This window comes from Megalobrama amblycephala, unplaced genomic scaffold (genome assembly GCF_018812025.1).
Source record: "Megalobrama amblycephala isolate DHTTF-2021 unplaced genomic scaffold, ASM1881202v1 scaffold422, whole genome shotgun sequence".
NCBI lineage: Eukaryota > Metazoa > Chordata > Actinopteri > Cypriniformes > Xenocyprididae > Megalobrama > Megalobrama amblycephala.
Window position 1 is genome coordinate 86271 of NW_025953370.1, and position 144179 is coordinate 230449.

General features: G+C 38.5%; 4 protein-coding genes and 1 long non-coding RNA gene across 8 annotated transcripts in view; 2 read left to right on the forward strand and 3 right to left on the reverse strand.

Moving 5' to 3' along the window:
- Positions 1-19879: 19879 nt before the first annotated feature.
- On the reverse strand, positions 19880-20999 carry LOC125261520. The gene is made up of 3 exons (XR_007183339.1): positions 20855-20999; positions 20393-20465; positions 19880-20312 (listed from the first exon to the last, which is right to left on the reverse strand). It is a non-coding gene; the product is annotated as an uncharacterized LOC125261520 (long non-coding RNA).
- Positions 21000-33028: 12029 nt separating this feature from the next.
- Positions 33029-42217, reverse strand: LOC125261524 (E3 ubiquitin-protein ligase RNF19B-like). The gene is made up of 4 exons (XM_048180081.1): positions 42078-42217; positions 35653-35756; positions 35396-35545; positions 33029-34956 (listed from the first exon to the last, which is right to left on the reverse strand). The coding sequence occupies exons 1-4, from the start codon at positions 42148-42150 to the stop codon at positions 34495-34497; spliced, it is 789 nt and encodes a 262-aa protein (XP_048036038.1). The 5' UTR covers positions 42151-42217; the 3' UTR covers positions 33029-34494.
- A 2485-nt stretch (positions 42218-44702) lies between these two features.
- Positions 44703-52883, reverse strand: LOC125261523. 2 transcript variants are annotated; one of them, XM_048180078.1, is made up of 7 exons: positions 52672-52883; positions 52128-52250; positions 49161-49223; positions 48236-48283; positions 47110-47208; positions 45935-46156; positions 44703-45485 (listed from the first exon to the last, which is right to left on the reverse strand). In XM_048180078.1, exons 1-7 carry the CDS (start codon positions 52808-52810, stop codon positions 45418-45420), a joined length of 762 nt encoding a protein of 253 aa, XP_048036035.1. In that variant the 5' UTR covers positions 52811-52883; the 3' UTR covers positions 44703-45417. The 2 variants fall into 2 exon arrangements, with proteins under 2 accessions (XP_048036035.1, XP_048036036.1); XM_048180079.1 differs by lacking the exon at positions 48236-48283 and having other exon boundaries at positions 52672-52881.
- Positions 52884-71619: 18736 nt separating this feature from the next.
- Positions 71620-108916, forward strand: LOC125261519 (cytolytic toxin-beta-like). Of its 3 annotated transcripts, XM_048180071.1 has the most exons (14): positions 71622-71822; positions 83791-83891; positions 85773-87409; positions 87528-87549; positions 88416-88512; positions 90870-90973; positions 91075-91142; positions 91586-91699; positions 104996-105079; positions 105319-105408; positions 105870-106001; positions 107251-107336; positions 107428-107462; positions 108057-108916. In XM_048180071.1, exons 2-14 carry the CDS (start codon positions 83792-83794, stop codon positions 108068-108070), a joined length of 2583 nt encoding a protein of 860 aa, XP_048036028.1. In that variant the 5' UTR covers positions 71622-71822; position 83791; the 3' UTR covers positions 108071-108916. The 3 variants fall into 3 exon arrangements, with proteins under 3 accessions (XP_048036027.1, XP_048036028.1, XP_048036030.1); XM_048180070.1 differs by having other exon boundaries at positions 71620-71822; positions 107428-108916; XM_048180073.1 differs by lacking the exon at positions 107251-107336 and having other exon boundaries at positions 71625-71822.
- Positions 108917-142696: 33780 nt separating this feature from the next.
- Positions 142697-144179, forward strand: part of LOC125261522 (calcium-independent phospholipase A2-gamma-like) — a 6084-nt gene continuing 4601 nt past the window's right edge. Inside the window, exons 1-2 of the mRNA XM_048180077.1 lie at positions 142697-142851; positions 143654-144179. The exon at positions 143654-144179 is cut by the window's right edge and continues 521 nt beyond it. Coding sequence (XP_048036034.1) covers positions 143699-144179 — 481 coding nt within the window. The 5' untranslated portion in view covers positions 142697-142851; positions 143654-143698. The remainder of the gene's footprint in view (positions 142852-143653) is intronic.

Genomic DNA, 144179 nt, shown 5'->3' on the forward strand with positions numbered 1-144179 from the left:
GCAAGCGACCGAGACATCCAGCCAGCGAGTCCGTGTGCGTTGCAGTTTTTCGGACGGCGTTCGTCAAACACACGGTCAGTCATGTCCGACGATTATCATGTGTATTAAATGCAACATGTACAGCTTAGCTCTTTCTGTCAGCAGTGAGACTTACACATGTGATAAATGCAGGGATATTGTCAGGCTGACAGAGAGAATCTCAGAATTAGAGACACGCATCCAAACTTTAATTGAGGATAGTGAGAATGAAAGGGCCTTAGATACTGCTTTGGATGCGACTAGCCTAGTAAACACTGCACATTCGGTTCCGGTTGTAGAAGCCACGCAGCAGGCTAACTGGGTGACTGTGAGGCGGCATAAGTGGCAAGAACAAACACCACTCTTTCCGATTAGAACATCAAACAGGTTCTCCCACTCAGTGACGCACCCACTGAGAATCCTGTTGAAAGTGCCCTAGTTATTGGCGATTCTATACACGGAAATGTGAAAATAGAGACACCAGCCACCATAGTCACATGTTTGCCGGGGGCCAGAGCACCTGACATCAAAGCAAATTTAAAAGTGCTGGCTAATGCTAAACGTAAATATTCTAAAATCATTATCCACGTCGGCACAAATGATGTTCGACTTCGCCAGTCGGAGATCACTAAAATTAACATTAAAGAGGTGTGTGAACTCGCAAATTCAATGTCAGCAGAAGTAATTTGTTCTGGCCCTCTTCCTGTACGTCGGAGTGATTGAGATAGTTAGCAGGTTATCATCACTCAATGGCTGCTGTCTAAGTGGTGTCCGCAGAAATAATATAGGTTCATAGACAATTGGAAAAGCTTTTGGGGCAGACCTGATCTGTTGAAAAGAGATGGTATTCATCCTCCCGGATGGTGCTGCTCTTCTATCTAGAAATTTGGCAAATAGTCTTAGAGCTGAAACATGACAAACCAGGGCCCAGATCAGGACGCAGACAAACTGGCTAAAACCGACCGTCTGCTAGCCGCCTCACGTCACAGAACTCAAATAATTCACAGCACATAGAAACTCTTTCACCTAGATATTATCACATAGAGACTGTGTCTGTACCTCGAACTAGTAAATACAAAAAACTTCCGAAACCTTTTAAGGGTAAAAAATTTAATTGATGTCAAAAAATGAAAATCACAGATAAATCAGATAAACAAATGATAAAGCTTGGGTTACTGAATATTAGATCTATTTCTTCCAAAGCACTTATTGTAAATGAAATTATCACAGACAATAAACTAGACTTGCTGTGTTTGACAGAAACCTGGCTAAAACCAGACGATTACATTACTTTAAATGAATCTAGTCCTCAAGGTTATGATTATCGACACAATCCTCGACAGAAAGGCAAAGGGGAGGTGTTGCTGTAATTTATAGTAATATATTCAGAATCATTCAAAAGAATTTCAAATATAATGCCTTTGAAGTGATGGTGCTGTATATAACATTATGTAAGTTGACATTTGTGCTGGCTACTGTATACAGGCCACCAGGGCACCATACTGACTTTATCAAAGAATTTGCTGATTTTCTATCAGAGTTAGTACTGGCTGCGGATAAAGTGTCACGATCACCTGTGAGAGTGCCTTCAGCCTCTAGAGGGCACTCCTTCCCGGACTCATTGTTTCACTCATTTCATGAACTACATTTCCCATACACACTCCCTGGACTAATTACTATTCATCATTGCACCCAGCTGTTTTGTGTTTGTTAATTAGTGTTTGTCTATTTAATCTCAGTTGTGTCTGTCCTTGGTTGTGGTTCGTTGTTTTTTTGTTACGTGCACTTTGTTTCTCTGGCTTTTGTTTTATGGACTGGATATTCTGGATTTTGACCCCTTGCCTGGCTTTGGATATATGTTTCTGGATTCCCCAATAAATACTTATGCTGCAACTGGATCACAACATCTTGTTTCTGTGTGCCCGTGACAGAACGAACCACCACTACATTGATCCAGCAGCATGGATTTCCGGATCCCTTTCCCGGCCCACATTATAGAACGGATGGCTCAAGTTCAAGCATTGAGAGCCCTACGGCAAGATGGATGGGAGGTAGGGTGCTTTGCAAAGGTCTTTTGGGCGATGGCGGTGGGCTGAATTACAATGACGCGACTTTGAAAGACCTGTTTAATGGTTGCCTTGACGAGCCGTTGTCTTTTTGTGAGATGGAAGGGCTACAGAGCTTGGGCTTTTGGAGGTTTGCCGCATATCTCTGCCATCGGATAGAGTGGGTCACACCTAGACAACCAGCCAGTGAATCCGCTTCAGAGGCCGTTCCAGTCAGTAAGCCCGTTCCAGCTCGTGACTCCGTTTCTGAGATCACTGAGGAGGTGGGCGCTGAATCTTCGCTTCCCACACGGAAGAGAAGGAAGCGGAGGAGGAAGGCTCCAGCCAGTGAGTCCACTACAGAGCCTACTGCAGCCAGTGGGTCCGCTCCGGCCAGTAAGCCCGCTCCAGTCAGTGAGTCCACTCCAGAGCCCGTTCCAGTCGGTGAACCCACTTTAGAGCCCGCTCCAGTCAGTGAGTCCACTTCAGAGCCCGCTCCAGTCGGTGAATCCACTCCAGAACCCGCTCCAGTCGGTGAATCCACTCCAGAGCCCGCTCCAGTCGGTGAATCCACTCCAGTGCCCGCTCCAGTCAGTGAGTCTGCTCCAGTCAGTGAGTCCTCTCCAGTCAGTGAGTCCACTTCAGAGCCCGCTCCAGTCAGTGAGTCCACTCCAGAGCCCGTTCCAGTCGGTGAACCCACTTTAGAGCCCGCTCCAGTCAGTGAGTCCACTCCAGAGCCCGTTCCAGTCAGTGAGTCCACTTCAGAGCCCGCTCCAGTCGGTGAATCCACTCCAGTGCCCGCTCCAGTCAGTGAGTCTGCTCCAGTCAGTGAGTCCTCTCCAGTCAGTGAGTCCACTCCAGAGCCCGTTCCAGTCAGTGAGTCTACTTCAGAGCCTGTTCCAGTCAGTGAGTCCACTTCAGAGCCTGTTCCAGTTAGTGAGTCCACGTCAGAGCCCGCTCCAGTTAGTGAGTCCACGTCAGAGCCCGTTCCAGTCAGTGAGTCCACTTCAGAGCCCGTTCCAGTCAGTGAGTCTACTTCAGAGCCCGTTCCAGTCAGTGAGTCCACTACTGAGCCCGCTCCAGTCAGTGAGTCCACTCCAGAGCCCGTTCCAGTCAGTGAGTCTACTTCAGAGCCCGTTCCAGTCAGTGAGTCCACTTCAGAGCCTGTTCCAGTTAGTGAGTCCACTTCAGAGCCCGCTCCAGTCAGTGAGTCCACGTCAGAGCCCGTTCCAGTCAGTGAGTCCACTTCAGAGCCCGCTCCAGTCGGTGAGTCCACTTTAGAGCCCGCTCCAGTCAGTGAGTCCACTCCAGAACCCGTTCCAGTCAGTGAGTCCACTTCAGAGCCCGTTCCAGTCAGTAAGTCCGTTCCAGCTCGTGAGTCCGTTCTTGAGATCACTGAGGAGGTGGGCGCTGAATCTTCGCTTCCCACACGGAAGAGAAGGAAACGGAGGAGGAAGGCTCCAGCCAGTGAGTCCGCTCCAGCCAGTGAGTCCGCTCCAGCCAGTGAGTCCGCTCCAGCCAGTGAGTCCGCTCCAGCCAGTGAGTCCGCTCCAGCCAGTGGGTCTACTACAGAGCCCGCTCCAGCCAGTGAGTCCGCTCCAGCCAGTGAGTCCGCTCCAGCCAGTGAGTCCGCTCCAGCCAGTGAGTCCGCTCCAGTCAGTGAGTCCGCTCCAGCCAGTGGGTCTACTACAGAGGCCGCTCCAGCTAGTGAGTTCATTTTGGGTGTGCCACCGCCTCACCCTCATAAGCAGAGGAGGAGGAGAAGGGCTTCCTCCATCCTACAAGGCCTGGAGGCCACTCTAGAGGTTGTTCTTTGTTTCTCCAAGCGCCTTGCCCTGCCGGCGCCACCGAAGCGCCTTGCCCTGCCGGCGCCACCGAAGCGCCTTGCCCTGCCGGCGCCACCGAAGCGCCTTGCCCTGCCGGCGCCACCGAAGCGCCTTGCCCTGCCGGCGCCACCGAAGCGCCTTGCCCTGCCGGCGCCACCGAAGCGCCTTGCCCTGCCGGCGCCGCAGCCCCAGTCTGAGCACGCTGCCGTCCCAGAGCAGCCCCAGTCTGAGCACGCTGCCGTCCCAGAGCAGCCCCAGTCTGAGCACGCTGCCGTCCCTGAGCAGCCCCAGTCTGAACAAGTTGCCGTCCCAGAGCAGTTCCAGTCTGAACCTGCTGCCGTCCCTGAGTACTCCGCTCTCCCTGATACGGCCACGAAGCACCCTTGGCCAGCCCTGTCGCCATCGTCCAAGCCTTCTGCCCTATCGCCGCCGCCCAGGCTTTCTGCCCTGCCGCCACTGCCCAGGCCGTCTGAACCGTTGGAACCAGCCTGGTCAGTTCCTCCAGCGCCGCCCTGGCACTCAGCCAGGACTCCAGAACCACTGGAACCAGCCTGGTCAGTTCCTCCAGCACCACCCTGGCTATCAGTTGGGCACCCTGGATCTGGCCCACCATCCCTCCCCTGATCCTCCTCCTGTCCACCTCCCTCCTGAGTTTTTTGTGTTTTTGTTTTTTGTCTGGTGGAGCGTCTGGTAGCCGCTCCTTTGAGGGGGGGTAATGTCACGATCACCTGTGAGAGTGCCTTCAGCCTCTAGAGGGCACTCCTTCCCGGACTCATTGTTTCACTCATTTCATGAACTACATTTCCCATACACACTCCCTGGACTAATTACTATTCATCATTGCACCCAGCTGTTTTGTGTTTGTTAATTAGTGTTTGTCTATTTAATCTCAGTTGTGTCTGTCCTTGGTTGTGGTTCGTTGTTTTTTTGTTACGTGCACTTTGTTTCTCTGGCTTTTGTTTTATGGACTGGATATTCTGGATTTTGACCCCTTGCCTGGCTTTGGATATATGTTTCTGGATTCCCCAATAAATACTTATGCTGCAACTGGATCACAACATCTTGTTTCTGTGTGCCCGTGACATAAAGTCCTTGTTGTTGGTGATTTTAATATCCATGTAGATAATAATAAAGACGCATTTGGATTGGCATTTGCAGACATTTTAAACTCTATTGGAGTTAGACAACACGTGTCAGGACCCACTCATTGTCGTAATCATACCTTAGATCTAATACTGTCGCATGGAATTGATATTGATGCTGTTGAAATTCTACCGCAGAGCGATGATATATCAGATCATTATTTAGTCTCGTGTATAATACAATTAGCCAAGGCTACAAAACCACCACCCAGCCATAAATATTGTAGAACCATCACGTCTACCACTAAAGATTGCTTTATAAATAATCTCCCCGAGCAGTTTCATCGCCTTAGTATACCTGACAACTTAGAAGAACTCGATGCTGCAACAGAAACTATTGGCTCTCTCTTTTCCAGCACATTAGATGCAGTCGCTCCTTTACGTCTAAAGAAGATTAAGGAAACTAATCCAACGCCGTGGTATGATGAGCACACTCGGGCTCTAAAACAAGCTGTTAGAAAAGCTGAACGTAGTTGGAAGAAAACAAAACTAGAAGTTTTTCGCCTTTCGTGGAAAGAAAAAATGATTGAGTACAGAACGGCTATAAGAAATGCTAGATCTACTTATTTTTCAAATCTCTTAATAGAAAACAAACATAATCCTAGGTATTTATTTGACACAGTGGCTAAATTAACTAGAAACAGAGATTCAACTGCTGACGTTTCCATAGAGCACAGCAGTAATGACTTTATGAACTTCTTTACTTGCAAGATTGATAATATTAGAGAGAAAATTAAAAACATGCAACCGTCTACAGTTTCGCTTCAGACAGTGCACTGTAGTGTCCCTGAGGTAAAACTAGAATCATTCGCCGCTATAGGAGAGGAAGAATTATCTAAACTTATCAAATCATCAAAATCAACGACATGTATGTTAGACCCAATGCCGACTAAACTACTGAAAGAAATGCTTCCAGAGGTCGTAGGTCCACTTCTTGATATAATTAATTCATCTTTAACACTAGGATACGTGCCAAAAACCTTTAAGCAGGCTATTATTAAACCTCTTATTAAAAAACCTCAACTAGATCCGAGAGATTTAGTAAATTACAGGCCAATCTCGAATCTACCTTTTCTGTCAAAGATACTAGAAAAGGCAGTTTCATCACAACTGTGCTCCTTTTTAGAAAGAAATGGAATCTGTGAGGATTTCCAGTCAGGATTTAGACCATACCATAGTACTGAGACTGCTCTCGTTAGAGTTACAAACGATCTACTCTTATCATCCGATCGTGGCTGTATTTCTCTATTAGTGTTATTAGATCTCAGTGCTGCTTTTGACACTATCGATCACAACATTCTTTTAAAAAGACTTGAAAACTATATTGGCATTAGTGGAATTGCTTTGGCATGGTTCAAATCGTACTTATCTGACCGTTATCAGTCTGTAATAATTAATGAAGAGATGTCGTATCGATCACAGGTTCAGTATGGAGTACCACAAGGCTCAGTACTAGGACCGTTGCTTTTCACTCTGTACATGCTGCCCTTAGGAGAGATAATTAGGAAGCATGGTGTTAGTTTTCACTGCTACGCTGACGATACTCAGCTCTATATTTCCTCGCGCCCTGACGAAACCTACAAATTCACAAAACTAACAGAATGGATAGCTGACATTAAAAACTGGATGACAAGAAATTTCTTATTATTAAATTCAGAAAAAACTGATATCCTAATCTTTGGACCAAAAACTTCCTCACGAAAAAACCTTGAATACTCTCTAACACTTGACGGGTGCTCCATTAAACCTTTGTCCTCAGTTAGGAACTTGGGTGTGCTCTTCGATACCAATCTTTCATTTGAAAGTCATGTTTCTAGTATCTGTAAAACCGCCTTCTTCCATCTAAAAAATATATCTAAATTACGACATATGCTCTCAATGACAAATGCGGAACAGTTGGTTCATGCATACATGACCTCAAGACTAGATTATTGTAACGCTCTACTGGGTGGTTGTTCTGCTCGGCTTTTAAACAGACTACAGTTGGTCCAAAATGCGGCAGCTAGAGTTCTTACTAGAACCAGAAAGTATGACCATATTAGCCCAGTTCTGTCAACATTACATTGGCTCCCTATTAAACATCGTATAGATTTTTAAAATCTTGCTACTTACTTATAAAGCTCTAAATGGTTTAGCTCCCCAGTACCTAAGTGAGCTCTTAATGCATTATAGTCCTTCACGTTTATTGCGATCTCAGAATTCAGGCCAGTTGATAATACCCAGAATATCAAAATCAACTGAAGGCGGCAGATCCTTTTCCTATTTAGCACCTAAACTCTGGAACAATCTTCCTAGCATTGTTCGGGAAGCAGACACACTCTGTCAGTTTAAATCTAGACTAAAAACACATCTCTTTGCTCTTGCATACACATAACACATTATCAATACATTAACATTTTTCAAATCCGTTAAAGGATTGTTACGCTGCAATAATTAGGTCGGCCGGAACCGAGAACATTTCCTATAACACTAGATATACCTGTACATCAGAATAAGAATGGCATCTACGCTAATATCTGTCTCTCTGCTTATCCCGAGGTTTGCCGGGTGCTGGATCCAGGCCGTATCCAGATCAGATGGAGAACCTGTGTCTGGACCCGACTACAACGTAGCCCAGGAGACAATGGGCCTACAGATCCAGTTCTAGCTGCATAGATTTTTAATCCCCGTATCCGCTTACAAATATATATATATAATCTATTTTTAATCTCTATAATAAAAATTTATAATTCAGATTTTGATCTCCATATCCATTTACATATATTATATATACCTTCCAAGGGGTTTTTTCCCTCCTAGGACTTTTTTCCCACGCTGGGTTTTCTCCTAGGGGTTTTTTTTCCACCCCTGGAAGTCAGCCGACATTGGCTTAATGTAGCACCATCTTGTATATGTTACATATTACCACGCTTGTTTGTACAGCTTATTTTTAACCACTTCCCTTTTTTCTGTGCTTCTAATATGTAAAGCTGCTTTGAAACAATTACCAATTGTAAAAGCGCTATATAAATAAATTTGACTTGACTTGACTTGACTTCTAACGGTTTATTCTTCTTGTCATTAAAGTTGATGAGGACCTGATAGATCTTTCTGAATCTGTTTTAGCAGAAAATGACCATGAACAGAGAAGAGACAGGAATCGTTTGATCGCTGTAAGTTAAATCATGAAAGCGACTGTGAGTTTCACTTTAACTTTGATTCAGTGTGTGTTAAAGGGTGTGTTTCACTGATCATAACCCGGTAGAGTTAGTTCAGAAGATAAATGAGAGGAACACAGAGTACAGAAACATGAATCTGAACATTATAAGGTCAGGCCAATGTGTTTATTAAACTTTGGTAACACTTTATAATAACTTTCAACCTTAATAATATCATATATATATTACAGATATTATATTGGATGCACAAAGGTTGTCTCCATATACACAACATGCTATAAAGGTAAACCTTGTTTTATTACAGCACAAACCCATCTGCCTTCATCAGAGCTCAACGTTTTCACATAATGCATCTCATATCAGATCAATTGCACATGACTATCTTTGCTTAATGTTATGAACAACAGCTAATTATTCTCCATTTGCTTTTCTGTTTTATCTCAGGACGTCCCGAGGTGACTAGAGAGGACATCAGCCTCAGTTTGGATCCAGCCTCTTAAGAAGACTTCAGATGACCAACACCGATGAAGTGACGGCGCCAACTCCTGCGAGGACTTCAGATGATGCAACATCTGGATCAACATGCACATTGCCAAATTTCTATATATCCTAATTATTGTAATTCATTATTTTCAGGAGCTCATTGCTTCTACCTTCAATTAAACTGTTAACAGTGATTGTAAATTAATTGCCTAAATTATTACAGTTAGCTAACAGCATGATTATATGTACATTTCTGAAACCACATATACTGGACAGTCACCTCCGACACCAGATTCTCTAAATTGAAAAGTTGACATGCATTCTCTTTAAAGCTGCTTTGAAATTATATGTATTGTGAAATGTATGCACTATAACAAATATGTGAACTGAATTGTTTAGGCACATTGTTGGCACGTTACTATTTTGAGGAAACTGAAATAGACTGCAATATTTGTTTTGTCATTTAAAGAGCGCGTTAGAAATAAGTGTCTATATGCAGGTGCGTACATTCTGCTTATTAAACACACATGGACGCGCAGCAGCACACAAACATGCCAAATATTAAAAATAAAAGGATTACAATGTAAAAGATTATTATGTGCATAAAGATAAAAATGCTTTGGTGGAATGCGACTTTTCCTGCTTGCACGCTTTAACGCTTTTAACCGTTTCCTCACTATAGAGTATAGTGGTTATTATACTATACTATAGAGTATATTTCTGGTTAGGAAAGTAACCAGGTGAGTGTGAGGAGACGGGTGGTGGAGGGATGTCGAAAAACTGTCAAGGAATATGTGCGAGTCGACTGTGTCTATATATAGTGCTTCACTCATGCTGATTGGGTAGATACGTTGATCACTGATTGTTGACAGCTGGCTGAAATGACATGATGATTAGTCAGATTATTTAAACTCCTCCTGAATTTTGTTAATAAAACATCATCCTTTTCACGAGTTCACCCTTACAAATAATCGGATAGAGTAAATAATATGCGTATTTGGCGTGTTGTCTGAGAAGAGGGCTCCGAGCTCGATATCTGGCCCAAACATGGAGTACTCCCCCCAAAAAGTTGCAACTAACATGGGACAGCAGCCGGAAATTATGTTGATAACAAACACACCTGGACAGAGTACAACTGACCACAGGACTTCATTTCAGCAGCTGAATGGACATGCGGTTGACACATCCCACAAGGTCAATGATAACACCAGGCAGCCACAACAACCACTGCTCACGGACACAATCCTGACTGAGCCCTGCCCACAGAGCTCACCGAGAGACAGTGACGTGTTAGAACTGCTCCAAGATTCAGCACCCAAGGACGACTTTCGGGAAAACAGCCAGGGAAGCCAGGACAACATATTACAGCCTCCTGTAACACCAGAGCAACAGCCCCTCTCACCGGACACGTTATCCCTCGTTGTGAGTTTGCTTCTTTCTTCTCTGAGAAAAATAATAATATCAGAAAGGCGATCAGCACATCCTTGAGCTGCACTGGGCTAAAACAGATCAGATCACAACCTCAGAACGTAGCTATTTTGGAAGAAACAGTACAGCACCTTAAAATATCAACCTGCGCCCTTGACACACTTCCCACATTTTTTTTCAAAATCGTTTTTTTAACTGTTTAGAAGCAGATCTTGTAGAAGTGGTAAACGCCTCACTTCTCTTTGGGACTTTTCCAAACTCTCTGAAAACGGCAGTGGTTCAGCCCCTCCTGAAAAAGAGCAGTCTGGATAACACCATATTGAGCAACTACAGACCAATCTCAAATCTTCCTTTCATAGGCAAGATCATTTGTTACAGCCACTGCCATAACACAAAAGAGGGATGACACAACGGCTCGATCAAAAGGGGAATTTATTAATGAAACGAAATATAACAACAAGTGGGAGAAATTAGACAGGAAAAATAAAAGGGATAAACACAAAAGAGAGTGCAGCTCCGTGTAACACCTTCATCCCCCAAAAGTGAAACGTCACCACAAGAAGTGCATCTACTAAGACACCTTTCCCAAAAACATATGTTACCCACAGGCCTATCCGATCCGGGATAGTGCGTCAGCGACCACGTTGTCCCGACCTCTGACATGTTTAATGTCAAGGTCGTATGGCTGCAAGTATAAACTCCAGTGCATGAGACGCTGATTAAAATTGTGCATGGAGTTTAAAAAGGTAAGCGGATTATGATCACAATACACAAGGATCGAATAACAGCTGGACAAATACACCTCGAAATGTTGAATCGCAAGAACTAATGCTAATGCCTCCTTTTCAATAGTAGAATACTTTAGCTGTGCAGTATTAAACTTTTTTGAAAAGTAACACACTGGGTGTTCCACATCATCAGCACCCTTCTGCTGGAGGACAGCTCCCGCCCCAACATCGCTAGCATCCACCACGACACTGAACTGTTGTGAATGGTCAGGTGCGGCCAACACTGGGGATGAAATCAACAAAGATTTAACATTTTCAAACGCACACTGGCATGCATCAGACCACTCAAACCGAACTTTAGGACTCAGCAAGTTGGTAAGAGGAGAAACCACAGTTGCAAAGTTTCTGCAAAACGAACGATAGTAACCCACCATTCCTAAAAAATGTCTCAATTGCTTACGATCCGTTGGAGGTGGAAAGTCACAAATGGCCGCTACCTTTACAGCCACTGGCCGTACTTGACCCCTGCCAATAACTTTTCCTAAGTACACAATGGTGGCTTTACCAAATTCACATTTGCTCAGATTAACAGTGAGCTTAGCGTCAGCCAACCGCTGAAAAACTTGGCGAAGTAACGCAACATGTTCAGCCCATGAGGAGCTGTACAGAACCAAGTCATCCAAGTAAGCTTCACAACCACATACACCAGCCAAAACAGTGTTGACAAGCCGCTGAAAGGTACTTGGTGCATTTTTCATCCCGAAAGCCATAACCTTATAATTAAGGAAAGCATCAGGAGTGACAAATGCTGAGATCTCCTTAGCACGTTTTGTCAGAGGCACCTGCCAGTATCCCTTCAACAGGTCAAGTTTTGAAACATAAACAGCAGAAGCTACGCGATCGACGCAATCATCTACCCTTGGTAAAGGATAAGAGTCAGATTTTGTGACAGCGTTTACGCGTCGATAGTCAGTGCAAAATCGAAACGTGCCATCTGACTTATTCACCAGCAAACATGGCGAACTCCATGGACTGGAGCTGGGCTCAGCGATGTTATTTTCCAACATGTATTCGACTTCCTTTTGCAAATTAGCTCTTTTACACGGGTTAACACGATATGGATGCTGTTTTATAGGTGGCGTAAAACCCACATCAATATCATGCTCGATAACTGATGTCTGGCCGGGAATGTCGCTGAACAACACTGAAAACGTACTCACCAATTCCATAACATCAGCTTTCTCAGCCAGAGACAAATGCGGTAGCTGACTGGACAAAGTTAAGAGCATCTCTGAATTGTTCAACCTACCCTGAACTATACACCTTGATGGTCCTTCGTCTGCCTCATCCATCCGTTCAGATGTGAGCAGCCCGACAGCAGAGATTCCACACTCTGAAACGCAAGGTAGACCACTCTTTGGTTGTTTAGCACCCGAATTTCTCTCATGATAGGCTTTAATCATGTTCACATGGCAGATTCGGGAACTCTGACGGCGGTCAGGAGTAGAGATAACATAGTCTCGATCTGACAACTTCTTTTCAATCACATAAGGGCCAGTAAAACGAGCTTGCAATAGCCCACCAAGCACCGGTAACAAAACCAAAACTTTGTCACCGGGGCTAAAACTCCGTTCTCTAGCTTTCTTATCAAACCAAGTTCTCATTTTCTCTTGCGCCTTTTCAAGATTTTGCTTGGCCAATTCACGGACTCGGTATAAACGTGTATGAAATTGTGAAACATACTCAGGAAGTACACTGCTTTTTGAATCAGAGAGCCATTTTTCTTTTAGTACGGCCAAAGGGCCGCGCAGATTGTGGCCAAAAACCAGTTCTGCAGGGCTAAACCCAAGTGATTCTTGTACTACCTCTCGTGAAGCAAAAAGCAACCAAGGAATTCCCTCTTCCCAATCCCTCTCAAGCTCAAAACAGTAAAAGCACAGCATAGACTTCAGTGTCTGGTGAAACCTCTCCAGCGCCCCCTGGCTCTCAGGATGATAGGCAGCCGAGACGTTATGCTTAATACCAAGTCGTTTGAGCACTTGAGAAAACGTACGAGACATAAAATTCGTTCCCCGATCACTTTGTATCACTCTTGGTAAACCGAAAACTGAGAAAAACTTAATGAGTGCCTTAGTGATGGCTCTAGCGGTGATGGAACGCAAAGGAACCGCCTTAGGGAAACGCGTAGTCACACACATAATAGTTAGTAGGTACTTGTACCCAGACTTTGAACGTGGAAAAGGTCCAACGCAGTCAACTATTACGTGCTCGAATGGCTCCGAAACCATGGGAATTAGACAAAGTGGTGCAGGCTGAATAACTTGGTTGGGCTTTCCCACCATTTGACACACATGACAAGTTTGACAAAAACGTGAAACATCTCTTTTTAAACCGGGCCAATAAAAATTTCGCAAAATCCGGTCATACGTTTTCGCGACACCTAAATGACCAGCCAAACCGTTATGTGCAACGCTTAAAATCATCTCACGATAAACTACTGGAACTACAATTTGCCTGACTGCATTCCAGTCATCAGGAGATTTAGAAGACACCCATTTTCTCATCAAGATCTCATTTTTGAGGAAATATGCCTGGGAGGCCGGCGCACTCTCAGTCTCACGCTCTGGTTGAACCAATTCAAACAACGGGGCAAGAGTTAAATCGGACCTTTGGGCAGCAATTAATTTCAAACATGATTGAAATCAACATGATCTTTACGAGTAGACTTTTCGGCAATCAGATATGCTTTTTCCTGTGGAGAAACGGAGAGCAGTTTAGTTACATCAGGATTTGCAATGAACGTGTCGCATAAATCCATTTCATCTGAAATGAAACGATCAGCAGATTTGGCCATAGAGCGAGTAACTGCGCACGCGGTGAAAACATCAGGATACTTAAGTGCACAATCATCAGCGTTAGCAACAAGCGGTACAGAGACAACTTCAGGAGATACATCAGCACAACTCCACACACTACTTCCAGCTAAATCATTTCCTAAAATGAATGTTACTTCAGGAACTGGAAGAGATGAACGAACACCCACTACCACGTCACCCGACACCAATTCTGATTGCAAATGAATTCTGTGTAACGGAACCTCCATAACTCCCATTTCAATACCTCGGACTAAAGCAGCACTACCCGTGGCAGTCTCCTGTGACAACGGCAAAACCCCCTCCAGGATAAAAGAAAGACTGGCCCCCGTATCCTGAAGAATACGAACAGGTACAGGCTTACACAAACTGGGAATAAACACAGTTGCACAATGCAGGAAAGGTCCATAACCAGTTTTAGGGAGACAGGCATCACCATCAGAGTCAGGCGTAATGCAGTCAAATTTCGAACTGGAATCAACGGAAATCAAACCAACAGATTTTGTATGAGACTTCTTTTTAAGAACAGGGCAGTTTGCAATTAAATGACCAGAGGCCTTACAATAAAAGCAAACCCTATCACCAGTCGAAACAGTAGGCTTACCATTAAACGATTTGCGAGGCGACACAACAGGTGCATCAACAGGAATTTTATCTCGTGGTTTTTGAACATCCTTGAACGTGACTTTATGCGTTAAAACGAAGTCATCGGCCAGAGTAGCAGCCTTGTGGAGCGTGTCCACTTTTTGTTCGTTTACATAAGTAGCAAGGGCGGAAGGTACACAACTCTTAAATTCCTCTATAAGGATTAATTGTCTAACCTGCTCTCTGCTCTCAGCTTTTTGAGACGCGCACCAACGATCAAACAAAATTTCCTTTTCACGCGCAAACTCAACATAAGTCTGATTCGAAAGTTTCGTGTATTGTCTAAATCGCTGTCTATATGCTTCCGGGACTAACTCGTAGGCTTTTAATATAGCAGCTTTAACAATCGTATAATCAGCAGATTCTTTTCAATGGACAACGAAGCATAAACCTCCTGCGCCTTACCGGTTATCACGCATTGCAAGAGCAAAGACCAAACATTTTCAGGCCACTTTAATGAAGCTGCAACCCTCTCGAAATGACAAAAATACTTCTCAACGTCCTTTTCACAAAAAGGAGGGACCATCCTCCGATTTCGGCCGACATCAAAATCATCAGAGGCAGCGTGAGCAGCCTTAGAGCTCATCTCTAACTCCATTCGTTTCAGAGCAAACTGATGATCAAGTTCATGCTTTCGCAGCTCTAATTTGGCATTCTCTAACTCCAATTCTTTTTCTTTAATTGCCAACTCTCTCAATCGAATAGCATTCTCACTTACTGAAGGATCAGCCACTTCCTCCACAACACTGACGTTTTCTAATGGCATTTGTAAAATGCCTAACTCCACCAGACAGCCTTTAAGGACGTTTCGCAAAGTTTCCTTCAAAGTCTTATACCTAGGAGCGATTTCAATTTTATAAGACTCTGCAATTTGCAATAACTGCTCTTTTGTGCACGATAAAAGCAGTTCTTCAGAAGGAGACTCCCGAAATATATCAACTACCGAAGTCATTTCGACACACGTAGGCTACTCACCAAAAATAACGAAAATAATGGTTTCAACACAATTCAGAAAAATACTCATGAATGAAACCACTAAATCGTTTTCACAAATCCTAAATTTTACCTGCCAAAACTAAAGAAAAACAAAAGTGAATTTGGCCGCTACACGAAATTACCACGAATGATACGAATTAAAAATAAACTTCACCTACCGATTTAAATTTACAAAGTGAATAACCAAAAGCGATCCCACAACACACATGTATTTACCCCATTTAACATTAGATTAATTCCCTAGTCTTCAGTGGCGTTAGGGGCTCGAGGCCACTTTAAACGCTGAAATCATGAACACCTGCACACCGATCCCATTAACAAGATCAGCTGCCGGTGAACTGAAGCGTGCCTCCACTCCGAATAACCACTAAAAATAAAAAAGGCAAAATAACAAAGTGGCAGGTTCAAACCTACCCGACGACTACTGAATAAATAGGGCAAATACTCACCTGGGACGCTCGTAGTTACTCACAACCGAAAAATAAATCAAACAAACATGACGAAAACACGGCCATACACATTTTCTCCCATGCTAAACAGCTGAGAAAAAAAACGAAAAAAAAAAACGACGGACGAGCCCCCAATTATGTTACAGCCACAGCCATAACACAAACGAGGGATGACACAACGGCTCGATCAAAAGGGGAATTTATTAATGAAACAAGATTTAACAACAAGTGGGAGAAATTAGACAGGAAAAATAAAAGGGATAAACACAAAAGAGAGCGCAGCTCCGACTCGGGACGGCCGCTCAAGTTCCGCCGCCGAAGTGTGGGAACTTGACTTCCTTTAAGCTTGTGTAAATAGTCCACAGGTGTAAAGGATCTGCTGAATCAGAACAATGGTAAATCACGCTTTTCCTGCCCCTAGAGGGCAGGCAAATACATAAATATACATGCATGTAACATCATTGAAAAAGATGTTTTCAATCAGCTGAACAAGTTCTTAAGTTCATTTGGACACTTTGACAATCTGGTTTCTGACCTCATCACAGCACAGAGACAGCGCTCGTAAAGATAATAAATTATATTCGCCTTAACACCGATACAAGTAAATTATCAGTGCTGCGTTTGACACTGTCGATCACAACATTCTTCTTGACGGGCTGGAAAACTGGGTCGGGCTTTCTGGAATGGTCCTGAAATGGTTCAGGTCAAACTCAGAATGGAGAGGTTATTATGTGAGTATCCATAAGTCTGAGTGAACATCCATGACATGTGGAGTCCCTCAAGGCTCAATCCTTGGACCGCTCTTGTTCAATCTGTATCTGCTGCCACTGAGCCAAATAATGAGAAAGAACCAAATTGCCCATCACAGCTATGCAGACGACACCCAGATCTACCTCGCCCTCTCACCTAACGACTACAGCCCCATTGACTCCCTGTGCCAATGCATTGATGAAGTTAAAAACTGGATGTGCCTAAACTTCCTTCAGTTAAACAAAGACAAAACTGAAGTCATTGCGTTTGGAAACAAAGAAGTTCTCAAAGTGAACATGTACCTTCACTCTAGGGGTCAAACAACTAAAAATCAAGTCAGGAATCTTGGTGTGATTCTGGAGTCAGACCAGAGTTTCAGTAGCCATGTAAAGACAATAACTAAATCAGCTTATTATCATCTCAAAAGTATTGCAAGAATTAGATGCTCTGTCTCAAGTCAAGAATTAGAGAAACTTGTTCATGCTTTCATCACCAGCAGGGTGGATTATTGTAATGGACTCCTCACTGGCCTTCCCAAAAACACCATAAGACAGCTGCAGCTTGTACAGAACGCTGAGCAGAACCAGAAAACATGAACATATCACACCAGTCCTCAGGTCCTTGCACTGGCTTCCAGTTGCATTTAGAATTGATTTTAAAGGACTGTTACTTGTTTATAAATCACTCAATGGTCTAGGACCCCAATACATTGGAGATATGCTCATAGAATATAAACCTAACAGATCACTCAGATCATCAGGATCAAGTCATTTAGAAATACCAAGGGTTCACTCAAAGCAAGGAGAGTCTGCTTTTAGCTGTTACGCCAGCCGCAGCTGAACCAGCTTCCAGAAGAGATCAGCTGTGCTCCAACAGTAGCCACATTCAAATCCAGACTCAAAACACTTCAGTTTAGCTGTGCATTTACTGATTGAGCACTGTGCTATGTCTGAACTGATTGCACTTAATTTTATATGTATTATCTTTTTATTCTTTTAATTATTTTTCTTGTTTTTATTTCATTTTTAATGCATTTTAAATCTTGTTGTCTGGTTGAAAGAGCTGGGGGAATTAGGAAGTAGGCATTTGTTATCCCTGGATGGAGCTCTGACAGAGTTAGTCCAGGAACACCTGTTTCTTGTTTCAGTAATTGGCGTGGAGAGAGTATATAACGCCAGGAGAAACAGGAGTGGCTGAGAGAGAGAAGGACTACTGACTGCTAACCTCCTGGATGCTGGAACTGTCTGCTGGAGTTGTTTATGTTATAATATTTGACCATTTTTGTGCCTGTCTGCACACCTGTTTTGTTATTTTTGAAAACGCAATAAAGCAGTCAGTAGTCAAGCCGACCCTGTCCTCTTCCTTCCTGACATTGAACTTTGTTACACTTGTATATTATATTCATTCATTACACACAGGCTGATATATTTCAAATGTTTATTTATTTTAATTTTGATGATTATAACTGACAACTAAGGAAAATCCCAAATTCAGTATCTCAGAAAATTAGAATATTGTGAAAAGGTTCAATATTGAAGACACCTGGTGCCACACTCTAATCAGCTAATTAACTCAAAACACCTGCAAAGGCCTTTAAATGGTCTCTCAGTCTAGTTCTGTAGGCTAAACAATCATGGGGAAGACTGCTGACTTGACAGTTGTCCAAAAGACGACCATTGACACCTTGCATGAGGAGGGCAAGACACAAAAGGTCATTGCAAAAGAGGCTGGCTGTTCACAGATCTCTGTGTCCAAGCACATTAATAGAGAGGCGAAGGGGAGGAAAAGATGTGGTAGAAAAAAGTGTACCAGCAATAGGGATAACTGCACCCTGGAGAGGATTGTGAAACAAAACCCATTCAAAAATGTGGGGAGATTCACAAAGAGTGGACTGCAGCTGGAGTCAGTGCTTCAAGAACCACTACGCACAGACGTATGCAAGACATGGGTTTCAGCTGTCCCATTCCTTGTGTCAGGCCACTCTTGAACAACAGACAGCGTCAGAAGCGTCTAAAGACAAAAAGGACTGGACTGCTGCTGAGTGGTCCAAAGTTGTGTTCTCTGATGAAAGTAATTTTTGCATTTCCTTTGGAAATCAGGGCCCCAGTGTCTGGAGGAAGAGAGGAGAGGCACACAATCCACGTTGCTTGAGGTCCAGTGTAAAGTTTCCACAGTCAGTGATGGTTTGGGGTGCCATGTCATCTGCTGGTGTTGGTCCACTGTGTTTTCTGAGGTCCAAGGTCAACGCAGCCGTATACCAGGAAGTTTTAGAGCACTTCATGCTTCCTGCTGCTGACCAACTTTATGGAGATGCAGATTTCATTTTCCAACAGGACTTGGCACCTGCACACAGTGCCAAAGCTACCAGTACCTGGTTTAAGGACCATGGTATCCCTGTTCTTAATTGGCCAGCAAACTCGCCTGACCTTAACCCCATAGAAAATCTATGGGGTATTGTGAAGAGGAAGATGCGATATGCCAGACCCAACAATGCAGAAGAGCTGAAGGCCACTATCAGAGCAACCTAGGCTCTCATAACACCTGAGCAGTGCCACAGACTGATCGACTCCATGCCACGCCGCATTGCTGCAGTAATTCAGGCAAAAGGAGCCCCAGCTAAGTATTGAGTGCTGTACATGTTCATACTTTTCATGTTCATACTTTTCAATTGGCCAAGATTTCTAAAAATCCTTTCTTTGTATTGGTCTTAAGTAATATTCAAATTTTCTGAGATACTGAATTTGGGATTTTCCTTAGTTGTCAGTTATAATCATCAAAATTAAAAGAAATAAACATTTGAAATATCTCAGTCTGTGTGTAATAAATGAATATAATATACAAGTTTCACTTTTTGAATGGAATTAGTGAAATAAATCAACTTTTTGATGATATTCTAATTATATGACCAGCACCTGTAATGCACCATTCAGTAAAATAACAAATAATGCCAAACTTTCATATTCATCTCCTCTTCCTGCTCCTAACATGCCTGACATCAGTAATGTCCATGCTCTCATTTTTAGTGCAGTAGTAGATGTACCAGAATGATCAACATGGATAATCTTCAGCTCTGATTTAAGTGATTGTAGCAGTATCACATATCACATGTAATTCATATACCTTCCCTTTATTTCTCTGGAAACTGGCATACTTGTCACAACATGAAAGTATATGCAACCTTTGGTGCATTGTTGTCCCAAATATCATTAATCAGATCAAAAAATATTTATGTCCCAAGTAAAAAAAATTAATGGTAATTAATTATGTATGGTTTTTTAAATAATGAAATAAACTCATAAGAGCCTAGTTAAATTTTATGTCCTGTACCAAACATCACATTCACACCGTATTTGCCATACTTTATTACACTTCATAGATACAGCATAACATTGAAAGTTGCATAAAGACAAATGAGATTGAAGATAAAAATGTCTTCAAAAATACATTAACGTCATATTAATCCATTCATAGCTGCTGAAGTCACAAATGAGCACCACAGAATCCCATCCAGTCAACTATGATCCAGAAAACAGATTTGATATTGTGTTTAAAATAAAAATTCATTTTCACAGCTAAACTGGTTTCTTGCTCTTCCCTGTAAATGTCTCTATCATGTTCATGTTCTTCTTCTAAACAGTTTGTTTAGTTGTACTCTACAGTGCAACTGATGACCAGAATATGTGATCACTGATGTGGTGTAGCTTTTTCTTCTTTTTCTGCTGTAGCTTTTTAGTCTTAACATCCCATTGTCAGGCGTTCTCCAGTCCTGGTCTAAAAGTAAAAACAAAAACAATTTAAATTAAGTAGTTTATTAAATTTTTGATAAATTGTTGAAATCAACACATACATACCATTGCAAATATTTGCCTTAGCAGCTTTCTGTCTCCTCCATTTATTAACGAAAGGCCCTTTTGGTCTTTTCAGCTGAAACAAAAGAAAAGAAAATATCATTATTTATAATCATGTATATATAGGATTATATATAGGAAAAAAGTTCTGATTGACCTTACAGTTTGGGGATTTTACATTATTAGGCATTAAAAGCATGGTAAGTGTTGTGGTTACTCTGTATTGACAACAAATACCACATACTGTGGTAAAAGCATGGTAAGTGTTGTTTTTACTGTGCTTCTACTACAAATACCATTTTGAAACTACACTTGTACTACTTTGAACCTGATATGAATATGATTAACTGATTGAAGGTCTATTGCACGTCACGTGACAGTGTTTAACCACCTAGTTTATAAGGTTCTTTAATTTAGAAAGCAATGAAAGGCAAACATTAGAACAGCGTATTTACGACTACTTACCAACATCTGGCACACGTGAACTGAAGCCAAATATCGCGATGTGTTCTGAAGGAGACTTCCTCAGCATGTTTTCTTCTTCTTGTTGTTTTACGGCGGTTGGCATCCAGCGTTTTGGTGCATTACCGCCCCCTTCGGTTCCTCAGCGTGATTTCAAATTCGCGTCAGTTTTTGACAATAGTATCCAGCTGCAGACCCGCAGCACCACAGTTCCAGACCCGCAGCCACAGAACGGAAGTGAGGGGCGGGGCTTAAACAGTCATATTTGCGCTATCCATACATGTCATTTTCTTTTGTTAAATATAAGTTGTTTTTACATGGATTTTAATCGGATCGATGTCTACAGTATTTAACAACAATACTTTTAAATAAAGTCATTTTTTTTTCATATATGCCTAATAAGATATCATGATAAGAGGAGTTTTAATTACCTTAAATGGTAAGGCATGAACTAATTTGTATAAACTGTGAACAAATACTTTTAACCTTATAATTTTGAAAATATATTAATAAATGTAATATATATAGTAAAATGTCTCCCTTGACTGTATGTGATATTATTTCCGTATGTTCACGTTGTGAACTTGTGACAAATAGTATAAAGACACGGAGGTATGGGCATTTAATGTCAAAATATAGGCCTGTATTTAATCATTGCAGATCCTTGAACAAGTGAAACATGCATTTAAGCCAAAGAGACAATAGAAGTTGTATACGGTGAGTGTATGATATTTCTGTCATGATGTGGTGAACGAATTTATATTTATATATTTATATTAAGTGTTGATCTGCTATATAGGCTATTGAATCATTTACATTTTATCATTAAAGACTTTTTGCATTTGTCAAAGATATTTATCGTGTTAATATTAAATAAATATTAATTTATAAAACTTATTCATTTTGTTTTTAGGGATGAAAAGACTGCAGAAATGCCATGATATGGGCTTATAATCTCTAAGTGTTTTAATATGATTATTTGTTTTTTGCTTGTTTTTATTTTATTATGAGCAGTTTAAATGTTTTAACCCTATTATTTTAGAAATGCTTTTTAAATATCCTGTTTGTTTTCATACAGAGAAACACTCGTTTCACTTGTTCAAGGCTTTTTTTTTTTAAATGGTTATTTTTATTTGACATTAAATAGCCTATGTTACATAGGCTAATCTAAGTATTATTTGTAACAATTTGAACATGAAGGAAATAATACGATCAAATATACTGTCAAATGTTACACATTTATTAATATATGTTTTTACTAGTGGTGGGCCGTTATCGGCGTTAACTCTTATCGGGCGATAAAAAAAAATATCGCCGTTAAAGGTGCCCTTGATTCAAAAATTGAATTTATCTTGGCATAGTTGAATAACAAGAGTTCAGTACATGGAAATGACATACAGTGAGTCTCAAACTCCATTGTTTCTTCCTTCTTATGTAAATCTCATTTGTTTAAATGACCTCTGAAGAACAGGCGAATCTCAACATAACACTGACTGTTACGTAACAGTCGGGATCATTAATATGTATGACCCCAATATTTGCATATGCCAGCCCATGTTTCCAACATTATGAAAGGGATTGTATGTCTGGATCTGTGCACAGCTGAATCAACAGACTAGGTAAGCAAGCAGGAACAATAGCGAAAATGGCAGATGGAGCAATAATAACTGACATGATCCATGATAACATGATATTTTTAGTGATATTTGTAAATTGTCTTTCTAAATGTTTCATTAGCATGTTGCTAATGTACTGTTAAATGTGGTTAAAGTTACCATCGTTTCTTACTGTATTCACGGAGACAAGAGCCGTCGCTATTTTCATTTTTAAACACTTGCAGTCTGTATAATTCATAAACACAACTTCATTCTTTATAAATCTCTCCAACAGTGTGTAATGTTAGCTTTAGCCACGGAGCACAGCCTCAAACTAAAAGCAAAAACCCGGTGAGTCCTCTGTGCACGCGTAGTGCTCAAATCCAGCAAAAGAAAGAGTTTGACCAATCATATCGCTGGGTTCATTTCCCCAAATAGCAAGCGGGGATGATTGACAAATGCGTACGGCCTATCAATAAAAAGAGACTGCAAATCGACAGCAACACAAAATCCCGCGCGATCCTCCTTCCACTCCTGCAGTCTCAGTGACTGAATTCTCAGGCGAGGACAGTACAATAGTCACGGTACTTCTGACTCCTTGAGGTAAACGGGTATAAAGTGCTCAAGTAATGTTGAACAACAAATCTAAATAAAATTGAAATCGCTATATGGCTTAGTGATTATGAAAGTGCTGTGATGTGTGTGTGACTGACTGACAATCGCGAGTCTGGAGAAACAGGCGTTTATTTATTTATTCTCTTGATACGTATAGCCTACATGTGTTGCGTTATTGTGTTAATACTAACTAAAGTACCTAATTATGTTACATAGCCTACTTATTTTGTAAGAAAACTAGCACATTAGTTACTTATGCATTTAAAAGCACCGTTGTCTCAGTGCTGCGCGAGCTCTCTCTCATACACACAAACGCCCGCGAGCACAGAGAGGGAAGATCATTGTAAAATGAAAATTGACGTGCTTGGTTTAAAATTTGTTCTTGCTTGAGTTATTTTTTTGTCAGAAAATATTTTTAATTATCCACCCGTGTTTTTAAGTTTCGGTAAATGACGGACTCTTTAGTTAACACAACCCCTCGTTATATAACTAACTTCTTGATATTCTTGAATACTCGATTCGTTTTGCACTTATGGGTACTGTCTATTCACTGTTAACTGTTTTCTATAAATATGCTGTATTTGAACAAGACTGTTGGAGCTACATTAGTTTGTTTTCAGTAGTGGTAATTTTGTTAATTAATTTGTTTATTATTATGATTTTGCTCACATTAGTAATATATTTTGGTAAAATTCTTTTGTTGTTTGTTTAGTCTTTATTTTTGGTTAGTTTAATCATTATAATGTTTGCTTTAGACACCTGGGGGCAGTAGTGGGCACAGGCAAAGGTGAATATAGGCAGGAAGTAGTTAGTTACCTGTAGGCATCTGGGTGATGGGCATATGGTTTTTTACCAGCGTGAGAAATGCTGTATTGCTTGCTCAGTTGGAACAAATAAACCAGCCACAAAATCCTGAATCCAGTTTGGAAGTAGACTCATTGCTTGCCTGCGTACATTACCTGCCCAGGATGCTAGAAGTTGTCGTTTGAAAGTTTGATTTGAGTTTTATGTTTTTTTGTTTGTTTGACAAACGGCCACTACAAAGACAAACATTCGCTGATTAAAGGTTAGCCAATACAAACATGTTACAAATAGATACCTTTTTTTTCTGTGGGATTTAGTATATCCAATATTATTCCAATATCCAAATATTTTAGCATATTTGGATATTGGAATAATAAATTAAGTATTTTAAATGAATCACATATAAACTCAATGTTTACTCTTTTCTAAGGGTTTCTTAATTTTAGACTAGTTTTCATTACAAAACCTGTGTAAAAGACTCAACTGTCAGGTTAGTTGTATGTAAATATAACCTACTTGAAATTGCAAACAAACTTTTTTAGTCCATATTAAATATGTGAATGTGATTCACTTGTGAGTCAGTTTGTATAAGCACACATTATGCAATGCAATATTAATCATGAATAAAAAAAATGCTTTTGAGCAGGTGTAGTGAAAATATAAAATAACAGTCAAAATTAGATTAACGAAGATGGGTGTGTGTTTGTGCTTTGTGTATTGTATTCTCAAAAATGTAAAAAAAATTTTTTTTTTTTTACTTTTTTTTTACCCCCCCCCCAAAAAAAAAAAACCCGTGTCCTGTCCCGTCACACTGGTACTCGAAAAAATTTTCCAAGGTTGGCAGGTCTGATGGGGTATTTTGAGCTGAAACTTCACAGACACATTCAGGAGACACTTTAGACTTATATTACATCTTTTAAAAAGATGTTCAAGGGGACCGTTAATCTATTCTCAAAGTTGGGTTGGGAGCTGGGTCTATACTACGCAAGCTATGATGACTTTCACCTTGATATATTAGCGCGGATGTATACCTAGCCGAACTGACCCTTCGAAAAGACCCGCCCCCCTTAGTTACTGTTGCTTTGTTTGTCAAGCCGTGGCGCTGTCACGCCACACACAGTGATTAATGCATTGCGGAGCAAAGAGGACACTGACAACATGTCGACAGACAAGACAGAGCAGGTTACTTATGATATTTAACAAAGTCCCAGCTTTGAAACTGTGTAGTTTTTTAAGAAATTCAAACAATAAAAACCGTTTTGTTGCTCTTTAATGTGCCGTTACCATGATCGTGACAGATGCTGTAGCGCCTCAGCTTAAGAGGCTCGTAAACCGATCATCTCTTACTACGAGTCCATAGCATCAAATAAACATGAATGAACATGAGAATCAATGTTGTTTCAAACGCGGAAAGACGTCAATATACAAAATTTTTCAAGTTTAACTCCACCGAGGTTAATCTTCTAACTCCTGTCTGCTTTGTTGGACGAAATGGCGGATTACTTTTAGACATTAATTGCGTCCCAAATGACGCACTATACACTATGCACTTCTACACTATGTACTTGTGCACTATGCACTCATCCATGTAGTGTGTGAATCATATAAGTTTATTTTGTCGTTTAACAACGGAGTCCGATCCTCCATTCCCCTCCATTACGTAATTAATGCTGCGACAGTTGAGTGCATGAAGTGTCCAACATTCCACACTTCGTTTTTTTCCGTTAATTTAGTGCATCATCCGGGTATTTAAAGTGCACTTTTTCTTTTTGGAATTTTCTGTGTGAACGCACTACTCGCACTATTTATACTTAAAAACGTCATAAAATAGTGCATAAGTATGCCAATTGGGACGCACCTATTATTTGGGTAGCTCACATATTCTGAATGTCTTCGGCAGAATTCAAATGAGCCATTTTAATCTAGATTAATCTAGATTAAAAAAAATAATCTATGCCCACCTCTAGTTTTAATAAATAAATAAATAAATCTTCTCAAATGCTGTTTCGTTAAGTATTATTTTATTATTAAGTATTATTTATTTTAAAATAATGTAAGATAAAAAATGCGTATAGTTATAGCCTATATCCTTGAAGTAAACTGCTGTGTTTGTATTCATTCATTGACATTAAGCATAGGCTGTTTTAAAATTTTGCTCTTTGTACATCATATCTTATGCATATTATATGAACAGAAAAGTGACTTCATTTAAAATTGTTGTTAAATACAGTAGACATCGATCCGATCAAAATCCATGTGAAAACAACTTTAACAAAAGAAAATGACATGTATGGGTAGCGCAATGACTGTTTAAGCCCCGCCCCTCTTTTCCGTTCTGTGGCTGCGGTTCTGGAACTGCGGTTCTGAAACTGTGGTGCTGCAGGTTTCATACTGAAAGCAATGGAGTTCCCAGTTCATCTACAGAGTAGAATAGAGCCTTCCTGGTGCTTCCAAAGACTATAGAATAACACAAGATGTGTCACACGTATTGTTTTGAACAGGGCCGTGCACAGACCTTTGAGGGGCATGTGCTGAAACTGAAAAAGGGCAACCCCCCCCCCCCCCCCCCATATACACACACACACACACACACACACACATATATATATATATATATATATATATATAGAGGGATGTATATGATCCAGGGAAGTCCCTCTCAACACATTAATACACACACATTACATTCTGCATGATAAAATATAAAGAAGCACAGTGACCTTACGATTCTGTAATGTTTTTTAGTTACTACAACATTACTGTAGTAAAACCATGTTTTACTATGTTACATGTGAAGACGAGCGGGGAGTATACAATACTAGATTAAAAAAATTATCTAGCGAGCAAATACATATTAACATCGTAAACATTAACCATACTGTGTGACCATATATAATATGATTAAATGTTAATGAATTAAGTGTATCAGCAGATAGCCATCACAAATCAAAGAAGAAATTCCTTAGAAATATATTTTACGTAGCTGACGACGGGGATCACTCAGTCGCTTTTTTGTCAAACTCAAATGCAGTTACGGCGGGTTTTTGACCAGCGAATATGTGCAAAATAAAAACGTTAAAACGATGGCATCACATTAGGCTACGTGCTACGTCATCATCAATAGGTTATGAGCACTCAGTTTTTGGCCAAAATCTCAATTTATAAAAGATGTAATACTACTGTACTGTATGCACAGGCTATTTAAGGCTATTTGTAGGATATTGGCTATGACTAATTTACAAGGCAAATGCTAGACCCCTCTCTCTCTCTCCGCCGACGGTCTCAGGCCTCAAATGCATAAAATATGAAACTTTATAGACATACCAATGTTTCTTTCGTAAAGACAACGTTGTAGCCTACTTATTCAAACAACAAGATATTTATTTACCGTTGCAAGACGTTCAGCTGCTCTGCTGTGGAACTTCAGTTCGCGCACTCAGGGGGCGGAGTTAAGAGGTTTGACTGACAATTTGTGCGGATCCAAAAAGATTTTGTCACAAGCTCTTTTTAATACTTTTATTAGGCTAAATATATTTGTAAATCAGACAGACAGACAGACGTAAAGGGTGACCAATACCATTGATTTATTCAAGAAAATATAATCTTATATAATCTTCCTCCAAAACCCATTCTACATAAGTCTGATAGGATCGCAACAATCAAAGTATTTATTTAAGTTCCATCCAGTTGAGGATCGTTTTCATCACGCCGGTATGGACGGTCTGTTGAGGAACTGTGGCACTGGCTGTCATGTCGATGATGTCTTCACAATGGATGATCCAGTTGATTCTATCTCTGCTGATACTTCAGGGCTGCGTTGTGGTCGTGTTATGGCACCGGTCCTTGGTCTCAGCTGGATACGGCCCGTATCCGGTTGACTACGGTAAACCTCAGGATAAACAGAAAGACTAATATTAGCGTAGATGCCATTCTTTTTCTGATGTAACGAGTACATCTGGTGTTATAGGAAGTGTTCCCGGTTCCGGCTGACCTAATTTATGCAGCCTAATAATCCTTTAACGGATTTGAAAATATAAATTGATAATGTGTTACGTGTATGCCAGGTTAAAGAGATGCGTTTTTAGCCTAGATTTAAACTGACAGAGTGTGTCTGCATCCCGAACAATGCTAGGAAGATTGTTCCAGAGTTTAGGTGCCAAATAGGAGAAGGATCTACCGCCTGCAGTTGATTTTGATATTCTAGGTATTATCAGCTGGCCTGAATTCTGAGATCGCAAAAAACGTGAAGGACTATAATGCATTAAGAGCTCACTTAGGTACTGGGGAGCTAAACCATTTAGTGCTTTGTAAGTAATTAGCAAGATTTTAAAATCTATACGATGTTTAACAGGAAGCCAATGCAGTGATGACAGAACTGGGCTAATATGGTCATACTTCCTAGTTCTAGTAAGAACTCTAGCTGCTGCATTTTGTACGAGCTGTAGTTTATTTATCAAGCAGGAGGAACAACCACCCAGTAGAGCGTTACAGTAATCTAGCCTTGAGGTCATGAACGCATGAACTAACTGTTCTGTATTCTTCATTGAGAGCATATGTCGTAGTTTAGATATATTTTTAATATGGAAGAATGCGGTTTTACAGATGCTAGTAACATGGCCTTCAAATGAAAGATTGGTATCAAAGAGCACACCCAGGTTCCTAGCTGACGACGAAGACTTAACAGAGCAGCCATCAAGTGTTAGACAGTATTCTAGATTATTATGTGAAGAAGTTGTCGGTCCAAAAATTAGAATCTCTGTTTTTTCTGAATTTAGTAGTAGGAAATTACTGGTCATCCAGTTTTTTATATCAGCTATACATTGTTATTTTAGCGAATTGGTAAGTTTCGTCAGGGCGTGAAGAAATATAGAGCTGAGTATCATCAGCGTAACAATGAAAACTAACGCCATGCTTCCTAATGATATCTCCCAAGGGTAGCATGTACAGAGTAAAAAGCAACGGTCCTAGTACTGAGCCTTGCGGTACTCCATATTTAACTTGTGATCGATATGACATCTCATCGTTTACTACTACAAACTGATAATGGTCAGATAAGTATGATTTGAACCATGACAATGCAATTCCACTAATGCCAACATAGTTTTCGAGTCTGTTTAAGAGAATATTGTGATCGATAGTGTCAAATGCAGCACTAAGATCCAGTAACACTAATAGAGAGATACAACCACGATCTGATGATAAGAGCAAATCATTAGTAACTCTGACGAGAGCAGTCTCAGTACTATGGTACGGTCTAAATCCTGACTGGAAATCCTCACAGATACTATTTCTTTCTAAAAAGGAACATAGTTGCGATGAAACTGCCTTTTCTAGTATTTTTGACAGAAAAGTGAGATTTGAAATCGGCCTGTAATTGACTAATTCTCTAGGATCTAGTTGCGGTTTTTTAATAAGAGGTTTAATAACAGCCAGTTTAAAGGTTTTTGGTACGTATCCTAGTGATAAAGATGAATTAACAATATTAAGAAGAGGATCTATGACCTCTGGAAGCATCTCTTTCAATAGCTTAGTCGGTATAGGGTCTAACATACATGTTGTTGATTTTGATGATTTAGCAAGTTTAGACAATTCTTCCTCTCCTAAAGCAGTAAATGAATTGAATTTTTCTTTAGGGACACTACAATGCACTGTCTGACACAATACTGTAGTAGACGGTTGCATGGTTATAATTTTTTCTCTAATATTATCAATCTTGCAAGTAAAGAAGTTCATAAAGTCATTACTGCTGTGCTCTTTGGAAACATCAGAAGTTGAAGCTTTATTTCTTGTTAATTTAGCCACTGTATCAAATAAATACCTAGGGTTGTGTTTATTTTCTTCTAAAAGTTTTGAAAAATAGGCAGTTTTTAAGGCCTTTCTGTACTCAATCATTTTCTCTCTCCATGAAATGCTAAATACTTCTAGTTTTGTTTTCTTCCAGCTGCACTCCATTTTTCTGGCTGCTGTTTTTAGGGCCCGAGTGTGCTCATTGTACCATGGCGTTGGATTAATTTCCTTAATCTTTTTTTAAACGCAAAGGAGCAACTGAGTCTAATGTGCTGGAAAAGACAGAGGCAATAGTTTCTGTTGCAACATCGAGGTCTTCTAAGCTGTCTGGTATGCTAAGGCGATGAAACTGATCAGGAAGATTATTTATAAAGCGATCTTTAGTGGTAGACGTGATGGTTCTACCATATTTATGGCAGGGAGGCAGTTTAGCCTCTTTGACTAAATGTAGTATACACAAGACTAGATAATGATCTGAGATGTCGTCACTCTGCTGCAGAATTTCAACGGCATCAATGTCGATTCCATGTGACAATATTAGATCTAAAGTATGATTACGACAATGAGTGGGTCCTGACACGTGTTGTCTAACTCCAATAGAGTTTAAAATGTCTGCAAATGCCAATCCCAATGAGTCTTTTTTATTATCTACATGGATATTAAAATCACCAACAACAAGGACTTTATCTGCAGCTAGTACTAATTCTGATAGAAAATCGGCAAATTCTTTGATAAAGTCTGTATGGTGTCCTGGTGGCCTGTATACAGTAGCCAGCACAAATGTCAACTTACATAATGTTACGTAAAGCACCATCTCTTCGAAGTAATTATATTTGAAAGACTTCTGGCTGATACTGTAAATATTACTATAAATTACAGCAACACCTCCCCCTTTGCCTTTCTGTCGAGGATTGTGTCGATAATCATAACCTTGAGGGCTGGACTCATTTAAAGTAATGTAATCGTCTGGTTTTAGCCAGGTTTCTGTCAAACACAGTCTGTGATAATATCGTTTACAATAAGTGCTTTTGAAGAAAGTGATCTAATATTTAACAACCCAAGCTTTATCATTTGTTTATCATTATTATCTCGATTTTTTATTTGTTGAACATCAATTACATTTTTTCCATTAAATGGGTTTGGAAGTTTTTTGTTTTTATTAATTCGGGATACAGACACAGTCTCTATGTGATAATATCTAGGTGCAAGAGTTTCTATGTGTTGGGATTTATCTGACTTCTGTAACGTGAGGCAGCTAGCAGACGGCCGGTTTAGCCAGTCTGTCTGCTTCCTGTCCTGGGCCCCAGTTTGTCATGTTTCAGCTCTAAGACTATGTGCCATATTACTAGAGAGAAGAGCAGCACCATCCCGGGAGGGATGAATACCATCTCTTTTCAACAGGTCAGGTCTGCCCCAAAAGCTTTTCCAATTGTCTATGAAACCTATATTATTCTGCGGACACCACTTAGACAGCCAGCCATTGAGTGATGATAACCTGCTAACTATCTCATCACTCCGACGAACAGGAAGGGGACCAGAGCAAATTACTTCTCCTGACATTGTACCTGCGAGTTCACACACCTCTTTAATGTTAATTTTAGTGATCTCCGATTGGCGAAGTCGAACATCATTTGTGCCGACGTGAATAATAATTTTAGAGTATTTACGATTAGCATTAGCCAGCACTTTTAAATTTGCTTTGATGTCAGGTGCTCTGGCCCCCGGCAAACATGTGACTATGGTGGCTGGTGTCTCTATTTTCACGTTCCGTGTAATAGAATCGGGTTTACAGGCCATAGATTTTGATTGCATGAATGGTACTTTCAAGGTTAATTGGCTCAAAAACGTTCTAATAAATAACAAGTTTCTGCTTCTGCACTCCTAGGAATATCTTTAAAAGTGTTGGTGGGATAGAATTTTTATTATGTTGTGATTTTTCAATACCAAAACTCCCTCTTAAACTGTCAGAATTTCATAAACAGGTTCTTTTATACTGGCAGTTGATTTATAAACATAACTTTTCCCCCCACAATTCACGGTATATTTTATTTAGGAACAATTTTTAAGAGAATGGTGGGAGAGAGGTATCTGGTCTGCTGTTCACCTGTTAGATAAGGAAGGTTGTTTTATAAATCACAAAACTTTTTGTGAAAAATATAACTTTTATTGTGATTTCAAACAATTTAATATGGTGTTGAACTGCATTCCAAAGGCCTTTGTTACTACAGATGATTAGTCACACTGTGCCCAATCTAACTGAAGCTCTGCAATTACCATCTTTAAAAATAAATGAACAAGATTTTTTTACAAGTAGCTTGCCAAATAAATTAATCAGAACTTTATTAACCCAAGATAAATTTCCAAATCAAGCCAGCCGAAATAACATAACTCAATTTTTTCCCCAAGAACTCCATTCATAAATTAAGAACCTTGTATCTCTCTTTTCCCATACCTCCCAAAGCCAAGGAAGTACACTTTAAAATTTTCAATGTCTATCCATTGTCAGAATTTCTTAGACATAGATTTAATATTGACCACAATAATCTTAAAAAATAAACAGCAGTTGCAAATGTTGAACAAAATACTCATAGCCCACTCATCTTTGCATCAATAAAATGGGCAACACTTTATATTTTACTACCAAATTATATGTATTATATAATTAATTACGGAATACGTAAAGCGGAAGGGCGTGCAATGTGATCATTTGTGTTTATAAAGCATATACAGTTGTATTTTTGTTAGAAAATGTCCGATGGTTTCTCTAGATAAGACTCTTATTCCTCGTCTGGGATCATGTAGAGCTCTTTGAAGCTGCACTGAAACTGACATTTTGACCTTCAACCCGTTGAACCCCAGTGAAGTCCACTATATGGAGAAAAATCCTGGAATGTTTTCCTCAAAAACCTTCATTTCTTTTCCACTGAAGAAAGAAAGACATGAACATCTTGGATGACATGGAGGAGAGTAAATTATCAGGAAAAATGTATTTGAAAGTGAACTAATCCTTTAAGGATTTGGCACTAAATCTGGACTGAAAGACTGTTGGACTCTGGCATATTGTTTTATTTTATTGTTATATGACGATGACAATAGTTATTACTTTTTGTCTTTCAAGCATTTAATTTAAAAAAAAAAAAAAAGTTGGTTCGCCACCAACTTGTTCAGGTGCACACCGCCACCTACTGTACCGGGGTGTGCAACTTCAGCGCTTCCTGTACTTAGCATAGTTATAATTATATATAGGCCTACACACACACACACACACACATTTATATATATATATATATGTATATATATATATATATATATATATATATATGTATATATATGTATATATATATATATATATATATATATATATATAAATCCTATATGCTGTGCTCAGAGCACTATGGATATATAGTTAGGAAGCAACTGAATAATTTACCTGAAAGAACAATGTGACAATGCTGTGTGATACTTTTATTTGCTAAAATCTTAAAATATACACACACAAATTGTATAATCTATATAGATTTATTTTAATACAGATAAACATGCTATACATTCATATTTTATTTAATAGGCTGTTTAGTGAAAGCTGAGCTCTTAAAGTGGGTGTCGCTGCTGTTCATGTCAACTCTTCCATCAGTTTACAGTATAAAATTGCAGGACTCGCAAAATCGCCAGCCCAACATCCCAGGGATATTGTATCTTCCAAAAATGTAGGGTATCACTGCCAGCGGACCGCATAATAATACAATATAATATTCAAATTAATTGCGGGTGGACGAGAGAGAAATAATTAATGTGTTAATTTTATTGAAGACACGGAACTTTTCACTTTTTAAAACGCAATGAACGTGCATCACTCTTTTACTTTCGTTTTTAAAAAACGGCACATCTCTTCAGGGGAAAACAAATCAAGGATAAATTATGCCTTGGGCACCTCCTAGTGGACAGTATATAAAACGCAAAGGAAAAAACTACATTGCTTAATACCTTATCAGCTCTACGTAAAAATATACACAAACTTAAAAGAAATTGTTCTGATAAGAATTTTCCAACATAATGACTGTAAATATTAACATGTTTAAAGCTTTTTTCCCTTCAGGTAATAATTTGCAAAATTTACAGAATTAAAAACTAAACAAAAGAAGGAAAGTCAAGTATGTGTGGGAGTGTTTTAGTGAAGTAGTTTAACAAGACAAATCAAGTGTTGGGTATGTGATGTGTAACCCTTTATGTATGACAATAAAATTATAAAGTCTATATCCAGTCTTTGCTTGGGCTGAATGTATTTAATTTCTTGTGTTTGTGTTGCAGCGACGCAAATAGTGTAGTCTGTGTTTAGGCTATTTAAAAAAATGCAATTTAGCTTTTAAATAAATGTGTAGCAGGCTACTTTAGTTTAACATGTTACCATATCATCATGCTTAACACTGAGAATTTGAATAATTGTAATGTGACGATTGGGTGCGCAGTGGAGAAAACTGTCAAATTCGCTGACACGTACGTGTGTGTGTGTGTATGAGTGTGTGTGTGTGTGTGTGTTAAAATGTAAAAGAGGCACATAGATTTACATTGGTGTTTAAGTACTACTCAGCCAAAAAAGACAGGTCAAGATTCAAAGTCAGATTCAGGTCAAATTCATAGAAATTTCAGTTCAGTTAGGACCAAATGCATATTTGTACTGATGATTGTAATTTGATTCTCTTATTTAACATTGTTGATATTTTTGATTTTGAAAATGGTTTTGTTTCGACTCCTATCCAATTTTCTACCTAAAAGTGTTTTTTTATTCGGGCTAGTTAAATTCATTTTGGACTACGAAAATCTGAAGAGTGCCTGCCCGAAGAGCTACCAGAGATTTGGAAATGTTGCAAGCCCTGAAATGAGTTGTCTTGGTGCGACACCAACTGAACATGGCGTGAAATCGGTGGCGGTTTTTAAGCACTCATGGACAGGTTTTAAACAAACAAAGCAAAACTCCTTATTACAATTTGGGCATGTCATGATTTTACATCTCTCACTTCCGAGTTCAATCAGCACACCACAAGTTGGACAGGCACGAATCGCTGGACACTGGACATTACCAACAGATGGTAAAGTGACCAATGGACAGTCTCTCAGCAGTTCCTGGTCAGAGATTATACATCCCACATTTCCACACCGATCAGCACGAGGTGCAGGTCCTTTCCACTCTCTCACACACTGCCAGCAAAACTCAAAGGTCTTTCTGTTCTTTGCTGTGCAAACAGAGCACTGCACACAGAGACTGGAAACACTCATCCTTTCAGTCAAGGTGCCACAACCAGGACACTGAATATGAAAAGATAAGAGACAGAGATGTAGAGAGTCTTCAGAAAATCTGAGAGTCACACATGACGAATCTCTAACATTAACTCACTTATAAGGGCTGTGTTCTTATAACTGCAATATGTTCAGAGTCACTCATACAGATTCTCTATAAATTACCTGTTTGTGTCTGTTGTTATATAATTACATTTTTGATCATCTTTAAATGTCTCAGCAGCCTTGTTCCTCATGCTAAATGGACATCTCTCTTACACACTGACACATTTGCTCAGATATTAAAGCTCTTCTGACTTCCTCTCTGAGGGTGACACTGTTATTTGGCATCATGATGTTTATTTTCACTGTGTCTCTGCAGCTTCTCTTCCATCTCTGCCTTTACAACTAAATTAAAACATTTTTCTCAATATACTGTACTCATAAAAGGAGGCAGTAATGTACTTACTTCCCTGAAGTCGACTATCTTTTTCACAGTGTTCATCCCAAGCTTTTCCTCGAAACTCAATTGCTCTTGGATTGTGAGTTTTGCCAGTTTTCGCACTTCATCATATGGCCATTCTTCCTCACACAGCGGACATCTGAACTCAGTTCTTCCCTGAAAATAGATATCAGAGCTCAAAACTAGTCTTCATAGCATTATTATGGTATTAAAATTATCTTCAGTTACATAAATACAAGTGAGATGTGCACAGATTGACTCACATCGTCCAGTTGAACTCTGCAACAGTCAGTCAGTGTCTGTGGATCAGTGACGTGACCACAGGATAATTCAGCCCTTAAAACATCTGGATCATCATCAAATTCATCTGAAAGATTTACAAAGATTTGTGAATTACACTAAAATATGCTAGAATTATCATGCAGACCACAATAATACATTTGCACATTCTAGGCTATATAATGTAATCATTATTTGTTTTCCATTTGAGATTTACTTTATTTTTTTTTCCATCCACAGAAGTCTATAAGGCAACATTAAAACAAACTACAGTGTTTATGTAAAAACAACAGCCTAAAACCAAAGAAACTAAATTCTCAAAGTTATAAATACATAAATGAAGAAGAATGTCATTCTCCAGGGGCAGATCTTAAATTATTAATAGGGTGGCATGAGGGATGGCAACACCTGTTAAGGTGCTGGAAAGAGGCTTTGCTCCATATTGACATCATGATATCGTCACACATTTGCTGCAGATTTGTTGGCTGCATATCCATGAAGGTCCGTGAAATGAACCAAATGAAAAGAATATATATATACACTGTATACACAAACCACTATTGTTATTCAAATGTGTATTCTTCCACACAATAACATTATGGAGGAAGCTGGGTGATTATATGACCTCAGTATTGAATTTACACATTTCTGGCTGATTATAAACTTCATTAAAGTAGAATTCATGGCAGAAATGTATTGAATTACATTAGAAAGTAAAGGTGTTCTTAATATAGTGTATTTAACCTCCTTACTGTGTTATTCTGATACTTTAATGAACTGGCAACTAAGTGTTGTTAACTTTAACAACTTTAACTGAAGATAAACAAACTGGTAAATGTAAAGGTAAATGTAGCCCAACTGATGTCAGGTTATGGTAGCTAAAGTTATTGAAGTGTTGGTCACTTAACCTAGCTGCAATTAGAGTCTAACTAACGTTATTATCTTCCAATAAACATTAACTAAAGCTGGTTACATAAAATACAACTATTGACTAGATTCATGAGAGGTCAGTTAATGCGTTCAAATGTCAAAAATGCAGTAATTTCATCAACTTACCAGCGAGCGAACTTCAGAATCACTGAAAATGAATGAGTTCAGCTCTGGAACTATCAGTGTTTGGAACTATCGGCTGCTCCACGACACACGCTACTTCCGGATTGAGCCAAGATGGCGGTAGGTGAGGACGATCTGTTTTAAGTGGAGTTGCATTTTCCGGTTTTTACCCTTCTAACATAATTTTTTTATTATGAACTGACGACAAACAATATATTTTATGAACTTTGTGTCTAATTGTTGAACTCTATCTACTTTTACGCCATGTATATCAAGAAGTTTTAACTGAACTGAACTGAGTTGGCCTTTACCTTAGCCATGGCGGGCAAAGGAGAAAAGTGCGCACAAAGTGATGTACATTCCTACGCACATGTTACTAATGCGGAGAAGAGCAAGATAGATGGAACGAGTAGCCCAGCGAGTAAGAAAAAAAGGAGTTTTCATTGATTGATTTGTATAACTTAATTAACAAGAGATCGGACAGAATTGAATCAAAAGTCTCCGAAAATGCTGTGCTCGAAGATTTGCGGGAGAAAGTGGACTGCATATACAACGAAGTGGGTGGCTTTCGCATTGAAATGGATGCTCTGAAACAGAAACATGAAGCTTATGAACAGAAAATTGCAAAATTAGAAGAGAGACTGTCCGACGCTGAACGTTATGGAAGGAGATGGAATTTACGGCTCTACGGGCTATCGGAGAATAGCAAAGAGGACGTCAAGGCCTGAGTGAAGGAGGTGTGTCGAGCTGTTGTTCCAGCTTTCAACACGAGCACAGTTGATGTGGCTCATCGGCTGGGTAGGCTTAATAGTGAGAACCAGCGAGCCAGGCCTGTGATCATTCGATTCATTTCACGATCTGAGAAAGATATTCTCTGGAGAGCAGCAAAAAATAGCGAATACTTGAAGACTAGCAAGTTGCAATTCAAGGAGGATTTGACGCCCGATGACAGAGCAGCGAGACAAAGTCTGTGGCCAGAAGTGGAGCGTGCAAGAAAAGCTGGGAAAATGGCGTATTTTGTTGGAGCGAAGGCGTATGTGGATGGGATCCAGATTCGACCAAAAGGTGATAAAATGGAGATCTGATGAATTTACTGTTTTAGTGTCCAGAAGAAAGAACCAGAAGAGAGGAAAATTAAAGAAACAGAAACCTTTAAACAGTTGACTTGACGTTTTAATGAAATTGTTTAAAAAAAAAAAAAAAAAGAAAAAAGTTGAACTCTTAAAACTACTATAGACCAGGGGTACTCAACAGGCGGCCCGCGGGCCGCATCCGGCCCGTCAGCATTAAATTTGTGGCCCGCATCATGCTACATATAAATGTATTTTTATTATAATTTGCGTCCAAAAATAGCGTGAATATTACTTCGTTTTTTTACAGGGTAGGCGTACAGTGCGCGTGACGCTGTAATCATCAGCAGAGAACACGTATAGTGTACGCGCGCAGCACAGTTTTTCTAACCGCAAAGAACAATATAAACTGAATGCACTTTGCACGCGCGCATTGAATAGTTTTTGCACTAATTTAGTTTGTCCACAAGTTGTCAGCACTGAAACGGGCTGTTGTTTCAGTCTGAAAAGAAACGGATAAGACAGAACAAGAGTAATAAAAAACACAATAGCCGAACGTGTTGAAGAGCGCTCGTTTGAGGGGATTAAAAGATACCAGCAACTCTAATTTTAAACAAGTACAAAGACATTGTATTGTAACTATTTGAGCAAAAAAGACTAGACAAGCATGAATCTCTCTAGTGCGCATGTGTCGAGCACTTGTGTTCGTGAACGCCATCAAAGGCTCGAGACTGTGCGCGCAAGTAAAAAACGAAGTAACCTTATTTTTCCATGATGAAATGCAGTTGACATTCCTCAAACTTTGCAGTGCGTATGTTGCCGAGCATCATGAAAAACAAACCTTTTATTCTTAATGTCAATGTGTTATAAACAGAAAGCAAGCAGCGCTCCCATTAAAGATCTGTTATCACATCGAGCTCACGGAGAATATCTTATTTATCATGTTTACAACGTTGGTTATAGTTAGATAATTCATGAGATTGTGATTGAACATAAAAAAAAAAAAAGATTTTTGGATTCTGACCAAATTAAAAGGTAGGTAATAATAATACAAATAATAAAACGTTTATTCTCTGAGTATAAATAGGTGCTATAAAAAAGTGTTAAAAAGGTGCAATGGAGTATAAAAAGACTATAAAAAAAGTGCAATTTTTTCGTCTTACGGACAAACTCTCATCAGCCAGTGAACAACAGCCAGACCTTTAATTTCTTGTGAAAACAATGCAGACATTTCAAATGAATAAGGATTTCTTTTCATCAGTTCTTGTTTTTCTTTATGCATTTGTACATTAAGAATACAGCAAAACAGGCTATTCATCATTTTTTTTAAATGCCATTTATCATATTAAGTGACACTTTAAAAAGGACACCATACTATTAAGGCTTAGCTAGATAATAAACTGCACTTTTAGTAAATAAACAGTAAAACTACAAATATTGTCTTAAGTAGGCCTAAATAAATGTCTTACGATCCAAGTTATAATTTGTGGCCCTTCGCTTTTCATTTGGTTAAAATGCGGCCCTCTTGGCCTCTGAACTTGAGTACCCCTGCTATAGACAGTTTTTTTTTTCTCCAACGCTTCATCTCTCTCTCTCTCCACCTACTTATATACAAATATATTGTTTTATTTTTTGATAAGTTCATGTTCATAAACACAGAAGGGTTGACCGGGAATTGTTTGTTCTACTTGGTGAACGAGTTTATAGCAGCTGTTCAAGTTATCTCTAATCCTTACTTTTTCATTAGTTTCTCTTAATGTTAGGGGCATCCGCAATATAAATAAAAGAAAGGCTGTATTTTTGTTTTTGAAAGATAAAAGGGCTGATTTTTATTTATTACAAGAAACGCATAGTTCAAAGGATGATTATTATTTTTGGAGAAGTCAATGGGGTCAGGACATTTGGTTATGTCATGGTACAAATAGATCAGCAGGAGTCGCTATTCTCAAAGGAAATTTCAGGGGCAAAATTCTTCATAATGAAAGTAATAATAATGGAAGGTGGTTAATACTCATATTAGAGGACTCTCATAAACAATATATTATTGCTAATATTTATGGTACTAATTGCAAATCTACAAATTTGCTTTTACTTCATGAATTAGAAGAACGAATTTCAGACCTATCTACTAAATACGTGAATGCAAAATTTATACTTGGGGGTGATTTTAATGTAGTCCCAGATAATAACTTAGACAGATGGCCTCCAAAAGGAGTAAAAGATGATGTTAATAACAAAATTATTCCTGGGTTATGCAGTAATTTAGGACTTGTTGATATCTGGCGAAAAATGAACCCCCAAAAACTCATGTATACATGGCAAAACAGTGATTTGTCTTTGCAGTCTCGTATAGATGACATCAGAGGAGTTGACATCATTAATTGACAACGTTTCTATTGATCCTGCAGTTTTTATGGACCACAAATCTATTCAAATTTTCATTACCTCTAATGACAGTAGAAAGAATATGAGCAGAAGTGGGTACTGGATTTTAAACAATTCTTTATTATTAAATGATCATTTTAAACAGGAAGTCATAAGGATAATTAATAAATACTATAAACAGAGTTTAATTACTAACCAATATGGGCTGCATTGGGACATTATGAAATATAAAGTAAGATGTTTAGCAATTAAAATGAGTAAATTGATTGCCAAAAAAAAACAGGCCAAAATGCAAGCCATCATTCAAGAGTTTGGTGCCCTGTGTGATAGAACAGATTTAACAGAAGAAGATACTCAAAATCTCATAAAGTTACAAGGGGATTTAAATAAATTTTATGAGGAGAAAGCAAAAGGTGCTTTCATACGCTCCAGAAGGAAGTGGCTTGAACATGGTGAAAAAACACAAGATATTTTTATTTGTTGGAAAAAAGAAATGGTGAAACATTATCAATTAATAAATTACGCATAAATAACACTGTCACAGATGATTTACCTACAATTTCAAAATATATAGCAGAATTTTATTAAACTTTGTATTCTAGCTCTGAAATTCAGTATCCCTCAATGGAGTCCTTTTTAGAAAATTTGGATAATAGTAGTTTTGTTAACGATAAATTTAGCAGCATTTGTGAGAAAGAACTTTATATTACTGAAATTATTGACAATATTAAGAAGATCAATCTCCTGGTAATGATGGGCTTACGAATGAATTCTTTAAAACTTTAAGAGATGCCCTTTGCCCATTTATTTTAGCTATGTTAGAGAGTCTATTGTGCATTCATTTTTTGAATGTGCCTGTTCATCTTTCTTTTGGTATGAGATGTCACAATTTCTAAGTGCTACAATGAATTGCAACCTAGTCTTAAATTTGTCCTGTTTTACTTCATTCACATGAATATGACTTTTCCAAAAGAATAATATATATTGTCGATTTGTTTTTGTTACTTATTGGGAAGATTTTTCATTCATCAATCTAAATGGAATAACTCGAAACCCAATTTTGCTCATTTTCAAACAGTCTTTAAAGGTTATTTAGAATCTATAAAGTTTTCAAAAAAACGAAAAGCCCAAAGAACTGTATATTTGCTAAATTAATTTTACATTTGTGTGTGATGCCCTTTTAATTTAAATTTGTTTTTTTGTTTTTTTCTCTCATTTTAACTATTGTTCTTTCATTGTATACTTGAAAAATGTGGAAATGTGTGGAATTGTGTTGCTATTGAATTTTGTAATTTTTGAAATTTAATTAAAAAAAAAGAAGACACGCGTTACTTCCGCATTCCAAAGTACAATAGCTATACATCCAAAAACACACGCACATAAAAAATAAGTGTCACTGCTCTAGATTTAACAACTTGATAGATACTGGCAAAAACTAGTTTTTAAAATGGTTCAGTTTGCATCGTGGGACCCTGTACCTTCTCCCAGAAGGTAATAGTTCGTAACTGGAGTAAAGTACATGGGACGGATCACTTAGGATCCCTTTAGCCTCTTTCAATGTAGCTACAAAGTTCAAAAAGAGACTAAAAAATAAAACCGAAATAAGGAGACATTTTTTTATGTTTGTTCAAAAATTAGATTCGGGCGCAACAACCCAAACTTGTAGAATCGGAAATGACAATTATCCGTTTGTGAATTATTCTAAAAAATGAAAGTTTGAAGCCAACTATTCATTTGGTTCATTTTGATGGTGCGATTTGAACAAAGAACTGAAAAGCGTTACACGGACCTTCATGGATGTTTTGAATATGGCAGTAAATTTAGTAGGGTATATTGAGGAGGAGAAGGGGAGTTCAATTAAAAGTAAATTAAATAATAATGAAATAGTGCCGCACACTTACCGAGATCGCTTGGTTTTAAAACCAATTTGATACCTTTATCAAATAAAGTGAATTTCTTCATGTCGTAAGACATTTTAAACAAGGAAGATTCTTAAACATCCGTGTTGTCAGCGTTCAACTCTCTAGTTTTTTGTTGTTGTTTTTTTCATCATCTTCTTCTTCTTGTTTGTTGGCAGTTGGCAAACCAACTTTTAGGTCCATACCGCCATCAACTGAACTGGAGTGTGGAACGGAAGGACTACTAACTTTAAGTAACAGCTAACTAAACAAATAATTTTTAAAATAATAGTTATAATATTACTTAATTATATTACTTGATTATATATTATATAATCTTGTTGCTTTTATATATTGCAAAACCTCATTTTTCTTAACTTGTTTTCTTGACACCATAGGCCTATTTTTAATGACATTTTTTGGATTCCTTTCCTGGAATTTTAGGAGCAACACTCGTCCTTCATTATCATACAATGTACAATATATCAAGACTGCACAACCCACCATGATGCTTTTTTATTTCATACAGGTCTTCTTCTCTTTTTAATATTGTTGCGAATCCTCTTCCTGCCACATTTTCTTGAATACTGTATAAATGTCTTCCCCTTTTTCCTCTATCCCACATTTCTTGCTATATGTTATTTGTAGCTTTTGCAATAATTGGTTTCATTTTTTTTTATTTTTTTTTTTTAGTTAGTTTATCCACATCTCATTTCCTCCTATTCCTACACGTACAGGAATCCAAAGAAGGTTAATGTTAATTCCTTGATTATGCAGTACTGGCAATGTGTGAAAAGCAGAAATTGTAGTGGCAATAGGGAATATATAGAATATGCAAATGAAGTTTGTATGCAAAGTATGAAATGTCTGTTTTTTGTGATTGTTGCATATTTCTCCAAGGCACTGCACAGGGTTGGGAAGGTTACTTTTAGAATGTATTTCACTACAGATTACAAAATACATGCTTTAAAAAGTAATCAGTAACGTATTTCGTTACATTACTCAACTTTAGTAACTTAATCTAAATACCTTGGAATACTTTGAAATACTTGATACAAAGAACCATATTAACTTGATGTTCTGTTTTAAGTTTACAACCTGTAAATAAAAATAACCTCTACACACCAGGATTTGGTTTTCCACTAAATTGTATTTTTAACATCAGTTACAAAATATATATCTGCAGTTTAGTAGTAGACATAACCTATGTGTTGGTAAAGAATTTCAATATCTTGATTAAACAAATTAAGAAAATATTTGTTTGTTTTAACATCACATCCATATATAATTACTAGTGATATATCTTTCCTAAATTATATTTTTATATTTGTAAAGATGTGCATCAGAGGGATAACAAAATATTAAATAACAATAAAATAGGCCTATTGTTAATAATATAGGTTGCTTTATAGGTGTATAGAGTCGAATTGACACAGTGGTTTAAATTGTTTTATTAACAAAGTTTTTTTTTGTAACATTTAGAATGTTTATAAAGAAAATGAAATGAAATGATCTACCCAATAATCTCGAGAGAAGGCATATATTCAAAGCTGACTCGGTTTCTCAACAGTTTTTTGCATCACACTTTTTACACATCACCACATTTTACAGGTTTGGAAAAAAATATGATCATTTTGTGTGAACTATCCCTAGTATAAATATGTTTATACTAATATTTAACCTTAGTGCACTGATAGCTGCATTAATATTAACCATAACAAACAGCGAAAAAAAATTATATATAAATAATAACTATTCGATTTTTTTTTTTAAATAATCCTTTATTTAATTTTTTTAATTATTATTAGTGATGCACCTATTTTGATTTTTCATGGCCAACAGAAGCAAATTGGCCGATTCTGATATTGTTTGCAGATTTTTTTAAAGCAAATTTATTTGTTTGTTCAAAAAATATGTGTAGCTCTTTGATATTAGAGGCAAACACTGCATATTTATCACAATCCCAACAAAGATGTTATGAACATGAGCATGTTCAGTTGTTTTTAATTTAAATTATTGTATAATTTTAAGATTAATAGAAAAAACAGCATGGTCTGACTTTAGCTTTGTGAAATTATGCTACATAAGACACCTGCACAAAACACAATCAGCAGACGGACTGAATGAAATGTAAATTCACTCTCTGACAGTAGGTGGCGCTTATGGAAGAGCAGTGATATAGCGTTTCCATGGTTACCACTACATACACAAAGCAGTTGCGCTGGAGATAAGGGGAAAAACCATCAAAACTTGTCTGAAGTCAGTTCCCTTCAGGGATACATTCATATCAACCCCAATTTAATATTTATATTATTCTTCCTATATTTGGCGAGCAGTGAGCTTGTGCATGGTGCAGTGTTTCCTCTGCTAGCGCGTCTGTTCTCCTCTTTGTGTCCGTATTCAGCGTGTGCCTGTGTTAACTTCCTGTTGACAGACTTAATAAATATTTCCTGAAATTTTGGGAAATTATTACAGAGCAGTTTGTTTGCAAGCCCGGAATAAAGATAGACCAAAATAAAACTAAAAACCTTTGGATTTATGACCAGTGGACTATTCCATCTCCATTTTTGATCATGAACTCGAGTACGCGCCATATAAACATTTGGAATGAATTACTAAGATTTAAAGTTTGTCTGTAAAGTACACCAAGAAATTGGCTTTATAAAACATTATAGATGATCAGCAAGAAACACAAAGCAGAATAACATCTCAGGTAAAACAACAGAGCATATATACATTATATATACAGAATGATATGGTCCATTGGAAGTTTGCCACTATTTTAACAGACTCTGCTTATGACAAAAAGTGACATGAAAAATAATTTCTTTAATGAAATACATGTTTCAATATAACAAAAGCAGAAAATCTGGAATTGTCCAGAATACACTAGTTTGTCCTAAACACTCCTGACCCTAGTTTTTCCCAGTCTTCCTCAAACTTAAATATAAATAAAATCAATAGATAGTAAATTAGTGGATGCTTTTACCATGAAGGCTATAGATTGTTCTATAGATCAGCTTGCCTAATTTTGCTCAAATGCATGATCTACATCCACATGTCATACTAACAAGAAACTTCTAACCCACAGGCAGGGAGCTGCCATGCAACCATAGTAGGCTAACAATGTTTTTGCAAATGGCAGTCCTGGACAGATGGCTGGTAGTGAAGTCAGTAATACACAGCAGGATCTGAGGCTTAAATGGGCCTCATGATGGGACGTCTTTTCTTTTTGACAGCTGACACACAAGTCATCAAGCATACTGGGAAAAGTCCTGGTGCTTCCCATCATATGACAAAGTAGTCAGCTCTTTTAACTGAATACCAACTCAGTCTAATGAAGCTAAAAGTCAGGACGAAAGTTTTCACTGGAATTAGTCCGGCGAATTCCCTCTTTTGGCAAGCTTGAGTCTTTGAGAAAATGAGAAAATATCAAGACATCAGTCATAAACAGTCTTTTACTTGTACAGTATATTTAATATATATTTGATATTATTAAATTTATATCAATGTACAAAGAAAGATATTTGGAGGAATGTTTGTAACCAAGCAGATTTTGCCCCCTATTTATGCAACAGGCTTTTGATTGTTGTCTGATTGCACAATGATTGACAATGATGGTGCCATTTCAAAAACTTTTCAAAAGTTTGCACCCAAACTCCCAAAAAGCTGTTGCCGTGTAAATGAAAAGCCAAAATGCATAAGAAGTTTTCTGTTTTCAGCTGAGTCATGTAAACGGCCCCATATGAATAGAATCTTTTTGTACAGTATTACTTCTATGTGTTTGTGTGATAATGCATGTTGGAGGTTTCATTCAACAGTAAAAACACCACAAATAAGAAGAATGATAATAAACTTACCCTCAAACTCTGCTTCAAACATAAGCTGTTGAATTCGAAGTTTAGTGTGCTCTCTGTGTCTAAGATCCATTCTCTTTAGGGATGGAAGCAAATTTAGCACAAAGTGTAGGTCTGGATCTGATGGAACAGCTGAAGCTCCTTCTGGAATCTGATACGCTGATTCTTCTCTTCTGTCCCTCATATTAACATTACTAGGAGTGCTCGGCCTTCCCCTCCAATCATCTATGGTGAAATAAAAGATCACTATGTTCAGTTTAAAATAAACATCATGCAGGTATTGAAACGGTACCATAACACTTTAATCAGACTTTCTGTTTTCCATAGAAAACAAAGGAGATGTGATGCACATAAAATCAGCAGACAATAAAAATTAACAATAAAAATTTAATGAATGATTGGTGAAACTATGGAGTCGCTAAAGGGACATGGTGGTCCTTAAGGACCATTTGCTCATGTTCCAAATCTTCAAACCAAGTCGAAACGTAAGCAAATAATTATCTCTGTTACACAACTGGAAAACAAACTTTTTGCGAAACAATAATCACTTTTTTATATCATTCAAAACTAACTCTTGTGTTTGGTTTGGAAAACAATGGAACTCAAAATGCCACATTCATTTACAGATTACTTACAACCAGTGCTAATGGGTGAAAAAAACTTAGAGCTAATTTGTTAGAAATCAAAAATCTGTGTTTTCATAAAGAGAGAAATTTCCCCCTTGCTTTTTTGTTTATAGTGTACAGAACATATATTCTGAGTATGCATCATACTGTATATACATATTAGTGGACAATGTGTGTGAACATGCACAAGACCTGAGATTGTCATGTTTTCCATGTCACAATGTTGTTACTGTGTATGAAATGAATCATTTGATGTTATGATGCAAAAACTTTAGAAAAGTGTTTTAAAATAGTTTTGAATTCAATTTTTGCTTGTTTTTTTTTTTGTAGGGAAAGGGAGCCATAGTTTTAGAAATTGGGTAAGCAATTGTTAAAAACTGTAATAGGAAATCAGACAAAAAGCTTCAGTTACAGTAGATCATATCTTGTATCTATATTCGGTAAATACATCATAATAAACAGATCACTAGATGTTCTAACAATACAACTGTGGCATTATAAAAATAAACACCTCAATACACTCCTATATGTGTGTTCCCTCCTGCCACTTACGGTCAGCGATTGAAAGGGATTCAGCTGCTGCAGAAAGAGAGTTGTAATCTTGAATCTCTGATCTTCTCTCATGGAATGACCTGCCAACCTTCAACCAATCTGATGAGAACATCACAACATTCAAAAATACAGCTTTGTTAACAATAAGTGACTTTAACCTTCATATTATCCTTGAGGTCCCTCTCAGACCCTATTAGATGTTTTCCTAATTAAAAAACATAGTTCCCTTCATCTCAGTGACATGACATTTTGTAACATTTGTTACATTATCTATAACACACACACACACACACACACACACACATACACGCACAAACACACAGGTGGGCCTGTAACAGAACATTTCTATAGAATTTGGCACAAATGCAGGAAGAAATGCAAATATGAAGGAGTGAGACATAACACACATACACAAACACTTTTGCATGCACACCTGCACAAACACACGCACACATACACACAGAAATAGACAACTTAATTTCTGCTTATTGCTGTTGGTTGTATTTACATATTTTTGTAATGATTTCTTATTCTAAAGTTAATGTTTTGTTTTTTTTTACTTTTGGTTTATTTAAATATTTTGTGAATATAACCTTTTTAAAAAAAACAAAAATATCATCAAAACACTGTTGTTGTTTTTTTATTAACCCTCATTCTCCTCATTTCCCCCCTACACTTATAGTCTACGCATTTACAGAGCGACTGAAAAAAGCTATACATTTTTTTTAATACAAATGATATCATTTTTTATGTACTTCTCAACTATACATTTATGCTGTGTTTTAGGGGGTTATACAGTACTTTTTTACCCAGTTACCACACAATTATTTAACTACACCATTAGTGTGCATATGAAATATTGCATTTTTTTTTTCTGAAAAAAAAAAACTAAAAAAAACTTTATGATTAAAATTAAATATGAGCTCTTTATGGATATCAATCTAGGTGTTTATATATATATATATATATATATATATATATATATATATATATATATATATATATATATATATATATATATATATATATATATATAGCTTTAGTTTAAATAAGTGAATAATAACATCAATTTATCAAATAGCACATTTAATAATTAAAAAAAGCTATTTGCAAGGAATGTGTGTACCTGAATTCTCAACTGCATTCGAAGCCCCAAAATATTTAAAAAAGTTACCTGAAAATAAAACAGAGAAAACTAATTTATTTCACCATCTCAAGTCTACTTTCAAACTAAATACTGTCTAACTATTCAGTTACTGAAATGAAAATAGTTTTGAGTCTGTGAGTTACTCTTGGCAGAGCTCTATTGTCAAAACTTTAGTTGTAGAACTAACAAAAATATCAGGAAATGAGTAACTTTAAAAAACACTAAGTAACTGCAAATTGTCAATTAAATAATAATTGCTATATATATGGATAACATACACATTGAATGATTATTAGTCTTGATTTGTGTAAATTTGTAAATTTGGCTAAAAGCATCTTCCAAAAGCAAACACTGGAGGGAATGCAAAACAACTGATTCCAGAGCAAGCTGAGCAGCTGATGCTCCAGCTGTTAATTGAAAGATTTAATGAGTTCACTCCTGCTGAGATTATATTTATGAACTTCACTTAACCAAGATTAATAACTGCTGTAAAAACATTTATAAGATCATAATCAAAATTACATTAACTATCACTTGAAGGGTTAGTTCACCCAAAAATGAAGTTTCTGTCATTAATTCCTCACTCTCGGTTGATTAAAGCAGTTGATCCACTGCAGTCACATGACTGTTTTAACAATGTCTTTAGTACCTTTCTGGACCTTAAAGTGTTGATTATATTGCTGTGTGTAGATGAGTCATAAACCTCTTGGATTTCATCAAAAATATCTTAATTTGTGTCCTGAAGATGAACTAAGGTCTTACGGAGCGGAACGACATGAGGGAGAGTAATTAATGACAGAAATTACATTTTTGGGTGAACTAACCCTTTAACTAACCCTTTAACTAACTATTGTTATACTGTATGTGTAGATTAGACATTCATATTCATCATTTACTCACACACCTGTAAGACCTACAGCTTCATTGACTCTCCTCGGGGCTTTAGTTCCTCCAGGGTCAGGTGTACCTGCATGCCAGGAAAAATAAGAGGATAAATGAGGTGTAAACAGAGCAGGGAGACATTGGAACAAGCCTTCAAGTTTGTGAAGACAGGCAGCAACAATTAGACATAAAGGACTGTTCTTGTGAAATATTGACAATGAAAATGATTATTTAAAATACTGATTAAAAGTACCTTACCAAAGGAACCTTTCTCTAAACATTTATTTAAAAACATATCTGGTCTTTCCTGGATTAACATCTGATTAAGCATGAGGTGAATTTGGGTATTCTAATAAAATGTCTTTAAAACCATAGCATCAATACATGAAAGTAATTTTAACTAAAACTGGAAAAGGTTTAATACATGTTAACATAAAATTTTGAAAGATGAACATTTTTATTAAAATGTGCAATATGATAATTTTATGAACATCTAAAACTCAAAACTCAAAAAGTACTTCACTATATCCCACATTTTTCCTTGCATTATAGAGAAAATTATTAATCAACATTGACAAAAATGCAGTGGAATTTGAAAATACTGTAAAATACTGAAATATTGAGGTTTTATTTAAAAAAACAAAACAATATGCTGTTCTTAGCAACATACAACGAAGTCCTGTGTTCTTTCTTTTCTTAAATATTGAATATTTTTCTGATATAGAGAGAAAGCAATACATAAACACAAAAGTTATATTTCACATGAAACAGAACCAGAACATGTTTCTTGAACAGGGAGATTTAGTGTTCACACTTGTAGTTTGGTTCACTTGGTTCTTTTGGTCTGTAATGTTCACACTGGCATTTTTAACACCAAGCTTAAAGATATGAGAGAGAGAGAGAGAGAGAGAGAGAGAGAGAGATGGCTTTTATGATGTATATTTTGTGACAGAACAAAATCAATGCTGTGTGCTGGGCTGTATGTCCTTATAGGGGTTAAACAATATATCGAGGCACAATATGATTGCAATACAAAAATGCAACAACATGTATCGTGGATAGAGACAATATATGTATTGTGTATAGTTCACGCAACATAAAAATGTGTGAGAAAATAATCAAGTTTACAGAGTTTAGTACTGCATTAAACTACTTGTTACATTCACAGTCTCGTCCAGCTTGTCATTCACTGTCACGTGATCCTTTGTGTTCTGTTCCCGCCACTCATCACTCACCATGGACACTGATTACCCTCAGCTGTTTGTCATTAGTTTGTGTATTTAAGGCTACGTTTACACATGGGCGGCTATTTTCAAAAACGGACATTTCAACCTCTCTGGTTTCAAAAATAACATCGTGCACACATGTCAGTTTTCAGAAAAGTGTTCATTTACACGTACCCGTGTATGTATGACGTCAAGAGTGTAACGAGCAGTTCAAGCCCACGTAAGCCAATCAGAATCCCGAAAAAGAATCCTGAATTCCTCTTGAAGTGATTCGAAGTTGTTGCAAAATTGCTGATCTCCAAGCACTCATTCGTCTCTGCTCCTCGACATAATGGAGCAGCTGTATTTGCAAATGCAAACACAGTAGAAGAGTTTGCACCAACATAAATGTGACTGCTACTCTGAACGCTTCCATGATCACATGTAAACATTGGTCGCACTTTTGACATAGGTGCGAGCTCTGGCGCATACTGTGACGTTGGCTGCCTAAACACCCGTTTGTCTCAGTTTACATGCAAACGTGCAAACGAAGATTTTCAAAATCTCCACTCTGGCCGGAGTTTTTAGAAAGACTCGTTTTCAGAGGCGAATTCTCCGTTTGCGTGTAAACGAAGGGCGCAAACGAAGGGAAATGTCTCAGTTTTTCAAAATAACCATGTACGTGTAAACGGGGCCTAAGTTCCTCCCTGTCTTCAGTCCTATTGCTTGTGATTAAACTACGTTATCTTCCTTGAACCTGCCTTCCTCGCCTTCCCTGGAGTTACAACTGTAACATTACTATATATAATGTTGAATATAATGCATGATAATTTAGCATTTTAATCAACAGTACATTTTTTTTTGTCATTCTTTTACCATATGCCTTGGCGTATCGCAATAATACTGTATTGTGAAATCAGTTTCATGACATGTATTGAATCGTGACATGAGGGTATCGTTACACCCCTAGCTTGTATAGCATTTTTACCAACTGATTCTGATATACTGCCTTTGAACTTTTTCTCTATTTAAGATGTCTCAAGCTTAATATACAAATGTCCAATTAAAAAAATCTTTAGGTGTGTCAGGTGGGCATATTATGAGAAGTGGTGGAAGACCAACGTGGATAAAGATTAATCAGAAAATGTACGCATATGATGTAAGGAAGTAGGAGGCTGTATGATAATTTGTTATTTGGTTATCAATTTTGAAAGTCTTTGTTCAATGATAAATGAACATTTAGGATTATATTGAATCAAAATCTGTTTTACTTAGAGCTCATTTTTGTAGCTCTCTGGGGTTTGTTTCGGTTGTAAAAGACTACCCTGGATAGTGATTTTATGTCATTTTATTTAATTTTTTACCATTGAGTGGCCTGGCTTTAATGGTTTGAAAGAATCTCACCACAGAACACAACCATAAGGGATAGATCATCCAAAATGACAACTCTTTTATCATTTACTCACCCTTATGTTGTTTTGTATAACTTTTTGGGTCCCCACTGACTGCCATAGTATGAGAAAAACACTATAGAAGTCAATTGGGACCATAAACTGTCTGATTACCAACATTCTTTAAAATATATTATTTTGTGTTCAGCAGAAGAAAGAAACTCATACAGGTTTGATCAACTTGAGGGTAATGATCCTTAAGTATTAGCGAGCCACATGCTACAATTCATCAAAGGTAAAAGTGCCTGTGTCTGTCATTTTCAGAAAAGATAAAAATTACATAATGCCTAAACCAAGAAAATTTTTGTAAAGCAAACTGTAAAAGTATCATACCTCGTCCCTCAGGCAGCCTGAGCACGATGACCAGAAGAGAGAGGTGTTCAATGTTGTAAGATTGAAATGTTTGATCATCTTCAAGTTCATTTTGACCAAATATCACCCTCAGTCTGTTTGGATCTGACAAGAAATTAAAAACCAAAATGACAGAGATGATAGAAGAATAAAATGTTTGCTTTTCCAGGTTAATGTCATTAAATGCAACGATTATTATGAGGGATCCAGTGGTGTAGTCTACGTGATACGCAGGTATACGCCATATACCCACTAGGAAAGGTCAAGGATTTCCGTATACCCACTTAAAAAAGCGCGAGGATACGTAACCATCCAGTAAATCACAATAAGATTTGTGGTTTGTTGCTTTTGACATGAAACATAGTCTCATATTTCAAATTCTGGCCATTTGACTACGAAATAAAAAAACAAATACCGTTATGGCGCTCTTTCAAGAGAAGCAGTTCAAGAGTTTGGGAGGGAAAACTCACAGTATACTCACTACAAAAAACTAGACTACACCACTGGAGGGATCCCATCAACTTACCATTTACTCCAGGAAACAGACTTAATGCTTTTCTCTTCAAATCTCTAATGGTTAGCCTTTCAAATTCTTCACTTGATGATGCCACGGATAACACTTTAATCGTATTTTTATTAATCCTGATGCGGACCCGAGAAGCCATTTTGTTTCTGTCTAAGCAAAGAAGTTATCTAACTCATAAAACACGGAAATGATGGCGGTTCCATGAACAGCTTTTGCTTTCGCTTTAAAATGCTGAAGGGGCGTTACCCTTTTAAACACTTGCTCAAACAATCTGAAGTCACAATAATGAGTTTGATTCCAACTTTAATGCATTATAAAATGGTGGGGATCTTAAACAAATGGAGGGGATCATTATAATCTATACAGATTTATTTTCAAAACACACATTCTATTGATTTATTTAAAATTTAGTAAGCCGTGCTCATAAAATGGTTGTCACTGTGTTTCAGTGGAACGCTGTATTGAGTGTCGCTTCTTGGTGGTGTACATTCTTTGATACTAAGGATTCGGACATACTTATTCGCTGGCCTACTGCTTTTCCCCTAGTAGGTAAGTAGGCGGTTTCGGACACAGCGGCGGTGTTTTAAATATGAAGAGACAGGGACCCCTGCTGGCGAGACATGGAATTATCTGACATAAGCATGGCTGAAATGTCCACTATCCTTTTGACACTCGCCAATGACTATTGTCACTTTCAGCAGATGAATGAACAAGAGACATTATTTGTGTGAAAATAAACAGTCTGAATTGTTCAGCTACATGAGACGCTCAAATGCTGATGTGACTTTGAATTAAACCATCTGTAAAATGAATAAATGCTAAAGCAAATATCATTCCAAAGTCTCTGTTTTCTGGTTTATTAAGACTCATCACTTTGAATTAGATGATAGTTGAGGTCTGAGAATGGTGTCGGGTGTAATGCATTACTAAGTTAATAATTACTGTAACTGAATCACTTCTCTCTTGATAAAGTAAGGGATTACTCTTAATTTTTCTGTAATTAAATTAAAGTTACTCCTCATGTAATTGCATTAAATGCTGTATTCTATTCAATTCTATTATCAATTCTACATTAAACCATAGCGGATTTAACTTCAGAATATAATATCTAGTGTTAATTTGTAAGTTTTTAATGTAACCTTCTGTTAAATACTTTGGTCAGTTCAAGAATAATTTATGCAATTTTATGTTATTTATTTGAAAGAATTAAAAGAGCAGTTTCATGTCTGTCCTTGAAATGTTTAACTGGTCAAGGCTGAGATGGGATTTGAGAAATAATTACTAATAATGTAATTACAAATAATCCATTACTTTTTAGAAAGAGTAATTAGTACATTAATCTAATAACACTGTTAAAGATGTCATTTGTAGCTAGTAATTAATCACTTTTTAGAGTAACTTACCCAACACTGTCTGTGAAGCACCATTGAGAGCTTCTTAAGTTGTCTCAGTACTTTGATATTTTGGCCTTTCTTTCTTCAAATTCTGAAGTTTTGCTGTTCTTAAACGTAATGCACTGAAACTTGTGATTTCATCCAAGTAGCCTACATAATAATAACTAATAATCATAAATAATAATCAGTCACTTCAACTGAAAGACGTACACTGTGATATCAATGATGTCCACAAGAGATAAGGAATCTTTTATGCCTAATCTTTTTCTATCAGCTTCATTCTGTTACATGTGGTGTATGCAGGAGAGATGAGGCGAGAACAGAGATCCACAAACGATGGGTTTTAATGATCATCCAGGAATAATAACACAACACAGACCGCTAGCTACACCATCAACACATAAACTTAACATAAGAACAGACTGGGAGTGAGTCCATAATATAGGCAGTGCTGATGAGGGAGTCCAGGTGCAGGTGAAGAGTCCTGATGGGGAGATGACGAGGGAAGTGAGTGCAGGTGTGGAGAACAGGAGGATGATGGGAAATGGAGTCCGGGAGACAAGGGAGTTGTGACAAGTCACTTTAAATGGAAATAAATGCATTGATTTAGTTCATTTGTATAGTTCATTTGTGTACACAGAAATCTGTGAAATGGTTACAGATCATTAAATGTTTGCCTACTTTTTACAGACCCCTCTAAAAGTTTAAAGGGTCAGACTGGTAACCCGAAGGTTGCGGGTTTGATTCTCAGTACAAGCAGGAAATGACTGAAGTGCCCTTGAGAAAGACTCCTAACCCCCAATCACTCCCAGGGTTCCACAGTGAATGGCTGCCCACTGCTCTGTGTGTGTGTGTGTGTGTGTGTGTGTGTGTGTGTGTGTGTGTGTGTGTGTGTGTGTGTGTGTGACAATTTTATTGGTCTTTAAAAAAAAAATGATGATTTCACAGAATAAATCAAATGTAACATTTTATTTGTCATATAAAACTGTATTATAGCAATTATATAATCAAATAGAAAAAGATCAGTGTAAACCACTTCAGAAATTAATGACAATGATAAACCATTTCAGAAACCAGTTACTTTAAAAGGCCTGATTTCACAGACTGGGTTTAGATTAAGTTCTTTTTTTTTTTACCAATCATGGCGACATACTTCAAATGATACTAATCCAATAAATTCACATAGTACATAAAATGAAAATTAAATGGGAATATATTACAATATCCCTTGTTGGAAACAGAACTGTTGAACTGCATGAACTGTTCTTATGGACACTGATCATAATTTTAATATTCAGAAAAGTCTAATATTTACAAATATTTATTTTACATTTAAATGTAAAATCAATGATAAAGATTTTGATAAGATGTAATTTGCATTTCTAACCCTAATATAACTGATTAATACCCAGATTTTCTTTAGAGATGTCATTGGAATTAGAATAGAATTGACCAATCTTCGAAAATAACATATTGTGCCATTTTAAATGTAAAGATGATACAGCAATTTTAGAAACCAGTATAAGCACATACTTTGTCTCTATAAAGCAACAAAACAGGAACCTATGCAAAGAGTCAGGTGATAATGGGATTTACCCTTAAGTTGCCAGAAATGGTTCCTAAAGATGTGCAGCAGTTGTTCTAAAATATTTACTTAAAGACAGAAATTGAGTGGTAGAGACTTTGGTAATTTTAGTTGACTGAAGGCTTAAATTAGTTACAGTTTAAGTTTTTCTTGAAAATACGCACTCATATAATTTAATGTGTCCTTTCTATTCATACAGCTTTTTGTCTTAAATGAGGTGGTTGAAGCCAGAGCAGCACAGCCCTCCTCTGTAATGCGGCAAGACTTCAACCTGAAATCAATGGAAACAGACAAGTTAAGATAAAAATTCACAGCATGCGATGGATCAAAGTATTCTTTATAAAAACCTGTATGTAAAGGAGTCAATTATTCCTACATATACATGTTGCAATAAAGAATAAGTTATTCTGTTCATACTATGATTCCATACCTCAAAACATTTTTCAAATGTTTATTTAATTAAGTTCTAATGCATCTCACCCAAAATGTCATTTTAGAGCTATAACTGAGGCATGAGCCATTGATACAGTAAGAAATGTCATGTCAAATAAACAGTGTTGGGGAAGCTACTCTGAAACTGTAGTTTGACAAGCTACAAGCTACTCATGAATTAAAGTAGTTAAACTACAGTCAAGCTACCCTTTTGAAAAAGTAGTTAGCTACACTACAAGTTACTATCAAAAAGTAGCTAGCTACATTGAAACTACTTTTTTTTTACATTGAAACTACTTTTTTTTGTGACATAGCATATTACAAATAACAGGATAACTGTTAATGAAGAATGTTTAAGTAAGATGTTTGGGGTTTAAAACAAAGCAATGCACTACAATTATGATTTCAAAGCATAGTGTTTTATTTTGTAAACTATATAAAAAAATACAATACTCAAATGTATATAGGCTACTCAAATGTCAATACTCCTATATCTCACACTGACTCTCTTTGCACGCTTTATATATATTACAATTCTGAATGTATTATAAGTTTTGTTTTTCATGCGAGAGGACTGAAGACCAATTGCACTCTGCAGTTTCAGAAGTGATTTCTAGCCTACATAGAAATGCAGGATTCACGCTCAAAATGGTAGCAATATTGCTACCATAACCATAGCACGGGACAAAAATATGCAATAATAAAAATAAGCATAAATGCATACTAGAAAAATATTAGAATTTTTGTATCAATATTTTTGAAATTCTATTCCAATTATTTGTAAAATGACTTAACATCTTAAATGTCTCTACGCGAATCATGTGCTTCTCGCGTTAACGTTCTAAGCTATGTTGTTGTTTTCTGTTCAGTTGACGGATGCTTTGCCAATGCAATGACTCAAAACAGCGCGTTAGTCATCTTATGTTCATTATAAAACTGGCGGGACAGATTAGATTATGGCGGATCACCACTGCAATAATACAGTATGCATACATTTGATATAGACTGCAATAAAGCAGAATAATCCATTTAAAAAGGCTGTTATTCAATCACCGTCAGAACGCAACACAAAACGGAATGTAGCTTGTAACTTTTGGTCGCGCTACACCGATACTTGCTGGAAAATGTAGTTAACTACTGGAAAAGCTACACTGTTTTAAAAGTAGCTGAACTACATACAAGCTACTGAAAAATGTAGTTAAACTAGTAGCACCGCTACATGTATTTAACTACTCCCCAACACTGCAAATAAATCACGGGGCAGTGCTGAAAGTTGCTGCCTTAACATTTTTTTTTTTTTTGAGGTCTCCTGTCTATTGTCAGAAGCTTCCAATCCAAATTGCCTGTGTGATAATTTGCAGCAAAAAGGAGAAAAAGAAAAAATGCTTATGGGTCTATAACTCTTCCCTGAACTTCCCGCTGCCCTGTATCTTTATCTCTTGTTAGCTGTAGGTCATCACTGATGTCATTTTCAGTCAGAACATATTTCACACAGCAGGATTTTGAATCATGGACAGGTCCGGATATCTAGCGTGCCAAATATCTCATGGGCAGCGGTGGCGCATCATCGATTGTCTCAGATCGCATATTTGATCATTCACACTGCGTGATTGTCACTCGCGTAAACGAGCACCGATTTGGCTCAGATTTCATACATTTGTCTGCGATTTCCCAAAATCTGTTGCAGGGTTAAAACCGGGGCTGCTTTATGAACTCTGCTTTAAAAAAAATTCCATAGAAAGATATGGTAAAAGTAGTTAGTATGTGGTTCCAAATTCAAGCACTCGTGTAGGCAGTCCTGTGTGAGTTTATCATTATTTACTTTTCATTCCTGCCTTGTGCAGTTGCCGCCCCTGTTTTTCCCACACGGGATAGTTTTTGTTTGTTTTTGTCTTGTTTTATTGTTAAATAAGTCAATTTTCTCTGCATCTTTGAGTCCTCGCTCCTCATTCAGCCCTACAATTCTTAGCTATTCCTCTTGTCCGGAAGATTAATTAACAAGGTTTTGACTATTTTGGATGTGCAACAAAAATTGTGATCAAGAGAGCAACAGTAAGACTGAACCAAACACACTGTGAAGCAGGGATGGTCAATTATTATTGTTGACATAAAATATAGCACCATGTACTACACCTAATAATCCCTTTAACATTATGGATATTAAATACTCACGAGAGTTTCTCCAGTTTACACTGAGGATGTTTCAGCAGCACTAAAAGCAGCTTCATTCCAGAACGATTCCCAGTCAGGTCCAGCTCTCTCAGATGAGACAGGTTTGATCTCAGAGCTGAACTCAATTTATCACAACCTTCTTCTCCAATGGAGCAAGATTGCAACCTATAATAGCAATAATATTCTCAGTTCTACAAATCATTGAACAAAACTGATTAGTATAAATTTATATTGCACACTGTACTGGTTGAAAAAACTCATTTGAATGGATCTGACCAAATATATTGTTTAAGTAGTAAATGTTATGTAAATGGTTATTACACATGTAACGGAGTATGTAGCCCGTCTTGTAGGGTAAATTTGTTAGAGCTGCCCTGGAAGACTGAACAACGAAAGGATCTTAGTCCCCGTTTTCAGTGCTTTTAGTCTTGTTATATACTGATGTATATATGTTATGTCCTACTTTATTGAGATGCACTCTACAGACCGACAAGGGTAGGCTTCAGTTAGAGTAACGTCACAAGATGGCTTCCTGACGCCCCTACTCCCTGACAGCTTTCAACCAAAAGAAAAATAAATAATGCACTGGAGGTAAGTACAACAATTAAACAGGATTTATTGTCTGTCTATATTTTCCTTCTTGTAATGAAGTGTTACTTTCATTTAAATCACTAAATAAAAGCAAAAAATAAAAAAATACAGTCTATGAGTTTTCTTTTAAACTCACTATGCCACAATCACCTTCAATGCAAAGGTTATTGACTTTTAGCCTACACAACCCTAGTGAAAAAAAAGTATACTTTATTGTATTTTAAATATATTCCCTTTTTCTATAGTACACTGCAAATATACTAACAAAAATTCAACAAATGTACTATCATTAAATATATAAAAAGTATATTAGTATCATATTTTCACAATGCAACTTTTAACACACTTTAAAATAATTGTACTTTAGTATATTTTCTAAAAAATATATTTTAGAAAAATATACTTGAAGTGTAAGTTCAGTTTATTTTTTAAAAGTGTATTTATTTGCACTTTATAAAAATATATTTGAGGTATATTTTAACAGTGTGCTGAAAATGATCATTGTAACAATGCACTGAAAGTATATTTAAAAAATACATTATTTAATATCCTGAAGTTGTGGTGTATCTAATGTTAAATTTGAGTATATTTTTTAAGTTTACTTATTCATCCTTGGAATTCATTATATTACTTGTGCTATTTATTTCAGTATGAATGCATTACAAGCCCATTTAGTATATGCAGTGTAGTCTATACAATTTCCAAATATGTGTAAATGTTTATTAAGTTTACACTGGCAGAATCATTTTACAATCGTACACACAAATCAATATTAAACAACACACCAGCAGCACAAGTAACGTTACATGCGAAAACATATGTTGAGTGATTAAACTTATCGGAATTCAAATGTCTCTTCAACTCGGTCTTTGACCAATCAGATTTTGTTGCTCACTGCCTTCAGCCAATCAGAGCTGCTGACGTCACGATCGTCGTCTGAATCCCCTCGCTCAGCCACTCAGGTGAAGTATAATGTCGCAATGTATAATTTATTTAATAAAACACTGAAAGCGCAATACATCGCTCAATCTTGGGGATTCTGACCAGTTCAATCAAGTGACATCGCAGCCTGACCGTGATGGCGACGACAACCGGCTAATCTAATGGCCTACGCGATCCTGAAAGAACCGGAGAAAAGTGCTGCTATCGGGAGGTGAGTTGTAGTCTACCAGTTAACAAACTTTATTTTATTTTCTTTAACAAACGGAGAGCGATATTTCGGCTTGATATCTCCTTTTTGAGTTTTTGTGTGGTGGTTTATGGCACATGTTTGTATGCAGCACCAAAACATTCATATGATTGGTCAAATCGGCCCGTATTCTGTACGATATTAATTCATAAAGTGTTTTATGCTTGACTATGTACCGAAAACAATATCGACATGCCATTCTGATACAGTTCCCTGCTGCTAATCCTCATTTACTGTTCAAAAATAGTATTGGTTCAATGTAGGATTTAGACTATTGTAAACGTGAATAAAGAGTTGAACATGCTGTCTTATATCTTTGGTATATTCTGTCAACAGATGCTGTTCTTCACGAGTCTCTGCGGTCATCATTGTGCCATCAGACACAATGAGAAGCTCATCAGAACATGGAATATAATGTGTCATTTGTATTTGTGTATAGAGGGTCACCATGGTCCAATATATTTTTTTTTCTTTAATGAAAAACATGGTAAGTTTTGCTGAATCTAAGTTTAAATAAAAACCATTGGATTTGTCAATGAAATATGTCTCTTCATTAGTGATGTTCTTATATTTTATTTATTTTAATGGCCTTGAAAACAAATGCATTCAACTTTGGGAAAATGTGTTAAACTGTATTTAAATAGTAGCACAACTGTATTGTGTGAGATTATGTAATTCAGAGTACAGTAGTCAACATTTGAAGTGGATCAAAAAAGTTAGGACAACTTTGATTAAAGGTTTTGATCCGCTTCAAATCTTGACTATATTATACAAAGTACAAAGTGTATACAAAGTAGGGCTGTGTATCACCAACATCGTCACGATACGATACGCATCACGATACTAAAGCCACGATACGATACGTATCACGATACTAAAGCCACGATACGATACGCATCACGATACTAAAGCCACGATACGATACGTATCACGATACTAAAGCCACGATACGATACGCATCACGATACTAAAGCCACGATACGATACGCATCACGATACTAAAGCCACGATACGATACGTATCACGATACTAAAGCCACGATACGATACGCATCACGATACTAAAGCCACGATACGATACGTATCACGATACTAAAGCCACGATACGATACGCATCACGATACTAAAGCCACGATACGATACGTATCACGATACTAAAGCCACGATACGATACGCATCACGATACTAAAGCCACGATACGATACGTATCACGATACTAAAGCCACGATACGATACGCATCACGATACTAAAGCCACGATACGATACGCATCACGATACTAAAGCCACGATACGATACGCATCACGATACTAAAGCCACGATACGATACGTATCACGATACTAAAGCCACGATACGATACGCATCACGATACTAAAGCCACGATACGATACGTATCACGATACTAAAGCCACGATACGATACGCATCACGATACTAAAGCCACGATACGATACGTATCACGATACTAAAGCCACGATACGATACGTATCACGATACTAAAGCCACGATACGATACGCATCACGATACTAAAGCCACGATACGATACGCATCACGATACTAAAGCCACGATACGATACGTATCACGATACTAAAGCCACGATACGATACGCATCACGATACTAAAGCCACGATACGATACGTATCACGATACTAAAGCCACGATACGATACGCATCACGATACTAAAGCCACGATACGATACGTATCACGATACTAAAGCCACGATACGATACGTATCACGATATGGTTCAATTTAGAATTTAAATTTCTTTTGAGCAGAGTTTAGTAACAGTAATATGTGTTTATTGAATAACCAGTGTTATAACAGTCGTGATAACTGAAAAACTATTTTGTTTTTGTCATTAAAAAAAACAATGATTTAAATTAAATATAAAAAAATTGTCACAAAAAAAGCTTGCTTTTTAAGTCACTCCCTCAGTAACTGAATTGACAATTATAGTGACACTGAAGCATATCAACAAAGCTCAATGACTAATTTCACTTGCAACAGTAAGTTGACTGTAAGAAAACTAAGTTGGTTAAAGGTGCTAAAGAGGATGTTTTGTTTTATACATTTTTGCAATATTACTTGAAACTGTCTTTACTAACTGATAAAAGACTATTTATTAGGTGCACTGAAAGGAATAATATTAATATACATCATCTGTGCACGAGGTAGGGCCTTAAAAACATCAGCCAATCGTTTACGCGATCATCGCATAAACGATTGGCCCTCTGGCTTGTCAATCACTGCCGTGACGTTCCTTGTGCGAGACGTGCGCGGCTGCGCGCTCCAGTAACCAGACCACAGACACTGCATGCAATGTTTTCGTCAGGAGACAGGAGTAACAACTGCAGATTATGAGTTACCTGCGGTGAGTCCGACATAATGAATCCACTAACACGACACAGCGAATGCCGGTGGTAAACACTCCTGTTCAAATACGTGTGTTTACGAGTTTTGGGAGGCGTTCCTTCGAAGGAGGGGGTTGTTCTTACGCATGCGCTCATTTGGTTTCTCAGTCGTCGAAAACATCCTCTTTAGCACCTTTAATTATATCCGCTATAATATTATAATAATGTCTATACTGCCTGTTTTTTTTCCATCTGTAAAAATGATTTTTTTGGATATCAACTCAATATGTTCTAGAACAACATACGTTTTTATTAACTTGGTCTACAAAATATGGGCTACATGAGTTTACAATACACACTTAACAATAAGGTTCATTTATTAAACATCAGATAATGTATTAACATGAACTAACCATGAGCAATACATACTGTATTAGTTCATCTTTGTTAATGTTAGTTATTAAAAAATACAGTTGTTGATTGTTTGTTCATGTTGGTTTACAGTGCATTAACTAATGTTAACAAGATTTAAATGATGCGATGTGACCGCAAAGGGCACTTTCACTTTCATGATCAAAGTGCATGCCACTGATAAGCATAAATGCGCAGGTCTCCTCTCATGCGTCCTCCTCACTGGACGAGGCCAATATCACTTTCGGTTCACTTTCAGATCTCTCTATTATATATGTCATCACTGCTTTTACCTTTCTAGATGTAATTACCGAAATCAAAACAGTCCATAAACCATATCCTCACGAAAACTTCAGTCAAGCCAGCTCGCGCGTCAACCTGAGAGATCAGCCTCCTGTCAAATTTCTCGGTTTCTGAATGGACGGTTTGGCTTGATTGACAAACGATAACGTTCGGGCATGATTTATATACCATCGACCTGTCCTAAAACGTTAGCACGCTTTGATCGATGATTTGGAGAGCGTTGAGAGCGCATTTCATTGTTCACATCCGCGACAAAACAGTTGATTATTTACGAATGAAAGCTCACAGAAACGTGAATGTCTGCTTGCGTTGCTTGCTAGCGTCAATTGATGTCACGTGATTGGCTAGATTTAAAAGCAGACAGTATGGCGCGGGATCAGTGCCAAAATCAAGCTTCCGAACGACCGACCGACCGATCGAACGTCAAACCGAACGTCTATCCGAACGTCTTGTACTTTGAGCGTCTAATTGAGCGTGTCGACCCACGTGACGACCTGACGTGACGCCAGCGTCTTGAAATTAACTGGTTTTTAACCATGTAAGGTGCCAAGCTGATGTGTAAAGACTATAAATGTACATTACAGGCATGAAAGTATGTGTATTACTAGCATATAACTGTAAAAAAAACATCCTAGTCTTAATTTGATCCGTACAATCATGTTAACTGTTAGCTTTATTGCCTACTGTACAATATAGCCTATACCAGTCCATCAGACCTCTTTATCCTACTTCCCAGGAAATCTACAGAATACCAATCAGGTGATGTGCTCCAGGACAGCCTTTAGTGTGGGCTGTTAAACTAAACTCTGCTGGTCGTGTCCCTGCAGGAACTAAATTGTATAGCCTTGCTTTATACACCTTTTTCCACCAGTTACTTTAAAAAATAATAATTAGTTATAGTAGTTACTTCTCACAAATAGTAGCTGAGTTAGTAACTAAGTTACTTCATTCTCAATTACCAGGGAAAGTAACTATTGGGTTACTTTTTAATTTTCTTTTTTCAAATATGTCAAATAACTTGGATGCCCTAATATTAAATATGTTAAATGAATGAAATGGACACTAAATAGAATAAAATATTTTTATAAAACATTGTACCTAATCTACACTATTTTAATGTTGCTGTGGGGCAACGTGAGAGACAACTATCAAATTCAATATATTATTGTAAATATTATCATTACTATGGAACAATAAAACACATGGTTTAGAACTTTTAATATTTATTGCACAGGCTACAACTGGCCAACAAATAAGTCTAAAAATAAATTATGCTTGATCCTTCTTGACTTATGATCCGCTCTTATTCACGACATGAAATTTATCTGTACTGTAGGCTACTGTTGGTAGCCATTAAAGAAAACGTATTTCACATTTATGTTTAAAGCTGCAGTAGGGAGTTTTTAGAAAACGTTGACTTAGCCTGAAAATTTGAACAAGCACAACTCACAGGTCACTCCCCCTTGCTCTCTGCTGCTCTACAGCCCTCCCTCCACAGCTCCTCCCCCATCACAACGGAGCCTGCCGTGAACACGCAGGCTAGTAAGCAAGCAGGGCCACCGATGACGGCGGATAAACAGTTATAGCACATTCACTGATACGGACAAAACATCAACAATATGATTTACATTGACTATGGCCTGCCCATACTTTTACTATAAACTTGGTTCTCAAAACATTACGTATTTTGCAATACATGTAATGTAACTATATGACGTATATGCACTATTTCTATAAGTAATAAATAGCTAGTAAGATAATATAACGGTAACTAACGTTACAGTATGCAAGTAATTATTCTATCGATATGTAATGCTAAATAAGGTTTGCTAGTACATTATTTCAGCAACATGACAAGCCATTGAATTAGTAGGTTTCAATAGATGCTTTCCACAGTGCGTGACATTTTATCTGTATGTTATGCGGCTAGAGTTTTGACACTAGGCGTTTCTCAAAACCAAGTTCACTAAGTTCGGACTCGCGTCCTTGGTAGTTAGGACTTGGCAAGTTCGACTCCGGAGAACGAACTCCCGTGGACGGGAGAACACAAGTCCGGTGATTCTGCAAATGGAACAGCAGCGTATTTTATAACGTCACTCAGCTCGCGCTGGCTTCTCCGGTTATCTCTGTATGTATATTTTAGCCACGAATAAAACAAAATTTGTTATTAAACCACTCTGCCTCTTTTCGTTTTATTTAAAGAAACAAAAACATAATAGCCTCAGGCAACGAGTGATTAATTATCTGCAATGTCTGCTTATATTTAACAAAACAAAATATTAAACAACCCTGCCTCTTTTCGTTTACATTTCAAAAATATTAAATGTAATACTATTTGTGCATACTCTGATTATCTTCACTGTAATGAAATGAAATAGGCTTTAACATAAAACACAACCTTCTCTTTTTGTTAAATGTCAGTTTTAATGTTCAATAATAGCCATTATAAAAGGTATAAAAATATACAATAAGAAATAAAGCAAACAATTCAGTCAAGCGTACAAAATCAGCGCTTTAGTATGATACAAAAGTTAAATAGCCATATATAAATTTATGAAACGTCACGTTGCCCTCAGCCAAAACGGAGCCAGCGGCAAACGTCAGAAGGACTAGCCGAGGTAAGGCTGCTCTCGGCTGGGTACATGAGCGCTGAGCGTCCGGTGATCGCCTGGATCTCACAACTCCGACAACGTCAGATCAAATTTTCAGAAAGGCGCAATCTTTATCAATTAACCACAAATTTGAGCTTTAAACCAGCACATTCTCGCCTGAAAAAATCTTAAAACTGCATATCATTACATAATAGAGCCCGATCACACGAAAATGCGTATCAGTAGTACGAGTTTGTAATCTCGTAGAATATATACGCCAAAATGAGTTTTTCGCGTGCATATGATACGCACTTTATGGGGTATTATATGTACGAAACTGGACTGTTTGTCCGCCATAAGCAAAGCTGCGGCACACCGGTAATCTTGAATTTGAACGCCTGTAAGCGCTGTGCACTGTGGCTGTGCATGACAGGAGTGTGATCAGCGCGCACACGAGCTTGATTGACACTGCTAAGACACTCCTCCTGACTCTGATTGGTTGGTTCTTACCGGGAGCGGTGTATTTCTGCAAATGGCAATAGGACCACTCGGAGGAGCCAGAGGAGCTTGATTTTTTCACAGATTATCTGTCTCATATTCTACTGTCAGGACACAATGACAGGTTTAACAAATATGTAAAAAATACATTTTTACAAAAGTTACCTACTGCAGCTTTAAATAGGCCTATTATAATGTTATTTTTTAATTTCATCTATTTGATAATAAAGACTATAAATGGACATTATAGGCACTAAATAAAGAGATTTTATACCTAAATACTAAATCCTGGACATTACAGGCAATACACATCTAAAACAACACTAACACAAACATATTTCTTTCCTGAATCCATGTACTCCTCCATTGTTTTACTTTCAAAAAGCAGACTGTCCACAGACATTCTATATTCTTAATTTGACCTATATTATCATTCTAACTTGTTGTTATTGTTAATTTTATTTCCTGCTGCAATGTTCACAATCCATGCAAGACACTCTAAATTAATAAATTGTTAATTATTGTAATTGCCTATATAGTATATCATCAGAGTCTCTTTATCCTTTTTCCCATGAAATCAACAGAATATTCAGGTGATATCATGTGAAGCCTCAGGAGAGCCTTTAAAATGTTTTTGAATGAAAGTTTAACATTACAGTTCCTTTAGTGGACAGTTGCTCTTACCCTCTTTCCTTCATCTCAGTTGAATGAGATTTGGTGACAAAATTATCTTTAATTATCTGTAAAATTATCTGTCTACACACACAAATAAAAACTAGGATTGATTTGATTGATTAAAGGTAGGCTATGTAGCCTACCCGAGCTCAAAAGTCAATATTGAGGCATGCCTTTTAGAAAATATATTGTCTATATAACTTATACTTTACATTCTGTAGAAGTGTGTTGCTGTGTTTTTATTTTATTATCAGACATGAAAAATACATACTAGGCTATCATAAAAGCAATTTCTCATTCTCTTGAAAAAAAATTGAAAATTCTTTGCTACAGTCATGTAATTGATTGTGTGTCTGCTGTTTCCTAATTCATCAATTGTCATTTAGATTAAATATGATATTTGTTCCCTGATGAATAGTTTTACCCCTTAAAACATTAGTTTGTTGCATGAGTCATTTAATGCAAAATGGTTGTTGCCATAAACTGTCAAGTGTCAAGCATATTTTCTATACATTTCTATTAGACTTTTTTTTTAATGTGTCATGAATTGAAGAATTGCAGAGGTGAATTTTGAATTTTACAAATGAAGGGAAATGTAAGGGGCTAGATCAGAACACGATAGACAGTCACTTTTTAAAATGAAATATCAAAAGGATAAACAACAGACTTTATTTCCACAGCCTTGAGTTTTTGAACTGATCTCTTGAATAAATGATACAATGATACATAAAATACATTTTATCAGACACTTGTCGCCACCTAGCGAAATATCATATATTTATTTCATGTAACATGTTCCTACACGTGCTTACGTGTTGTTAACGCGTTCCTATGGCGATCGGTCGGAAGTGCGAGTAACCGATCGTCTTCCCAACGTGTTGTTTACGTGTGAAGACACGTTGTAACACGTTTGTGCTTTTCTTACCTTAATTTAACTCATGATTCGATTGTATCCTTTTCCACATGCTTGGACGGCTAATTTGGAAAAGAACGGGACATTCCACGAACATTTTCTCCATCTCCCATTAAAAGTTTTAGGAACATACTTCTAATTTCGAAATGTTTCAAATGAGAAATAGCCTATGCTTTACCAAAAGTAGCGAAATCTGCAACCTAAATAGCCTATCTGCTTTTTATAAGCTACGCCTAAATTAAATAAGCTATTGATATATTGCATAAAATATCCTGGGCTGGGTTTCCCGAAACCTTCTTAACTCTACGTCGTTCTTAAATTATACCTTAAGCTGTACCTTAACGCTAATACGTGTTTCCCGAAACGTTCTTAGTTAAGTATACCTTCTGTAAGTCATACTTTCGTAAGGTTGGTCTGGAGCACTCTTAGCTATACCTTATCACTGTTGACAGTCAATACGAATATAATTCTGAAGCTGTAATACACCCAGTGTTCGATTAGGATTATGGCAAAGAATAAAATGCAAAAAAATTCAATGCTAAATTCAAATGTGCTTTAGCGCTGATCCAGAGACAGACGCGCGCTCTGCGCTTGTCATGTAACTTTATCACAACTATTCGGTGTTTTTAACCTCATCGCGCTTTATTTTAGGTTTCAGACATTTAAATACACATTTGAATTAAGTAGGCTACTGCATAAAAAAAGACATTTATAGTTTGTTAAATTCAAATTACACTGATGTCTACGGAAGCTGCAACAATAACCCTTTTTTCATATTTGATATGTTTTATTCATATCAGATACACATTGTTTATGAAACAATAAAGTTTACTCCATTCTTCTCCCAGTTCACCGGCCACATACTTTTATGTATTTCGGGGAAGATTTCGTATAGGCTATCCGACAGCTCTAACTGCCGTGCAAACTCATCGCGTGACAAAACACATTCACTTCCACATATTTTACAATCGTAAATTCATGATATAGTTAACAAGTTTGTGAATAGGCTATTTAAAAAAAAAAAAAAAAAAAAAAAAAAAAAACGATATAAACGAGATACCTACATGTCTGTCAGCTGCATGACGCGTCTCCAAGGAATTAAAACTTTATTCTAAATAAAGGTCGCCTTAAACTCACGCTGATGGAGCTCCGCGCCCCCAGAATATAGATAAATTACAATATAGATTTAGTTTGCAATTTAGATTACTTTTATAACATACCATGAGTCCTGATAAATGCAATTTCTACTTCTGAAGTGCTTATTTTTATAAAGAACACTGATTTCTCACATAACGCAGTGAAGCAGCGACTGTATAGAGTGAATTATCGATTCTCGAGCCATCGATATCAACCAATTCAGCACCGCCACCATGGACAGCACCTGGTAACGTGCCACTTAAGAAGATATACCTTAAGCAACCTCCTATGGGATAGTTCGGGGAACACGCCTAGAAACGGTACATCTTCAGTTAAGGTCTACCTTTAGAGTCTTCGTAGCGCGCTAAGAGACAACGTTATCGGGAAACCCAGCCCAGACCATTTAAATCAGATATATACTTATACTTACATCTACTTCTTACATCTACACACATCGGAATTCGACCTCGTCTTTTGTAAACAGTAGCCTAAAGTTTGATTTGATTGGCCAAAAACTTTTACAATTTATTTTTTTTCATTCTAATTTGTTACAGAGCAGTGACTTGATCATATTATTTAACTTATAGAAATAGAATAGCTGCAAGATTCCTTAATGCTTATTATCAAATTATTGAGACCCTAACCCTATTTATTTATAATTAGGCCTATAAAACAATTATAAATTAATTATAAAATACTGCCCCTGCAACAACAACAATTTCTTCTTTCTTTCTTTTTTAATCAGTAGGCCTATTTGATGTGACCATACTTTGTTTTTAGAACCACACCAATTTGACTACATAAAAATAGACATGTCAAGCTTTCTATAGATATATTTCTCATGTCTGTGAGTCAAGCAGACTATACTGAGTCTCGGTTCATTTAGCCTATAAGTCGCGCTCCAGTTCACGCGCCAGTGATCGCGCCCGCGCCTGCCATGATTATATTGTCTACTTTATTTGCTTCTTATTTATTAAATCTAGGCAATTGGTTGATGAAACATTGATTTAAATTAAGATACATTTTTTACAAAACGAAATTCACTTTAAGAAAGGCTTTCTACAAAACAAAACTTAAAGAAGTGGTCAAAATCATGTCTGACCCACTTCATGACTCCCGATATATTGGCATCATATGATGCATCTTACTCATGCTGTTCACTTTTCATTATCAAATAGATGAAATTAAGAAATAACATTATAATAGGCCTATTTAAACATAAATGTGAAATACGTTTTCTTTAATGGCTACCAACAGTAGCCTACAGTACAGATAAATTTCATGTCGTGAATAAGAGCGGATCATAAGTCAAGAAGGATCAAGCATAATTTATTTTTAGACTTATTTGTTGGCCAGTTGTAGCCTGTGCAATAAATATTAAAAGTTCTAAACCATGTGTTTTATTGTTCCATAGTAATGATAATATTTACAATAATATATTGAATTTGATAGTTGTCTCTCACGTTGCCCCACAGCAACATTAAAATAGTGTAGATTAGGTACAATGTTTTATAAAAATATTTTATTCTATTTAGTGTCCATTTCATTCATTTAACATATTTAATATTAGGGCATCCAAGTTATTTGACATATTTGAAAAAAGAAAATTAAAAAGTAACCCAATAGTTACTTTCCCTGGTAATTGAGAATGAAGTAACTTAGTTACTAACTCAGCTACTATTTGTGAGAAGTAACTACTATAACTAATTATTATTTTTTAAAGTAACTGGTGGAAAAAGGTGTATAAAGCAAGGCTATACAATTTAGTTCCTGCAGGGACACGACCAGCAGAGTTTAGTTTAACAGCCCACACTAAAGGCTGTCCTGGAGCACATCACCTGATTGGTATTCTGTAGATTTCCTGGGAAGTAGGATAAAGAGGTCTGATGGACTGGTATAGGCTATATTGTACAGTAGGCAATAAAGCTAACAGTTAACATGATTGTACGGATCAAATTAAGACTAGGATGTTTTTTTTACAGTTATATGCTAGTAAAACACATACTTTCATGCCTGTAATGTACATTTATAGTCTTTACACATCAGCTTGGCACCTTACATGGTTAAAAACCAGTTAATTTCAAGACGCTGGCGTCACGTCAGGTCGTCACGTGGGTCGACACGCTCAGTTAGACGCTCAAAGTACAAGACGTTCGGATAGACGTTCGGTTTGACGTTCGATCGGTCGGTCTGTCGTTCGGAAGTTTGATTTTGGCACTGATCCCGCGCCATAGTTTGTAGACCGATCCGAGTTACCACAGCTGTTTGATGAACGCGTTGAAAGAGGAGCGCGCGAAACTGATGACAAGTTAACAAGCTAGCGAGATGCAAAGATTCAAAAGATTACAAGATAGCGACGTCAGATTAATGTGGTAGGCAATAATAATAATATAAGCAACAATGAATAAAAGTAAGAGATTCAATAAACGAGAAAACAAAGCTATACGGAGACGCAAGGCAGCGAGGCAGACAGGAGCAATCGAGCAGCAATCGAGCAGCAATCGATCAGTGCTAGTGTTCTGGAAGAATGAGTTGACTCAGCAGCATATAATACTGAAAAAACATAATATAGGCTAATCTGTAAACTAAAGGGATGCACAATTTCTCCTGATGTTGCGAATGTTAATGCTGCGAGGGTAATACAACGACATAATGACATATAACAAATAAAACAAGACTATTCATTCTGTGGAATATTTTGGATTTCCCGCGTTCCGGCGGGAAAGTGACGTCGATAGAGTGAACTGAAAGTGAAGGTAAAACAGACAGAGGAGAGAAAATCACGGAAACGCTTGAATATACTGAATGATACAATCAATAATCTAGATGTGACTAAAGAAATAGACGTCAAACACGAGCTTTCTGGTTCCACATCAGCTGACGAGGAAACACTTTAGAGGACAACAGGTAAGAGAACATGAATATGAAATAAACTTATTTAAGAGAGAATTACATACTGGATCAAAGATTCCTCACAGAAACACATCTGCCAGAAATTTTGTGAGATTAAATGATCCTAATTAAGACGATGATTGAACGACTTTGTTAGAAAATTAGTAAAATGTAAAAAAGTAAAAAAAAAAAAAAAAAAAAAAAAATTGACAGAGGTAATTTTATTTAAAAATAAACATGGAGACGCACTGTGGAATGCTGGAATATAGGAGAATATCAACCAACTAAACAAATGAGAATAGACAAAGAACAACTCAAACAAAGGATACGTTTACATGACAATTATGAACTAAAAAACTTGGGGGGTTTTCCACGAACAGTCAACACCGTTGTCAAAACGATCCCTGTTCACACAGATCGGTGAAAATGACTGAAACCTCTGTACTCTGATACCAGGCCAGTAGAGTAGATGGCGATGTCACTTTACTACGCGCTTATAGACTGAACATGTAATAAGCATGGGCATGACATCACCGTTTTCACAAATTCACAGTTTTGTAGTTTACACAAATTTGATGTACCTAAATTAATATTACAATCAGTTAATCTGCTCGGCCAGCAAACACTCAGCATTGACCGTCTATCAACTCTTCAGGAAGGACATTTTCCTGTGGCCACAGAGAAAATAACTATTACATAACTGTGATTGTAATCGTTATCATTGACATTGGTTAAAGGATTAGTTCACTTTCAAATAAAAATGTCCTGATAATTTACTCACCCCCATGTCATCCAAGATGTTCATGTCTTTCTTTCTTCAGTTGAAAAGAAATGAAGGTTTTTGAGGAAAACATTCCAGGATTTTTCTCCATATAGTGGACTTCACTGGGGTTCAACGGGTTGAAGGTCCAAATGTCAGTTTCAGTGCAGCTTCAAAGAGCTCTACATGATCCCAGACGAGGAATAAGAGTCTCATCTAGAGAAACCATCAGACATTTTCTAAAAAAAAAAATAGAAAATTATATAAGTTTTAACTAGGGGTGTAACAATTCATCGCAGTACGATATTTCGCGATGCAAGAATGTTACGATATGTATCATAGAGTGATGGAAATACTTTTACGATATGACGGCAGTCTATTCTTATTGGTTGAGCTGACGTGACCTACTCTGCAACATGGAGGTGGCAGTGAGAGAAGTCGGGTTGTCACTGCATATTTAGGGTGTGTCTCAATCAGCTCTCTAGTTCAGTAAGTGTTTCACACACACATCGAATCTTGCTTGGTTTAAACATTTCTTGCGTCAGTCTCTTGCTTGGTCGCATGAGAAAAGTCATGGCTTTCTTTCAGCGCAGTGCCACAGCAACAGCTGTGCTCACAGAAAAGCAAAAGATGCTTGCGATGCTTTGCTTTAAAGGTGCCCTAGAATCAAAATTTGAATTTACCTCGGCATAGTTGAATAACAAGAGTTCAGTACATGGAAAAGACATACATTGAGTTTCAAACTCCATTGCTTCCTCCTTCTTATGTAAATTTCATTTGTTTAAAAGACTTCTCGAAAACAGGCGAATCTCAACATAACACCGACTGTTACGTAACAGTCGGGATCATTAATATGTACGCCCCCAATATTTGCATATGCCAGCCCATGTTCAAGGCATTAGACAAGGGCAGCATATGGATCTGTGCACAGACAAGGTAAGCAAGCAAGAACAATAGCGAAAAATGGCAGATGGAGCAATAATAACTGACATGATCCATGATATCATGATATTTTTAGTGATATTTGTAAATTGTCTTTCTAAATGTTTCGTTAGCATGTTGCTAATGTACTGTTAAATGTAGTTAAAGTTACCATCGTTTCTTACTGTATTCACAGAGACAAGAGCCGTCGCTATTTTCATTATTAAACACTTGCAGTCTGTATAATTCATAAACACATCTTCATTCTTTATAAATCTCTCCAACAGTGTAGCATTAGCCGTTAGCCACAGAGCATAGCCTCAAACTCATACAGAATCAAATGTAAACATCAAAATAAATACTTTACTCACATAATTCGAAGCATGCATACAGAATGCATGATGAACATCTTGTAAAGATCCATTTGAGGGTTATATTAGCTGTGTGAACTTTGTAAATGCACTGTAATATAGTCGAGAGCTCGTGTGGCAGGGAGCACGCGATTTAAAGGGGCGGCGCGCTGAAAAAAATCAGTGCATAGTTAATGATGCCCCAAAATAGGCAGTTAAAAAAAATTAATTTAAAAAAATCTATGGGGTATTTTGAGCTGAAACTTCACAGACACATTCAGGAGACACCTTAGACTTATATTACATCTTGTGAAAAAACATTCTAGGGCACCTTTAATAAGTTCTGCGGGGCCATTCACATATTGCGTCTTTTCCGCGTGCAAGTCAGTTATTTCAAATGTAACCACACGGCGGGAGCGCTCATAATGGAGCAACGCGGTCACGATATGCATGCGGTGCATTTTTCCAGGCGCATTGAGATGAAAAATTCTCAACTTTTTCAGAATGCCGCAAACGCACCGCAGGCCATGTGACAAGAACCAACTGATCACCTATGGCTTTTCCGTAACAAAACATCAAACTCTCAGCCGAACAGCTGATCATAGCTGTACAGGGTGGTTTTTATATCTTATCTCCATAAATATATCTAATAGTAAAGGTAATGCAAGGGCTAGAAATCAATTTATCCTTTTCTGATACTTCCTGATCCTCTTGGCAAGCGCAGTTCATGGTTGCATAGCAACGACCGAAGCCACAAAAATGGAGAAGCGGTGCGGCCGCGCCTTCCACGCGTTTTTAGACTCAATATTTGAACGGTCCCTTAGGATTTTTAATTCTAAGTTCATGTTAATTTTAATATTTTTTTCAGTGATAGACAGCCCTATTCAACTGTTAATTTGAATACAGAAGGTTTTTATTAAACCTTGAAATGTGATCTTGTATGTAGAACAAGGAAAATTATCGAAATTTGTTAGTTTTTTAAATAAATCTTATTTGAATTTCAGTTTCATTTTGTTCAAAATATCGTGATACGTATCGTGAACTCCATATCGAGATACGTAGCGTATCGTGACCTGAGTGTATCGTTACACCCCTAGTTTTAACCATAAATGCTCATCTTGAACTAGTTCTCTTCTTCTTCTTCTTCTCTATTAGAATTCCAGCAGTGTAGACACTAAGTGTATTACTGCCCTCCACAGGTCAAAGTTTGAACTAGTTGTTATATACTTGCACTAACATATTGTATATGACAATTTAAGAAGAAGAGAGCTAGTTATAGACAAGCATCTATAGTTAAAACGTATATAATTTTTCCTTTTTTTTCCTTTTTTTTTTTAAATGACAGATCGTGTCACTAGATAAGACTCTTATTCCTTGTCTGGTATCGTTTAAAACTCTTTGAAGCTGCACTGACCTTCAACCATTTGGAGTCCAGTGAAGTCCACTATATGGAGAAAAATCCTGGAATGTTTTCATCAAAAACCTTCATTTCTTTTTGACTGAAGAAAGAAGGACATAGACATCTTGGATGACTTTGGGGTGAGTAAATTATCAGCAAAATGTGTATATTTAGAATATATTTGAAGAATATATAGAATATATTTGAAAGTGGACTAATCCTTAAAGGGTTAGTTCACCCAAAAATGAAAATTCTGTCATTTATTACTCACCCTCATGCCGTTTCACACCCGTAAGACCTTCGTTAATCTTCGGAACACAAATTAAGATATTTTTGATGAAATCTGATGGCTCAGTGAGGCCTGCATAGCCAGCAATGACATTTCCTCTCTCAAGATCCATTAATGTACTAAAAACATATTTAAATCAGTTCATGTGAGTACAGTGGTTCAATATTAATATTATAAAGCCACAAGAATATTTCTGGTGCGGCAAAAAAAACAAAATAATGGCTTATATAGTGATGGCCGATTTCAAAACACTGCTTCAGGAAGTATTGGATCATTGTGAATCTGTGTGTCGAATCTGCTGTACGGAGCGCCAAAGTCACGTGATTTCAGCCGTTTGGCTGGTTTGACCCGCAATCCGATGCATGATTCAACACACTGATTTATTTATGCTCTGAAGCTTCATGAAGCAGTGTTTTGAAATCGGCCATCACTAAATAAGTCGTTATTTTTTTTGCCGCACCAAAAATATTCTCGCCACTTTATGATATTTGTTACAGCCGGCTCGTAGACTGTAACAAACAGGAGACCAGACGCGCCAATTCTTTGCAGAAAGCATTTATTTTACACAAGAAAAACATAAATATAATATAAATAAAGAATCGTTTTAGGGCCGGGCAGGACACTCAGCGTAACGCAGGCCAGCAAGCGCCATGCTGGAACCAGACGACCTTTCAACCAAAGCCCCCGCACAACTAGTCTCAGTGGCATTTAACTCCGCATCCAACGAGTGTCAGGTGTGTCGGCCACGCCCCCTCCAGACGGCACCTAAGAAATCACACACACCCAACAAGACGCACAGCGTAGACTGAGACGTCACACACCCCCCCTTAAAAAAAACCATAATGCAAAAACAATTAGTTAGATCAAAATTAGATCAATTATCAAACACCCATTTACATTCTACATTTATATTGAATAGGCTATATGACATCCATACAAAAACTCTGGAACCACTGATTAGAGACCAAGTCGTCCCCTTATCCCTTTTAACTCACCCACCAACCATCTTCATCCCCAGCAATCCGGATCCTGAAAGCAATTTAAGGTGATGGAGAAAAATAGTAGAGAGAAAAGTGAAAGTAGACTACATTAAGAATCAACCATTACGTGGCCGCATCAAATGCGCGAGATAATGCATCGGCCGTAACATTATCAACTCCTCTGATGTGTTGCACCTTCAAGTTATACGGTTGTAAAAATAAAACCCACCGCATCAACCGTTGGTTTGGGCTCTGTAGCGAATGCAAAAACGTCAGAGGATTATGATCAGAGTACACCAACACCTCCGCGCCTCCCCCCACATAAACATCAAAATGCTGGAGCGCCCAGATCATAGCCAAAGCTTCTTTTTCGATTACTGAATAATTGCGCTGATGTACATTAAATTTCCGCGAAAAGAAGCATACAGGATGATCCACTCCGTCTTGATCTGACTGTAACAAAACTGCCCCAGCTCCTACCTGACTTGCGTCCACTTGAATTTTAAAAGGACGGTCAAACTGGGGTGCCACAAGGACTGGGGATGTCGACAACAACAATTTCACATTGTCAAAAGCTCTCTGACAATTCAAAGTCCATTCGAATTTCGTAGATCCTTTTAACATATCTGTCAAAGGAGAGACAACAGTGGAAAAATTGGGACAAAAGCTCCGATAATAACCAGCGAGCCCTAAGAAACGCATCAGCTCCTTTTTGGTCAGTGGAGGAGGAAAACCTTCAATTGCCATAACTTTAGCTTGGAGAGGACGTACTTTACCCTGTCCCACCTCCTTCCCCAAGTACTTTACTGTGGCCTGGGCAAACTCGCACTTTGACAAATTGACGGTAAGACGCGCTTCAACCAACCGCTCAAACAATGCCCGTAACCGCTGCAAATGCTGCTCCCAATTATCACTAAATATAATAACATCGTCTAAATAGACGGCACAACCCCAAAACCACCCGATTCATTAATCTCTGGAAGGTTGCCGGTGCGTTTCGCAACCCAAAACTCATAACCGAGTATGAGTATAATCCTGATGGCGTGATAAAAGCGCTTACTTCTTGGGCACGTTTGGTTAACGGCACTTGCCAGTACCCTTTTAGGAGGTCCAACTTACTCACGAACTTAGATGCACCAACTTGGTCAACGCAGTCTTCCATGCGAGGAAGAGGAAACGCATCGGGCCTGGTTATTTTATTTAACTTACGATAATCAGTGCAGAATCTATACGTACCATCTGATTTTCGCACCAACAAGCAGGGCGATGCCCAGCTAGAGAACGAATGTTGGGCTATGCCATTATCAAGCATATACTGGACTTCAGATTCTAATACTTTTCGTTTCTCAACCGGGACACGATAAAAACGCTGCCGAATTGGCTGTGCATCACCGACGTCCACATCATGATGGATCAGATGCGTGCACGACGGCACATCTCCAAACAAACTGGGGAACTCATTCACTAAACGAATTAATTCGGATCTATGTCCACTAGACAGATGTTGCAATAAACTATCGAAATTCCCAAGCGTTTCAGAATTCCTCAGACGCGGCAACAACTCACCGTCTCCAGGTGCCTTAACACCCTCACTCACCCAAGGAGAATCCAAAGGCTTCTCCGCTGTGGCAGCAACGGAAACGGGACTTATCTTCAGCTCACTACTGCGAGAAAAATATGGTTTGAGCAAATTAGCATGACAAAGCTGGTTAGATTTTTTTCAATCAGGAGTAGCAATTATATAATCATGTTGCGAAACCCTCCGTACCACTGTATATGGACCAGAAAATTTTGCACAAAACGGAGATCCGGGATGAGGCAACAATACTAATACTTGATCGCCCGGACTAAACACACGACATTCCGTATGGCGATCAAACAGTCTCTTCATTTTCATCTGCGCCTTTATAAGATGTTCTCGTGCTTTTTGTCCTGCCAGAAACAAACGCCTACGAAACCCATTAACATAATCTGATAAGTTTTGAGGCGGTTCTTTGCTCCTTAATTCGTCCTGCAAAACTGCAAGTGGTCCCCGTACCGTGTGACCGAAAACTAGCTCATTTGGACTGAACCCCAAACTCTCCTGAGTCACCTCCCGAGCCGCAAGCATTAACCAAGGCAACCCATCCTCCCAATCCCTGTTCAGTTCAACACAATAAGCGCGTAACAGCGACTTTAGGGACTGATGAAAACGTTCCAGCGCCCCCTGGCTCTGAGGATGTCGCGCGCTTGACTGGTTGTGTTTTACCCCAAGCTGTTTTAGAATCTCCGCAAACATTCCGGACATAAAATTGGTACCTCGATCGCTCTGAACAATCTTCGGTATATCAAAAATAGAAATAAACTGCGTTAAGGCTTTAACCACAGCCCTAGTAGTGATCTTACGCAAAGGGTATGCCGCGGGATAACGAGTTGTTTGACACATAACTGTGAGCAAATATAAATTGCCCGATTTAGACGGAGGCAACGCCCCAACACAGTCAACCAGTATGTGCTCGAAAGGTTGATTTACTATAGGTATCGGACACAACGGTACAGGCTTTAAAATCTGATTGGGTTTACCCACTACCTGGCAAGTGTGGCACGTTTTAATAAATGCTGCGATATCTCTTTTAAGACGAGGCCAATAAAATTGCCGCAAAACCCGGTGATAAGTTTTTTTCACGCCCAAATGGCCCGCCACATCACCATGGGCAGCACCTAATACCGCCTCCTTAAACTGACCAGGCACTACTATCTGAATTATTGCCTCACCACCAGAATCCTCGTCTTGATGACTCCACTTTCTCAACAGCAACTCCTCCTGTAAAAAATAGCCATTTGCCACGCTCTCCACCTCCTCCGGCCGCACTACAGCAGCGAACAAAGCTCGTAAAGCAGGATCTTTCTGCTGCGCGGCTACCAAATCACTATGAGAAATGGGAGAGAGAACAGATAACCCAGGTACCTCAAGTTTAGGCATTTTTACACATTCAGACTTTAAGGAACGACTCATTGCGCGTGTTACAGCACAAGATACAAACAACTCAGGGAATTGACACTCCAATTCATCAGCTTGTTCTTTCAACGGAGTAAACGAAACTACAGGTGGAGGGACAACATCTCTCCACACCCGCCCCCCTGCCAAATTATTTCCCAAAATTACAGAAACACCACTCACAGGCAGTGATGGACGCACTCCTAGTGTTACCTCTCCTTGGACTAAATCAGATTTTAGGTTAACTTTGTGCAATGGAACTGACAAGATCTGCAGTCCTATTCCCCTTATCAACACATTTTTCCCCGCACTTGAGGCGGCAGAAAAAGGCAGAATAGACTCTAAAATGAACGATTCAGATGACCCAGTATCTCTCAAGATCCTAACTGATACTTTGTCAATATTATCAGGTAAAGACACAAAACCGTCAGTAATAAACGGAGCATAATCAGGATCAGTCTTTAGAGTTTTTAATTCAACAGAATCAGGGAGCATTTCTGAATTCACAGAAGTAGACAATGTCTCTACTAATAACGCAGGAGCAGAATTTACCTTTTTACTTCGCGATCTCAGCTTGCCCGCCAACACTGGACATTCATTCTTCCAGTGCCCCGTGTTTAAGCAATAATGGCAAACATTCACATCTGTTTTTCCACGCGCAAAGCTAACCGGCCTCTGAACAGGAGGCACATCAAATTTTCGTGAACGTTGCAGAGACAAATTTTCTCGGTGACTAATGCCACCACCTGCACGAGCATCAACAAATCCACTTTTATGGGTTAAAATAAATTCATCTGCCAATACTGCAGCTTCAGCAACCGTATTGGGTTTATTTTCATTGATATAGGTAGCAATGTTATCAGTAACGATGTTTCTAAATTGCTCCAACAAAATCAAATCCCGCAACTCCTCAAAAGTATTTACATTCGATGCGGCTCACCACCGATCAAAATGCACAGTCAGCTCCCTTCCCACTTCTACATGGGTCTGCCGATCCCCTTTTCGCCAATTCCTGAAGCGCTGGCGATACGCTTCTGGAACTAATTCATACACCTTCAAAATGGTAGACTTAACTTTATAATAATCCCTTCGATCCTCCACCGTAAGTGCCATATAAGCTTCCTGTGCTCTCCCTGTAATGACACTTTGAAGCATCACTACACGATCCGTAACCGGCCAATTACGTTCCTCTGCAATACTCTCAAACAAGGAGAAGAAAACGTCGGGATCACGCTCATTAAATTTTGGGAGCAATTTTAAATTACCTACCACATCGAATGCACGCGAGAAACTTTCATTCAGAGGTGCACCTTCAGAAGCTAATTTACCTTCACCGATCAATTTCAACCTTTGAATTTGTAATTCAAATTCCCTGGACAACTTTTCAGATTCCAACTGCTGAGTATGTTTAAGCTGTAATAATTCAATTTCGCGTCGTTTAAGCATATCATCCATTTTTAATCTTTCCAATTCAAATTCACGATCTTTAATTACCTTAGCCATCTCTCGATCATGTATTTGCTGCATTTCAAGAATTTCCTTTCTCTGATCAAACGATAAGCCTGAAAATATATCCACTGATTCTCTCGTCTTCCCAAAATCCGAAATGGACAAAATATTTTTCTCACTCAACTTTGCTTTCAAAGCGGCTTTTAACTCATTCTTTTTCAAGCGTTTATCTAATTCTGTAATCTCATAATGTTCCACAAGTTCCCACAATTGCCCTTTATCTAACGAATTTAATAATCCTTCAGAAGGAGCTTTAATAAAATCTCCAATGGATGCCATTCTTAAATTTCCAATTCACAGATTCACAGGCACACACAAAAAAATATGGTCAACACAGATGAGAAATAATTCATAATTCCCCTTGCTAAACTACGCCCATTCCACCCCACTATACTTCCTAAACCTAATCTTCATGCAACTCCCCAGAGTCGAGCGCCTTTAAACACAAATACCGCTGGCCGAGAAATGAGCAAATCTGCCCAATCCACAAACCACAGCCGTGTACTCAACCCAGGAGTCTGCACAAAAATAAAAAACAAAAACAACAAACCAACGCTAAGCGTTGCTAAAGCCTAACAGGGTAATGAATCAAATCTCATCTTGTAATCTACCCAGACTTACCTATGAAAATGTGAACAAACTGCTTTGATTATTGCGTCCGTCTCCTACCACTACCGATTTCTTTACCCCAAACACAATCAAATTAATCAAACGAAAATCATAATAACGTGATTAACGCATTAGCCAATTCAACGCAATTTACGGACGAGCCCCCATTTGTTACAGCCGGCTCGTAGACTGTAACAAACAGGAGACCAGACGCGCCAATTCTTTGCAGAAAGCATTTATTTTACACAAGAAAAACATAAATATAATATAAATAAAGAATCGTTTTAGGGCCGGGCAGGACACTCAGCGTAACGCAGGCCAGCAAGCGCCATGCTGGAACCAGACGACCTTTCAACCAAAGCCCCCGCACAACTAGTCTCAGTGGCATTTAACTCCGCATCCAACGAGTGTCAGGTGTGTCGGCCACGCCCCCTCCAGACGGCACCTAAGAAATCACACACACCCAACAAGACGCACAGCGTAGACTGAGACGTCACAATATTAATACTGAACCACTGTACTCACATGAACTGATTTAGATGTGTTTTTAGTACGTTTATGGATCTTGACAGAGGAAATGTCATTATTCCCTATAAAGGCCTCACGGAGCCATCGGATTTGAACTAAAATATCTTAATTTGTGTTCCAAAGATTAACGAAGGTCTTACGGGTGTGAAATGACATGAGGGTGAGTAATGAATGACAGAATTTTCATTTTTGGGTGAACTAACCCTTTAAATTAGTAGATCAGATTCAGCTTGCAAGAATGTGCACACAAGTTTTATTAAACTAAATCACAAACACATAGCTAGATAAACACACAGATATACACACATATCATTACGGAGTCTGCATGTTGTGAAGATTGAATATTACAACTGTGTGTTTGATTGCTCCAGACACTACATTTTGATAGTTTGGAAGAGTATGTTTCCCATCCTTGCTGGTCCTGCTCAGAATTTTCTATGCCCCAACTGGTTCCACCCACCTCTCCTATGTCTCCTATGTCTCCTATGGCTCGTACATAGTCTCTCTCCCACCTCCTCTTCCTGGTTCAGACAGTTCCTCTGTCCCACCTCTGCTGGTTCCCTTCAGTCCCTCGCTTCTTTAATTCCACTCTGTGAGGATCTGGCTAGGGTCTTTCGGTCTCCAGCTGTGCCCAGTCAAGAGGATCCCCTGGCTCCGCCTCCAACCACTGATCCTGTGACTCCACCTCTGTCCGTAGACCTGTTGGCTTTGCCTTGGCTCCTCCCTTGTCTCCACCATGGACCATCGTCCTTAAGGCTCCACCGGCTCCCCCTTGGTGCTGCGTGCACCATGGACTTATGTCTCTCCATCCCTTCTACTCCATCTGGCTCTGGATTCCCTCCGGCTCTCCCTTGGTCCTCAGTCACACCGGCTCCACCACAGTCCCCTGGCACCTTGGCTCCATCTCAGAAGCTCATCGCTGCGGCTCCTCAGTGGTCTCTGAAGCCATTATTGTGCTGTGTTCTCCATGGTTCTTCATCTGCTGACAGGTCACCACATCCTTCGGCTTCCTCTCCATTCATTGTTCCCCTAATGCTGACTACTAAATCTCCACCTAGGTCCTTACTCAATCATCTCTGCTGTGGATCCTTGTACTAGTTTGTACTAGTTGGCTCCCTAGGTTACTGATTATGTTCACCAGTCAATTGTTGTCTCCCAGTGTTTTTAAGCCCTAGTTTCCTGAGTTCATTTTTCACTGTTAGGCCCTGTCCCAAATGGCACCCTAAACTCTCACTGCTTTCCTACAAGTCCGCACTTTTGTGACATAACGTCGCTTTGACTGTCAGGAAGAAGTCTGCCGTGGAGCTTGGACCAGTGCAGGCTCAGCAAAAGTGTGCATCGAGGGCGCATATCGGCCGCAAAGGGGGCGCACCCTTCTGAAGACAAAAATTGACAAATGGGACACCCTACAGTCTCGTGGATATAAAGGACACACGAACATTGCAGCCATTGTAAGTCCACAAGACTGAAAGTATATAGAAGTGTGCCATTTGGGACAAGGCCATAATCGTCATTAGTTCATGTGGTTGTTTTGTTATCTTGATTCCTAGTTATCTCCTGCATGTTTGGATTTATCATTAAAGACTATATTGTTTGCTACTCCATCATTGTGCATTTTGAAACAGCCCCAGCATGACAAACTGGTGTTTTTGTGTGTTTAGTATGGATACAGTGGGAGTGAATGTGATTGAAACAGCGGCTCTAGGGAGACCCTTCCAGCTGGGGATGCTGTATGACTGCAGGAAAGATGCTCTAATACCAGGTACACAAACACAAAATCATCCAGTCTAAAACACAGGGTTCCCAACCTGGAGCTCCTACAACACTGCATATTTTCCATGTCTACTTTGTCTGGCATACCCATTTCAGGTCTTGGAGTCTCTACTAATGAGCTGATGACCTGAATCAGTTGTGTTTGATTAAAGAAACACTTTTTTTGAAAATAAGCTAATTTTCCAACTCCCCTAGAGTTAAACAGTTGAGTTCTACAGTTTTCGAATCCATTCAGCCGATCTCTGGTTCTGGCGGTACCACTTTTAGCATAGCTTAGCATAGTTCATTGAATCTGATTAGACCGTTAGCATCTCGCTCAAAAATGACCAAAGAGTTTCTATATTTTTCCTATTTAAAACTTCTCTTCTGTAGTTACATCGTGTACTAAGACCAGCGGAAAATGAAAAGTTGTGATTTTCTAGGCCGATATGGCTAGGAACTATACTCTCATTCCGGCGTAATAATCAAGGAACTTTGCTGCCATACCATGAGTGCAGCAGGAGCAATGATATTAAGCAGCGCCTCTCACAAATGTCTCCATGGTTGCAAGGTACGCTCCCTGTGCAAGCAGGGGGTCACAGGTGGTGTGTAATATCATTGCTCCTGCTGCACTCATGGTACGGCAGCAAAGTTCTTTGATTATTACGCAGTGCAGCTTCATTTCACTAGATAAAGCCCTTTGAAGCTGCACTGAAACTGTAATTTTGACCTTCAACCGTTTGTGGCAATTGATGTCCACTATAAGGGCATGAACATCTTCGATGACATGGGGGTGAGTAAATTATCAGGAAATGTTTATTAGAAAGTGGACTTTAACGAATGAAAAATGCTGCAAGTAAGTTGTATTACCTGTTCTCGCTGGTGTAACTTTGTATTGTGTGACATAGTCCAGCAAAGGCTTCTTTAGGGCGGGTATTACAGGAGTAAAATATGTAAAGCATTTTGAATTACCATTGTGTATGAAATGTGCTATAAAAATAAAATTGTCTTGCCTTAAATCATATCGCCCATGTAAAATGCTCTGCAGTACATTTTGTCACTTTAGAATATTAAGTTCTACTTCTGTAGTTATTTTGGTGAAAGTAACTCAAAAGTAATACAGAAGTAATGTAACGCATTACAATTCTAAGACGGTAATATTGTACAGTAAATAATTACTTTTAAATACCAGTAACAAGTAATCTATAATGTATTACAGTTTGGTAGTAACTTGCATAACAGGGAACCCCTGATTTAACACGTCTCTAGAGGGCGTCGATGTACTAACATTCATGTCAATGAATGTATGATGGGCCAGAGCCTTTAAAAATAGGATCACAAATTAGATATATTGGGAGTAAAAACTGTGTATTTTTGACAAGGAATCGATTATTTTTGTTATTTAAGGTTGGAGTGGAAAAAGTTTTATAGCTTATTTTATTTTCAGAGGTGAATAAATGTATCATATCATAAACAAAGTGAATGACTGTCAATGAATCAAGCTCTGTCAAAATGCTGAGGATGCACATCATTTATTATATTGATGTAAGTGGCCAGAGACCAATTACACTGAGTTATATCTCAAAGGAGAATGATCATGTATTCTCCAGTGTCTCACAACCATTGGTAGGGAAAGTGACCCTAATATCAATCAGTCAATGGTTATTTATAGAACACATTTAAACACAACTGAGGTTGACAAAAGTGCTCTACAAAGAATAAAAGAATCACAATGAATAAAATAAAAAGAAAGTAAAAAACAAGAGAAACCCAGAGAGAAACATTTTAAGGATTGTTAAAAGCCAGGGAGAATAAATATATTTTAAAGCCCATGTACCATTTTAAATAGTAAATAATGGTTGTACTGTATTAAACATTTTCCCTATTGCAGGAATCACACTGTGGGATCCAGAGAAGCTGCAGGAGAGTTTACGAGTCCGTTCCCAAATTAACACAGATTACAAAGTCATGGCTTCAGACTCTATTGAGGACAAATCATCCTTACTGAAGATTGATGGCTCTCTGAAACTGAGTGTTTTAGGTGGACTCGTCAGTGTCAGTGGAGCAGCCAAATATCTCGAGGACACAAAGAAATCTTTCAGACAGCAGAGACTGACCCTACATTATCATTCAACTAGCAGGTTTGAAGAACTGACCATGAATCACGTGGTACCTGAAAATATAGTTCATCATAAGGTGTTTGATAATGACACAGCGACACACGTGGTGACAGCAGTGCTGTATGGAGCAGATGCCTGCTTTGTGTTTGATAGAGAGGTTTCATCAGATGAGGAAATAAAGATAGTAGAAGGAGAAGCAAAAGTGGCCCTTGAGAAGCTCAAATACATTTCAGTAGATGCAAACATCAATCTGAAGATGAATGACGCTCAGAAGAATGCAGTCCAAAAATTCACATGCATGTTTTATGGCGACTTCCAGCTACCTTCTAACCCGACTTCTTTTGAAGATGCGCTGAAGGTTTTTACTGATCTTCCAAAACTGCTGGGAGAAAAGAAAGAGCTGGCGGTTCCTCTGAGAGTTTGGCTTCATCCTCTGGACAAACTTCTCTCAAGAGCTTCAAAACTTCAGAAGGACATCAGCATGGATCTAATCCTAGAAACTGAATCAGTGATTGAGAGTTTAAATACAACTGAGATGATTTGCAATGACCTTCTAGAAGATTCACCTGCTTCAACTTTTGCTGCATTTTATGATAAAATTCTGCAAATGAAGAAAAACTGCTCCAAATACAAAAAGAGCCTTATAAATAAACTCAGCTCTCTGCTGCCAAACATTCGTGGAGACGTGAAGAAGGAAACTGACCTGAATGATCTTCTACAAGAACATGATGAATCTCCATTCAGTGAAAGTGACCTTACAGAATGGCTGAAAGAGAGAGAAAGAGAGTCTGTGATCATTAAATCAGTCCTCAGACAGCTGAAGGATGCTGGTGCACAGGTAGAAGACAACATAGATCTGATCTTGATGGATCTGGAGGTTGAGAATCTGGTCTGTTACACGTTCACATCATTGAACTGGACAGATGCTCTGCTTCTTCAACAAAAGGCCTATCTGAATCCTTTAACAAAAGGAGAAACTGATGAGAACAGCCTTGATTCAGATCAAAAGAACTTGATTGATTCAAAAGACCGTAAACCAGCCAAGTTCATTGTGTCCTCAAAGGAAATGAAGAATAATCCAGGTTCCTGCATTCTGCTGTATGAAAGTGAATGTGATGAAGCTGTTTGCTTTATTCCTCCATCCAAACCAGCCTGTCCAATCACTGAAGAGGTCAAAGGTTATAGTGTGGTTCTGAAGGTTCCTCCATCATGTTCTTCTACAGTGGAGCTCAGATTACTGTATAAACGGAAGCAGGACACAGTCTGGAGATCTAAACCTGTGATGAAGGATGAAAACACAGTTACTCTGACTGATCTGAGAGCAGGAACTGAGTATGAGATCAAATGTGCAGCACTGGGGAAACTCAACTACACCGTATACAGTGACGTCATCAGCATCACCACAGAGGTATGATGATCATTCGTCAAAAACAACCTGTAGCTTTATGAGAATAAATAATAGATTTCTTCACATCTTGGATATAATTTGTCTCATTTTGTTAATTAGTATCAAATTCTTCTTTCAGGGAAGGAATCGGTCTGTTATGGGTGAGTCTTTTTTCCCCTCAAAATTTCAGTATTGATTCACTCTCTAAAATAAAATGAATTGCTTTTATTAGTCACATGTGCGAACACATTGGCTCTCTGGTCTGTTTATTTTTGGAAAGTAATTAATGTCTCCACCCAGTATTTATACAATTGATGTGTTGTTAACATCATCATGGCCAATTAAGTTCAATTAGTTCAAACCACTGAATGTAATTCAACTCTGTCATTCAACAACTAACATTGACATCATTCATCTCATCATACATCACATTAAACATTATTCTACATCAAGCACAAAGAATGAAGAATCTAATGATTGAATCTGGGGATACACCATCATTAATCAACAGATCTTCACATTTTAGATGTCAAATGTCCCTTTCCAAAATGTGTTTTGAACATCTTGAAAGTGTTTTGAATATACTTTCAGAACAGTGTGACAGGTTTCATATTTTAAACTTTGTTTTTTTGTTTTGTTTTTTGTTCACCCCATAGACTTATTCTGTAAGGGTTTTACTCTACACACATTTTGATGTGAAAGCTTGACCAATGTAATGTAAACTTGCAAATACACAAGGGCAGTAAATTTTCCTTCAGATGTTTGAGCCATTAAAAGTCATCAGTTTAACAAACAAAGATTTTCTTCAAGCTGTTGTTCCACCATTACAGTAACTGAGACACTGGCTATGGAAGAGTGTTTCATTGACTTTCATAGCTTAGCTTTTGTGTTCATGTACTTTAGTTGAATATCCTCAATTAAGCCATGTGAATGTCGATTTGAAAACCTTAAAACAGGAAACTTCATTTTAAACTTTAATTGATCTGACACGGCTAGAGCTGAACACTAATAATGTTTCTTGTTCAAGAATACTGTGGCTTGATAAATCAAGGGGCGACCAGCTACTTGAACGCAGTCCTGCAAACCCTCTACATGACGCAGGAATACAGGGAAGGTGTAATGAGGTAAAGAAAAAAATAACTCGTTTTATTTTGTTGTGACTACAAATACATCAACAGGGCTGGGGAGTAACAAAATACATGTAACGACGTTACGTATTTAAAATACAAAATTTGAGTAACTGTATTTCGTTACAGTTACATTTTAAATAGATGGTAATCAAATTACAGTTACATTCAAAAAGTATTTTAGATTACCAAAGTGATTACTTTGAATTTTAATGTCATTTATTTCATTTAATAGGCTATTAACGTAAGCTGTTTGATGATTTGTAACCAACGAGCCAATGTTGATGATTCTCCGACTCTGTCTGTTTAAAAAAAAAAAAAAACAAAAAAAAACGCACGCAGCCTGTTCAGATCAGCAACCTGCAGAGTGCTTCAGACATGAGATCGCACGCAGAAAATGGACGGGAGAACAGGGCATAACGCATTTCTCTAGTGGAAATTCAAAGACAGTTTTACTTATAAACATGAAAAAGGACGTATACAGTAACATCATAGTGCAATGCAAGCTGTGTCTACCTGCAACAAAACTTCTATCGGCTTCAAAGGATTCAACATCTGAAAAAGCATCTTGACGTAGGCCTAAGCTGTTCTTGGTCTTTGAAAATGTGATTTTCCTTATTTACTCCTTATTTTCCTATTTGAGTTTTATATGGTTATCATTAGCCTACGGTTAATATTTATAAGAATTTATTAGGTCTTTGAAAAATATCTCAATTTTATTTTAGAAAGCCATTTTCTTGGTGTACTTTACAGAGAAACTTTAAATCCTAATAATTCACTCCAAATGTTTAGGTAACTTAGGCCTTTATGGCGCGTACTCGAGTTCATGATCAAAAATAGAGATGGAATAGTCCACTGGTCATAAATCCAAAGGTTTTTAGTTTTATTTTGGTCTATCTTTATTCCGGGCTTGCAAACAAACTGCTCTGTAATAATTTCCCAAAATTTCAGGAAATATTTATTAAGTCTGTCAACAGGAAGTTAACACAGGCACACGCTGAATACGGACACAAAGAGGAGAACAGACGCGCTAGCAGAGGAAACACTGCACCATGCACAAGCTCACTGCTCGCCAAATATAGGAAGAATAATATAAATATTAAATTGGGGTTGATATGAATGTATCTCTGAAGGGAACTGACTTCAGACAAGTTTTGATGGTTTTTCCCCTTATCTCCAGCGCAACTGCTTTGTGTATGTAGTGGTAACCATGGAAACGCTATATCACTGCTCTTCCATAAGCGCCACCTACTGTCAGAGAGTGAATTTACATTTCATTCAGTCCGTCTGCTGATTGTGTTTTGTGCAGGTGTCTTATGTAGCATAATTTCACAAAGCTAAAGTCAGACCATGCTGTTTTTTCTATTAATCTTAAAATTATACAATAATTTAAATGAAAAACAACTGAACATGCTCATGTTCATAACATCTTTGTTGGGACTGTGATAAAAATGCAGTGTTTGCCTCTAATATCAAAGAGCTACACATATTTTTTGAACAAATAAACAACAAATAAATTTGCTTTAAAAAAAATGTGCAACCAGTATCAGAATCGGCCAATTTGCTTCTATTGGCCATGAAAAATCAAAATAGGTGCATCACTTTTTTTTTTCCGCTGTTTGTTGTTTATATGGTTAATATTAATGCAGCTATCAGTGCACTAAGGTTAAATATTAGTATAAACATATTTATACTAGGGATGGTTCACACAAAATTATCATATTTTTTCCCAAACCTGTAAAATGTGGTGGTGGAGAGATGCAAAAAACTTTTGAGAAACTGTAGGTGAGTCAGCTTTGAATATATGCCTTCTCTCGAGATTATTGGGTAGATCATTTCATTTCATTTTCTTTATAAACATTCTAAATGTTACAAACAAACTTTGTTAATAAAATAATTTAAACCACTGTGTCAGTTCGACTCTATACACCAATAAAACAACCTATATTATTAACAATATTTTATTGTTGTTATTTAATATATTGTTATCCCTCTGATGCACACCTTTACAAATATAATTTAGGAATGATATCAATAGTAGTAATTATATGGATGTGATCTTAAAAGAAACAAATATTTTCATAATTTGTTTATCAAGATATTGAAATTCATTACCAACACATAGGTTATGTCTAATAAAAACTTAAAACAGAACATCAAGTTAATATGGTCCTTTGTGTGAAGTATTTCAAAATATTCCAAAGTATTTAGATTGTTACTAAACTTGAGTAATGTAACAAAATACGTTACTGATTACTTTTTAAAGCATGTATTTTGTAATTTGTAGTGAAATACATTCTAAAAGTAACCTTCCCAACCCTGTACATCAAACATGTAATGCATTTAATGTTTAGACTGGAGAGAAGAGAAGAGCTGAAGTCACTGTTTAATAAACTAGACAAAGAGCCTCATCCAGTTTCAACAGCCGGGATCTCAAAGAGCCTCGGCATCACAGACGGTTGGTCCTCAAAAACTCTTTTTGTAAGTTTTGTCAGATAATAAATGTTGTTTAGATGTTTTATTATATGTTTGTTATCTGATTCCATCCCATAAAAACAGTTCATGAACACAAAGATGCAGAAAAATATCTGAATTTGATTCTGAGGAAGACTCCTGAAGCTTCTGAGGTAAATTTAACTTTCTTCAGGTTCATTCTGTCACTTTTGACTGTCAAATGTTTGCGTTGGTTTCTTATTATGACTATTTAATTAGTTACTGAATGATATCAACTAACTGTGCATGCATAAGTTTCTGATTCACAATGCACAAAGACATTTGAACAACTGAGGATCTGAATGTCTGAATGCAGACACATGGTCTTAGTGAATTTGTGTACTTGACATTACAATGAAATGAGAGTTTAAACATCAGCTGTTTCATTGAATCAATTTGTTTAGAATTAAAATTATTAAATGTCTAGCAAGAGTCTCATATGAAGAACAGTGATCATTTTAAAACCTATCTGTATTATAATTAATATGGCTGCAAAACCACTGGATTTGGCAAATCTTGACAAGGTAATTAAAGCATCTAAAGGTTATTAATGAAGTCTTGTTTTGACATTCTGCAGATTTTTAAGGTCAAAGTGAAGAAAACTGGTACATGCAGTTCATGCAAGAAAATGACATCAGAACAGAGCGATATCTTCACATTGATGATCTATCGTACACAATCAGATCATGTGGTAAGATACTGCTGTTCAGTTCTGACTTTTTTCTTAATTATTTTTTTAAAGGGGTGGTTCAGTGGTTTTTTTCTAGGCTTGATTGTGTTTTTGGGTCACAGTTTAACATGTCTTAATGCTTCGTTTTTTTGAAAACGCTGTATTTTTCATATATTTTATCTTTATTCTACACCTCTGTTTCCACTGTCATATGAACTGTCGTTTGACTTCCTGCTTCTATGAAGCCACTCCCTATAAAATGCAGTGTGATCAGATTGGTCAGCAGGTTGGTAACTGGCCCAGTGTATCGTGATTCGCTGAAGCGTCTGGAAACATCACGCCCCTTACCATTCATTGTTTCGCACTTTGGTTGAAATGTAAATAATGGCGTCTATATTGCTGTATCAAATCGAGCCGAATCAGACCCAGATGAAGAGGGTCAAGCAGAACTTCTGCAATCGCGGCTTTTAAAGGACGTTTATGAATGGTATTTCATTTAGTATTTGTGTCACAGTGTTTAGATGCTGTCACTGCTGTTTGATAGCTTTCAATATACAGTTTCATCTTTATTAAAGCTTTACTGTAGCCGAATACATGACTGAGTATAGCATTTTTGTAAAGGTAGCGTTTAATTTATAGCATGAACAACTGTTTGTCTATGAACATAGAAGTTTGTTGGTGTTTGTAGAATTTAGCTAACTGGCTAGCAAAGCAAAAACGCATTGCTCTTTGTACATGTCCTTGATGTAGCAACAGAACTATACATATAAAAGACATGCACAAACAATAAAACGTACTTACAGCTTGAAGCCAATAAACAGCAGCTTCTGCTTTTAAAGTGGGAACTGCTTCATCTTTCAGTAAAAGCCTTTGCGTAAATCCAGCACTGAACTCGTGTAGATTCTGGAAGCTGTCTGATTATTATAATGGGCTCTATTATCTATTGACGCATCGCGTCGCTCGCGTCCGGTGTACACAACTCTTCTGCTTTCATTATGCCGTGCCACATGGCCTCACCCACTTTGTTGCATGTTCCCGGGGGCGTGTTTTGAAGGGTTTATGATGTCACCAACCCGGGAAGAAGCTCGTTGTAGTCCAAACCGGTTGTTTTTATAGGCATTAAACTGCCATAACTTTAAAAGACAATATCTCCGTTTGCATTGAACTTTCAGCGCTGTAACTTTGCAGATTGCTGCTCAAGCAGCAACATTACACACTAACTAAAGTTAAAAAAGTGAAATCGCATTTAACCACCCCTTTAATATTCCTCTTGAATAGTAGAAGTCTATAAGGACTGATGTTTTGAAAACTGTCTCAGAGCATCTTCAGACTGAGGTGGCTAAAAGTCATAAGTTTTGATTAGTTTGGCCTGTTTGACCTATTGTCTGGTCATCTTTATTTCACTTGGTCATATACACTGATACCATATCAGCCAGAGTCCATAGTACCATTTTTAGTTTCATTGCAAACCTACTTTTTCAAACATCTCCTACAGCGTTCATCAGGGGTCGTATAAATGCTAAAGTAGCTCCTAAACCCAGGATAGCTTATAAGCCCTCCTTCAGACCTCTAAAGCCCTGTCCCAAATTGAATCCCTAGCCCTCGCAGTCTTCCTCCGAGTCCACACTGGCCCTGTCCCAAATGGCACACTTCATGTGCACAGCACACTTACAGTCTGTCTTTGGACTTGTGCACTTACAATGGCTGCTGTATGCATGTGTCTGTTATTTCCACAAGATCGTAGGCAGGGCCAGATTAATATATGGGCTAGGTGGGGCTGAAACCCCAGGGCCCGAGCATGGAGATTGGCCCGTAATTGGCCGAGGGAAGAATTGACTGGCCATCAGGAGCACCTGAAATTTTCCTGGTGGGACGAATGGCAAAACCCCACCACGCCTCTACTGGCGCTACCTGATTAAACCGTGCACGCATCCAGCAGTCTCAGCGTGAGAGCGGCTGGACCGTCCCATGCACAGCTCATGTGTCGTGCTGCTCACATGACCAGCTTCGGCCAATAATGAGTCAGCGTTCTGATGTAGAACCTGGAAGTGCTGGATGTAAATAGTGTATGAGAATGACACAATACAATGTTTAAAAATGAATGGGTTTTCATTTTTGGGTGAACTAACCCTTTTAATGAGAAAACGCCTGCCCCAGTCCAGCTCTGGTGATTTCTCTCTTCTAGAGCCAGAATGAGAAATTCTAATGATGGAAATATTTATATTAATGCGTTTATGCTGGTCATGTGTTGAGCCTGGAATATTTACATATAGGCCTACCTACTGTTAACATGGAATATCCAGCATATACTCATTGTATCACTGTGCGTTGGAGATTTGATTTTTTAGATTTTCACGTGACCTGTGGAAATTAAGCTTCGTTACCTCACTGACACACATCACGTGCCGGGCTCAAATATAAAGCTTGTGGATTGAGCTGTCATACTCACTATCCATTTAGTGCATTATAATTATATCGGTCATACCTATATGTATGTAGCTTTTCCTAAATTTATATACAAATAAACCTTACAATGACATCCCAATGAACAATACATCTGAATGACACAGTTGATGTAGGAATTTTTATTGACCACCAGATGGTGAACTAGAGCACTGTGTCAAAAGCTTTAAGCAGTGTTGCCACATTGGCACAGGTGTAAAGTATTTGACTAATTCATTCAGTTGTACTCTGTCCAGGTGTGTTTGTGCCATTCAGATTGAGTGGATTTGCACACACTGCTGAAGGATGCTGGAGGGATAAGTAGATATTGTCCTTTAGTAGGGGTGACCCTGAATAGTCGACGATTCGAATCTTCGATAAGAGGAGCCTGATTCGACTACCAATCTCACAGTCGAATCGTCGCAGAGTAGGGCTGTGAATCTTTGGGTAGACAGCGATTCAATTCGATTCACGATTCATAGGAGTTCGATTCGATTCAAGAACGATTTTTGCAAATTCAGAACGATTCGATTCGAGACGATTCACATTAAAATTCGATGCGATTCGATTCATTCGATTCGATTCTGCATTTTAATATGCATTTATAGGGACATTGAAATGCTTCCCTTAACATGTCTTAGTCAGGGTGTGAATTACACAGTGGCCTTCAGGGGGTCAGAGAGTAAGGGCAAAAACAAACAAACAAACAAACAGAAAAACCCTTTTGTCTATTGTTAATGTTGGTTCATGTTAGTTCTCAATGATGCTACATAACTTTATTTTAACAGCCTATAAAAACTGGCATTTGTGGAAATTTACATAAGCCAAAACTTTAAAAGGGCTTTAAAAGTATTTTTAGGCCTAGTTCATGTTAAATATAGTGGAGGATAGTGTTAAAGGCTACACGACCTTATTAAACTGTTCCAGGTACATTAAACATACTAATGCTGTCGGAAAGTCATTTTATTTGAAGCTGTAGTGATGTCATTTCCTTTCCGAGCGCATCACATCCTCATTCCCGACTCCGCATTCTGTGGGATGGTGGCTCGCGTGTGCGTAACCTAATCGAAAGTAAGTTTCATCCTGCACTAAGATGCAGATATTGCCATCGGATTTGTTTAGATGTTGTATACTCTCACCTGTTTTCATGTAACGTATATTATACGCATGGTTGATACTTCCGTGTGTATTTCTTTAGTTAATAGGTATCCCGTGACTATGTTATAATCCTTGTTAGACTGGAGATTGTTTCCTTTACATTATTTCAGCCTTAAACTGTATTCTTGAGTGTTATATTTCAGTTCTTATGCCCTTTAGTCCTACTGCAAAATCGTGTTTAGCCTCTGTGTCGCTGTCAGACGCACCTAGAGTGTAATTCGACACTTCCTGGCCATGCGCCCCTCAGGTGCTGAGCGAATGGGGTGCAGTTGTGCTCACTTCCACTAGAGGGAAGCGAAGACCACCAAATCCATTTAGTATTCCTACTTTGCCTCATTAGTTGTTTATGACTCCTTTCAGGTTATTTGACCAAATTATTATATTTCAGTATTCTGATTCAATGTTTATTATTACATTGGATATTACTGTATACCTTTGTACATAATTTTATACTTTGTACATTGTGATTAATATTATTTCATTCTTTGTTTCTTTTATAGACCACACACATACACACACCCCACATATATACCTCTTTGTACATCAATGCTTGTACCCAAACTACAATATTAAAGTTTGCTGGAATAATTTCTCCGTGCCCTTCTCTCTGACCGGAGCCCTGTCAAAGGAAACTGCCAGACCAGTATTATCCCCTACAGAGTGTCTGACTCTATCACAAATGCTTACATGGAGAGACTATCATGCACTTTCCCAACTAATCTTAAACTAACTTTTCTTCACGGAATAGTTATAAAAGCCATCTTCGTTCTCTTTATATGGAACATTTTCCTTATGGTGATTCTGAAAGAAAACGCGCTGGGTTTCTACTGTTGCTGTAGTAATGAGCGCAACTTTAACGTGCATCTGATTGATAAACCGCGCGCTCTTATGTCAGTGTTGTTAATGTTGTAGTTATTTCAGCAGTTTCCTCGCACATTCAGTTTAATGACATTAAGTTCATCATTTCATTTATCATTCATTGAACTGTGCGTATGCATTTAGACACTTACATTATGTGTTTGCTCCGATCATGCAATAAATGAAACTGCTCAGGTAATGTCAATGAACCATTTCCGACTTTTCCACGCAATAAAAGCGTTTTATTTCAACAGTAGTGACGGCGCAATGACTTGGCAGCTTTATCAATGGCTTGAGCAGTCTGACTCAGGACTATTGTTGTCTTAATAGAGAACTGTCATATGATCATGTGAACAGCAGTGGCCGTCCTGAGGAGAGCTCAAACGTGGGCTACGAACTGAGCGCGAGCGCAATCCAGTGAGAGGCGGTAAAGTGCAGCCGCGCATGTCTGTGAAGGAGAGCTGTGAGGGCGAATGATGGCGCACAACGTCTCCATCAATTCGCGCATGTAGTAATTCAATGTTTATATATTTTAAAGCACTGAATCACTATAGAATCGCGATTAATCCGATTCTTTACATTTTACATCGATTATCGGCCGAAATAAACGATTCACGATTCAAAAAACATGTTTCAAGATCGATGCATATGCATCGTCAGGAATTATAATCGATGCATCGAGAAAACGAGTGAATCGTTACAGCCCTATCGCAGAGATGAGACGAGATATGGGGGTGCTCAATATCTGATTTTACATAGACATACCGGTTCTTTCCCAATAGGTTAATATACAGCCTATTATGTTAATACTATAAATAAAAATGTGAAAAGAAAGAAGCTTTTAATAAATATTTTTTAATGTGTGTGAATAAATCCAACCTGTGAACGATTTAAGTTTCACTTCCATGATCCGTGACCAGCAGATGAGCATCTTCACGGCAGGGATTAAATCTTCAACAATGTCTGGGATAAAGTGTACAATTGGATGCACTTTGAAATGGTAAAAGATGATCAAAAAAACGTATGATGCAAGTTGTGCCAACAGCTCATGTCCTAGAACTCAACAACGACAAACACTGCGGCGCGCTTCTGCCGGCCAACGAGCTGACTATAGCGCGCTATTGAAAAGACTCAAACGGACACAGGCAGATCGCGTGGAAGACTGGATTTTTCTCTCTCAATTAGGTAGGGTAGATACAAATGATTTCAAACTATTTCAGCCGGATGTAATTTGATTTTTTGGATGCTGTTAATGTTTAGCTAAAAAGACTGCCACTCCAGTTTAGCGTTTATTGTCTCTGCAGTTAAAAAGACAAGTTGACAATTCTAGCTTTACTTTCGTTATTTTAATAATTTCTTTAATTTTAATTTATTAATTGATCACTCTGGGTTATCTAATTTAACTATTTCTGGCTTGTGTTTTGAATATATGTTGCCCTGCACTTCAGGCATTTTGCATTTTTTTAAGTAGGCTATTTTCATTTATTAGAACGGTATATTCTGTTCTAATTCAATTGTGTAAATTAATGTTTGATAAAAAAAAATTATAATTTTATTTATTTATTTATTTATTTATTTATTTATTTATTTTATTTTTTTTTTTTGGTGCATCAATGTTGCTGTAGATTAGTTAAAGCTTGCTCGCACAGGCAATTTAGCCGATGTAATTAGATTTGCCAACATATGAAATGTATATCTATCTGCAGTGTGGCCTTTCTGCAGTTATTAATATATATATATATATATATATATATATATATATATATATATATATATATATATATATTTTAAAGTTTATTGATCCAAAATGTTTTTATTCATTTTCTTCTATATCTTTGAGAGTGTTCTGTACATCGTGGCTGTGAATGTTTATCCACATTGCCTTTCATTTGTTTAAAAAAGATAAAATCATTGTCAGTTTCGTCTATCACTTGACAGGCAGTTTGGTTGGTTTATTAGAAAGATGTTTCTCTGTGCTGTGTGTGAAAGAAAATAAAAGTTGTCTTAAGCCGCGGATAGACTATAGCCAGGCCTTACTTCATTTTCCATGTCCCGCTCCATCTCGTGCACAGTTCAGCGCGCGGACCTTTCAAAGTCTTACTCTCCTCACTTTTCTATCTAGTTACTTAATTGTTTATTTTGGTTATTTAAAAGATTTTTTTTTCTTCTTTTTTTTGCTCTTTCCCTTATTATTTATTTATTTAATAAATTACATTTATTTGTTTTTCAATCTTGTCTCTTTTTTCTATCTTCTTTTTTCCTCTTCTTTTACTATTATTATTATCATTATTATAATTTTTTCATTGTATGTCATTGTCTTGCTCTAATAAGAAAAAAAAAACTGAACAGTATTTTATACAAGTTTTATTTTTTTCTAAAACAAGACAAGTGTAGCGAATTACAGGTATCTAATCAATTAGCTCAAATATAAATTAAATATATCTAAAACTAAATCATAACGTGTTATGATTAACTATAATATAGATCGACTCGAGTGTTACGTTACAGAGGGGACGGACACAGAGAATCACAGGTATGGTTGTTTATTGAGCCAGTAAGAGGTAACAGAGGTGCAGGTAAAGTGAACAGTGCAGTGAAGATGATACTTGAGGTGACCGGTGATGATGATAGTCTTTTCTGGTTGCAGATGGAATGAGTCTTGGAATGATTGGAGCTGGAGATCGCTGGAGACAAAGGAGCACTCACACAGAGACGATGGATCACACGAGGAGAACAGGATACACTGGAGACAGGTAAGTAGATCACGGAGAGTCCTTAAGGTAAGCATACACGTAAGTATGATGCAAACGAGACCGGACATGGAGTGGTGTGTGTGAGTGCTCTTTGTAGTGGTGCTGATGGGGTGATTAATGACGTGCAGGTGGCGGTGATCAGTATTCCGGTGATTGAGTGCGTTGTGATTGGTGGACGGTGGAGCCTGACGTGTCTATGACAGTACCCCTCCCTCCACGGCCCGCTCCTGAGGGCCGAGGACCCTGACGTCGTGGTGGTCGTCCTCTTCCACGCGGGGCAGGTCTGTCAGGGTGGTTGTCGTGGAAGGCCTGAAGCAGGTTTGGATCAAGGATGTCGTTTCTGGGAACCCAAGAGCATTCTTCAGGGCCATAGCCTTCCCAGTCCACGAGGTATAGTTCTTGATGAATCGACGGTAGAAGTTGGCAAATCCAAGAAAGCGTTGAAGTTCTTTGATTGTGGATGGTACTGGCCAGGTTTTGATGGCTTCCACCTTCCCCTCATCCATCCGGATGCCACTGTGGTCAATTATGTAGCCCAGGAAATGTACAGATGACGGGTGGAAGGAACATTTCTCTGCTTTCAGGAATAGGTGGAACTGGCATAGACGTTTGAGGACCTCCGCAACGTGTTGGCCATGTTCGGCCAGGCTCCGGGAGTAGATGAGTATGTCGTCGATGTAAACCAACACGAACTGGTGAAGGAACTCCTGGAGCACCTCATGTATGAAGTCCTGGAATACGGAGGGGGCGTTGACCAGGCCATATGGCATAACAAGATATTCATAGTGGCCGGTAGGTGTGATGAAGGCGGTCTTCCACTCGTCCCCCTCGCGTATCCGGATGAGGTTGTACGCGCTGCGGAGGTCCAGTTTCGTGAACACAGTGGCACCGCGGAGATGTTCCAGGGCTGCTGGGACGAGAGGAAGGGGATAACGGAACTTGACTGTAATCTTATTGAGAGAGCGGTAATCAATGCAGGGCTTCAAGCTTCCGTCGTTTTTAGCCACAAAGAAGAAACTCGAAGCAGCAGGGGAAGTAGACGGGCGGATGTAACCTTGAGCAAGGGCCTCTTTGATGTATTCCTCCATGGCCTTCTCCTCCGGGATGGATAGAGGGTAGATCTTACCCTTGGGCACTGGCTCACCCGGAAGCAGATCGATAGCATAGTCCCATGGCCGATGTGGAGGCAGCTTGGAAGCTCTCTGTGGGCAGAAGACGTCACTGAAGGGGGTGTAACAGTCTGGAATGTCGATGGAGCGTTTCTCAACTGGACTCTCGATGGAGGTGGTACAGATGGAGAGATCTTCAGATGGAACTCGAGGAATGGGCAGTTCGGAGAAGCAGTGTGAGAAACAGGTTTCGCCCCACTTCAGGATCTCGCCGGTTTTCCAGGAGATAGTTGGATTATGCTGCTCCAGCCAGGGACGCCCCAGAACCACATCAGAGGTGGATTCCTCCAGAACTAGCAGATGTATTTCCTCAAGATGTAATACTCCAACCCGTAGTTGAATGGGACCCACTACTCGACGGACGTGTCTGCGGCTGAGGGGTTTGCCAGTTATGAAGTGGATCTGGTAGACAGTCGGAGAAGGCGAGGTCTTGAGCTGGAGTTGCCGGCAGAGGGCACCAGAGATGAAGTTGCCGGCTGACCCTGAATCGAGGAGCGCCACCACTGGAATGGAGACATCAGCAGCAGTAAGGTAGACAATTGTGGTGAGTGGTTTCATTTTCTTAATAGAGGGAATAATGGCACTCACCATGGGACGAGGAGGACGAGTGGGGCATGCAGAGATAACATGCCCAGGAGCACCGCAATAGAGGCAGAGGTTCAGGGTCAGCCGTCGTTGACGCTCAGTAGGGGTGAGTCTGGAATTTTCCACATCCATAGGTTCGTTGGCTGGTTCTGGAGGGCTGACGGGTTCGGATCGATGGAGGAGGGTGTTGGAGAGTGACTGGCCCTGGTGTTCTTCGATACACGCCTGCGTACGAGTGGCACAGCGGATGGAAAGCTGGATGAACTTCTCAAGGCCGATGGAATCCTCGTATTCAGCGAGATGCAACCGCACCCGAGGCTCCAGTCCTTGCCGGTAGGTGGTAATCAGAGCTTGTTCGTTCCATCCACTGATAGCAGCTAACGTTCTGAATTGCAAAGCATAATCACTAATAGACATAGAACCTTGTTTCAGATTATACAATTTCTCACCAGCAGAAGAGTCTGAGATCGGCTTGCCGAACACTTCCCAGAAATGGGATACGAAAGATGAATATGACCATGTAACTGGACCGTGTTGAGACCAGATGGAATCAGCCCATTTCAAAGCTTTGCCACTCAACTGTGAGATGATGAATGCTATTTTAGAGGTGTCATTCGGGTAGAGGTGCGGTTGCATTTCCAGGACCAGTGCTCATTGCAGGAAAAAATTTCTGCAGTCCTCTGCAGATCCAGAGAAGGGCGCTGGCTTGGCCATGGGACTGGCGGTGAAGGAGGAGGTGGCTGTGTTGACGGCTGTGAGAGTAGGTGATGGTGGAGGTGAACTGGTGGTGAGAGTGCGGCGTAGAGCACCACAAGTTCTTGGAAGGAGTCTGGTTGACTCATACTGGCTCTACTGTGTTGGTCCGGTCTTCTGTTACGTTACAGAGGGGACGGACACAGAGAATCACAGGTATGGTTGTTTATTGAGCCAGTAAGAGGTAACAGAGGTGCAGGTAAGTGAACAGTGCAGTGAAGATGATACTTGAGGTGACCGGTGATGATGATAGTCTTTTCTGGTTGCAGATGGAATGAGTCTTGGAATGATTGGAGCTGGAGATCGCTGGAGACAAAGGAGCACTCACACAGAGACGATGGATCACACGAGGAGAACAGGATACACTGGAGACAGGTAAGTAGATCACGGAGAGTCCTTAAGGTAAGCATACACGTAAGTATGATGCAAACGAGACTGGACATGGAGTGGTGTGTGTGAGTGCTCTTTGTAGTGGTGCTGATGGGGTGATTAATGACGTGCAGGTGGCGGTGATCAGTATTCCGGTGATTGAGTGCGTTGTGATTGGTGGACGGTGGAGCCTGACGTGTCTGTGACAAAGAGGGAATTATGCACATATATTGTGAATTAATTACAACAGATTATAATCAATTACATATATGATTAGTTCTAGTTTAATAGTTGTTTGAGAAAGACTATCCTAGTTTGTCCAGCAAACCATCAGTTTTCTCACAGACTATTATAAAAGAATGTTATTCTCTGGCCACGAGAATAACTTCCTCTTATAGCATTAAAGCGTAAAGCAGTGTTGCTGTATCAAACGTAGAAGTGACTTGGTTTTCTGAATGAACAGCAGAACAATTGAGCGTGAATATAATGCATTTAATATATGAAACTATGAATACAGAGGTTATACGGCTAAATATACACAAATAATACACATGTATAGAAAACAAAAGTCAAGTCAAGAAAACAGCTCAGGTGATGGCAAAATGGCAAATTACAAACAGTTAAAACCTTTGAGAGCAGCAAGGAAACTCAGTTTACACAGAGCTTAAAGCGCGTGGAAAGAAGTTGTTACTTGCATAAGTTCAGATGCTGTAGTTTGTAGAGTTTCAGTGCACACGGTTTGGCGATTGGTCCTTTTCCCGGCGGGATTTTCAAACAAGGTTTTAACTTAAGAGTAAAATAACCAGAAAAGAAAGAAGAGAGAGTCCGTCTCCTAGGTGATGGAGGATGACGAAGGCTTGACAACAGAGAAACTTGTGCGACAAAGAGACTTTGGCACAGTCAGATTTTGAGGATAAATGTACATACAATCTCCATGCGTGTTTGTGTGTGTGTGTGTGTGTGGGTTTGGCGATGTCTGGAATGCGGCCGCATGGCTTGCAGTAATTCGATCTGAGTTGACCACAATCGTTTAAAGTCATGATGGAGGGAATCGGAGATCCATCGCCCCTGCCTTAAAATGTGTCAAGTGAGCTGTTAATGTCCACCAGGCCGGAGCCAATGTGAGATTTACAAACAAAAGTTCAAGGAGTTAAAACTTAAAGTTTATAGTTGTCTTGCTAATTTGATCCTGTGCAGACCTTACACAAGGATAGTGAAATTTTTAGCAATGTAATGTGATGGCATCTATAATCATATTTTCCTAATGTCTTGTGCCGTTAAACATGGTGTCATGTGATATGAAAATGATATGCAGATGAGGTTATGCATAGTAAAACTAGGCATGGTAAGCTCCATATATGGAGATTTCTGGGAGGAGACGGGCAGAGATTCATGTATGCACAATCTTCTGCTGACTGAGTTTTATAAAATTAATTTTGCGCAGGTTCTGGCGTACACATGGTTTTATAATTCTGAATATTTTTGTGCATACAGAAAATCTGGCTTTTTTCCGAAATCTACGGAAAGTTTTATACATGAGGCCCCTGGTGTTTTCACTCTAATGTCTTTATATTTAATGTCTTTATGAACTTATATAGTAAGCAACTCCATAAATTAGCTTAAGAGATAAACTGAGATTGGATCTGAAGCACTGTGTAACACAGTTCGTAAATGTGGGAAGAAGGAGGCGGGAACCGGTGAACATTCAACAAAACTTTAATATAAAATAAACAAATACAAAATGAAAGTAATGCCGGCAGACCCTCGTGGACGTCTGCCGGCCACACAAACATAATAAAACATAAAATAAAGTCCAGGCCTGGTCCTCTCTCGTCCTTCACTGTCGTCGCTCCTCCTTTTATGCTTCCGGAGCTCCTCCGTGAGAGACTCAAGGCCGGTGCGCCTATCAGGTGAAACTCATTATCACTCACGTCACCGGCCTTGCGCCATTCCCTCACGGCTCTCGCCCGCCCTGCTCCTCTGAGACTGCGCTCTACTCCCCCCCGGGGCCTGTCTCGGCGGCTGCAGCACCTGGGGGTAAGGACAGATGAGACGAGAGAAAGGAGACAGAAGCAAGGGGAGCGACAGGGCGAGAGAGGGGATAGAGGAAAAAGAAAGAAAAAAAATTCTAGGTCTGGTCCTCAGCCAGCCAGCTCTTCCTCGCGGTGCCGTGCGATCGCACTGGACGCTCGGTGGATGGCTCATTCCTCGTCCACCCCTGGCGGCCGGCGATGGCTCCTCCAGTTGAGGGCAGCCGGCAGCGAGTCCCCCGTCCCCTGCTCCTCCCCTACATGGCGGATGGCAGCAGGCTCTGGCGGCGACTCCTCCACTCCCTCCTGGACGGCAGCCACCCCACCTCGTCCCAGGAGCACGGTATCCGGGTCTCCGTCCCACCTTTCACAAGGCTCTAGTACCACCGCCTCGGGCAGCCTCTCGTGGTCTTCACACTCCCGCGCTGCCCGAACTCCGCAGCACCGCGATCCCCCTCAGCAGCGAGGGCTCTCCGACAGCATGTCCCTCCTTCCTCCTGGGTTTCGGCACCAATCTAACACTGTTCGTAGATATGGGAAGAAGGAGGCGGGAACCGGCGAACGTTCAACAAAACTTTAATACCAAAATAAACAAATACATAACGAAAGTAATGCCGGCAGACCCTCACGGATGTCTGCTTCTTTGTTCTTTTATATAGCCTAACACAAATAACTTAATAAATTTCTCATATTAGCCCATGCTCATATTGTCCACCTCTTGCCCACATGTACATACCAGCTGATATACAATGCAGTCTTGATTTGGGTGGTCAATCTGCATTTAAAAATTTGAAATCTTGATTTTAAATCTTCTAAATCAAGTAAAATGACTCAAAATAAAGTAATTTAAACATAACAAAGTCAACTTTAATCATATAAAATGTAATTTACCAACATCAAAATTGTGGCCAGTTAAAATGCTGAGTGGCTAATAACTTTGGAAAACCACTAGCCACAGTGGCTGGTGAGCAAAAAAGTTAATGTCAAGACCTGATTAGCCGTATTGAAAGTGTGTGTTTATCTCTGTTGCTGCATTACTGCATTTGTTCATATATTATTGCAATTAAAGTAGCAGAACTGATTTCTTTACAGTAATAATAAGAAAAAGAATTGTGTTTCCAGAACATGTTTATTTCTCAGTGTGTTTTTAGCTGAATCATCTCTGTGTATTTCCCATTATTGTCTCCTTTGTTCATTTAGGGATCTGCTGTGAATGAACACATTGCTGAAATGTGTAAAGATCTACACTGCAGTCACTGTTCAAATAGACCAACACTGGAAAATGCAAGTATCTTTTCTATTGCTTACACCTGTACAGATGAACAGATTTACTGTGGAATTGTAGATGATTCAGTCCGATCTATTAAATTTACAATTGGAATATGTAATCTCCATAAAAATGTTCAAATATCTGCACAAGATTCATTGTACTGTATTTATGACTAAAATGAGTGAGTTTAGAATAGCCTCTAATTGTTTAATGTAAATATTTCTTCACACATTTCTTTATTTTATAATTACAGATTAATAGTCATTTTGACTTTCCACAAAGACTGATTGTAGGATTGAGGAACTTCCGAAATGACCGGACAATGATTGCTCAGTGTATTGAGGTAATTAATTATTACAGTGTTTGAGTGTCTGTAACAAGTGGCATATTTGCAGAATATTGATATGATATGTTTAAGTATTATAGTGTTTCCTTTTTTATAATTAGACAGGACAGTTTAATAAGACAGAACACTATATGAGGACGGAGAAACAGAGCTTGAAACTCTTCATGAGCTCGTGTCTGTCTGTGATCCTTTAACAATAACTGACAGAACATGAAATCATTGTGAAAATAGATAACATTATATTTAAACAGGATAATGAAAAACACCAAACATATTGACCTTGGCAATGTATCGGTTGACCACTACATCAAGGTTTTCATGTCCAGAATGCTTTCTTGATTTTTTATTTATTTATTTATTTATTTATTTTGCACACATATAGACAATCACACTTTCTCTATGACTGTCAAATTCATTTGTTCATGTTTAATTGAACATGGTTTCTGTTTCTCTGACAGGTTTCCACCCACAAATATGAGCTTTATGCCATGATAAACCTTTATGGTACAGTAAAAGATGGACATTACAATGCTAACATCAAATCTGACAATGGAAAATGGTATCGATGTGATGACAGCAATGTATTTCAGGTATATGACATGAAAATATGGTTACAAACATGATTGAAAATGGATTCACTTTATGGTATCAGTAAGATTTGCTGGCTGAATGTGATTTCACCAAGTACAACATGTTCCTTTATCGACATCTTTGTTCATTATGGAACAACATTCCAATCAACCAGTGTTACGAATTCCACAAACACAGCTTTCGGTCATAACATAGAGAGCGACACATTGTAACATATGTTGCCCGGAATCCCGTCTCCTGCTCCCACAAACACCACAATGTCACCAGTTGAGTCAGAGAGGAAGTTTGTTTATTTCTTAAATAAAGAAAATAAGAGGATGGCTTTAAGTCAGTGGGTCGGCCAAAACAACAAACAAAAGATGGAGATCTACCTACTTTTAAGGATCTTCCCTGGAAAAGAGATAACAAAAGAAAAAAACAAGTCTTACCTCCCTACTAACAGAATAAACAGGAGAAAATAGTAATTAAACAAAAAAGGGCCTCCCACTAACAAACGGTCTGCGTGGGAAAGGGCAATTGAACATTTACCGGCCTATACTGCTAACAATTTGTACTCCACACCAGGATTTACTTTAAAGGCTAATCCAGCAGTGACACACACACACACACACACACACACACACACACACACACACACACACACACACACACACACACACACACACACACACACACACACACACACACTCGGCTGGTACAACAACAGGAAGCAGGAGAGGGAACTCATCGAGCAGTCTTCCCTCCAAGCTTTTATCCATTGAACGATTCCCGGCTCCACCCACATAAACAGCTGCACCTGTGTTCACAACAATTAGCACGGAGCAACAGGGGGAGAGCGAGAGAGAAAGAGAGAGCACTTCACACACAACTTTTGCTCCACACAACAATGTTACACGATATAAGTAAACACTCAGTGACAATCAGACACGTAACAACCAATCAGAGCTGAAGTTTACAGTTTATGTCAAGTTTTGGTTTAAAACCAGGATTAGGTGCTTCTACATCAGTGTTCTTCACCTATAGTTTCCCTCTGATTTTAGAGATACGTTATGGGTATGGATCAGTTTAGGTGATTGGGATAGGACTGGACAGGAATGCAGATTCCTCAGTCTAATGAAATAAAGAACAGTAGTCGTAAACATTTATTTTATATATTTTTCTAGGAGTGAAAATATAGTATGTTTAATACAGTATCATTAGTGTCGATGATGTTTCACATTTTATGTTTCTGCTAAACGTTTTTCAAAGGTTCCTGAGGAAGTGCTTTCAGAAAAAAGAACTATAGACAAATTAAAAGCATTTTTTTGGGGTCCAGAATTACGCAAGTCACTCAGGTAGCAGAGATTTGCTCTATACACAACTGTATTTGTGAGTTTGATATTGTTAGATATGTCACTTGATTATAAAGTTCATCTTTATTCACAGGTGTCCACATGCCTATCTAGTCTTGTACAAACGCAGTGAGTATCACATGATTCTGAGATGAATAATCCATAAACATTTTCAACAAGAAAATTATTTAAAAGCAAATATATTATTATTGCAAAGACTAAATGTGAAGATGTTCTACTATTTTATTGTTGTTTAGAGAGATTTAGTGTTCAGTTTTCCAATATAAACAAACATTATATTTGATATTCATTTGATCAATGTACATTTGGTTTATCTGTTGTCATTTTTTTTGTTTTTTTGTTACCAATTTATTTTGTTTTTAAATTCAACAAAACAACATTCATTCAAACAAACAGACATATTATCAACAATTTTACAATCTAAAAAAAGGGGGGGGGAATTACTTTATTATGATCGTTCCTAAATATCTACTTTATCAAGTCACTATTTTAAGGAGGCTGTGAACCAGTTTTGTATTATTGTCTTTTTCCAGCTCTAAAACAACATTCTCTTTTGTAATGAACTTATTCAGGAGTCAGAATTGTCATTGAGAAGACAGTAATTAGAGATGTAATCAATTTGTACAAAACAGAACTCACATGAGTCCATATGTTATCTATTGCTGTAATTTGATAACATTGGAATCATTCTGTTCTTAACAGGTATCAGTGCCTGATTCTATTACTGAACTCAGATCAGAACAACATCTTACAAACAGATGAAAATCTAAACCTCAAATAAGCAGAATGTGCTCTGGATGTTGTTTGACTGTAAATGTCTCTGGAAACAGACAGACCTGCGGCTCTGATATTACACTGTATCTGACACACACAGTTCAGTCATGAGTCTCTGATCAAGAGATGATGATCTCAGTCAGGTGTGTCACATTTACTCTCTATTCACCTGAATTATATTTACCTTCTTGATTGTTATTATTGTGAACATTTTTATGCTTTCTTTACCTTGTAATCTTTAGTCAAAATGTAATAACCTACTGTTCATATGATTATTATGCATGTTCAGTTCAGCCAATCACATTCAGATGGGACCATAGTAAACAGTATTACTGAGTTCAGTACATTTGTTCATTTATTAAGACACATTTGATAGATTTTGTATATTAATCAAACTATGTAATGACTAAGTGTTTATATTATAAGTCAGTGATATATACAACCAAAGAGCTTACACACGATGAAGATAATTATAGAGGAACTGAAAGTGTTATCCTACATTGATTCTGCATGAGAACAGCATGATAATCATCTATCATAAAAGATTCATGTATATGTCAATAAAAGTCTATATTGTGAGCAAATAAGATGAAATATATCATAAATATAGTGTATGATTGCATGTTACAGAATCTGTGTAAATGTGTTAATGTGTTTAGAAGGAAATTTAAAGGTCCCGTTCTTCGTGATCCCATGTTTCAAACTTTAGTTAGTGTGTAATGTTGTTGTTGTTAGAATATAAATAAAATCTGTAAAATGTTAAAGCTCAATGCCAAGCGAGATATTTTATTTAACAGAAGTCGCCTACATCGAACGGCCAGTTTGGACTACATCCCTCTACTTCCTTCTTTAATGACGTCACTAAAACAGTTTTTTGACTAACCTCCGCCCACAGGAATACACAAGAGTTGCGTTTGTAGAGTGTGTTTGTCGCCATGTCGTCGAAACGCTGTTATTTTCATCCCGCAGTCCAATCACCTTTGTTTGGCCTTCCCAGGGACGCTGTACTTAGAGATCAATGGTTACAATTATGTTTAACTCGGTTCCCGAAAATTATAATTGTGGTATCCTTACTGCAATAGTTAATGTTGGACTGCAGTGCACATAATGGCCACAAGAGGGGACTATGTTTATGTATATGGCTGTTTTCCGTATGAGGTACTCTTCTGAGTGAGTGCTAACGTTGTACATTTTCTGTCGCTGCTTGTGGAGATTAAAGAGTTCAGTCTCTCGGGAATTATTGTCTTTTGTGTTCATTCGGCACGACACCACAATAATCCACATGTAAAACTATGTGCAGCACACGTTATGGTAAGAGGCGTGACCTTTCCGGGCACGGTGCGCTAAGAGCTGCTGTCGAATCACAACACAGGAACCGCTGGCACAATCAGAACTCGTTACGTATTTCTGAAGGAGGGACTTCATAGAACAAGGAAGTCATCAGCCCGTTTTTATGACAGTGGAAACAGCGGTATACAGATAAGTAAATTGTGTGAAAAATACTGTGTTTTTTTACACGCGAAACATGAACACATGTTATATTGCACACTATAGACACAATCAAAGCTTCAAAAAAACACGAAAAACAGGACCTTTAAAGGAACACTCCACTTTTTTTGAAAATAGGCTCATTTTCCAACTCCCCTAGAGTTAAACAGTTGAGTTTTACCGTTTTTGAATCCATTCAGCCGATCTCCGGGTCTGGCGGTACCACTTTTAGCATAGCTTAGCATAGTTCATTGAATCTGATTAGACCGTTAGCATCTCGCTTAAAAATGATCAAAGAGTTTTGATATTTTTCCTGTTTAAAACTTGACTCTTCTGTAGTTAAATCGTGTACTAAGACCGATGGAAAATGGAAAGTTGTGATTTTCTAGGCCGATATGACTAGGAACTATACTCTCATTCCGGCGTAATAATCAAGGAACTTTGCTGCCGTACCATGGCTGCAGCAGGCGCAATGATATTACGCACCGCCTGTGACCCCCTGCTTGCACAGGGAGCGTGCCTTGCAACCATGGAGACGTTTGTGAGAGGCGCTGCTTAATATCATTGCGTAATAATAATGACAACACAACTGAGATTTGAAGATAAACAGAAGTAAGCTGTTTATGAAGTACAGCTGTTGTAAGAGATATAGATAACTTGTTTATGGGTAAACAGTGAAACAATTGGAAGTGATAACTTTTGTATAAAAACAAACTGTTGATAAAATTGGAAAGTAATGTGTGGAAAAAGGAAAAGAAACCCCAACAACAGATGTTTGTATTAAAGAATAACAGACAAGTGCTATTGTAATGCCTTTATTAAAACATATATTAATCACTTATTAAAGAATAAAAAACAACTGGTAATGCATTTGTTAGTAACATGTTAGTAGATTAGAAAGGAACTAACATGTATTAGAGAGAAAGGCAATCTTACCGTTGAAGGATGTCTTGATCAGAAGTGCAGGACGCAGCAGAGGAGAAGAGTCCAGAACAAAGAGACGAGCCTCTATATATAGACAGATGAGGGGAATTCTCAAGAAGATGACATCAAGTGGTCAGATAGTCTATAAAAGGCTGGACCATAAAGAGAGCAGGAGGGGCTGCTTCACACCTGAGGCTACACCTCCGACACCAGAACCAGCTGATGATGCCTCCATCGCTGATATTGCCTTGACTGAAGAACTTCTCAATACTTATACTTTATTTGATTACTTGTATAGAATGTTAGTAAATTATATGTAATGTTAGTAGTATTAGTGTAATAAATAAATGAACTTATAACCTTATAACTAAATGTGGCATTAATTTAAGTCGTTGAGCCTGAACAGACCACGGAGAAGTCTTCTGTCTGATTGTAAGTATTTTTTAAAATGCTTATAATTTAGGTCAGATTTGACTTTCTTACCTAACCTGAGAATAATAAAAATAAGGTAAAGGTGCTTAGAGAAGCATCACAAAACAATAAATGATATAAACTTATCAAGGTTAAGTGAATAAAAATGTACCCTTTTTTATACCAAATTTATTACAGTTTTTCTCAGTCGCTTTGGTGCATTTCTCACATCACTATTTACATTTGCACAACAGTTAGTTCAACCTCCACAACATTTAGTCATTTGTGCACATCATAGTAGCAGTTTCTCATTCCTTCGAACAAATTGCAAATGCTTTTGGACATGCATCAATTGCTTTCATACAACTCTCTGCTGTTTTATAACATTATCATTTGCTTATGTCATGTCAGTCAAAATTAACTATACTTGTGAATGCTGAATAGTCATTCCATATAAAACTAATAGTCCCATTTCATTGCTTGAGTCATACATACAAAAATGTTGAACTAGTTGTCAAAATCTGTCAAGCAAATTTTACACATTTTTTTTTTAATTTTTTTTTCCTGAAAATGTCTCCTAAATTGAACAATTTCTCTCAAGTGAATCTCAACTTTCACTGATGAGAAGGGGTGTGTGAAGCATTAGTTGCAACCAATGATAAGCCACTTCTCTACAATCACTGTCAGAGCTGAATCCCATAAACCCCACTTTACAAGCATATACGAACCAAGCAGGACATAGTGTGTACCATTTCTACAATACTGTGACACAGAAGTGGAAGGTCAGTCTCATGGAAGAGGGGTAAGGGTGCGGGAGGAAGGGGAAGGGGACAAAACAGGGGAAGAGGAAGAAGAGGCCAATAGGCAGATCCCTGATGAAATCAGGGCTACAGTTGTGGATCATGTTGTCAATCACGGCCTCACAATGGCTGAGGCTGGTCGAAGGGTGCAGCCAAATGTTGGGAGAACCACTGTAAATTCAATTATTCAAACATTTCGTTGGGAGAACAGGTGTGTATAAATGGACAGTAATTCAGCACTAAACAATCTGCACTGCACTACTGTCATCGTGTCATACATGAAGCTTGCAGTGGGACAAGAACTTGTCACTGTACATTTTACATTTAGACGTACAGCTTTACTGCATCACACATTAGTGTATTGTAGTGTACAGTAGTGTTACAGTAAAGATTTGCCATATGTACTGTATTTTTCAAATGGCTGTGTAAATAGTATATAGTGCTGTCTTGAGCATTTTCAGGTAGTGTCACCAAGATCTGACTTTTTTGCATTGGAAAACATTGACAGAGTAAACTGTCATAATGAAAACATGACAAAGCCATTTGACTATCTTGTTCATAAACAATGGTGTCAGGACTTTTCATCTTGATGAAACTGACACTTTCATTGACATGAATACTTGCTTTTGAGGAATGACCTATCCATTTTGAGCAAGTGACATGCTTTTGCAGGTTATCAACTAGGTTTTGCAGTTTGTACTAATTGTTTTGAGACTGCATTAACTGTTGTGCAAATGTGAATAGTGATGTGAGAAATGCACCAAAGCGACTGAGAAAAACTGTAACAGTGAAGACTGAAAAATCCTTCAATCCACCATTTACTCCAGAAAACAAACTTGATGGTTTTTCCTTCAGTTCTCTAATTGTGGTTTTCTCAAACTCTTCACTAGATGACGCCACGGGTAATATTTTAATCATAATAATATTAATCCTGACATCGACCTGAAAGGCCATTTTGTGTTTGTTCAAGCAAGAATTTTTTGTTTGGAAAAACTCTGGTAATCAAATATGAAAATATTGCATCTTTCGCTTTCACTTTAAACATAATTTAAACATTATATTTGAATTTGAATGGTATAATGCAAGAATGTTACAGTAGACTAAAGTTTCAATAACAGTGGAAATGTTCAACACTTTTTAGTCAAGAAATTAACAAGAAATCTTAAGTGGACTAAAAAAGTTACAACTAGCTCACTGATATTTTTTGTGAATGTGTGTGATAAAGTTTCATACAGGAACTGATCTATTTCTGCTTTATTTTTTAATCTCAAAAGGGCTGTGTAGACTTTTTATACATCTGTACTGTAATTCTAGAAACAATTAATAATCAAAGGGGTGAAATGCAGATGAACAATTAAATCAACAGATAAAGCTTTGTTCACTGGTCTTTATTTTCATATCTATTCAAACATAAATGCAAAAAGTATGATCTCATCAGTCATTTTGACATTTAAATTAGTATAGTGTTAATCTAATGTTGTGCTTTTAAGTTTTTCCTCACAAACTGTACACATACAGCGATAAAGAGAATGACATCATATATACATATATACTTTATATACAGTGTACAGAATTTACCCTGAACTCTAATGTGTACTATTACAAGCTCTATAATATCAGAACTGAGCTGCTGAAGAAGGAGACACAAGAAAAACATTTATGTGATGAAATTAATAGAATAAAAATGAGCAGAAAACTAGACTAAACTTGTGAGAGTGAAAGCCCTGGGTAATCTGATCTCTCATCCAGTGTCATATCAATATGATATAAAAATACTGAACTTAATATGACTATGATCAAAGCATGATCTCCTGAGGTCATTTATCTAATACTAAATGTCTCCTCAAGTGCCTCAAACACTCCTGACCTGTTTATTACCAGTCTTCTATTAATTAATAAAATCAATATATAGTCAGTTAACGGATGCTTTTGTTTCTCACACTAGTGTTCATTCAGTAGGTGAAGAGACTCGTGATTGGATGGAGGACGGATGGCGGCAGTGAAGATGGACACGTGACAATGAGTCGGACACAGCTACATTTGGACATATATATTTGACAATCTGTCAAATATAAAAAACAATAAACACTATCAAAACAAATCATAAAATCAAAAATTTCAAAAAATACAAATTGTTAAGAGTATAAGTTTGCAGACCGTTTTTGCGTAAAACATTTCCAGACTGAATCATACTTCACATAAAGGTTTTATTTGTTAACATAATGAAGTTATTAACCTTGGATAATGGTAATATATGAAAATATAATTGTTAATTGTATTTTTTTTGTTGTTGTTGTTGTTGTTGCATATTATAAAAAATAAATAAATAAAAAAGTTTCATCAAACAAATTACAGGAACAATAAACCAACGTACAGGGAACATAACATTAACATAAACTGGAAAGAAACTGAATAGAGCTGAAATATCAAAGTGACGGTGCAGTTTCACTTTAAAACTGCTTCATTAAAAACGAGACACTTCTGATCCTGATGGAGCTCTAAACCATGAACCTGCTCTGAACCCCAACTCTACTGAGATATTTCATTTTAGAATCAATATATTGTATTTATGATATCATGCTTAAAGGTGCTAAAGAGGATCTTTTCGTCGACTGAGAAACCAAAGACTGTTAGTGAGTTTTTGAAATGAGCGCATGCGTAAGAACACCCCCCCTCCTTCACAGCTCATTTCAAGAGAACGCCTCCCAAAAGTCGTGCATGAGTACTGGAACACGAGTGTTTACCACCGGCATTCGCTGTGTCGTGTTTGTGGATTCATTATGTCGGACTCACCGCAGGTAACTCATAATCTGCAGTTGTTACTCCTGTCTCCTGACAAAAACATTGCATGCGGCGCCTGTGGAGTGTGGAAAGTTACTGGAGCGCGCAGCCGCTCGTCTCTCACAAGGAACGTCACGGCAGTGATTGACAAGCCAGAGGGCCAATCGCGTAAACGATTGGCTGATGTTTTTAAGGCCCTACCTCATGCACAGATGATGTATATTAATATTATTCCTTTCAGTGCACCTAATAAATAGTCTTTTATCAGTTAGTAAAGACAGTTTCAAGTAATATTGCAAAAATGTATAAAACAAAACATCCTCTTTAGCACCTTTAATATTGTTTCACTTATTACATATGAATATATCTGCCCTTATATTTTTGGAAGGGGACTCTTACAGAGGATTAATATTTAATATTTCTTCTTTGCAATGAATTTATATATGATTGTGTTTGTGTTTTACTGAGCAACAGCTCCATCTACTGGTCACTTGAGTCCATTATTACAGTAAACTCATTTGGCCTGTGATGTGTAAGCTCCACCCGTCAGCCCAATGAAGGAAATCCAACGGCCTGGTTGAAGGTTATTCTGCATGTACGTCTTTTCTGGCACTTCTGTAAAAATCAACTATTTATTAAAATTGTTGGTTTCTAATTCAATTCTGACTCCGTGAATAATTTAATCTGACTCCAAATTTAGATTGACTCTTTGTATTTACAGTATTCCTGATTTAGTAGCTGATCATTAGATTAGTTGTGTCTTAATTTAGATCTATGATTTTTTAAATATCCCATACTTTCAGTTGTTCGTTCATTAGGGACCCCGTGCCGCACAGAGATACTCGCCCCGGATTACGGTAACTCACGATCATAAACTCGCCAGTCTGATTTTCGTCAGAGGGTATACTGAGTTAACTAATACCTTTGGTTGGTTGCCTTACTGCTCACTCAAAACCAAAGTGTATTTTAATTTAGTCACTTACATATACCTTGCTAAATCAGGTGGAAAACAGAAATCAAAAGGTCTTCAGATGAAGTGCCTACTGCTCCTTCATTCATGCGCCTTCAGTTTGTTTTACCCTGGACACAGATTTAAGGTAGCATTAGCCTCCCATAATTTACTAGTAACAATGATTTCAGGAGAGTCCAAAATAAATCAAAATGTAACATTTTTTTTGCCAGGCAGGATTAAACATCAATTAAAAGAATTAAAAAGAATACATAACACAACTTGATCAGCAGAAAATACAAAACACAATTTTAAAACATAATAAAAAGCAATTTCAAAGAGTCAGCATACCTGGCAAGTAGAGAGACACACAGCAACAGTGTGGGAAGTCTGATTACAGATGCTTCCTTGAGTGGTTTGCCAAATCCCCTTAAATACCCACTTCTTAACAAAAGGACAGTAAACATTTAGCACCCAAATATTTATGCAGCTTTTGTTGGACCCTTTCTCGTGCCCCAAAGGGTCACACGCCTGGTTTTGGGGATCAAACAAATGGTTAATCAAGATCTTTATTGGGGCATCTCCCACACCAGGAGAACAGGTTTTGTTTTCTTTATTCTTGTTTGTCCTATTGATGTGGGAGTGAAACCATCTTACCAATCACACCTGAAGTATTTACATTGATGTCACTTAAAACAACTAAGATAGTAGATTTGTGTCTGCAACAGAAAAGGGAGAGAAAAGTCAGGAGAGTGAAGCAATGGCCCGCCACATAGAGCAGCCTTCACCTGGGTAAAGGCCTGCTGGCACAGCTCCGTCCACTGGACCGTATCTGGCGCATCCTTTTTAGTTAGATCAGTCAACAAGCTGGTGAGGGCCGAATAATTAGGTACAAACCTTCTATAATATCCCGCCAGCCCGAGGAACTGTCTAACCTCCTTTTTGGTCTTGGGGCACGGACAGGTCGCAATCGCTGCTGTCTTGTCCAGCCCAGATACTTTACCTCCACGCGCCCAATTGCACACTTCTTCGGGTTGGCCGTGAGCCCAGCCCCTCTCAGCGATCTCAGGACGGCTCTCACATGCTGCATATGCCGCTGCCAATCATTACTATAGATAATAATATCATCTAGATAGGCAGCCGCATATGCACCATGGGGCCAGAGAATTTTATCCATGAGTCGCTGAAAGGTAGCCGGTGCCCCGAACAGCCCGAACGGAAGCGTAACGAATTGGTGTAATCCGAACGGCATCGTGAAAGCTGTCTTTTCTTTGGATAAAGGCAACAAGGGGATCTGCCAGTATCCTTTCGTTAAGTCCAGTGTCGAATAAAATCAAGCCGCACCTAGCCGGTCAAGCAATTCGTCCACCCGTGGCATTGGATACGCGTCGAATTTCGACACTGCATTCACCCTGCGATAGTCCACGCAGAAACGAACCGAGCCGTCGGTCTTGGGGACCAAAACTATCAGGCTCGCCCAGTTACTGCTGGACTCTTCTATTACTCCCATCTTAAGCATTGCCTCTAATTCGTCCTGAACTACCTTTTTTTTGTGCTCAGGTAATCTATACGGCCGGCTGCGAATAACCACGCCCGGCTCCGTCTCGACGTGGTGCTGAATGAGGTTGGTACACCCCGGCAGGGGAGAGAACACGTCTGCAAATTCTGCTTGCAACTTAGATAGATCAGTGAGCTGGGAGGGCGAGAGGTGATCTTTTGTCTGAGTGTCTTGGGTCACTCGATACAACCTATCTTTTATAATCGCAAAATATGGATAAGCAAGCGGACGTCCAGGCTGGAGAGACTGACCGTCAATCACGCAGACCTTTTCAAACGCATGTTTTAGGGTCTCATCCTGAGACTGCTCCAGGGGAAAATCATCGCGCTCCGGAAGAATTAGTCTTCTGGCTTCACTCTGTTCCCCTGCAGCAGCACTCAGCGGTCCCTGCTCAGTCTCTCCTACCTGCACTCGCGCTTGCTTACCCCGCGTTCTCTCTCCCCAAGAGGCATCCGAGCATAAACATCCCAATAATTGACTAAACGGAGGCCAATTTGTTCCCAAAATTATTGGATGCCGGAGGTGCGGGTTAACTGCAACCTCAACACTATGCTTTTGTCCCCTGAATTTAATCATGACAGGCATTACAGGATATTTCACCACATCCCTGTGCACACATCGAACCCCAACCATGCGGCCTGTATCCAATGCCCCGGATGAAATCAGACTTTGATGGACAGAGGTTTGGTTACAGCCCGAGTCCACCAAGGCCTGATAGGTACCCCCCTTGATACTGTTATTGATAGTCACGCCCTGTCATTAGAATAATGCAACTTTGAGACTGAAATTATATCTCCTGTCTGTAAGAGTAACAGAGTAATAAAAAGAAAGACAACTACAGAAATTAATTTGGCAATGTTTATTGCAATATATAAGAAACAAAATAGTAACAAATAGATAGAATGATATTTGTTTTGTACAAGAATGGTATTTTGTACAAGAATGGTATTTTGTACAAGAATTATATTTTGTACGAGAATTGTATATTTGTACGAGAAAGATATCTGTTTTTATACGAGAATGATATCTTTGTACGAGATTGATATTTGTGTATAAGAACAGATGTATTTGATCAGGTCAATAGAAAGGATGTGATCACATCAAAATAATATAGAAAAAAAAAAAAGAAAGAGCCTAAAAGTATATATATATATAGGCTATGTTAATCATGAAAGAAAAAGAAGACACTGTATTGTAACCCTTTATTAATCATTAAAAGAAAAAGAAGACACTGTATTGTAACCCTTTATTAATCATTAAAAGAAAAAGAAGACATGGTATTGTAATCCTTTATTAAAGCATGTGTTAATTACGTATTAAGTAAAACAAAACAAAAAACAATTGCTGGTATAATGCATTTGTTAGTAATATTATTAATCATTAAAAGAAAGAGAAAACACAGTATTGTATCCTTTATTAAAGCATGTATTAATTAAAACAAAACAAAAAAAACAATTGCTGGTATAATGCATTTGTTAGTAATATGTTAGTAGATTAGAGAGGAAAAAGCATGTATTAGATAAGAAATAGGTATTACCTTGATGTGATGTGTTGCAGACGAGGAAGAGGCGACAGCAGCGCAGAAAGGCCCAAAGAAGAAGGACCAAGAAACAGCGAGCTATTTATAGACAAATTTTGAGGTGTTTTCCAGAACTAATGACAGCCCCTGATTTTGGATTTGACCAATTGAGTATGGAGGATTGATGATTTATAGGGGTTTTTTTATGTGTCATTACATCAGTGGTTTGTGTTGTCTATAAAAGGTGAAGAGTAAAGCAACAGGTCAGATGCTGCTTCTTGATGAACGGCCTCTCCGGTGTTGGGTAACTTGCTGTTAGCACCTCCTGCCGACGAAAGCTTGTAACCTAAGTGTAGACTTTGTTATTATTTTTATTTTACTTTACTAGTATTTTGTATGTAAACTACTTAACTTGTAATCAATAAAACTAGATTACTTATAACTAAGAAGCTCGCCTGCCATAAGTCTCTGATTTCTAAACTGAGCTGAACAGACCATGGAGAAGTCTTCTGCAGACCTATTTTGTGAGTATGAGATTTCAGTTACTTATGAATTAGGGCAGATTTGACTTTCTTTACCTAACCTGAGAATAATTAAAACAAGGTAGAAGGTGTCGATAATTCAGCACCATAAAACAATACTCACAGGTATTTGGTACCCGCCAGCTTGACCAGGGGCAGCTTGTGGATGGTCGGGGACCCGGATCATCGTCCCAACTTCCATAACCGGACATTTATCCACAAAATGATCCGGATCCCCACACCGCCAACAAGCCGGCCCAGACCTGCCCGCCGCTCCTGTGGAAGAGAGTGGGCTGAATGGCTGACGCGGAGAAAGGGGAGAAGCAGGAGTGGGGTCCGTCCTGGCAGCAGGGAGTCCCGCCCCCCTGGGAGGGGCTCTGGGTCCATAGAGCGGTGTCTAGGCCAGGCGGACGAGACCTGGGAAGAGGGACAGATCTAGAGAGAGAGAGGGACAAAAGAGAGGGAGAGAGAGAGACAGCTGGAAGGGGTTCGCCGACCCCTTGGCACGCCACCATGTGGTCCTCCGCCAATTGGATGGCCGAGTCCAGCGACGTGGGGCGGTGGCACTGGACCCACTCGGCCGTCTTCTTCGGGAGCCGAGTGATGAACTGCTCCAGCACCACGCGATCGATGGCCAGATCCACGTCACTTCCCTCAGCCAACAACCATTTGCGGCATGAGTCCTGAAGCTGTTGGGCCATCACGAAGGGACGGCCGGACTCACCCAGGTCGAGGGAACGGAAGCGTTGACGATGTTGTTCCGGGGTCCGGCCAACCCGCTGGATGATGGCCCGCCGTAGGTCGTCGTAGACCAGGAGGTTCTGGACTGGCAGCTGCTGTGCCGCCACCTGTGATTCTCCCGAGAGGAGCGGGACCAACCTCATAGACCACTGGTCCCGCGGCCATTCACTCGCTTCGGCGGACCTCTTAAAGAGCTCGAGAAAAACTTCTGGATCGTCCAGTGGGCCCATCTTATTCAAGGGCAGGTGGACAGGCACAGCTGGCTGCCCGCGGGGCTCCCGAGGAACCTCCCAGTCAATCCAGCTCCGGAACGCCTCGCGGTCCTCCTGCTGGGGTCTGGATGACGGCTTGAAAGCGCCGCTCCTGGTCTTTGGCGCAGATCCAGCAGGGCCTGGTATTGCTCTTGGTGCAGGACCACGAGGGATGCGATGACGTCCGCAAATGGGGTGGAGGACGATGACTGCATTGCGGCGTACTCCTGTCTTCCTTCCCGGGTTTCGGCACCAGTGTAGTACAGTTAAAGTTCGGGTGTGGGAAGGAAGAGGTCTGAGTCGACGAACAACTGCTGACTGAGCTTTTATTGAGAACAAAGTTCAACAGAAACACTGTGCCGCGCACAGCAACAGCAACATAAATAATCCACAAAGGGCTTCACTCCAGATTCGGTAGACACAATCCACAAGGGCTTCACTCCAAGCAACGCGCTGTGCCTCAGTCAGCAGTTCCCCTCTCTCTCCCAGACTCCTGCTTCTCACGGCGTCTTAACCTGTCTCCGCGCCAATCACTAGAACGAGAAACAGGTGTTCGTGATTTGCATTCAACCCACTCACTTACCAAGCGTCTCCCGCTATTCTCTCCGGTTGCAGACCTCGCTGAACCACGCCCCCCTCGCCACAATGCTGATTTAGTTATTGTCTTTACATGGCTATTGAAACTCATGTCTGACTCCAAAATCACACCAAGATTCCTGATTGATTTTTAGCTGTTTGACCCCTAGAGTGAAGGTACATGTTCACTTTGAGAACTTCATCTTTGTTCCCAAACGCAATGACTTCAGTTTTGTCTTTGTTTAACTGAAGGAAGTTCAGGCACATCCAGTTTTTAACTTCATCAATGCATTGGCACAGAGAGTCAATGGGGCAGTAGTCGTTAGGTGAGAGGGCGAGGTGGATCTGGGTGTCGTCTGCATAGCTGTGATGGGCAATTTGTTTCCTTATCATTATTTGGCTCAGTGGCAGCAGATACAGATTGAACAAGAGTGGTCCAAGGATTGAGCCTTGAGGGACTCCACATGTCATGGATGTCCACTCAGACTTATGGATACTCACATAATAACCTCTCCATTCTGAGTTTGACCTGAACCATTTCAGGACCATCCCAGAAAGCCCAACCCATTTTCCAGCCTGTCAAGAAGTATTCTGCGATGGACAGTGTCAAACGCAGCACTGAGGTCGAGTAGAACCAGCACTGATATTTTTCCTGTATCAGTATTTGAGTCAATATCATTTATTATCTTTATGAGCGCTGTCTCTGGGCTGTGATGAGGTCAGAAACCAGATTGAAAGTTGTCAAAGTGTCCAATTGAACTTAAGAACTTGTTCAGCTGATTGAAAACAACTTTTTCAATGATCTTGCCTTTGAAAGGGAGATTTGAGATTGGTCTGTAGTTGCTCAATATGGTGTTATCCAGACTGCTCTTTTTCAGGAGGGGCTGAACCACTGCCATTTTCAGAGAGTTTGGAAAAGTCCCAGAAAGAAGTGAGGCGTTTACCACTTCTACAAGGTCTGCTTCTAAACAGTTCAACACACTTTTGTTGAGTTTCTCCAAGGTGTTTTGTGTCTGCCACTCTTCTTCCTGACTTTCACTGGAGCAAAATCACCAATGACACTTTTGAGTTAATGGAATCAAGGAGAAAATCAACAGAGTCACAGATATGTTTGGTGTTAAAGATACAGCCTTCAGAAACAGCACACTACTGTTCTTATTTAACACACTTAAATGAATGAATATAAAGTTTCCTTGAAATAAAAACAACTGAACATGTTGAATTATTATACTAAAGATGATGATCATGTCTAGTAAACTAGATTCAAAGTCATGGGAATATTAATGCGATCATACATGTCAGAGCAAAAGCCACTGCTGTTTGAACAGCTGAAAACAAATGATCTGTTTCAATGTCAGATTCACAATCAATCCAGTTATTATGACCAATATTAAATCTACGTCTACTGTGCTGGAGTGTGACGCAGATGAAGTCAAACAATCACACTTTCCAAACTTCCCCGTTTGACCGACTTGAACCTGAAAACTGACATTCAGAGAGAGAGAGAGAGATGCAGTAAAGGAGCTGATCACTCACTCATGGCCTGATTACTCTAGGCTCCTCCCACTCGTCCTCCTCCACCAATCAGAACGCTGGAAGACTCATTGATCACAGCTGCACTGGAGTACAGGAGCTTTGAAAAGCTCTTGTGGTGAATCAGTGTCTGTCTGACGCTCGCTCAGATCTCTCTCATTTTCCTCCCTGCGGTATGGTAATATAATGTTTCCTCCTTTCAGCTCCAGTCTCTTCTGGGCTGTTTGTTCTTTTGGCTTTTATCAGTTTGGGCCTCTATGTTGGGCTCATTATGGGGGAACCTTTTGACACAACCATTTTCAGTCTCTTACCCATTTGCTCATGAGTTTCTGTCCAGCTAACAATCTCCATGAAGAAAAGTTTGGCCTCAGACTATTTCAAACCAGAAGAAAAGAAGTGGATATTTTTCAGCATTGATGATGTTGCAGTAAAAGATGCTTGTGTTGGTCAGTGAATCCTGAAAACAGACGCTGTATGGCAGTTTCCACACTTCATGAAGCAGCACAGCCATTTTCAGCTGTGAGGAGAAGAAAGGTTTCTTGAGCAGCAAATCAGCATCTTAGCAGGATTTCTGAAGATAAGTGTTTGTTTGAAATGAACTCAAGATATAATATTGTATGAATGAAACACAGTAAATCTAGAATAAAAGATCCATAAAAAGGAGGAAATATCAGTCTTGATTCCAACAGGAGTGTCTGTAAAAACAGAGTCCAGTTCTGAACAACTCCATTTGAGCACTTTGAGCAAAGCAGATGTGGTAGAAATACATCATGTGCAGATAAAAACATGAATATCAAATACTTATTTCTGAACACTTACAAAATAAGAGTAAAAATTCCCAATCTTCTGATCAGATGTGTGGAACAAGAAGCCATGAATGAAATGACAAAAGCAGCTGATAGCAAACAGGTAAATTCTGCTTTGGTAAATGAATGATCTGTTGATTTCTCCGCTCGCTCTCGCCTTTGTGACGAATACTAGACTTGTTCAGACCACAATTGTTCAGCGGATCATTGTTTGAGAATTCAATACAAGTTTCAAACTGCAGTGACAGGTCTCTGCGTAACTGATGTGTGTGTTGGTGAAATGTGCTTTTCCAGCAGCCAGACAGTCTTTACTGACAGAAGAGTCAACAGCGTTCACGCACGGCTTTCGTCTCGCTTCAGAAAAACACTTCAATCACGTTTGATGTTGTTTCTTAGACTGCACACTCTGTGACCCACCAGCTGAGAAATACATTTCATAGATTGATAGATCATGTCTTCTGCATTTCAAATCTACACATTGTGCACAATGAGGCTCAATATGTCATGCCAACACTATAGCAAACACGACTGACTGGTCAATGCAGTCAAGAGTCTCAACACTAGTGCTACAGGTTCAACATTCACTTTATTGAGGATCATCAGGTTACAGAAACAGCAGCTGTTGAGAGAAACTCACACACTTGAGAAAGTTCAGCACTAGAGGTGATTCCTGGGTGAATGCTCCGGTCCAGACGGGGCCTCCACAATGAACGCCACCTCCAGCCCCTTTCTCTGGCCGAATGTGAAGATCTGGGCAACCGGGTGTTCCATTTTTTTTTTTTTTTTTTTTTTCTTTCTTTCTTTAGAAACACATTGTAAACATCTGTTTACATTTTTTACAATGGAAGAGGGTGGTGTTCTCGCCTCCCTCTCAGCCTCTCCCACCAGGACAGCCACGGCTGCTCTCGCTGCCTCCTCTCTGGCCTGCTGTTTGCTGGAGGCGCTCATTTTGTGTGTGTGTGTGTGTGTGTGTGTGTGTGTGTGTGTGTGTGTGTACCTCCGAGCATTGGGGGGGCCCGTTTGCTCTACAAACTGAATTGTGAGCTCCTCCCCATGAGCGCTGGCGTATCGGCGCAGGCCAGAGAGGGGATGATCTTGAAGGCAGTCGAGCAGCCCTGGCCGTCGGCTTGATCTCTAGGACAGAGAAAAACTCTTGATTAGATCATGTGACACAGAAAATGAAGCATTATGGGAATAAAAGCGTGTGGTAACTGAACGTCTGACTCTAGTTCTGTATTAAACGGGGCTGAAGCGCCTCCTACAGAAATCCATACGGGTCGCTACAGGTTTGTGTCACTGAGCGTCTCGCCTGTTTTTCCTGTAATAATCAATGGAAAACATTCCCAGACACTTATATGGTTTCTAGTTGGAGTAGTTTGAGCACTACTAGTGCGTTTATTGAAATCTCACATTCCCAGAGCGGAATATGAAGCATCTACTGAAACAAAAGCATAAAGCTGAACTATTTGGTTGTTTCACGGCCGGATCTTGGACAATACACATAAAATTTCTCAAGAGCAATTTTTGAAGGGGACACAAATAATACAGCCAAAATTTTACGTAAAGGATATATGTTACGTTACACACAAGAAAACCTTACTACTGTTATTAGTGTGGTATGGAGACTGTGCCATTATGCTCAATGTTTGTTTGTTTTTTGGTTCAATGAAAAAAAAAAACTGACCAAAATATTCTTCAAAATCATTTAATTTATTGGAATATTTTTAAAGTTGTTTACGATGAATATTGAGCAAAACACACAACAGTAAACCTATTAGCCTTATTACAGTTAACACTTATGCTTATCACAATGTTAGTTGTTGTTAGGTGTCTTACTATCCATCAAGCTCTCGTAAACAAGCTACCAAACAAGCTAGGTAAAATTATAATCGCTAACATAGCGGATTCAGACAAAAATACATCAGTTATCGTCTTTTTTTTTGTTTGTTTGTTTTTTTTGACTAATTGCGTCGCCTGTATGTATTAAAGAGAAAATAATCACTTCATCCGATGTTTCTATAATTAAACAGCTTTAACAGCCTACTAACTGGAGTTTCTACTGTCTGAAGAACTGTTCACTCTCCCGCCGGCGCCGCTGGACTTGAACACACGCGCGGTGGACCAAACCACTGTGAGGCAAGGGAGGGGTGACTGAATGTTTCTAAACTTAAAACGCCCGTTTGCGTTTGTATTGCTTTACTACATACACAATTATTTTATTTACAATACCTAGCGTGGTTTTAAATTATATTTTTCCCCGCCCTTTTCCGCCCCTGCTACAGACTAACTCTTCTAATTTCTACAGCAGTTTCCATCTCTCTAGAGTTTCCTGTTTCTCTGTCATCACACTCTTTCTGTGCTTTCAGTCTTCTCTCCCTTCTTCAGCTCCTCCAGAAAGAGCTCCTGGCCAATTTTGACCTGTGCTGTGAATCTAAGGCTGCGTTTAACATTAACATGCAACCGGAATCTGGATGTTGTCCACATGATCACCGTGATTTTGCCAAGTAAGACATGTTCCTAGAACATCATCTTTGTTTCCAAACGCAATGACTTCAGTTTTGTCTTTGTTTAACTGAAGGAAGTTCAGGCACATCCAGTTTTTAACTTCGTCAATGCATTGGCACAGAGAGTCAATGGGGCAGTAGTCGTTAGGTGAGAGGGCGAGGTGGATCTGGGTGTCGTCTGCATAGCTGTGATGGGCAATTTGGTTCCTTCTCATTATTTGGCTCAGTGGCAGCAGATACAGATTGAACAAGAGCGGTCCAAGGATTGAGCCTTGAGGGACTCCACATGTCATGGATGTTCACTCAGACTTATGGATACTCACATAATAACCTCTCCATTCTGAGTTTGACCTGCACCATTTCAGGACCATCCCAGAAAGCCCGACCCAGTTTTCCAGCCTGTTGCGAAGTATTCTGTGATGGACAGTGTCAAACGCAGCACTGAGGTCGAGTAGAACCAGCACTGATATTTTACCTGTATCAGTATTTGAGTCAATATCATTTATCATCTTTACGAGTGCTGTCTCTGTGCTGCTGTGAGGTCAGAAACCAGTTTGAAAGTTGTCAAAGTGTCCAACTGAACTTAAGAACTTGTTCAGCTATTGAAAACAACTTTTTCAATGATCTTGCCTTTGAAAGGGAGATTTGAGATTGGTCTGTAGTTGCTCAATATGGTGTTATCCAGACTGCTCTTTTTCAGGAGGGGCTGAACCACTGCCGTTTTCAGAGAGTTTGGAAAAGTCCCAGAAAGAAGTGAGGCGTTTACCACTTCTAGAAGATCTGCTTCTAAACAGTTCAACACACTTTTGTTGAGTTTCTCCAAGGTGTTTTGTGTCTGCCACTCTTCTTCCTGACTTTCACTGGAGCAAAATCACCAATGACACTTTTGAGTTAATGGAATCAAGGAGAAAATCAACAGAGTCGCAGATATGTTTGGTGTTAAAGATACAGCCTTCAGAAACAGCACACTACTGTTCTCATTTAAGACACTTAAATGAATGAATATAAAGTTTCCTTGAAATAAAAACAACGGAACATGTTGAATTATTATACTAAAGATGATGATCATGTCTAGTAAACTAGATTCAAAGTCATGGGAATATTAATGCGATCATACATGTCAGAGCAAAAGCCACTGCTGTTTGAACAGCTGAAAACAAATGATCTGTTTCAATGTCAGATTCACAATCAATCCAGTTATTATGACCAATATTAAATCTACGTCTACTGTGCTGGAGTGTGACGCAGATGAAGTCAAACAATCACACTTTCCAAACTTCCCCGTTTGACCGACTTGAACCTGAAAACTGACATTCAGAGAGAGAGAGAGAGATGCAGTAAAGGAGCTGATCACTCAATCATGGCCTGATTACTCTAGGCTCCTCCCACTCATCCTCCACCAATCAGAACGCTGGAAGACTCATTGATCACAGCTGCACTGGAGTACAGGAGCTTTGAAAAGCTCTTGTGGTGAATCAGTGTCTGTCTGACGCTCGCTCAGATCTCTCTCTATCTCTCTCATTTTCCTCCCTGCGGTATGGTAATATAATGTTTCCTCCTTTCAGCTCCAGTCTCTTCTGGGCTGTTTGTTCTTTTGGCTTTTATCAGTTTGGGCCTCTATGTTGGGCTCATTATGGGGGAACCTTTTGACACAACCATTTTCAGTCTCTTACCCATTTGCTCATGAGTTTGTCCAGCTAACAATCTCCATGAAGAAAAGTTTGGCCTCAGACTATTTCAAACCAGAAGAAAATAAGTGGATATTATCAGCATTGATGATGTTGCAGTAAAAGATGCTTGTGTTGGTCAGTGAATCCTGAAAACAGACGCTGTATGGCGGTTTCCACACTTCATGAAGCAGCACAGCCATTTTCAGCTGTGAGGAGAAGAAAGGTTTCTTCATAGCAGGATTTCTGAAGATCAGTGTTTGTTTGAAATGAACTCAAGATATAATATTGTATGAATAAAACACAGATCACATCTGTAAATCTAGAATAAAAGATCCATAAAAAGGAGGAAATATCAGTCTTGATTCCAACAGGAGTGTCTGTAAAAACAGAGTCCAGTTCTGAACAACTCCATTTGAGCACTTTGAGCAAAGCAGATGTGGTAGAAATACATCATGTGCAGATAAAAACATGAATATCAAATACTTATTTCTGAACACTTACAAAATAAGAGTAAAAATTCCCAATCTTCTGATCAGATGTGTGGAACAAGAAGCCATGAATGAAATGACAAAAGCAGCTGATAGCAAACAGGTAAACTCTACTTTGGTAAATGAATGATCTGTTGATTTCTCCAGCACATGCCCAGAAAGAGTCCCAGTGCACACAGCGATCCACGACACTCGCTGAGGAAACACCAGTGCCACCTAGAAATCAAACACTTGGTGCTTCCTTACAGTCACTTCTGAATCACTACAAGTTTATATTTCCCCTACAGAAACACAGAACGAGGCTCGTGTTTGATCCTCATCGAGAAACGGCTCAAAAGTAGCTTCAATAGCGGCGCTCGCTCTCGCCTTTGTGACAAATACTAGACTTGTTCGGACCACAATTGTTCAGCGGATCATTGTTTGAGAACTCAATACAAGTTTCAAACTGCAGTGACAGAAATCTCTGCGTAACTGATGTTTGTGTTGGTGAAATGTGCTTTTCCGCAGCCAGACAGTCTTTACTGACAGAAGAGTCAACAGCGTTCACGCACGGCTTTCGTCTCGCTTCAGAAAAACACTTCAATCACGTTTGATGTTGTTTCTTAGACTGCACACTCCGTGACCCACCAGCTGAGAAATACATTTCATAGATTGATAGATCATGTCTTCTGCATTTAAAATCTACACATTGTGCACAATGAGGCTCAATATGTCATGCCAACACTATAGCAAACACGACTGACTGGTCAATGCAGTCAAGAGTCTCAACACTAGTGCTACAGGTTCAACATTCACTTTATTGAGGATCATCAGGTTACAGAAACAGCAGCTGTTGAGAGAAACTCACACACTTGAGAAAGTTCAGCACAAGATGTGTTACCTGGGCGCATTCTCCGGTCCAGACGGGGCCTCCACAATGAACGCCACCTCCAGCCCCTTTCTCTGGCCGAATGTGAAGATCTGGGCAACCGGGTGTTCCATATTTGTTGTTGTTGATGATGTTGATGATGATAATGTTTCGTGCTATTGATGTTCGTCTGCGTTTCTTCTTCTTTTATACGTTTACTGGCGGCTAATGGCTCACAAACACAGTTTTAGGGTCACAGCGCCACCTACTGTGCTGGAGTGACATGACAACAGACACTGCAGTTGTTTTAATACACGAACATACAGACGCAACGCTTCACAATTCAGTTCTCAGACCATACAATGCAAATGCCAATGAAACCTGATGTTCATTTTTCTTGTTTTTCGTGTACTTCTTTACTTCTGCTAAATTATGACTTTTAGAAACAATGATTTGAATAAATGAAATCTAACTGATTTTCTATTTTTCCTTTTTTTTTTTTTTTTTTGTTGCTCCGTGGCCTGTACCATTAGCAGGGGTTGTTGCCGCGGACTACTATCATTTCATGATTATTGTAACTGCTTTATTTACACTATATGCACGTTGAGGAGTAGTTTAAAAGACTGAACACAGAGGATGACCTTTTTCACCCGACAATCATTTTTTTTATTAATATAGAAACTGTGCTAAATATATGGCAGTCTCGGACTGGCCATCGCGAGCAGCCGGGAAGGGAAATCCCAGCTTGTTTGTATACTTATTCGTTATTACTTTATTTTATTTATATACCTTATACCAGTGGTTCCCAAACCTGTCCTGGAGGACCCACTGCACATTTTGGATTTCTGTCCCATCTAACACACCTGATTCAACTCATTAGAGACTGCAAGACCTGAAGTAGGTGTGTCAGATAAGGGCGACATACAACATGTGCAGTGCTGGACTCCTTCAGGACAGTTGCTGCAGTAAAGAGCCCTATGGTTTATTTATTTTCAATTATTACTTTCAATAAATAAATACAAATAGGTCTATTTTGATTTGGCACATTCCCCATCTTGTTTATAGTTATTTATTGACTTATTCATTATTATTTAATTCCATTACTGCGGGAATCCAACATTCAATAATGAACCGAAATAAATCGTACAGTGCTCTTGACTTGCAGCACGAGTAGCTATGAAATATTGCAGGCTAAACGAGAGCTAAAAACCTAACAATTTTTTTAATGATGCTTATTTGTATATTTTCGCTTGGTGGTCTTTTTATCTTTCATGCTATATTGACGTGAAGGATCTTGGCAAGCGCTGCTGCTCGAGCTGCCCTCCGTCTGCTGCCTATCCCGCTGAAAATAAACTGGGATGCATCCCCTGATCAGTTAGACGTGATCAGTGATGGGAATAACGGCGTTACTTTTTTCAGTAACGAGTAATCAAACTAATTACTTTTTCTCCCATTACAACGCCGTTTCTGACAAAAAAAATCCCGCGTCACTATAATTGAGCTCACTGAAGCGGTTTTCATCAGCTCTCTCTCAGCCATACGACCTGCAAAGATTTTCCCTGGTGTGTGTTGCGGTTAGTCATACACAAATATAATTTAAACTGATAATAATGCACGATGCTCTGTGTGTGTGTGCATGCGAGCGGAGTGTGAGCTCAAACTGGATCGAAAATAGGTAAAATAAGGGTTTTTTTTTTCTAGCCGACTAGTAGTTTTTCATTTAAGCCATTATAGTTGACTAATCACATTTATATTAATTTAATTTCTTAAATGCTATAGCACTCAAACACACGCATAAAGCTTGCCATAAAGAACCAGGAAAAGTAATGATTATGAATGTGACAGAGACAAGGAGACATTTTAATTGTTTATTAATAAAGTAATGTTTTCTGAATCAGTGTCTGCTGCAGAGATGAAGTTGACACTGACTCTCATCATCTCCGTGGACGCGCTGAGAAAATGCACATTTCATTCGGATTACACGAGTAGCCCATTTCTTTTCGTTTTTAATTATTTAGTTTTAAAGTAGATATTTCAAGCTTTCTATAGATATTCTCATGTCTGTGAGGCAAGCTGCCTCGGTTCATTTAGCCTATAAAACGCGCTTCAGTTCACGCGCATGTGATCGCGCCCGCGCCTCCATGTCAGGATTATTGTTTGCTATATTTGCTTATTAAATCCAGGCAAATTGGTTGATGAAATATTAAAATTAATATACAATTTTTACTAAACGAAATTTACTTTAAAAGAAAGGCTTTACAAAACAAAACTTAATGAAGTGGTCAAAATCATGTCTGACCCACTCCATGTCTCCCAATATATTGCGCATCTTCTGATGCATCTTACTCTTGCTGTTCACTTTTCATAATCAAATAGAGTAATTAAAAACATAACATAGGAGTAATAAAAATATATATGAAACTACGTTTTCTTGCTACCAAGAAATCGGATCCAGAATATTTAAATCTAAAAATAAATTTAATATTATGGGCGTCCAAGTTATTTGACCTATTTAAAAAAAAATAAAAAAATAAATAAATATATAAAGTAACGCAATTAGTTACTTTTATAATGCTGTAACTTAGTGATTATGGAGCCGACGGACACAAGAATCACACCAGAGATGAGAAACAAGAACCAAGATGAGCTTTATTTACAAGCAGCAAATCAAGAGTGTTGAAGAGAATAAAACATTAAAACAGTCTCAAACTGGAACACTGACATTTCTTAAACTGACATAATACATACATACTAAAAATGAACAAGTAGTAAAATATACAATAAAAAGATTCTTTAATTAAAGTTAGAATAAAACCACATAGAAGTTGTAAAACAGTGACAGTGAAAGAGGTGGTGAAGGAGGACGAGCAGCGAGGAGAAGATCTGAAAGAGAATCAGAAACTCAAGTGAATCATTTGAACAGCAGAAGATCTGAAAGTGAATCAGAAACTCAAGTGAATCATTTGAACAGCAGAAGATCTGAAAGTGAATCATGTTAAACTTCAAAAGGACAGAATTAATCAAAAAGAAAAAAAACTGGAACATTATAAACTCTGGTGCAGGAGATTATTTTATAACATGTATATAGATCATGTCTTCTACATTTAAAATCTACACATTGTGCTCAATGAGGCTCAATATGTCATGCCAACACTATAGCAAACACGACTGACTGGTCAGCAGTGTTGGGGCTAGTTACTCAAAAAAGTAATATTACATATTACATATTACTCTCAAAAATAGTAATGCCTTACTTTACTTTATTACTCCCTGGAGAAAGTAACTAGTTATACTAGTTATAGTTATAACTTCCTCAATGTTTAACAAAAACCATCTAGTGCAAAAAATCAATTTGATTGTCGATTAACAAGTACAAACAAAAAAAATATTAACTTCCTCAAAAAAATATATCCATAAATAAAAGACAGCGATTCGACGGTAGAAAGAGGTAACATTTCTTCTACTACGTACGAGGCAACAAGCTTATTTATCTCGGATTTTGATATTGGTAGTACTTTATGTTCAAATGAAAGTTTTTGCTGCTTGTGGGGCTGCTCGTTCATGTCACTCTGTCGCTTCGCAACGAGCTTGATGTGTCCGTGCTGTCGCTGCAGGTGCTTCTTCAAGTTGGAGGTAGAGTTACAAGCGGTGGAGAGCAGCTTTCTCCCCGGGCAGAGTGTGCACTTCACCGTCAAGTTATTTTCCTTCCGTTGAACATATTCAAAATAATGACTGAATCTCCACCCGTCGAAACTAGCTTTCTGTTGCTGGGAACCTTCCTCTGAAAAAGAGCTTGCCGTTGTTGACGCTTCCATTTTTCCCCATCTGTCTTTGAGGGTGCCGCTCTGCTGCTGGCTGCCGGGTGTCGACCAATCGGTGATGGTAAATGATACCTCGTGCCAAACCCAGACCAATCACTGTTCCATTCACGCCCTCCTCCCCTTCCCTTCTGTTCTCTGTGTTGTGTGCCTTGTGTGTGATGAAGGTGCTACTGGTAAATGTAACGCAAGTAACTAGCTCGGGAAAACTGTAATAATATTACCATTTTCAGACGAGTAATGCCTTACACTACCAGTTACTGAAAAAAGTAATATTATTACAGTAACGCGTTACACCCAACACTGCTGGTCAGTGCAGTCAAGAGTCTCAACACTAGTGCTACAGGTTCAACATTCACTTTATTGAGGATCATCAGGTTACAGAAACAGCAGCTGTTGAGAGAAACTCACACACTTGAGAAAGTTCAGCACTAGATGTGTTACCTGGGTGAATGCTCCGGTCCAGACGGGCCTTTCAGAATAAAGGCCACCTCCATGCCTTTCCTCTGGCCATAAATGTATATACTCTGCACAGGGCGCTCAATTTTTTCTTGTGGTGGTGGTGTGGTTTCTTCTTCTTTTATACGTTTACTGGCGCTAATGGCAAACAAACACAAACACATCTCCTAAATACTTGAATTTTCTTTGAATATTTCTTCATTATATTTAAGGAATCATAGGGATTAAATTCTTTAAATAGAGATTTAAGAAGTGAGCACAATTCAATTTCAAAGTGGAGATTGCATGGAATACCATTTGCAAATTTTGCATAAGAATGAAGAATTTGCCATATTTATATGTGTGTGTGTGTGTGTGTGTGTGTGTGTGTGTGTGTCTAAATGCTACAAACAGGAATATATCATCACACTGTCAATCCTGGTGTCTCTATATATCTTCATTGTTTTGTAAATTAATGCTATCGCTCTTTGTCAGACACGTGGGTTTATTACGCGTGACGTCATCGAGGCGCCATTTGTAAGATATCGCTATTATTCAGAGAAGAGATCAGAAATCATTAAACACTGCCATACAGAGATAAATTAAAACAAATATTCCTGGAGCTTTTATTTGGATAAACTCATCGATTCAGAACATTTATTAATATAATCTGGATCATTTGTAGTGCTGCATCCATCCTCATTCATGATAAAGTTAAATATCTGGTTTAAGTGCATAAACATGAATTCATTAAAAACACTTGATTTAGCTGTTGAAGTGTTGATTACAAGAAGACAATAAAGAACGGCACATTTTGAAAATGTTAATTCTACATGAATTCTTGTTGATGCGCGACTGTAAAAAGCACCAAATGTTGTTCTTCAACTGTAGATGGACACAGTGGAAGTAAACAAAGTTGCATAAATGTCAAATGATGGTATTCTAGTGTGATCATCAGCACATTTCTACACTACAGTTCTACACGAGATTCAAGCGTGCTCTTTCAGATTGATGATTCTCTGTGAAAATCTCAAAACTTGCCTCTTCAGAACACACAAATCTAATGTCTCTTTGTGAAAATGTAGAGCTCAAACACACAAGAATGGAGAGATGTTGGTGAAAGTGATGTTTGTGTCTCTCCGCTGCGACCCAGGCCATCCGGAGCCTCCGTTATCCTCTACAGATGCTCCAGACAGACTTTATCAAGGAGGAAACTGACTAAATCTGGCCTCCTAGTAGAGTTGATACTGATGAACATGGACAAAATGGAGGAAAAGCTTCAACTTTATTCTGCAATCAAACACTTTCTGTCCTACAGAGAGTTTGGGATCATGTGATAACGGAGCCGACGGACACAAGAATCACACCAGAGATGAGAAACAAGAACCAAGATGAGCTTTATTTACAAGCTGCTGCAGAAATCAGCAAAGAAAGTGTTGAGTTTAATCAAATAAAAGGTTAAACAGTAAAACCAATTAAAAACAAACTTTACTAAAACTGACAAATACAAAATCTTCAATAAAAATGAGGTAAAAGTCAATAAATACAAATGGGAAAAAAAAAAGTCAATTTTCTTAAATAGTTAAAAATGTGTTGATTAAAAAAATAAAAGCCATTTAAAAAAAAAACAAAAAAACAAAACACTATACTAACTTAAAATGACAAACAAATCAAAAACAAGGTACAAAATTTTTTTATAAAATTATACAGTTAAAAATGTGGAGGCCCACAAGTTATAAAAATGGATGGTTAAAAATAAGTTTTGAAAATAAACAGTTAACTATCGTAACTTAAACTGACAAAAACGAGGTAAAAAAAAAAGATAAAATTATAGTTAAACCAACATTATTAATATTTAATATGCGTTAAAATAACAAATTATTGAAAGATTAGAAAGAGTGCAAAAAAAAAAAAAAAACAATATTTACAAGAAAATCCTCCATCTGAAAATGAAATGGAAACAGAAACTCAAGTGAATATCTGAAAGTGAATCATATCACACAACTTCACTTGGTAGCTGAACCTGAAAGACAGAGAGACTGAGAAGAGACTGACAGGTGTGTGACAGAAAATGAAGCATTATGGGAACAAAAGCGTGTGGTAACTGAACGTCTGACTCTAGTTCTGTATTAAACGGGGCTGAAGCGCCTCCTACAGAAATTTCACTAGAATTTTTATATATGAGAGTTATCGAAAAAGAGGCCATTTTTAAATTGTTAGTGGTAAAGTGTTTAAATTGGAAAAAATGATATTTTACACACACATACATATAAGCATATAAATTATGAACAGGCAAAGATAAGAGTACCAACAAAATATTAATACTTGATTATGTTGTAGTCAATGTATGATTTTCCTGTAAGCTTGGTTTTTCTGTTATATATATATATATATAAATAAAAAAGAGAGAGGGTTCTATTGGTAAATAATGTTGTTTAATTTGATGATAACTGGAATGCTGGTTGTGCGAGTAACATTTCTCAGAATATACACAACAAAAACAACCTACTTCTCTAGAAATCGCCCTCTTGGGTTCAACAGCTCTTCCGTCCACTTTGTGCAGACGAGCGTCCATCGCTGCATCACCTCACCTACTGAACTGCAGGTCACAAACCCAAAACCCCTCGACCTCTTTGTGTAGGGCTCCCTCATCACCTGTGAGCAGAGACGGGTTCAGCAGCTGCTCTCATTCATTAGCATGTGAACTGAGACCCTCGATAAAGAGCTTTCAGAGCTGCTCAGGCTCACGGGGGTCTGTTGCTGTGAGAAACAAAACCATTGACGTTAGAGTAAATATGTGTAATAACAACCCTACGAACAACTCTACGTTTATTTACATGATCAAACAGAAACAGCATATTTAACTAGGTATCTTGGCGTTTTCCCGTATTACAATTACACAATCCTAATGAACACTGAAAAACTATTTTCTTTATTGACCCACATCAGAATCGCCACTGCTAGTGCGCGCTGCCGATGTGACAATCCTGTCAACAGAGTCATGGTCATCAAATGTTATGAAGGGCCTGTATGTATAAAACTTCTCAGAAATGCTCTTAAGAATAGTCTTAAGTTTTCACTTAAGTGTCAAAAAATTCTTAGTAAAGAGTCTGAGACTTTAATAAAGAAGCTAAAAGCAACTTTTAGTAAAGTGTAAGACGGATTCTTAAGTGTTGTGCACTAAGGACTACAATAATGTCAACTCAAAATGGCTGCTCTTAACCTCTGAATCAGCCAATAGCGAGCCTGGAAGGGTGAAGTCACAGCAGCACAATACCAGTCATTTAATGTTATTATAAAAAACAATAATAACAAAAAAGCCCACAAACGTTTTAATATTTAAATGTATTTAAAAGTAATAGCTTTGCATTGTGCAAAATTCTCACAAATTAGTGTTGATGGTGTTGAATCTTTTTCTATTGATATATGTCTCCTCATTTACAGTTAGAGCAATGATGTGTCATGAGTTCATCAACGGCTCCAACAGCTCCATGTTGAACACATGCAAGAACCAATTAAATATTAAAAACTGATTGTTGTATTAAATGTCATATTTTAAAATATTTAAATAATATAAAAATAGTTTTCTCATATTTTAATGGTTTAAGTAAAATTGTTTGCGATTAACAAGAAACTCTTGTTTGCATTTCCTCTTGTGTACTGTATGTTCATCTTTTGTGCTTCCTTATTTTTCATGAAGCATTTTGTTGTGCGTCAGCTGTGATAAACAGACACCTGCTCTCATCAGGTGTGTAACAGGCCAGACAGTGAGAGTTTTAGCTATTTATATGAGGTGTCCTTTATCTATTTACATTGCTAACTAAGCAATCAGTCTTGTCGATCGTCGCGTACCTTGCCGTGAGCAGAAGCCCTGACCAATGACGTGTGATAAGAAGCATGACACTTTCTTCGCCCCCCCCTTCTCGCCTGAGAAGCCGTGTGAGAAGCTACGTGACGTCTGAAGTAAGTTTTGCCAGCTGTTATTTTGTAAATTGTCTGAAGTTCTGTAAATTAGTGTTTTGGCTTTGTTTTGAGCAAAAAGAAAAAAACACATTTAACATTTTAGCACCTCAAAATCGCTGAATATTTCTACATTCCTAAATTTGTTTAAATATGTTGACGAAAACATGACCTACGCTATTAGCCAATCAATAAGTGACATTAAAAGATGTGCTATTGCTTAACTCCCTGAGGTCTGAAAACGCGTCGGCGCGTTTTGCAGGATTTTTTTCACATTGCAGCAAAACAGACTTAAAATACTCCATTTCTTGTCATAGAGACATAAGTAATACATCAATTGAAACTATAGAATGTCTTCTTTTATTTGTGTACACTCAGAGTAAAAACAAAATGTTGTGCTTTTTGCAAAATAAAGAAATCTAACATGATGCGTGATCTCTCGTCTCCCTCTGAACAAACTTTAATCTGATAGTTCTCAGAAAATGAACTGTAACTTAGTGAATACTAATGACAAAAAAATTAGACATATGTCAAAAGAAATGTTGAAATGTCAGGTTTTAAATCATGCAAGTCAAATCGAAAACAAACATTCTGTGTTTATGTAATCTGTATGAAAAGAGACACATGTCCGAAGTCCATGTTTCAGCTCATTACCCGTTAATGCGTCCACGCCCACGGAGCGAGCGCTATTCAGACGCAAATTCTGAGTCAATACAGGCATACATCATCTCAATCATGTATTTGTCTTGAAAAGTGTTTATCTGTATGTAAAAGCCATGGTTAGCAATCTCTGGAAGACATGCCGTTAGTTCCTGATATGTCCTCTTCTTCTTTATAATAATTTGTGGATTAAATGTGCACAGAGAGCGCCCTCCGGCTGCAAGTATGAATTGAAAACACCATTCCTGAAATGTCCTCTTCTTCTTTAGAATAATTTGTGGACTAAAGGTGTACAGAGCGCCCTCCGACTGCAAGAATGAATTGAAAACACCAGCGCTCATAGTGATGACAATGAATATAGAATAAACTCTGTATAGAATAAAATCAGTATAGAAAATTGACAAACATATAAGAATACATCAATATTTCTCCAAATGTGCATGCTTTTAAACTAAAAACCTATAGTCAGACTCTTTGCATCACAGAAATACATTATATTTTAAAGAATATAATAGAATACCATTATTTTAAATTGAGCTGAGACATTATTACAGAGGTTTTTTCACAGCCTACCTGACTGAAAGGCCTCATTAATATGCAGCACCATTAGAGGTTCTTTATGCGATTCTTTTGTCTTCTCAGGTGTAAATGACCCATTATTCATGATGATTCACGCCTCCACGCATACTGTGTTTCTTGACAAAAAGTGTCTTACAAAAACTGTATAAATCAATATATTGTTTTATATGAACAAGTAGGCATTATAATTTTTACATAATTTTGAAGCAAAAACTCTAGTTTACAACCTCCAATACCCAGAAGTCTTGTAAACACAGATTTAATATATATTTTTGGCCTTATTCCAGTGACTTAATTTTTTTGTTTTTTCAATAACCACGCATAAACGTTATTCCTTCAAAAACACAAACATGTACATACATGTTCCTCACATATTATTGTAGCCTAGTTTGTGCTGAATACAGTGTAATGACACTTTTGTCATTTATATGTTTATGAACAACTGAAAAAAAGCACAAATGTCAGGGCATGTCAAAACTTCTCCAGGGCCCAAATCAGCCTCAGACTCCAGAGGGTTGACTTGAAAATGCCTGGGCTTAACTAATCAACACATCTCTCCTGTCATAAACACTATTGCTAAGATAAGTTCAACACAGACACGCCTCCTGTCACTCACTCAGAGCAGCGGCAGGCCTCGAGAATCTCGTTCGGTCCGGTTGAAGGGTTTTTGTTATAACAACTGATATGACCACATTAGCACATTTGTCAGCTAAACGTTCATTCAGTGTTTCCCATTAATGACCATAATGACCAGTTCATAATGAACTGAAAATTTAAAACATAAATGGTCTCCATGTTGTATTTGCCAGAGAACTAAAATCGAAACTGTGATATGGCTTTGTGTCTTTATAAAACAGCAAAATACAGTGATTAAGTATATATACAGTCTGTCTGTGCTGCGTGTTTTAAAGAGAAGTGCGTACATTGTTCACACAATCAGCTGCTGATCTGGTGATCAAAATAAAAGCTTTATCTTAGAAATTAGTATTAATTTGTTATTAGAAATTATAATGTAATTTATTTTAGAGTGCATTTGTTGCGATATATGGATATTAGTCATATGAATAATTATATAGGCTTAAAACATTATTTTATTGTAATAATTGTTTGGTATCCTAAAACACAATGTTGACTGAGACTCTGTCACAGCTAAAAAGATGTTTGAGCCCTCTTTCTGTTACACACAGAAGGGGACGGAGACACAGGTTAATCGTATATGATGTTTATTGAACAAACAGAGTTATAGCAGAGTGCAGTGAAGGAATGGATTCTGGAATCCACTGCCGCTTCAATATATATATTTTGTGTTAAATTATTTGAATGACTTCTTCAACGTATGTTAAAGCATTTATTTTCCTTTTCAAACACTAGAAAATAAGTTTGAACATTATCTGTACCTCTCACTGAGAGAAAATAACATGTTATCAGTATGTTTTGGGAAAGTTTCCTGCTCAGAGCAGATCTCAGATCAACTTCAGCCTGGAAGAAGCTGCGAATCATGTGTATCCGTAGAGCGGCCTACGAACTCCTTGAGAGACTTGAAGCTGGCTTCTGCTGATGAAACTGCAAACTATTCTTCATTACATTTTTCTTCAATTTATTAATTTTTTTAAACTTTGACTCCGGGTCTTTATTCAACATATCTGGTCAAGGGTCCTAAACTATTTATCCCCAACAGTTTATGGTGGAGGATGCGGGCAGTCATTCTTCGGTGACATCCCAGGTTAAACGACAAACAAGGAAGTTATTATCTGGATGGGGATATCTGAGTGGAAGAGACTGGGTGAGAGGAACGGGATAGCTTCACTCAGATGTAAGTGAGGAGTACCGTTGAACCGGATTTGGAGGCCGGGGAGGTACACTAATTATACTAGCTTTATGATATTGATGATCATTGAATTTGATAGTATAAGAAGTTGAACCACGAGCCACGAACGCACTCCAATACAGGGACACAAAGTGATTAAGACACGGCGTGGTGTACAGAGGTACCCTACAGGGAGTGTCTGGATCCATTAGATCCAGTGGCACCGTGAACCTGGCTCTGTCTCTTTCACATCACATAGGGGATCCCCGAACTTAGTGATTCAGACGGGGATTAAATTATTAGTTAATTACAAAATAAATAAAAAAATAAATAAATAGATATAGGGTTTCTTGTTTGCCTGGGATGCATCTAGAACAATTCAGAGAAAAGTAACATTTTGTGACCCTAATTGGATTGGACTGTGGTTTTGGAGTATACTTTGCAGTTTCATCAAGCAGAAGCCAAAGCTGTGTTGTTTAAAGATCGCCGCCTCCATCTCTTTCAGGTGAGTATTAACTTTGACTAAAATATGGCTGACAAATTGAGTAACTTGATCAGTCCCGATACAGATAATGAGACAGAAGAGAGTAAACGCTGTAAGCAGCTCTGCTGTGAAGCCCTCACTTCAAAGACATTTGCAGAGATTATTGAGAAAATGGTTTGTCAGGGTTTTGATTCTGATTGGAAAGTTAAACAACAACTTGACTGGCTACAAACCAAGAAAGAATCAGAAAAATTCACATTTTTAGCTGTTTGTGCTTATTCATGGATTTGAAAATGGGTGGGGTGCCATTAACCCCTGATGGGAAAATCCCAGCGGTAACTGAGGGATGGTTCAATTTGATTACCCAATGTGATAAAGATGACAAGGAGTGTTTTAACTGCGGTGTGCAGGGCCATCTCGCTCGTAACTGTAAAAACCCACCTAAAGGTGTAGACAGTGTGGGAAACTTGGCCATAACAAAAGAAAGAAAAGAAAGAAACTAACAGAAAAAGAGACTTCCACTCTGCCTGAGAGCTTGTGAAATTGAGAAAAAAACGAGGAGATAATAAGGTCAAAAGATTGTAGTCTTAAGGAATTCCTTTTGAAGGAAATATCTATAATAATGTTTTGTATTGAATGAACAAATACTGGTTAATGTAAAATTACACACAGTAAATCTAAAACGTGAGTTACAAAAATACAGGTGCTGGTCATATAATTAGAATATCATGAAAAAGTTTTTTTTTTTTTTTATTGTAAATTATTTTTAAAAATGAAATTTTCATATATTTTAGATTCCCTACATGTAAAGTAAAACATTTCAAAAGGTTTTTTTTTTTTAATTTTGATGATTAGAGCGTACAGCTCATGAAAGTCCAAAATCCAATATCTCAAAATATTGGAAAAATCCTCCAGCTCCTGCAGATTCTTCAGTTTTCAAGCATCTTCTGCATATTTGAACCCTTTCCAGCAGTGACTGAATGATTTTGAGATCCGTCTTTTCACACTGAGAACAACTGAGGGACTCAAACTCAACTATTAAAAAAGGTTCAAACATTCACTGATGCTCCAGAAGGAAACATGACGCATTAAGAGTCGAGGGGTGAACACTTTTGAATTTAAATATCAAGGTAAATTGTACTTAATGTTTCTTCCGGGAAACATGCAAGTATCTTCTGTTGGTTCCGAAGGGCAGTACTAAATGAAAAACAACGATATTTAAACAAAATAAGAAAAATTGTGACATCTTCATCCTGTTCAAAAGTGTTCACCCCCCGACTCTCAATGCATCGTGTTTCCTTCTGGAGCATCAGTGAATGTTTGAACCTTTTTTAATAGTTGTGTTTGAGTCCCTCAGTCGTCCTCAGTGTGAAAAGACGGATCTCAAAATCATTCAGTCACTGCTGGAAAGGGTTCAAATATGAAAAAATGCTTAAAAACTGGTGAATCTGCAGGATCTGGAGGATTTTTCTGAAGAACAGAGCTCAGTTTAACTGCTCAGGACAAACAAGAGACTCATGAACAACCATCACAAAACACACAAACAGTCGTGGATCATCAGGTGACCACACACAGTATTGAGAATCAATGCTTCACATACTTATGAATGGGGTTATTTTAATAAATTCAGCTATTGTTTTGTCTTGTGAACTAAATACAAACATCTTGTTATGTAAAATATCTTACTCAGGACAGTACTAAACAAAACATAACATGCATTTTTTATTATCCCTCTTATTTTATTAAAATAATTCTCATTTTCACAGATTCTGCAAGGCGTTCACATACTTTTTCATGCCACTGTAAGTTTGAGACAGAACATCTGACTCAATCACGTACTTTTGCCTCTCGAAATAAATTATTGACCCATCTTTTGAATTGATATCGCATCAATCGTTTATAAATAATGTTGCATCATTACAAAACAATCAACAACAATAACTTTAGCAGATTATTTAACATACCTCAATTCGTATCGCTTCAAGAAGGTCTGCTGCTATCATACATGGTCTGCTGTTCTAGGCTCATATACTAACATACAGCCTCCCCCTACTGGACGCAGGAGGAACAACAGGGGCGTAAAACTGCAGTGAATGTCTAATGCTGCTGATCAGTGTGAATATTGAGAATTACAGTAAATGACTGAACCTGCTCATATAACATGAATATATGAATGAGGTAATAACATGTGTTCACATTACCAACCTGGAGGAACACTGTCATATAAATGAACTTGTGTAATCTGCAGTCACGTGATCGTCTGTGTGTTTTCTTGAGGAACAGCTCCATCTGCTGGTCATTCATGAGTTCATCAGGACAGATGTTATCATGTTCTGTTACATTATCACAGATTATTTCAGTTCAGGATGATGAATTAATGTACGCAATAATTCATGGCAAAAAGCACGACTCAATTTATCTGAATCTACAGCAAACGGTTGAAAGCTCCACCAATCAAACGCTCCGCTGTGTGGCACGTGACTGAATGCGGAAGTGCACGCTGTGTTTATCAGATGTAAACAGCAGCAAACCAACATTAAGCAGCTAACTTTAACATTTATACTAGAACAACCGACAGCCAAACACTGATTATGAGCGTGTAACCCACAGGTATGTTGATATTTCAGTGTTGTGTGAGAATGATCCGGTTATCGCGTGACCTTGTGAGTCTGTCCCAGATTCCCTACATTAGATCCATATTTCAGACAAGCAATGTCATGTTTACCAGAATGCATTTCTAATAAACACAAGATGTGATTTAATGTGTCACATGCTGGTGTTGTTAATAAAATAAACTAACTTATTGTGTCTGAAATATTGACATATTGAGCCAAATATTAAAATACTTGTATATCACAGCTGTATTTGTTGTGGTTATGCTCATTTGAATAAGAAACTCATTATTGTATTACAGTAATTAGTACTTTAAGTGAGAAATGTGCTTCATTTTCATGAAAATGGTGCTAAAATATCTTGTTTTTAATGTAAAATAGATCTGATATTGGGGTGAAATGTGTGGAAGCTTATTTCTGCCACATAATGAAAATAAAAATGTTATTGTGACTTTTTATATCACAATTTTGACTTTTTTCTTGCAAAAAAAAGTATTGTGAGATATAATTTCACATTTATTTTTTTAAATCAGAATTTTGAGAGATGTTAACTCACAATTACACGTTTATAACATGCAATAAAGGCCTTAAAGTCAGTTTTATCAAATTGAATGCCAAAAGTTTTTTGTTATACTATTTAAGATAACTAAGTCTTATTTATAATATCAAGAGGTCTTAAATTTGGGGATAAAAAAAAATTGATTAATTTAGTGTTGCTCATTTCAAAGTAAACCCAAACTCAAATCTGTTCCATGGCAGAAAGCAGCTTCCGTAGTAACGCGTGTTCTCCGGGTCCACAGGCGTCTGATGGCTGCTGAGGATCGCTCCGAGACAGAACCGTCAGGATGACCGTCGTCTGGCTGCTGGACGGCTGTGCGCTGCGTTTGTGCCACAGGCCGGGCCGCGCGTCCGTCGCCCTCTCCTCGTCCCCGCTGAGGAACCCCTTCAGAGCCAGAGAGCGGCTGAGCTGGAGGCCCGGGCGCGGCCGGAGGTTCTGGTTCTGCAGGGTCGCACCGTACGCCAACATCTCCGCCTTCAGCACGTCTGCGCGGCAGGGGGCGGCGGATCTGAGGTATCGCACGTCCCGTCTGCGCGGCGCTCTGGAGTCGGCTTGGAAAGCGGTGAGCGGGACGCGAGCGGAGATTCTGTCCCGACTCAAAGCGAAAGAGACACCGCCTCTTTTATCACAAGCCCCGCCCTCCACACTTCCTGCTACGCCAGCTAACATCCCAGAACAGGAGGAGAATGGAGTGACTGGAGCAGCTCCGCCCACTGCACCTCAAGCTGCACCCACTACACGTCAAGCTCCACCCACTACATATCAAG

Coding starts and splice junctions, on each gene's coding strand:
- LOC125261524 (XM_048180081.1), bottom strand. CDS start 42,150: ATGTCTTACGACATGAAGAAATTCACTTTATTTGATAAAGGTATCAAA. Junction 35,757..42,077: donor TTTAAAACCAAGCGATCTCG/GTAAGTGTGCGG, acceptor TAAATCTTTCAG/ATGAATTTGATGATGATCCA. Junction 35,546..35,652: donor GCAGAGTTCAACTGGACGAT/GTGAGTCAATCT, acceptor ATCTATTTTCAG/GGAAGAACTGAGTTCAGATG.
- LOC125261519 (XM_048180070.1), top strand. CDS start 83,792: ATGGATACAGTGGGAGTGAATGTGATTGAAACAGCGGCTCTAGGGAGA. Junction 87,410..87,527: donor TCATCAGCATCACCACAGAG/GTATGATGATCA, acceptor TTCTTCTTTCAG/GGAAGGAATCGGTCTGTTAT. Junction 88,513..90,869: donor TACAGGGAAGGTGTAATGAG/GTAAAGAAAAAA, acceptor TTTAATGTTTAG/ACTGGAGAGAAGAGAAGAGC.
- LOC125261523 (XM_048180078.1), bottom strand. CDS start 52,810: ATGGCTTCTCGGGTCCGCATCAGGATTAATAAAAATACGATTAAAGTG. Junction 48,284..49,160: donor TGAAGCTGTAGGTCTTACAG/GTGTGTGAGTAA, acceptor TTTTATTTTCAG/GTAACTTTTTTAAATATTTT. Junction 46,157..47,109: donor ATCCCTTTCAATCGCTGACC/GTAAGTGGCAGG, acceptor ATTTCACCATAG/ATGATTGGAGGGGAAGGCCG.